General features: G+C 39.0%; 1 long non-coding RNA gene across 1 annotated transcript; it reads right to left on the bottom strand.

Moving 5' to 3' along the window:
* Positions 1–22,602: 22,602 nt before the first annotated feature.
* Positions 22,603–138,030, bottom strand: LOC309971515. Its single transcript, XR_014326738.1, has 2 exons — positions 137,862–138,030; positions 22,603–22,690 (listed from the first exon to the last, which is right to left on the bottom strand). It is a non-coding gene; the product is annotated as an uncharacterized lncRNA (long non-coding RNA).
* Between the last annotated feature and the right edge of the window lie 6,149 nt (positions 138,031–144,179).

Raw genomic sequence — 144,179 nt, 5'->3', positions numbered from 1 at the left:
TGAAACAAACATTACAAAATGCTACCAATGTTCTCTTTTGGCTAGAAGGTATGTACATAATCATATTCTTTTGTACTTTTCTATTTTTTTAAACGTTCTCAAGACAAAAATGATAATTAAAGAATAAAGATCTAGCATCTAGGTTTTTCTCAATGAGAAGTATGAGGCCCTGAAGAGTACCTGAAGTGATAACCATGTCAGGGGCAGGGCCTGGGCCTCTGGACTCCCACCAGAGGGCTCTGCCATTGACCTCTGCTGAGTCACAGGTGGTGGTGCGAGGAAATCCCTTCTCAGCGCGCCATCTCAGCATCCCCTTAACTGCCTCCTCTGACAGACGTTACAGCCTCCCTGACGCAGGGGCGGCTGCAGGCTATTTTCTCCCTCTTGGTGCCTGTCCAGCACAGGGTGTGCGGCAGCGGTGGTACGCTCGGAGCCCCAGCCCGGTGCATCCTTCTGGGCAGCTCGGCTCCCGGACACCGTGGCCAGGCTGCAGCAGTTGCCTCGCAGAGCCGGCGCTCAGGTGGTCGTTCGCAGGCGGGAACGCCGCAAGGAAGGCAATCAGGAGGCTTGTATCTACGCTGAAAAGCCCCCTCTTGAAGGCAGCGATTCAGATACAAAGCTGGATGAACGTGCTTCGTGGCAGAGCGTGCAGCTGCATTATTGACTGGGGCTGAGAAAGGCGTTGAAATCGGGAGACTGAAGAGATCTGCTCTTTTGATTCGGGTTTCCAGGATTTTGCAGACTCTTGATGGCTCTGGTGCAAAGCAAAGATCTCCCTATGATCCTAAGCTGAAATTTGGGAGAGTGAGCTGCATAAATAATTTTCTCTTAATTAAAAGCAAGCACACGGTAGCACGTGGTTTTACTCCCCTCCCACGTCTGATGTGGCTGGCTCACCTGTCACTGAGCTGTTTGAATGGTTTTTCCCACTGCTAGGAAAAGGTTTTTCCTCTTTCCTAGCCAGTTCTGGTGTAAAAGGAAGCCTGTGCCCGAGAACAGTTGACGGACCATGTTCACGGAGCTGGAGGACAGTTGCAATTATGTCAGGCAATCAGAGGCTTTAATGGATGAATAGCTGTCAAAGCACAGTGGGGTGTCTGATAACCTCTAAGGCTGCTTATTGTGAGTGAAAACCACAGGTGAAAAAGGTGACAGGGATGGATGAGCTTGTGCTTCTCTCCCCTCCTTGCATTTGAAGAGTTTGACAATACTGCTCAGTACTCCTTGGGGTGGGTACTCTTGGGGACGGTTTGAGGAAAGAGGAGAAGAGCCACATAATTAAGGAAGAAAAAGCAGAAATTGGGCGCAGGGCTGCACATTTAATGCAGGAATTCAAAGCACAGAAGTTCCATGGAGGGGACAGTGACCAAAGCTCCATTACCCAGTATCTCCGGAGGAGGAGCTGGAGACATTGAGATAGGATCCCCACCTAAGGTCTCCAAACAGAAAACAGGGAGCCGGGAAGGGGAAGCATCTGCTTCACTTTGAAATCAGTCTCTCTCAGGATTTGGCCAGCTCCAGAAATTGAGTTCAAGTGGTGCTCTAGGCACCAGAGTGTTTTATTGCTAGATTGCTGTAGAAGGAATTTTCCTGAATGTCTGGAAACAAGAGGGCATTGGCTCTCTAACGTAGGGACGTCAGATAGAGCTCCATTTACTTGCTAATGCCAATTGAATGGCAGTGGCTGGCTGGAATATTCAGTCAGGAATGGTTTTAAAGGCAGATCCAGGCTCTGTGGAGGAATAGTGCTTGACTGATTACTGATGTCTGTCTTTGGTGTTGGATGATAAAGGCAGTGCATGGGCTTCCTATTTGTCACCTCTGCTTTGGGATGCTTTTCCTTCTGTAGGGGCACCACCACCACGGACATTAATGTAATAATCTCGATGTAATGATCTTTGCTTTAGACGCTTCTGCTAAGGAGCTTTCAATCTAAAAGGGAAGTCAGTAGTGGTATTTTTTCTAGGTCCTTTAAGGAACTGGCCAGTGTATGATTCATGTGGCATTGAAATGCTCTTCCACTGGCTTGCCTCAGTTACCAAAATGTCTGCAGACCTTTTGCCAGAGATAACACACCTTTGTTGGTAGGTTCGTCCTCTGAAAATTAAACGGAGCTCCATACTTAGGCTCATCTTCCCAAAATTAAGCAACCAGAAATTTGCAATTATATGGCTAAAATAAATGTTCAGTGACTAAGTCTCCTTTCAAGAGTCTTATGTAGGTAGTTTTGAGCACAAATCCAATTACTCAATGTGTCCTTGGGCTTCTCAAGCAATAATAATGGTCACGGTGAAATAAATAAGGAAGAGTAGCTGGAACAGAACTCTGTTACCAATGTCTTGCTGCAGGCGGGAGGAAGGAGAAAACCAGAAAGGATGACTCAGTATTTGAATCCAGACAGAGCTGAGTAGAAGGACAGGAGAGGGACTGTGGAGAGAAGAGAGAGAAAAGTATGTGGGAGGGACTCAAATCCTTATTGCAGACAGCCCCACCTCGACAAAAATGTGAGATACTCAAGCTTGTCATTATAGCCTGTGGTAGGCCAAATAATGACCCCCCCAAAGACATCCAGTGCCTAATCCCTGGCCCCTGTACATGGTAAAAGGGACTCTGCAGGTATGATTAAGTTTCTTGAGATGGTAAAATTATCCTGGATTATCTGAATGGACCCACTGTAATCACAAGGTCCCTAATAAGAGGGAGACATGAAGACCGCTGTCAGTGAAGGAGATGTGATAATGGAAGCAGAGGTCAGAGTGACCTGGGCTGTGAGCCAAAGAATGTGGGGAGCCTCTAGAAGCTGGAAAAGGTAAAAACAGGTTCTTTCCTAGCCCCTCCAGAAGGAACACAGTCCTGCAGACCCAGTTTAGACTTCTGACCTCCAGAACTGTAAGAGAATAAATGTGTAAGGAGAATAAATTATGAGGACATAATTAACCTCTCTGACTCTCAGCACTCTTTTCTGTAAGAGAAGGGGATGGAATCTGGAAAACATTTAAGATTCCTCCCTGCTCTAAGATGTTATGTGTTTTTTCATTGGAAACCTTCTTTTGAAATATACTTCTGTCAAATTCACTTTTTAAAAAAATAAACTACAATCTATTTCCTACTCCAATCAATTGTTCTAGATGAATCTGAGAACATAATAAGAAAGATGCTGGTATATGGTCAATTGTCTTTGGATCTCATGTACAAGGCTAGAGGTGGAATGTAATTTTTGTTGTTGTTGTTGTTGCTTGAGAAAATTAAATTGTATTTGTCTTGGAAATGGACTAAAGAGTGAGGAGGGCTAAGAATTTTAAAAACCCATGTATTGTTCAAGAGAGTGAGCGGGGGCTTCCCTGGTGGCGCAGTGGTTGAGAGTCTGCCTGCCGATGCAGGGGACGCGGGTTCGTGCCCCGGTCCGGGAAGATCCCACATGCCACGGAGCGGCTGGGCCCGTGAGCCATGGCCTCTGAGACTGCGCGTCCAGAGCCTGTCCTCCACAACGGGAGAAGCCACAACAGTGAGAGGCCCGCGTACCGCAAAAAAAAAAAAAAAAAAAAAAACAGAGTGAGCGGTAACCATTTCAAGGTGAACCATAGCTAACTTCCTGATGGAGAACTTTAAGACTGTACCTGACTAAAATGAGTAGTAACTTTTTGTTTTACAGATGAGTGTTGCATAGCTGCCCAGGGCTACCAATTACAGTGCCACCTCATCTAACCTCTCATTCTGTCCCTTTTCCTCCTCATTAAAACTTACCAGCCCAGGGTAAGTTTCATCCCCCTCCCCCCAGGGCCATGCTTCTAGTTGCTAAGGTAACAGCTAGCTAATCTGAGCTTAATGTGCCCTTCCTGCCTTCTCAGGCAAGGGAGACTTCTGGAGACATCTCTTCCTGGAAGTGAAATGACACTAATGGGGGAATCTCAAACTAAAAGTTAAGACTGATATTTTGAAACAGGTAGCCTGTGGTACCTCTCAAATTACCACATGGAAACAGTCTTCCTTCCTACCTACATGTATAGCCAACCTGGTACCTGTTATTCTGGTTCTTTCCTTTTGCTAAACAACTATGTCCTATGTGCTGTGATAACAGTGACATGCTGGCTGTGGTCTATCCCATGGAGAGGTACTGAGTGCTGTGACTGTACAGGTGATATTCAAATCCAATTACCTAGTACCTTTTCCTGGACTCTCACTAATGCAGAAAGAATTGACACTGGAGTTAAAACAAAATAAAACAACCTCTGGCAATTTCTCATCTTGTGTCTGATTGGCTTCTTTTACACCCAAGGGAGGTACTGTCAAACTAGCAATCCCCCAGAGCCGTGCTGTCTTGGAGATGCTAAATTGAAAAGGGAAAACAGCTTAGTGTTAAGGAAGAAGAGCACTCTGGATGTGGAATGATTATAAGGTGCAGTAACCTTTGGAAAAATGCTGCAAGATCTCAATATTCTTATATGCTAGTATTCTAAGATTTCCCATCTCAGGTGCTCAGATTTCCAACCTCTGTCTCCTTCTCCCTAACTGTATTTCCTAGCATGTCAATGCACCAAAGAGCGTAAATGACTAACAACAGTTTAATGTTACCTATCCCCACAGGTATTTGCATTTTGACATGCAATAGAAAGGCAGTTAAAAATACAGTAGAATTTAAGTGTAGAAGCAGTAAGGGATGGGAGGAATTGAAAATACAGATGATTCTATAGTCCAATAACCTAGAATGAATACCATCTGCACTCTTGCTTTTGGGTAAGATACTTAACCTTAAACTTTAATTTTCTTACCCATATTAGGGGAACATAATTATTCCTATCTCATACAGGATGTTCAAAAGATTAAATTATATTATCCATATAAAGTGTCAAGGGATCAAGTGAATGCCTAATAAATGATGGTTCTTGCTATAAATAAAGCTTTAAGGGAAAGAAATTAAGACTAACTGTGGAATTTAAAACATCATTATTTATTTATTCAACAAGTTCTTATTGAGCACCCGTCAAATACTTCCACACCCTGTTCTAAGGGCTAGGCTGGGAGAACAGCTATGAACAAGATGGACAAACTCTGCTATTACTGAGCCTACATATTAGTGGGGGAAGGCAGGAAGTAAACAAATTCATGTATAATATAATTTCAGGTACTACTAAGTGCTATGAGGAAAAATAAGCAAGGTAAAGAGATAATGAGTGATACAGAGGAGGACTATTTTAGATAAGATGGTCAGGGAAGGTATCTCTAAGGAGTGGACACATGCACAGAGCTTTGCGTGAAATAAGGGAGTGAGTCAAGTAAGACTCTGTTGGAAAGGATCAGCAAATCAGTCATGTTTTGTTAGAATATTTATTTTTCTGGGAATTTCCTGTTACCTCTAAAATTATATCAATAGATGCAAATTTACTTGGCTAAGGGTAAGACTGATCTTGAATCTGAGATTAGAGCTAGATGAAAGAAGGAAACCAGAGTTTGCCGAGTTCTTATTATGTGCCAGGGGCTATACTCACTTTGACCCTGGTCATTTTGTCCTCTAACTACCTAATCACTCTGTCATTTTTCATAACAGCCTATGTTGTGATTATTACTCTCCCAATGTGGACAATGAGCCTTTAGAATTTTCAACAACTTGCCCCCAAATAGTAAGGGGCTGAAATGGAATTTAAACAGATTCCACTGATCCCTGGTAGGCTCTCCTCCTGATGGTACCACGACACAGCAGGACTGTGCCCTGGAATGCCTTGGAAAGCAGCAGCAACCTTCCATCCCACATAAAGCCTTGAAAAGCTGTTAGCCCTCATATGGTCATTGAGAATATATCCAAAAGCCCCAGACTGAAAATCTTCACTCAGCACAAGCATAGATTACAGTAGGCGTTGAGCCATCTTTAAAAAGAGTATGGATCCTACTTGAAAGCACAGAACTGCCAATTTCTAGATTCACCCAGGGGAGAGCTAGAATGTAGGCATTCTATTGCTACAAGATGACATTCTGTCGCTACCCTCCAGTGCCAATATTTGTGGGCTCAAAGAATTTCACAAGAAGACCAGCTGTTCTGCTCTGTGGGGAGTTTTCGGAAGAGTTAATGATTTTTTGAATGTGCAGTTAAGTAGCAGATTGCCAACATATGGGTCTTTGGTCACTTGTAGTAGGCATAACTATAAAGAATATCAACTTTTTTGTTGTATAAATGAACATACAAGAAAGTAATTGTAAAAAAGAAGGTTGACCCTTGGGAAACTTTTCACATATTTAAGATGCTGCCTTTGCTTAAAATATTCTACCTACCATTTAATTTTTGTCTATTTAATCTATGAGGTAGGAAATTTTATCCTCTTTATGCAGATGGGGAATCTGAGCCTTGGAAATATTTGCTGAGTTACCTAAACTTAGCCATTTAGCAAGCTTAAATTTAAGCTGATATCTGTCCAGATATGCCAAAGTCTGTGCTCTTTCAACTAAAGAAGCTATCCCTTTTGAAATTTAACTTCAGAATTGGTGGCATATTCCTTTAAATAACTCCACTGGTAGCAGACCATTGTTCTTTCTAAGTAGATTTAATTTGGGAGAGTCAAGTTCATTTGAAGTCAAGACTGAGTGGATGATATTACATGATGTCATTTTTGTTATTTGTACTAAAAAAAATAAGAGAGATGAAGGACAAGATGACTTCTTACTTATCTTTGCTTTTCTCCGTCACATGTAGTGTGTTTTACATAGTCAATCAGTGTATGTGTTTTTTTATTTAAGATTATTTGTTAGAGCTAATCAATGAATTTGGTAAAGTAGCAGGATACAAAATTAATGCACAGAAATCTCTTGCATTCACCGATACACTAATGATGAAAATCTGAAAGAGAAATTAAGGAAACACTCCCATTCATCACTGCAACAAAAAGAATAAAATACCGAGGAATAAACCTACCTAAGTAGAAAAAAGACCTGTATGCAGAAAACTGTAAGACACCAATGAAAGAAATTAAAGATGATACAAAGATATGGAGGGATATACCATGTTCTTGGATTGCAAGAATCAACATTGTGAAAATGACTGTACTACCCAAAGCAATCTACAGATTCAATGCAATCCCTATCAAACTACCAATGGCATTTTTCACAGAACTACAAAAAAATTTTCACAATTTGTATGGAAACACAAAAGACCCCAAATAGCCAAAGCAATCTTGAGAAAGAAAAACGGAGCTGGAGGAATCAGGCTCTCTGACTTCAGACTATACTACAAAGCTACAGTCATCAAGACAATATGGTACTGGCACAAAAACAGAAATATAGATCAATGGAACAGGATAGAAAGCCCAGAGATAAAACAATGCACATATGATCACCTTATCTTTGATAAAGGAGGCGAGAATATACAATGGAGAAAAGACAGCCTCTTCCATAAGTGGTGCTGGGAAGACTGGAGAGCTACATGTTAAAGAATGAAATTAGAATACTTCCTAACACCATACACAAAAATAAACTCAAAATGGATTAAAGACCTAAATGTAAGACCAGACACTATCAAACTCTTAGAGGAAAACATAAGCAGAACACTCTATACTCTAGGACATAAATCACAGCAAGATCCTTTTTGACCCACCTCCTAGAGCAATGGAAATAAAAACAAAAATAAACAAATGGTACCTAATGAAACTTAAAAGCTTTTGCACAGCAAAGGAAACCATAAACAAGACCAAAACACAACCCTCCGAATGGGAGAAAATATTTGCAAACGAAGCAACTAACAAAGGATTAATCTCCAAAATTTACAAGCAGCTCATGCAGCTCAATATCAAAAAATCAAACAGTCCAATGCAAAAATGGGCAGAAGACCTAAATAGACATTTCTCCAAAGAAGATATACAGATTGCCAACAAACACATGAAAAGATGCTCAACATCACTAATCATTAGAGAAATACAAATGAAAACTACAATGAGGTATCACCTCACACTGGTCAGAATGGCCATCATCAAAAAATCTACAAACAATAAATGCTGGAGAGGGTGTGGAGAAAAGGGAGCCCTCCTACGCTGTTGGTGGGAATGTAAATTGATACAGCCACTATGGAGAACAGTATGGAGGTTCCTTAAAAAACTAAAAATAGAACTACCATACGACCCAGCAATCCCACTACTGGGCATATACCCTGAGTAAACCATAATTCAAGAACACACATGCACCACAATGTTCATTGCAGCTCTATTTACAATAGCCAGGACATGGAAGCAAACTAAGTGTCCTTCAACAGATGAATGGATAAAGATGTGGCACATATATACAATGGAATATTACTCAGCCATAAAAAGAAATGAAATTGAGTTATTTGTAGTGAGGTGGGTGGACTTAGAGTCTGTCATACAGAGTGAAGTAAGTCAGAAAGAGAAAGACAAATAGTGCATGCTAACACATATATATGGAACCTAAAAAAAAAAAAAAAGGTTCTGAAGAACCTAGGGGCAGGACAGGAATAAAGATGCAGACGTAGAGAGTGGACTTGAGGACACAGGGAGGGGAAAGGGTAAGCTGGGACGAAGTGAGAGAGTGGCATGGACATATATACACTACCAAATGTAAAATAGATAGCTAGGGGGAAGCAGCCAATAGCACAGGGAGATCAGCTCTGTGCTTTGTGTCCATCTAGAGGCGTGGGATAGGGAGGGTGGGAGGGAGATGCAAGAGGGAGGGGATATGGGGATATATGTATATGTATAGCTGATTCACTTTGTTATAAAGCAGAAACTAGCACACCATTGTAAAGCAATTATACTGCAATAGCTATGTTAAAAAAATAAAATCACTTGTTGAAATATAAACATTGATCTATCATCAGTTATCTGTACCTAGCATTAACTTGTTGATCACATTTTCTGCTAGAGAGGAGAACCCTGAAAGAATAAGATACAGGACGGGTGATGTTTTTAAAAATAAATTTATTTATTTATTATTTTTGGCTGCGTTGGGTCTTCATTGCTGTGCACAGGCTTTCTCTAGTTGCCGTGAGCAGGGGCTACTCTGCTTTGCGGTATGCGGGCTTCTCATTGCAGTGGCCTCTCTTGTTGTGGAGCACGGGCTCTAGGCGCATGGGCTTCAGTAGCTGTGGCTCATGGGCTCAGTAGTTGTGGCTTGTGGGCTCTAGAGCGCAGGCTCAGTAGTTGTGGCGCACGGGCTTAGTTGCTCCACGGCATGTGGGATCTTCCCGGACCAGGGCTTGAACCCATGTCCCCTGCCCTGGCAGGCAGATTGTTAACCACTGTGCCACCAGGGAAGTCTCCCTCTGTGTTTTTGAGAGCCTTAATAACCTTCCTGCCTCAAATGTTGTTATGGCCACTGTGGAATGATGCCACATTCCACATCACCTCATCCATCATCAATAACCAGCAAAAGGATAAGGACAGTAATTAATAAATGTCTGAATATGCTTTAATTTATTCAGCCTGGTCAGGTTTCTCTTTCTAGTTAAGTATTTACTGAGAGTAAACAGCTATGTGTTAAATCATGAAATTCTAAAAACATACATATAGAGGCATGTACATTTTACCTTAAGCAGGGGATAATTCTCAGAAATGGAACTTCAGTAACATAGCCACTCTCATTTGTACATCTATAAAAAAACAGGTCCAATTTTAGCGATTTTATTATATGGTGTAAACTTACAACTATATAGTGATTTAATTTTCTGTTAATGTTTTTAAAATTTTCAATAAATCCTTTCATTATCAATAAAATTTAAAAAAGAAAGTATATATTTAAAAATAGAAAAATTAAGTACTGAGTTTCTGACTCTATTTGAAAATACTTTTAAAGATTGTCTTGAGATGTTTGCTAGATGATGATGATTGGCTGTGGACAGTGGCAGAAGGTGTGGTTAAATGTCATTTGGAAGTATCTAGATTTGCAGTGACTTTCCTTCGAAGAGCTGATCCCTTTGTTAATTGGATAATTTTATATTCTGTACCATACTAGAATGAAATTGAGAAGGTGTACAATTTTGCAGCATCTAAGTTTAGTATCATATTTGATGAGTTTTGTCTTGTAAGAATATTTGTTGAAAAAGCCATTTGGCTAAATTGAGGGGAATGTTATAGAATATGTTATAAAATGTCTGCATATAATTAATTCAAAATTCTCTGTCATTAAACCAGGTAATGATGCTTTGTGAGCACACATAAGCTTAATTGGGAGTAATGAAACTAAGGAGATTGCAATCCAGAGTGATGTAAATAAAATAACCATTAGCAGTTCCTGCAATATAAATTTAGATCATCAGGTAATCTTGCAAATGTCCCAAGGTTTGTTCTGGTTTGACCTTCTCTCTCTCTGTGTGAAGACAACAGAAAAATTACTGTCTCATAATTGGAAGATCTGAAGAGTTTCAGCCCTATTATTAGCAGGTAGAAGAATTATATGTCAGCTGACCCAACAGTCAATAAATTTCTTTCAGTTTGCAGTGGATGAATGGATATAGCACACTCAGAGGCCCCTTGAGGGTGGGACATTATACTGTAGTGAAAAGAGTTCTGCAGGTTCAAGGACATTATGTTTGACCTCAATTATTTCAGTTTCCTCATCTGTAAAATGGACAGAGTCTATTGAGGATGAAAAGAAAAAGGTCAGAGAGTACCTTGATACAGGGCTTGGCACATAGGAAGTATTCAATAAATGCTATTGATTTTCCCATGCCCCCAGCACAGAGTGTCCTACATAGTGTAAGAACAACAGATAATTGTTGATGTGACTGAAGTGTGTCCTTGAGATGAGTTCCCTAAGGGGGTTGCCTAAATTTTCTAGTTAGACACTGAAGAAACAAGTGGAACTCAAATCAGATTTAAGACACAATCAGGCTAATGGCAATAGAGATGCTGGAGAAACATCACAGGGTCAATAGTGGTAGGAGTCAGCTCCTTGCTTTCCCATGATGGGATTCCAAAGCTAAGCAAAGAAAAGCGGACGTCTGCCATTTCTCTTCCTGCGCATATAGTCATTACTAAGTAACAACAGCTATCTCCTCTCTTTACCCAGATGGGTCCTCAGATTCCTGAATGCAGCATTTGGGCAGCCATTCATAGCCTGTTAGTGGTGGCACGTGTGATATCTGCTATTCCAGCAGAATAGTGCAGCCCACTGCCTGACTGACCTGATCAGTTGAATCTCAAAAGGAGAAGAGCTGCTATTCTTCTGTACCCTTCCTGAATCCCTCTTAAAGCAAGAGGAAAGGACTCTGTTTCTTTCTCTTTGTAGAGTGACTTTCTAGTCTGTAGATGATTCCTTATATCTGATACTTGGATACCACTTCACAGTTTATATAATATTTTAAAGTGCACTTAACCCTAATAATGACCATGGGTGAGAAGTGGGTTAACACAGTATTACCCTCATTGTATACAGGAGAAAACCAAGGCTCTTGGTTAATGAATGAGAGGTTAATGAAGTTATCTACGATGGCAGAATCAGTAAGTGGTATAGCTGGAACTTGAAGACTGAGATATCCAACTCCAAAATCTGGTGATTATTTAGAAACAAATGCTACCATTAAGAAGTAATATCAGGGAGAAGACTATAGACGATGTTGGCACATGAATTCTTCATAGAGGAGAAGCCAGTCTTCAAAGAGAGGATAAGATTTGGAATTGACAAGACCCAGCAGGATGGCATTCTAGGCAAGGTAACGTGGGCAATGGTATGGAAGTTCAACTTTGTGGGCATGGCAAGTGGTGGTGGTGGGTATCAGCCACAGCATGGAGCCTGCCATGACTGTATGGGAGATCACATAGGGATGCTGAGGAGTATCAAGAGATGAGTGGACAAGGAAGCTATCCTGCAGGGAAAGTTCTGAATGCAAGGCCAAGCATGAGGCATTACTTGTTTTGATTATTTGAGCTATAATCTATGATTTTATCTAAACCCTTTTGAAATCGATTTATATTTTCAGTTTGTCAGATATGGTCACTGTCTAAATTGCCTTGCCTTACCAAGTAGTATTCCATTGTAGATACATACAATGGAATACTACTCAGCCATAAAAAGAATGAAATGATGCCATTTGCAGCAAATAATAATACCTTTTAAGAAAGGTAGAAAGGAGAAATCTGATGTTCTTTAGTTGGCAAACGTGTCTATCTTTTCCTCTTACTCCCCTAGTGACTTTTTATGTTGCTATATCTTGGGGCTATTGTCTTTTCTGGAAAATAAGAATACTGAGTAAAATTTAATATATGAAAATCAATAAGGTTCGTATATACAAATTCCAGCAAGTTAAATTTTATAAGGGAAGAAATTATCTCTTTCAAAATATCAAAGAAGGTAAAGAACCCAAATCCATGAAATAACTAAAAACTAGGCTTAAACAAGATATGTGTAAGATTTATGTGAAGAACGTTTTTAAATGTTAAAGAGGGATACAAAATATGACTTGAACAAATGAAAATACATATATACCTTGCTTTTGGAAAGACTCATCATAAATATATCAATTTCTTTTAACTTAATGTATACATTTAATGTAATTCATGATCAAAATATTCTCAGGACTTTTTTAAAGAACTAGATAAGCTGACTCTAAATTCATATGGAAAAACTAGAAAGCAATAATGGCCAGGATAAATTATGAAACAGAATAGTAATGAGTTAGGCCTAGTCCTATCAGATGTAAATTATAAAAAGACAATAATTAAAATAGAACAATTAATGGACTAAACTATAGTCCAGAAATAGACCCCAATACATATGTAGTATATGATAAAAGTGGCACTGCTTATCAGTAAGAAAAAGGGATTTTTCAGTAAACACTGAAGAGTAGAAAAAGAAATCAGAAGTACTAGAAGAAAGTTCAACATTACTAATTATTAGAGAAATGCAAATCAAAACTACAATGAGGTACCACTTCACACTGGTCAGAATGGCCACAATTAAAAACTCTACAAATAACAAATGCTGGAGAGGATGTAGAGAAAAGGGAACCTTCTTACACTGTTGGTGGGAATGTAAGTTCATACCGCCACTATGGAAAACAGTATGGAGGTTCCTCAGAAAACTAAAAATAGAATTACCATATGATCCAGAAATCCCACTCCTGGGCATATATCCAGGCAAAACTCTCATCCAAAAAGATACAAGCACCCCTATGTTCATAGCAGAAGTATTCACAGTAGCCAAGATATTGAAACAACGTAAATGTCCATCGACAGGTGAATGGATAAAGATGTGGTACATATATACAATGGAATACTACTCAGCCATAAAAAAGAATGAAATAATGCCATTTGCAGCAACATGTATGCAACTAGAGATTATCATACTAAGGGAAGTAAGTCACAAAGAGAAAGACAAATACCAGATGATATCACTTATATGTGGAATCTAAAATATGACACAAATGAACCTATCTATGAAACAGAAACAGACTCACCGACACAGAAAACAGACCTGTGGTTGCCAAGGGGTGCGGGGAGAGGGATGGGTTGGAAGTTTGGGACTGGCAGATGCAAACTATCAATATTATTTATAGAATGGATAAACAACAAGGTCTTAATGTATAGCCCAGTATCAACATCCTGTGATAAACCATAATGGAAAAGAATATGAAAAATGGGAGGGGATTGGGGAAGGATGGGATGGGAGGTTGGGGTCGGCAGATGTAAGCTATTATATATGGAACAGATAAGCAACAAGGTCCTACTGTATAGCACAGATAACTATATTTAGTATCCTATTATAAACCATAATGGAAAAGAATATAAAAAAAAGAATGTATATATATGTGTAACTGAATCACTTTGTTGTACAGCAGAAATTAACACATTGTAAATCAACTACACTTCAATTAAAAAAAGAAGTACTAGAAGATAACAGTATATATATAGAAACATATATAAAATGTGTAAAATATAGTCTCTATGTAAGTTATTATATATAATATATATTACTATATATTTGCAGAGAGGGGTAGGCTTTGTTAGGTATGAAACAAAAAACCAGAAATCATAAAAACTACCAATATATTTATTGAAATAAATCTTTGATCTGCAAGAAAAAAAACAGCACGATAATGTTAAATGGCCATCCAAGAAAAAGTATTTGTATCATATCATAGACTCATTTTCCTAATTTATTAAGTATAAGTCAATGTGAGAAAAAACTAAAAAATTCAATAGAAAAATTGGAAAAGATGAAAAAAATAGCTCATAGGAAAATTGTTCTTAAACATTTAGAAAGATGTCCAGTCTCACTGATCACAACAGAAATGCAAATCAAAACTACAGTGATATTTCTTCTTCCCCCATCAGAATGGCAATGATATAGCCTGCTATTGCATTGCATTAGTGAAGATATGAGGAGTAGTCCACATCAGACATCAGTGGTGGGACAGATACTGGTACAATTCTGTGGAAAAGTAATCTGCAATATCTTTCAAAATGATAAATGCACATTCCCTTTGCCTCAGAATTCCACTTCTAAGAATTTGTCCTACAGATATACCAGCACATACATATGTAGAATACGTAGAAACATATTCATTCCATGATGGTTTATAATAGAGATTGAAACAACCTACATGTCTGGCAGTATGGTGCTGGTTAATTAAACTTGGTGGATGCATATAATGTGCAGCTATTAAAATTTATTAAAATTAATGAATTTTAAATATTAGCTCTGTTTTGACCACTGCACAGCTCCAAGGTCTCTTTTCTTTTTGTCAAAATCTCAAAAAGTTATCAGGAAGATGGGAGGGACTATGAGTGGTAACTTCTCTCTCCAGTTGAATTTGTTATAATAAAGAATAATTCATTAGAAGGATAATTCATTAAATTTTAGACAGGCAGAATGCATAGATTGTGCCTGCCCTTTAATGTACATCCCTGTGAGTGACAAGGAGAGGATGAAAAAGATGTATGTCATAGTCAGGAATGTTCCTGGAAAATCCCTAAGGAGACATAAATGGAAAATCCCTAGGTCCAATTGTGTAAGAGGTTGTATAACCTGCAACACAAAAAGAAGAGAGGTGGCCTCAATATGGCATAGCAAACTGTCAGGGCCAGGACTCCAGAAGTTAGGCCTAGGGTCTATGGCTTGCTGGAAGCACGGTGCTTGCCTTCTGGTAGCCTAAGATATTTGGTATCTTGCCTATCTGGTAGCCTAAGATATTTCCAGGTGCTGATGTGGATGGGAGGAGGGGCAAGGGGTAAAAGTCTGAGATTCCTTTGCAGAGAGCTTCTCAGCCTTGGTTGACTCCTTACCCCTCAGCAGCTGTCCAATGTCACTATGCTGGGGGCATCACTGTGGGGAACAGGAGGACACTGTGGACCCACATTTATGCAGACATAGCCTTTGATTACTGCAAGGGTTCTCAGTCTCAACCCTGCCTCCTCCTTACCTGGGGAATCACTTGGGTTGCTAATAAAAATTTACCACTGACTAGGCTCCCCCACCAGTGGTTCTGATTTAAGTGGTCGGGGGTGAGGCCAGGTGTTGGTATTTGTTAATGTTCCCCAGATGATTCTATTGTGAACTGGGTGTTCCTCAGGTGACTCTACAAGGTCTGAGAATCTTGGGACTGTACTCTTATATCTTTTTCTTCTATGCTCAATAATGTTTGTGTATAAAAATGTTTAATGTTTGTGAGTTTCATTTCTATTATTCCCCAAACTCATTTGGGTCTCTCATCAGGCTTAAGAGAAAGAGGCAAACAGAAAAAGGGAAAGAATAATTGAAAAGAACAATTGGACAGAGAAATTTAAAAGAAAAAGGGAGTGAAGGGGAAATGTTGAGTTCTTCACTCCAAACTCACTCCAGAATCTTTGAGCACAGAACCTAAAAATCTTCAGAAGATTATAAACTTCTGAGTTGATTTTTATGCACACTTTAAGTTTGAAAGCTCAGATCCATTAGGATATCCATTTAAAGTAAAATCAATGAGAGAGCAGATAGGGATCATGTGCTAACTGGTGAAGGGTGATGGAACAGAGGATTCCATCATCAAGGAAACTTGGACTAAGCAGAGGAACTTGTGTAGGCTTCTTGTATTTTGCCTAAACGACCCCATGAAATTGCGGGGCTTCATGTGAAAATCGAAGCCTAACGACATCTGTTTTTCAGTGGTAAACCTAGCTGAGTCAGGCACACAAGTCATTGGATTTAGGGCCCATTCTAATCCACTATGATTTCATCTTAATTTTTTTTTTTTTTTTGGTACGTGGGCCTCTCACCGCTGCGGCCTCCTCCGCGGCAGAGCACAGGCTCCGGACACGCAGGCCCAGGGGCCACGGCTCACGGGCCCAGCCGCCCCACGGCACGCGGGATCAGCCCGGACCGGGGCACGAGCCCATGTCCCCTGCATCAGCAGGCAGACTCCCAACCACTGCACCACCAGGGAAGCCCTTCATCTTAATTTTATTGCATCAGCAAGGACCCTCTTTCCAGATAAGGTCACATTCACAGGTACCAGGGTTAAGACTTCAACATATCTTTTTCGGGGAATACAATTCAACGCTCTACAGATATCTTGTGCAAAGCTGTCTTCCATTTTGCTTAAAGCTATTTTACCCATGAGAGCAGCAGTGGCCACACTTTTGAGATCCATTTTTCCTACCTCTTCATTTACAGACCTATAAATTATTCTTTCTAGAGTTGTACTTCTACTTGGTAAAAGAATAGCTGAGTAACAAGGGATGGTGACACCTCATCACTTTCTCCATCACCAGACTGACAGGCATTAAATTACACTGACAAGACAGATGCCCTGGGAGCATATGGCCAGTTTGTAGGGAAAAAAGAGTAGCAATCAAAGTACATGTAAAGACAGCTCATTTTAGAGCTCTTTTTCCTGCCCACACATTGGAATACTTATTTGACCACAAGACGTTATTTGGCTTCACAGAGCCACACAGTCATCAGTTTTGTTCTGTCCTCAATACCTGAATGTCAATGTGAGAAGGCACAGAATTCCAGAGAAGCCGGTTAAGTGGCCCCTTGGGATTCCTTGGAACATTTTGATCTGGTTATTATTATTATTTTTTCTGTTAAAAGAATTGTTAGAACATTTCCTAAATCTAGTTCTAACCCAACTGCTTTTAAGTCCATGTAAATACTCGAAACAAAGAAACATCTTTGCTATTTGGTCATTGACTAGGAATAGACTGAGTTCTTACTCAAAGAGCTTTTATTTCCACTGGGATTTGTAGGCATGATACATTTTAAGCTGACAACTCTAATTCCAAGCTCTCAATGAAGAGAGGTTGCCAGGATCTAGGGCCAGGATCAAAGAGATAAAGATGTATAGAGCAGAGGAGAAGTAGAGATAATAAAGAGAAATGGAGGTCAGGAGCAACACATATGAAAATCAGAAGAAAGGTTATTGAGCTGTATGGGAAAAGGAAAAAATACACAACTATACCCTCATGCCCATATGACTATATGACTCATATGGGATGAATATACTCAAAAGTTTTAGGTTGCAACTATGTTGGCATTACTTACTAAGAATTGGGAGTTTCCTACATACTGAAATTTAAGATGTCCTAAGAAAAGGTCCCTGCAAAACTTTTTCCACTAGGGCTCCACAAAATTCTCACAGCCTGCATTTCCTTGCAGAAAGTCAGGGCTCCCCAATTAAGAGATGTAAAGCTACCGATAAACTTTGCAGCCTAAATGGTAGCTCTCCAAGCCAGTTGCCATCACCATCTTCAATGGTGTTCTGTCTTCCCTGGTGTTCTGTCTTCCCTGGTTGGAAATCTCAGGGAGTGCCGTGCAGGACAGCACTGCCCTCTCACTTGTTCTATCGCCCAGCTCCTGTGAGCACCATCCCTCCAGGTTTTAAGGAAATGAATAGAAACTTCTACACAAGAAAGGGCTCCTTGAGTTAATGCATTTAAATCACCAGATAACTTCATATAAAACATTTAAAGCTTAGCAATCTTTAATATATTAGTGTAAATTTAGAAGCGACTTGACATAGAAGCAAGTGGGTATAGACTTGGACTGAAAAGGCCCGATTTTAAACCTCAGCTTTTCATGTCGTGGCTGTAATGATCTGGGGCAAGTTACGTAACTTTTTTGATGCTCATTTTCTTCATCTGTAAAATATGTATCTCACAGCATTGTTCTAAGGATGAGATGACACACGTATAGCTATGCCTGGAACATAGTAGGGAGCTGACAAATATTTATCTAATAAATAATCATTACTTTACATTTTTCAAAAGGCTTTTATATATATTATCCACTATTCTTCTAAGTCTCCAATGAGATAGGCAGGGTAATGAGGGCAGGACCAAGATTAGAAACCAGGACTTCTGACTTCCCAGGAGTACATCTGGTGTTTCCCAATAGTGTAAATGTAATGGGAATAATGGGATAGCACATCCATCTACTTAATTACTTAGAAAATTTAAAAGTTAGATTGAGACAGAGGATAAATGGACTGGCCAGTTGAATAAAATATTCAGCTGTCTCTCCATATTTAGTAAATAAATTCATTCGCTCCCAGGTATCGGGCTATGTCTTACCACTGTCCAATTTGGGAAGCTCATTTCAGGAGCTTAGCGCAGCAAGTTTCCCCTGTATAAGTCCCAAGAGGCCATATGAAAAATCAAGCAGTATAGCTTGAAGTCAGTGCTGTCAGGCTCCTCTGGGGCAGTTGACACAGTGACTGACTTACTCATTGCCAGCCCATCTGTATCAAGTCTCTGGTTTTCTCAATTCCCAATAGGGACTCATTTTTTTGTGCAGTTATTGTGCATTTGGAACAGTTCTTTTGAAGGGAAGCTAGTCCTCTTCCTCAATCCAGGAGATCCAGGGAGGCACACTCACTTGGCTCTAACCTGAATTGCTGTCTTTGCTAGAAATGGTTATTCTCTTCCAATGCCAGGGTAAGCAGCCAGGAATAATACTGCTCTATTGGGGTATCTGGTAAGTGAGAAGTGTGCCTGTCCTAGGGGAAGTTCTCATCTATCTTAAAATTACAAGAATTTACATGAGTTCATGTGATCATATGTGCATTAATTAATGTGCCTATGAGTCCAGATTTTGGAATATTTAGTTAATTGGAAGTGAGGATTTATCAGGTAATTTCATAGTAGCATCTTAAAAAAAGGGTAATTTAGGTTTCTGAAGATATTTTTATTTTAAAGGCCATCTAGCAAAAAATTTCAACATAAACTTTTGTTCTCTTTGAAATGGCTCTAAATAGTGCTAGAAGTGTATAACTTGTTTCAGATATGCTAATTTGAGCCTCAGACAGCTGCAGTGGTTATTAATATGAGCATAATGGCTGACAATTTGACAACAGCCTCTACTTTTCATTTACTGCTTTCATACTAAATATCCCTTTTGTGCAGAGGGTGTAAAAACCATGGTCAGATGACTGAATTGGGAGACACGCCTGTAGACTGACCAGCATTTGAGAGCCTTCTTTTTTCTTTTGAAGAAAGTGATACCCTTTACATAGGGAAATTGGTAGATCTTATACTAGACTATAAATCTTCAACATTAGTCTTTCCACATTGCAGTGAAAACTCAACGAGAAGAAACTTTTTAATAAAATTAGTGAGAAGTGATGTGTTCTTAATGCATATTTACTCTAGATAAATTGACCTATAAAAGCATCAGAGGGGCTTCCCTGGTGGCACAGTGGTTAAGAATCTGCCTGCCAATGCAAGGGACACGGATTCGAGCACTGGTCTGGGAAGATCCCACATGCCGCAGAGCAACTAAGCCCTTGCGCCACAACTACTGAGCCTGTGCTCTAGAGCCCCCAAGTCACAACTGCTGAGCCCACGTGCCACAACTACTGAGCCCACATGCCACAACTACTGAAGCCCACACGCCTAGAGCCCGTGACCTGCAACAGAAGCCACCACAATGAGAAGACTTCGCACCGCAACGAAGAGTAGCCCCCGCTCGCCGCAACTAGAGAAAGCTCGAGCGCAGCAGTGAAGACCCAATACCCCCCCCCAAAAAAAAGAAGCATCATAGGACATTGGCCTAGCGTTAGAACAAATAAGCAGTTCTTTATCATTCATCTGAAACGTTGATTTAGAGGTGAACATTTAAAATCAGTTACATTTTGCCTGCTTATTCTTTGTAATTTTCAAAAAAGTAACGCTATCTAAATGAAAAAACTAAAAACATCCACAGAAAAACATCTGATGACATCTATTTTCTTTTCATAGTCGAGTTCTATGAGTCTGAGCCAGATGGATGTGTATTTGTATGTGGTCTGTGGGTTTCTGCTACAGAGCACCATTTTGCTTGGTTGAACTTTGTTCTGTAAATGCACAAAGGCTTAAATCATCCTGTGGGCATCTCTGCATGTGTCACATTCACCAGACAACTTGTCTAACTCTGTGAATGTGTTTCTTCTGAGGGATTCAGCTGAGCCATTCTGTGAATAAAAGCAAAGAATCATCTTTATACTGAAAGATGTACAACTTAATATTTCTGACCTACGCTGTGTCAAAGGCAGAATTATAAAATATAAGCATTTTTCTGTAGTGTATGACTTCACAATTTAAACTGGATATCTTTAAAAGTTACTACAAAAAGATTGCTTACCTAGGAAATACACCTTACATCAAGCACCCTGTCTTCCCAGTCAGAAAATAAGTACTATAAGGTCAGAGAAAGTGTTTTTTTACTGTCTTAGGTTTGGTGTCTGTCACATGAATGAATGGATGAATGAATGAATGAATTCTCACAGGACTTGAATATTTATACAGGACTTGAATGTAAATTGTTTAATTTAATTCTCACTATCAATATGCAATGTATATGTTATTATCTCACTTTACAGAGAAAGAACTTTAAGTGCAGATTGCAATGATTTGTCCAATGTTATCCAGCTAAGGAGAGAAAAGGTGGAACTTGAATCCTATCTTTTCATTCCTAAGTCTAGGCAATTTCTAAGTCCTCATAATATCAAATCCCTGTCCTTAGAATTTACTTCTGCTCCTATGTTGATCTTATTCTAGAAAATCCTTTATCCTTTACATGTCAGCAATCTTTCTGTGAAGGACCAGAGAGTAAATATTTAGGGTTTTGCAGGCCATATGATCTCCATCATACAGCTCCTCAATTCTGCCATTGTCCAGGCTATATTATGAGAAATGGAAATAGTAAGTCAATAAAAACAACAACAGCACATTTATTATGCAATTCAGGAAACATATGTGCTTCATCTAATTTATCTCATTTAATAAACCTATACACAGAAAAGTTACCCCATTCATTCAAGGTCATTGAGCTATTAGTAGCAGAGCTGGGTTTAAACCAAGTCTGCCTACTTCAGCAAGCCCTCAACGCTTTGGAACTATGGTAGGAAGCTCCTTCTCTCACCAAGCTCAAAAAACTGTGCTGTAGAATCTGAAAGAAGAGAGTCCATCATCTTCGGTGACATGAAACTCAGGGAGAAATGATGCCTTGTGTTCCCATAGGCTGGAGCATGTGGATGCTGGCTGCCTAGCATGAGCCCACGGCTGCATAATGTGTCCAAGGGTGACACAGGACTCTGGAGAGAGCAGGCTTTGGTGGATGCCTGCTGCTCCTCCTGGGATTTATTAACTATTCTCTCTGGGCTCTAACTGCTTTCTCTCTTTTTTATTTTATTTATTTATTTTTTAACATCTTTATTGGAGTATAATTGCTTTACAATGGTGTGTTAGTTTCTGCTTTATAACAAAGTGAATCAGCTACACATATACATATATCCCCATTTCTCTTCCCTCTTGCGTCTCCCTCCCTCCCACCCTCCCTATCCCACCCCTCTAGGTGGTCACAAAGCACCGAGCTGATCTCCCTGTGCTATGCGGCTGCTTCCCACTAGCTATCTCTTTTACATTTGGTAGTGTATATATGTCCATGCCACTCTCTCACTTTCTCCCAGCTTACCCTCCCCCCTCCCTGTGTCCTCAAGTCCATTCTCTAGTAGGTCTGTGTCTTTATTCCCGTCTTGCCCCTAGGTTCTTCACGACCTTTTTTTTTTTTTTCCATACATATGTGTTAGCATACAGTATTTGTTTTTCTCTTTCTGACTTACTTAACTCTGTATGACAGACTCTGGGTGCATCCACCTCACTACAAATAACTCAATTTCGTTTCTGTTTATGGCTGAGTAGTATTCCATTGTATATATGTGCCACATCTTCTTTATCCATTCATCCGATGATGGACACTTAGGTTGCTTCCATGTCCTGGCTATTGTAAATAGAGCTGCAATGAACATTGTGGTGCATGTGTCTTTTTGAATTATGGTTTTCTCAGGGTATATGCCCAGTAGTGGGATTGCTGGGTCATATGGTAGTTCTATTTTTAGTTTTTTAAGGAACCTCCATACTGTTCTCCATAGTGGCTGTATCCATTTACATTCCCACCAACAGTGCAAGAGGGTTCCCTTTTCTCCAGACCCTCTCCAGCATTTATTGTTTGTAGATTTTTTGATAATGGCCATTCTGACTGGTGTGAGATGATATCTCATTGTAGTTTTGATTTGCATTTCTCTAACGATTAACGATGTTGAGCATTCTTTCATGTGTTTGTTGGCAATCTGTATAACTTCTTTGGAGAAATGTCTATTTAGGTCTTCTGCCCATTTTTGGATTGGGTTGTTTGTTTTTTTGATATTGAGCTGCATGAGCTGCTTGTAAATTATGGAGATTAATCCTTTGTCAGTTGCTTCACTGGCAAATATTTTCTCCCATTCTGAGGGTTGTCTTTTTGTCTTGTTTATGGTTTCCTTTGCTGTGAAAAAGCTTTGAAGTTTCATTAGGTACCATTTCTCTATTTTTGTTTTTATTTCCATTTCTCTAGGTGGTGGGTCAAAAAGGATCTTGCTGTGATGTATATCATAGAGTGTTCTGCTTATGTTTTCCTCTAAGAGTTTTATAGTGTCTGGCCTTACATTTAGGTCTTTAATCCATTTTGAGTTTATTTGTGTATGGTGTTAGGGAGTGTTCTAATTTCATTCTTTTCATGTAGCTGTCCAGTTTTCCCAGCACCAATTATTGAAGAGGCTGTCCTTTCTCCACTGTACATTCCTGCCTCCTTTATCAAAGATAAGGTGACCATATGTGCGTGGGTTTATCTCTGGGCTTTCTACCCTGTTCCATTGGTCTATATTTCTTTTTGTGCCAGTACCATACTGTCTTGATTACTGTAGCTTTGTACTATAGTCTGAAGTCTGGGAGCCTGATTCCTCCAGCTCCATTTTTCTTTCTCAAGATTGCTTTGGCTATTCGGGGTCTTATGTGTTTCCATACAAATTGTGAAATTTTTTGCTCTAGTTCTGTGAAAAATGACAGTGGTAGTTTGATAGGGATTGCATTGAATCTGTAGATTGCTTTGGGTAGTAGAGTCATTTTCACAATGTTGATTCTTGCAATCCAAGAACATGGTATATCTCTCCATCTATTTGTATCATCCTTCATTTCTTTCATCAGTGTCTTATAGTTTTCTGCATACAGGTCTTCTGTCTCCTTAGGTAGGTTTATTTCTAGGTATTTTATTCTTTTTGTTGCAATGGTAAATGGGAGTGTTTTCTTAATTTCACTTTCAGGTTTTTCATCATTAGTGTACAGGAATGCAAGAGATGTCTGTGCATTAATTTTGTATCCTGCTACTTTATCAAATTCGTTGATTAGCGCTAGTAGTTTTCTGGTAGCAGCTTTAGGATTCTCTATGTATAGTATGTCAACTGCAAGCAGTGACAGTTTTACTTCTTCTTTTCTGACTTGGACTCCTTTTATTTATTTTTCTTCTCTTATTGCTGTGGCTAACACTTCCAAAACAATGTTGAATAACTGTGGTGAGAGTGGGCAACCTTGTCTTGTTCCTGATCTTAGTGGAAATGCTTTCAGTTTTTCACCATTGATGACAATGCTGGCTGTGGGTTTGTCATATATGGCCTTTATTATGTTGAAGTAAGTTCCCTCTATGCCTACATTCTGGAGGGTTTTTATCATAAGTGGGTGTTGAATTTTGTGGAAAGCTTTCTTTGCATCTATTGAGATGATTATATGGTTTTTATTGTACAGTTTGTTAATATGGTGTATCACATTGATTGATTTGCGTATATTGAAGAATCCTTGCATTCCTGGGATAAACCCCACTTGATCATGGTGTATGATCCTTTTAATGTGCTGTTGGATTCTGTTTGCTAGTATTTTGTTGAGGATTTTTGCATCTATGTTCATCAGTGATATTGGCTTGTAGTTTTCTTTCTTTGTGACACCTTTGTCTGGTTTTGGTATCAGGGTGATGGTGGCCTCATAGAATGAGTTTGGGAGTTTCCTCCCTCTGCTCTATTTTGGAAGAGTTTAAGGAAGATAGGTGTTAGCTCTTCTCTAAATGTTTGCTAGAATTCGCCTGTGAAGCCATCTGGTCCTGGGGTTTTGTTTGTTGCAAGATTTTTAATCACAGTTTCAATTTCAGTGCTTGTGACTGGTCTGTGCTTGTGACTGTTGATTTCCCCTTTTATGGCTTTTGTCATTTGCCTTATGTATTGAGGTGCTCCTATGTTGGGTGCATAAGTATTTACCACTGTTATTTCTTCCTGGTCCAGTCTCAGAAGGTTGTGCTTTTCTGAGAATTTGTCCATTTCTTCCAGGTTTTCCATTTTATTGGCATATAGTTGCTTGTAGTAATCTCTCATGATCCTTTGTATTTCTGCCATATCAGTTGTTACTTCTCCTTTTTCATTTCTAATTCTATTGATTTGAGTCTTCTCCCTTTTTTTCTTGATGAGTCTGGCTAATGGTTTATCAATTTTGTTTATCTTCTCAAAGAACCAGCTTTTAGTTTTACTGATCTTTGCTATCGTTTCCTTCATTTCTTTTTCAATTATTTCTGATCTGATCATTATGATTTCTTTCCTTCTGCTGACTTTGGAGTTTTTTTGTTGTTCTTTCTCTAATTGCTTTAGGTATAAGGTTAGGTTGTTTATTTGAGATGTTTCTTAAGGCAGGATTGTATTGCTATAAACTTCCCCCTTAGTACTGCTTTTGCTGCACCCCATAGGTTTTGGGTCATCGTGTTTTCATTGTCATTTGTTTCTAGGTTTTTTTTTTTTTTTTTTTGCAGTACGCAGGACTCTCACTGTTGTGGCCTCTCCCGTTGCGGAGCACAGGCTCCGGATGCGCAGGCTCAGTGGCCATGGCTTACAGGCCCAGCTGGTCTGCAGCATGTGGGATCTTCTTGGACCGGGGCATGAACCCGCATCCCTGCATTGGCAGGCAGACTCTCAAGCACTGCGCCACCAGGGAAGCCCTCTAGGTATTTTTTTTTATTTCCTCTTTGATTTCTTCAGTGATCTCTTGGTTATTTAGTAGCATATTGTTTAGCCTCCATGTGTTTGTATTTTTTAGTTTTTTTCCTGCAATTGATATCTATTCTCACAGCGCTGTGGTAGGAAAAGATACTTGATACGATTTCAATTTTCTTAAATTTACCAAGGCTTGATTTGTGACCCAAGATATGATCTGTCCTGGAGAATGTTCCATGAGCAATTGAGAAGGAAGTGTATTCTGTTGTTTTTGGATGGAATGTCCTATGAATATCAATTAACTCCATCTTGTTTAATGTGTCATTTAACGTTTGTGTTTCCTTATTTATTTTCATTTTGGATGATCTGTCCATTGGTGAAAATGGGGTGTTAAAGTCCCCTACTATTGTTGGTTACTGTTGATTTCCCCTTTTATGGCTTTTGTCATTTGCCTTATGTATTGAGGTGCTCCTATGTTGGGTGCATAAGTATTTACAACTGTTATATCTTCTTCTTGGATTGATCCCTTGATCATTATGTAGTGTCCTTCCTTGTCTCTTGTAATAGTCTTTGTTTTAAAGTCTATTTTGTGTGATATAAGACTTGCTATTCCAGCTCTCTTTTGATTTCCATTTGCATGGAATATCTTTTTCCATCCCCTCACTTTCAGTCTGTATGCGTCCCTAGATCTGAAATGGGTATCTTGTAGACAGCATATATATGGGTTTTGTTTTTGTATCCATTCAGCCAGTCTATGTCTTTTGGGTGGAGCATTTAATCCATTTACATTTAAGGTAATTATCGATATGTATGTTCCTATTACCATTTTCTTAATTGTTTTGGGTTTGTTTTTGTAGCTCTTTTCATGCTCTTGTGTTTCCTGCCTAGAGAAGTTCCTTTAGCATTTGTTGTAAAGCTGGTTTGTTGGTGATTGCTTTCTAATACATCAATGTATATGTTTCCCTTTCTTTGAATATTTAATAAACTCATTTAAACAGAACTATGCAAAGATTGTATAAGACAAAGTTACAAATTTCCCATATTCAAAGTTGTGTCAACCTGCACTTCAGGCCAAAATGCTTTCTCACTGTCTCATCTTCATGGAATGCATGTCTGATGCCAGGGACAGTCAGCATCACTCCAGGGCCATGGCCACAAGGCAGAGCATGTGTATGTTAGTCTCATGGAGATTTGGAATGGTGCTGTTGCTGAGGCTGCAGTGCTGAAATCCTGGCTGCAGGTGTGTGGAGTGGCAAATTGAGACTTTTGGACAGGAAAAACTGATTTCTCAATGCAACAATGGTCAATGGAGAGAGCGTCCCTTAACACAGGCAGAATGTGCAGGTAGATTTCCAGAATTACAAGATCCAAATAGTCTTCTCTTGATTTTCTTCCACTGGCAATCTATTCTTTGTTGCTTGCTTCACAGACGCCATAGGGAATGTAACACCCTGCGACTTTAGAATCTTTAGGCCACTTTCCTCATTGTTGAGATATACCAGAGCTGCAAAAGTATATGGTACCATGAGAAGGTGGAGAAAGTGGAAGAAATGTAAGGAAAAAGAAAAAGATGAGCAAAAATACTGCCTTTGATTAGTTGACAAAGTAATTGGGGTTAAGGATGGGTAGTAGGTGGTGTTCAATGGGTATAGGGTTTCAGTTTTCCAAGATAAAAAAGTTTTAGAGAGCTTTTGCAGTGAATATACTTAACACTACCGAGCTAGATACTTAAAAATAGTTAAAATGGTAAATTTGATGTTATGTGGGTTTTTTTTTTTACCATAATTAAAAAATTTAAAAAAGAAGAAAAAGTCATTCAAAACCTAGCTCCATGACTAACTGTGTGAATCTGAGAATGCCTAGAAGCCTTGTTTCCTTCATTGTTAACATCAGGGTTAGGATTCTAACCTCATTAGATTGATTAGGTAAAATGAAATAATGTACATAAAGTGCCAAGAACAGTACTTCCCACCAGAAGAATCTCAGTAAAAGCTAGTGTTCTTTTCCCACTTCTATCACTTTCCTCCAGCAATTCCTTTCCCCACTGCTTTGGTATCAGATTTTATCTTCCTATGGAAAAATTTTCCACGAGGTAATAAAGTATTGCCCACTTAATTGAGCTTGCTTCTCTTGCCCCTCATTAGTTAGCCGGTGTGCATATGTGTTGTGGTCTACCTAGTGCAATGAGTAATAAACTAACAGTTACCTTTATTCAGCATTAACTCTTGAGGCCATTAGATTGCGAAGTATGGACTCAAGGAATGTGGGATGAAATGAAGTAGACAAGCATTTCCTGAGGGTCCCAAGGAAAAATATGGGTTGTTGAACTGCACTAAATCTTTAGTCATGACAGGATTAAGGAAAGTTAAATATAGAATGTGAAACAGGAAATGCGATGCTAATGGATTGCCATATGTCCCTTCAAGGACAGCAGTGGAAGCTGGGGACCAAGTTGGTGAGAGCCACCAGTAGTGTCTACTAAGAATTTATATTTTACTTGATGCTTTCTACAGGCAAGGTAATTTACCTCAGTCTCCTTCCCAACAGCATCAGATTTAATTTGACATTGTCTGTTCTGTGGTAGAGACATGAATGATACAGTTTTATAAAACCTATTTTTTTCAGTGGCCCTTGGCTTTTTGCATAAATTTGTACCTAGCACTTACTCTGGGCATAGCCTAGTGCTGGGTGCCATAAAGAATAGTGAGAGAATGCCAAGAGTCCCCTTATGGTCTCCTGGGAGAGGAGGCAAGAATGGAAATGTGTGAGTATACACAAACACACAGGCACATGTATCAGCACGGTGCAGGGCAGGTACATTCATGGTTACCAAACCCAGAGCCTTGGACAGTCAATGCTTCAGATGTTTACGCAAGTGAGAAATCAGGGTAAGGTGGATTAGTGTTACTCAAACTTTAATGTGCAATCAAATCTCCCTAGCATTTGTTAGAATGCAGATTCTGATTTGGTAGGTCTGGGGTGGAACCCAAGATTCTGCATTTCTAACAAGCTTCTGGTCCAGTTCGTTTATTCATGCATTTGTTCATTATTGAATCTGCCACACACCACGCATTGTGCTATACACTGGGGATAAAATAATGACTAAAATACAGCCTATCCTTCAAGAAGAGGACAGGTAAAACAAAGATTTATAACTTCATGACTGATAGAACTATTCTCAAGCTTCTTTCTGAGCCTAGAGGTACAGAATGCACGCTGATTTATGAGGGATGGATAAGAGTTTCCTTGCTGTGGAGAGTGAAGGGATGGGGCAATTCAGGCAGGAGAAACAGTATGTGTGAAGGTCTGGAAGTGTTCAACAGCATCCTAAAGGTTGTTTTAAGTCTTGGATTTGGTCAAAGCACAGGCTCTGGGTAGAAGCGTGGAGGGAAAAAGAGCTGCACAGTGGTCAGGGGCCAGGTCCAGAGGGCCTTGTGTGCTAAGCATAACATCCTGAAAGCTAAGGTGAGGTGGGGAGGGGAATCCAGAAACAGCTCAGAGGTCCCCTAACTAAGTGGTGTGTCCTCCACCTTGTGCTCTCACTTGCAGATGACCATGACGACTCCTCTCTAGGACTTCAGCCCTTGTTTATTCTATCTGAGTTGGTGCCCACTCCCCAGCCCCACCCAAACATGGAAAGCTCTGATGCTCCAATGATTTTCTTTAAAAGAGGATGTAATGCCCAGAGTAGGGCCTCTCAGAGGTTAAGAGAAGCTCCAGCAACTTCCAGTATTTGAGTTTTCTGATTTATTAAAAAAAAAAAAAAACATGAGTCAAAATAAGGTGACAAGTTTATAGTATATTTTAAATATTCCCTTGAATAATTAAAACATTTACCATAACAAGTAGACTACAAGTGTATGCTATTTTAGAGATAATTATAGTTTTATAAACATTAAAGTACATTAGAAGCAGAATGGGGCATAAGATTAATGCCTGCTCTCAATTCTGTATCTCCGTGGCTGTATATATAACCCAATTTATAGACAACAAGTGAAAATATGAGGACTCTTGTAAATGTAAGGCTAGGGCAAACTGCCACCCCATCCCCTGCCCTTCCTACCCATCCATCCTAATAGGCCCTGATCCAGGAGCTTTGGAAATCCTATTTTCTTGTTTAATTATTGGAGAAACAAAGCATTAGACCGCACAGGAAAAAGAAGCAACACTGACTGAAGGGTATGCAAGGTCAATGACCAAACATCAGTGACCTTCAAAAGACAACTTGAGGGCCAACCAAAGAACCCACTGTGTTGCTCCAACCTAACGCCAACATGGACATTTTCAGCAAAATGACAAAAGCCACTGAAGAGAAAACAGGCATGCCATCGTGTGAAAGACAGACTAGCTGGCCTTCTATCATCATCCCTCATTTTTTTTTTTTTTTGGCTTAGTGGAAGATTTCCTGATTTGAAGAGACAGGTTTATTTTGGAGACAGTGAAACACAAATGAATGCACAAACAAGAGGCATATCTGGCAGCATAAGAAGCAGTCTGCAGTTTAAAACACAATGACACAAACCAAATTTAGCTCCCATTCCCTGAACCAGCTGAAAAAGCAGCCACTGCACGTGCCCAGCAAGCCACATCCAGCATGCCGATCCACCTCTGGGGTGCATTTGCTGGCCCTGTACATTTGGACTGCAGATATTGGTAGGAACTGTTCCTGTGCTATAGTGATGTTTTACAGAAAAATAAAACATGATCTTGATCCCTACAGAGTCCTATCAGAGAGTTTACTGAGAGTAAGAGCTGTATTGTGAGTTATGAAGAGCAAAGGGGATCCCAACAAAATTAAACTATTCGTTAGTCACTTTGATAAATGAACATTGTCCAGCCTGGGCAAAGATCTGGCTGTCCAGAGTTAATTCTGGAGTGACGTTTCATGGTTTTTTGTCTTTTAAAAGGCATGTGTACTGGCCAGCAGAAAGCTGACAGGACCTGCAGGCTTCACAGAGAACACGCTGTCCCTCTCATTTATGTAAGAGAACGCTGCCCCTGCTCAAAGGCCTCCAGTGAGCCGTGCCAGAGCGTTCTGCTTGGGCCACGAGTGCTTGATGCAGTCTGGTGGGAGGGTGGAGTGGGACAGAGAGCATTCAAATGAGAAAGGATTCTGCTCTGTAGAGACAAAGGAGCCACAGAGCCATAGACATTGGACCTGGAGGATTCACAGTTTGCTGCCCTTCCTGACGTAGCAAGAAGATTTCTGGCATGGCTGAGAACTTACACTTTTCCCTTGAGAATTCTGAACTCTTGTTTTTGGAATTATGTTTTCAGGGCCTGACAAAACTATAATGATCAAAATAGGTTAAAAATTGATCAATTTGATCCATCTGTGATTCAATGCCCTGTAGGATATAGAGATGAGTGCCTGGTCCAGAGGAGGAAGAGGAGGTTGGAAACTCTGGCTGAAATGGGGTGACTATGAGGATGTGAGAGCAGAAGGGGCTTCCGAGGTAATAGGGCTGGACGCCCTCATTCATACAGCTGAGGCGGTGGAGGGAGACCCCAAGTGATTTGCTTAGGGTCACACAATGATATGTTGTTAGGGTAGAGTTTTTAGAGCAAGTAGAACTCCTGGTTCAAGTGAGTGTGGCAGATTTATTGCAAAAGTGGCTCCAATTCTTCCCCTCTCTGTATCCCTCTCTGTAACCAGACAAATGCCCAGCCAGGCCTGACCAAGATCAGCAGAAGCAGCCAGCCAACTGTGGATTGTGAGCAATAATAATGGATATTGTTCTAAGCCCCTCGGCTTTGGGGTAGTTTGTTTGTGGCAATACGTAACTAGTCAGTGGCGCTGTAATGAGAGGTCGCTCACTGAGGAGAGAAGGAAGGAGCAGGATAATCCCCCGTGTTTAATCCTGCAGTTTCCAGCATTTGGGAATAGTGGCCAATTTAGAGGATGAGAATGGAAATGCTGGAAATGGAATTCCAGAAAAATCTGCTCAGAGCCATTGTGGTCTTGTGCTCCCTCAATGCCAGATGATCCTGAGGCATTTGTGTCATCACACGGTGAAGTTGAAATGATGCTGGAAATCTTCCAATCCTGAACTTACAAGATATGCAAACAGAGGCTAGGCAGTGTTAAGGAAGAATCGACCTCAAAATTTGAGGGACCCAGTGCAAGATGAAAATGTAACGTCCCTTGTTAAAAATTAAGAATTTTAAGACTGTGACAGCAGAGCTCTGAACCAAGTGCTTGTCCCTTCTAGGTGTGGGACACTTCTGCAACTCGTGGGTTGTACTTCAGCTCTGAAACCAGCCTGGAGTTAAGCAATTGGTTTAATAATGCCCCTTCAAAAGTCCATCTGTTTAACTTTTGCCAAAACGTAAAACTTATTTGTTAATAGCTAGTTCAAGATGTAAGGCAAGAATCTAAGGCCTCTAGTTCCTACTCCAGTGATTTATTTTCTTCATTTTTTGACAGACTGATAGAAAGAAAATCTGAACCAGAAACAGTATGGCTGGCTTGGGGTCTGACTCAGAGGGAAGAATTTATAATTCTTCATAGGATGTGCTGAAGCATGGGAATTTGGATTCAAGCAAGGAAAGTCTGAAATTAGAATTCTTACATTGAATATTTTCTGTGTCCAATTATATCTTTATGATATTTTCTTTGTGGAAGTTGACTGCTGTTCATTAAAATAAATTACTTGAATTGTCTATTTAGCTATTTCTTTTCCTGTCTTTGCTTTCTTTCTTTTTTCTTTTTTTTTTGTAAGTAAAAAATTCTCAGGTGTTAAATAATGATTTAATTTTTTTAATTTCTCCTAAGTTTTGCTTTACTTATGACATTAATAATTTTCCAACAGCTCTGAACTCCTCTCTTTCCTTTAGAGCTCTGGGAAAATGGTAGCTTAGTATGTGCGTTACCCTATCCTTAACCAACTTTGTCACTACTTTGAACACTCTTCTCTTTGACTTATGCAAGACCCTGCAGTTAAGTGTTATTCGAATCTTTGTTTCTGTAGGAAACCCATCTCCATTATTTTATTTTATAATTAATTAAAAAGAAAATAGAACTGGGCTTTCTTTAAGGCTTTCTAAGTTTTTTCTCATTCTCTCATCAAGGGGAATTCAAAAGGGCCTCAGGTTACAGAGATGAGTCTGTGAATTTAAAAAAATTTCTTTGAGAAAAGACAAGGTTTTCGTGACCTCCTTTGTTTTTAAAGACAATGAAAGTGACAAGGCAAGGTCTTAAATGATAAAGGCAAAAGTCACTTTTGCCTTTAGTCACATCACTAAAGGCAAAAGTCAGAGATGAGAAACAACTGTGAGAACACACATGAAAGCCAGTGGCGATGTCATGAGGAATAGAGCTCAGCTTTGCATCAAAGGTTATGCTAACTGAACACTAATGCTTGAATCCAGGCAGAGTTCTTGCTGTGTAGAGGCTGGTTGCTTTCTGCATTGACACAAGTTCTTCTTGCTTTAAGGATTGATTACTTGCTAACTCACCAAAGACACGTCCGTGTTATCTGCATCCCTTTGCCAAGGCTCCTATCCACCTGGCTTTGCCTATGCAGCTACAAAGGAAGGCTAGATTCTCAGGGCATTTGTCCCTGTTCCCACCTCTTTTCCTTCAAAAATCACCATAATGGGTTTATATTTAGCCAATGACATCTAACTGGACTAATGAAATGTCTAATTTAATTTGGAACAGTGAACCTCAATTCTATTTTGGTTTGTTCTTTTACTGAATCAGAATACATTTTCATAGTCCTTAATGGAAATGCGAACTTTCTCCATCAAGGTGGCAAAAGGGCTTCCATTACCAAAGAGGTTTTCAAACCAGTTTCCAGAGGAGGTCCCACAGTGGTTAGAATTGGTCAAAGAACTATGAGTTGTAATAATTCTGACCTGGTTCTGGTTATTATCTTTTTAGGCACGGTTTCTCTTCCGCCATTTGCTCTTTCTCCTCAATCTATTTCTTATCTCTCTCCCTCTTTTTTCCCCTATATTTCACCCCAAATGTCAAAGCTGTGAGCCTTCTTTATGTTTGCCAAGGTCACACTGGCACAGAAATCTTTCTGCAGGTTTCTCTAGAGGACTAAATCAAACTGAAACTTTCTGCCCTGAAGCTAAAAGCTGTATAAACTTCTAGGTACTTGGCTTCTGTTTGGCTTTATTTTCTTTTCCTATTTTACTCACTCTTTCCCCTCTTCTCCCAAATACCAGGTACTCTAGATTCCTTTCTCTGTCTCTCTCCTGCTCTCTTTCCTTTGACCCTGAAAGACAAAGTGCTAATAAGCTCCCTTCCTTTGCCTCATTAAAAAATTACCATAAAATTTATAGCTGGCTTAGGCCAGCCATCACTGATCTCCTTGATTTAGTTACTGCCAAGAGGTGTTTTATGATTATCCACTGACTTATTTACAACGCACACCACAAAGTCCTTTGTGTTAGGAACCTGTATAGACCTTCTGATTTGTTTGGAAAGTAGAGTGGGTACTTGAAGTTCCCTGTGTAGAATGGGGTAGGTTGGGTTGTTTGACTTGCACATTTTTATATGAGAAGATAAAATCCCCAAGTCTTGAAATGTAATAGTATCAAATCATTTTGCTGCTGTGTAGAAAATGTATACAGCCCTCAGACAACACAGGAAACTTTCCAATACTTCCCTAAGCATTAATTTCAGAAGGCCATTAGTGAAGCTGGTAACTGAAAACAAATTGTATTGGTGATGATAAAATTGTACATTGGTGGAAGCTGTTTGAATATATGAATGTGATGAGGTTAATTGATTACACAAGAGTGATTTAGAGGCTGATGTAATAACCACCAGTCTTGAGTCTGCTATTTGAAGGATGAATCAGGGTGGCAACGATTTAAATGTTTGAAACATTTGAATTGTGTTGACTATTCAGTTGTGTATTTGAAATATAAGTGATCTCTTCCTCCTGTAACTCCTGGTATCATATTGGTCACTATGTGAATTTAAAGTGTTCAGTAGTACCCAAAGCTCTCTAACAGGTGATATTTTGTTCTGAGCAAAATAGTAATTACCTGGAACAGATTCATAAAAAAGAGTTCTGATGTGTGTTTCTGAAGAGAAACATCAACTGTATCTTTCGGAAGTTAACTCAAAACTATGATGCCAGTGATTATTTGAGCACTTCACTGTCGTAGAAGGAATCGGAGAGGAACAGCTGTATTATTCTGCCTTCTCTAGTCACTTTCTCCAACCTGGTTAAAGCTAGGTTTGGGATCTGGGGTAGTGGCAATAAAGATTGGGTGTCTAGAACTGGACCACTGACTATTGCTTGTTCCTTTGATGCGCCAGTGCTATTCTATGGGGAGTTGCTGGTGGAAAAGATCTTGTTGGTGAAGGTGGGAGACTAAAGGCTCACTTCTTTAAGTTTAAGGTGTAGTTCACCTAACACATTAGAAGCTGTGAGGAGGAGAAATCATGTCAGGGTAAACCTGTCACAGCACTGTTAGAGAAGTACCACTTGATAATTCAGAAAATGTGATGGCATGAAGTACAAACTGGAGCCCCTCATGGCCTAATGTCCACATGATGCTTCATTAAAAAGCATGGTTCAGGGACTTCCCTGGTGGTCCAGTGGGTAAGACTTTGCCTTCCAATGCAGGGGGTGCGGGTTCAATCCCTAGTCAGGGAGCTAGGATCCCACATGCCTCGTGCCCAAAAAAACCAAAACATAAAACGGAAGCAATATTGTAACAAATTCAATAAAGACTTTAAAAATGGTCCACATGAAAAAAAATCTTTAAAAAAATTCATGGACCCAAAACCAAATTACAACAGAAAGCTAATTGTTACTTTCATCCCTTAAAAATCATGAAAGTAGATTCAATTTATAATCCACAGTAAAATATCTTTCAAAACTCCCTTTGCTTCCTTCTCAGTGTCTCAGACTCCAAATATATTGCTGAGACCCCCCAAATGCTTTTCTCATGTAACACATGGACTTTCAGCTCTTCATTCTGCAGGTTTACTCAGCCTGTTTTTTTGTTTTTTTTTTCCGGTACGCGGGCCTCTCACTGTTGTGGCCTCTCCCGTTGCGGAGCACAGGCTCCGGACGCGCAGGCTCAGCGCCCATGGCTCACGGGTCTAGCTGCTCTGCGGCATGTGGGATCTTCCCGGACCCGTGTCCCCTGCATCGGCAGGCGGACTCCCAACCACTGCGCCACCAGGGAAGCTCTGTTTTTTTTTTTTTTTTTTTTTTTAATTCTATCTTTTGTTTAATGTGGTTCTGCTTATACTTACAAAAAGGTTAGGAACTACTCTGGCAAAATTCTCTTAGAGCTTAAGGCAAGGGCAAGGGAAGAATCTGAGCAGATAAAGACAAAGTTCTCTTATTAGCTGGGGTGGGACCGGGAATATGAAATTACTTCTAAGATATCTTGTCCCTAACACAATCTGTAATAAGAGACAACATTTATTAGTAGTTAACATGTTCCACTTATTTTGCTAATGTTTTTACATTAATTATGTCATAATAAGTCTAATATTTTACGGATTTGTAGTAGCACTGTAAATACAAGGAAACTGTAGTTTAAGGGGCAAGAGAGTGACTTGCCCAAGGTTACATAGCTGGTTAAGGGCAGAACTAGGATTTCTTGGCCTTAGTCTCCTTCCAAAGTCCCTATTCTTAACCAGCACAAGTTCAGGGATCAGCATCCCCAATGGCTGAAGTTATACTGAGAATAAAGCAATCATTTAAACACAATGACACTGGTTTTTACATAAGAAATATAATTTAATGCCATCCTTTAAATTTTTTTTCCTTTTTACACGATTTTTTAGCTGAATGTAACATGGACCCAGATCTGCATTAGCGTACTAGTTACCAAATGTTGGCCAGTTGTCTACAAATTAGCACTAGAACTTCCCAAATACAAATGCTTGCGATTTGGGGAGGCAATTCAAAATTTTAATTAATTCATTAATTAATTCTATTTACTGTTTTCCTCCTGAAAGATCAGAGGAAATTCTGTGGCCCGGAGTTACAATCTTGAGCGTGTTCCCTCTGAGTAGCTCACTCCTCTCCTCTGGGTCTCCTCTGTGAGGCTGGAGGAAGGCTTTAGGAGGCAGATTTGGAGCTCCTCAGAGCGTGACAGTGATAAATGGTACACAGAGCGCGTGTAAGGAACTCCAAATGCAGTTGGTGGCTCCTCTGTCGAGTATACAACCTCCAAAATGATCTTTATATTAAATTTCTACCTTTTGAACAAATTTACCTTTTGGTATAAATGTTTCTGTACTAGCTTTGAATCCTGATTGAAAGTAAAATGCTATGCCTCTGATGAGATTCATCATTATTCTTTGAAAGACAGGTCTTAAATCAACGTGTCCTAGTTTTCTTTTTGGCAGATGCCTTCAACATGGAGTACATGTTGAGTCGGTCACTTTCATTTCCATCGTCTAGAATTGGTTGTAACTCATCATCTTGGCAGTGATGGTCAGTGTAAATTCCCTTGGCAGCTAGTCAGTTCTCTCCCAATTGAAATTAGAGTTTGAGCTAGTTGTTTCAAGGAAATGTAAACAGAGGGTTAGAGGATGCTGAATGTGGGACTCTGATCTTACATTTGGAGGCCTGGGCCTTTACAGTTAAGACAAACAGCAGAGCTATAGAAAGAATCATTCTAAGCCATCTGTCCCCAATTTCTTGACCCTATTAAAGAAAGGGTTTATGGAATTATTATAAGAAATCTATATATCCCTATGTAGATTGAATAAATATTATAACTTGCACATGCATATACTATTCATTTTCACATGTGTTGTAATCAATGTGATACAAATTGTTTTAAAAATATTAATTTTACTAAATTTACTTGATATTATGTATTTTTAGTCAATATATCAATATAGGCAAGACATTCAACTGCTATCATGAGACATTTATAAACTCTTATGTTCGAAAGGAGTTCTCATTTTTAAAACAATTGGAAATCACTAATCTAAATAATGATGTATGATCAGCAAAATGGGAAGAAACGTGAAAGAGTTCAGAAATATGAAGGCATTTCCACAGTAAAAAAGAGCAGGAGGTCCCTACCCAAAGCTATCAATTCCTGTCAGGAAATTGGCTGACACATCCTTGCTTTACCTTGGAGCTATGGAAGCCTGCTGCTTGATTTACCAAGGGTGTTAAAGTACCCTGTGTCAGCAAACTCACAGGAAGAACTTGTCAATTCTACTGGTATTCTGTCTAAGCTTCAAAATGGCATGGCACTCAGGTACCCTAGTATATCACAGTGCCTTTGACGTTTTCCTGAGGAAACATCATAGATTACGAGTCAATTTACAAAAGGGAGAATAAAGGCTATCTCTGATTGTGAAATTTCTGCTTTTAGTTGATGATCAAAACGATCATCCGAGGGGCACAGCAGATAAGTGGTTTTGTTGGTTTTTACGGCCCCAATTTAATCTCTCCTGCTTCTGGTAACAGAATCTGTTTTCCTTTAGAGAAATTTCCATACCCACTGCTGGCGCGTGGCTCAGATTTAGTCTCAAAACTACTGCTAGAATTACTAAGAAAGAGGTGAATTCCTCTGGATGAAGTTTTGAAGTCAGTTTAGTGCTGCTTATAGTCATTTTCACACCGTCACTGGGAAGAGCCTGCTCGAGAATAAAGCAACGTAGGGGACAACTGACCCGAAGGTGGAGAGAGTCCAAAAAAATAGCATTTGAACGTCTGATCCAGGTATTCTGATTTTGACTTTTGGGCAATGTGAGACAATCAAGGCTACTTTGTTTCTTACATGTTTGAGTTAGGGTATTGTCACTGGCACCATAAAGAAACCTGATTGAGGCAGGGTTGTCCTTCAGCCTCCAATGGAATTGACCATTCTCTTTGCACTGTTGTTTTCCACATTCAAAGTCCAAGAAAACTACACTCTGCCATGTCAGGACTGCTCTAGCCTTACTCCATTATGGACCCTCTCAGTGTGGAGCAGAAAGACTTTTCCTCTAGCTCACCAGCTGACTCGTAGGGACAAGGCATTCACAGCCCTGATAGGGTCCAAAAAAACTGGTGAGAAGCAGAGACCCTGTAGTTCTCCTGAAAAACTCAGCTCTCAGATGTCACGGAAAAGTCACCTCAAACTAGAACATTTTAAATGTAACTGAAGATTTCTTTCCAATTGGCAATAAACAGTGAATGATGCACTGCAGTATACAAAGGTTGCCAATTTTTGATAGAGCAGCCCAGTAGCTCAGCTGGAGATTCTACTAAGAGGGAAGACTATAATAAGCATTGTTTTATGGAGATGGGGTATCTTGATGCTGACTCTTCAGTTTTGCTTTTATTCTTTTTTTCTGTTCCTTTTTTCATTCTTGTTTACTCCGTGTTCTTTTCCATTATAACTCTTTTCTTTGTCTGAAATTGGACCCACAGAAATAAGCCTGTAATAAGGGGACATGAGAATCCCTAAATTTCCCTTATTTTGATTTTCCACTTTATTAATATTTCAGTTTATGAAGCATACAGGAGGTATTTTAGCTCACTGGCTCTTCAACTTAGTCATGCTACTTTCTAATCCATTGCATGGAAAATTTGAATATGCATCATAGCATCTAAAACCGACATTTCTAAATCTGTTTGTGGTACATTATGTAGGAAAATACTTCAATCTCACTAGTACTTGAAAACCCTCATCATACACCATTCCATCCTAGGGAAAAAAAAAGCAAGTGGGGATATTTGTATATAAGGGAAAAAGAGGGACAGTAATATTGCAACCCACTGATAAAGATTAAACTGTCTTCCTTAGCTTAATTGGACATGGCTTAGTTTTGATTTCGGGGTCTCCTTGCGCTGCTTAATATACAACCAAGTAAGATAATTTTTCTTCAGTGATCTTTGCCTTGGGTTAAACAAAGTTTGAGTTTAAAGTTGTTATAAACTTTATAAAGTTTAAATGTTTTTTTTTTCTCTGTGAAGCTTTCTGTGTTACTCCTGAACTAATTCAACTGTTTTTTGTTTGTTTGTTTTTGATACAAAAAACAACTGTAGTGTCTTTTTCCTTTTACCCTAAAAACTAGGTTATAATATATTGGGTTGGCCAAAAAGTTCATTTGGCTAGTAAATACGTTGTTCAATAAAATTCTTCATGAAAATGACAAATGTCTTTCATTTTTACCTAAAACCAAATGAATTTGGCCAACCCAATACTACAGGACCCCTCACATATGCTGATGGAGAACTTACTGCTTTAGGTGTTATTGTGTGTTTGATGTCTGGTCTCCCGATGGGGTTGTAAACTCTTTAAGGGCAGGAACTATGTCTTTTTTTCACCATTGAACCCCCTGTCCCTAGTATAATACCTGGAACATAGTAAGCACTTAATAAATAGTTGTTGAATAAGTGAACAAATAATGAAACAGCTCAAGTTAAGTCACTGTCATTGAATATTAGCATGGATCAATAAGTAGTTATCAAACTATACGTGACCAGGTGAAACTAAAAACAACAGCGACAGCAACAGTAACATTATCCTTGCCCTTAAGGATAAAACAATGTGACATATTACTTGGAAAGGAAGAGAATGATCATTTACTGAGTACCTGTTATTTAGAAAGAGTATAATGCAGTGTATGTAAAATTTTTCGTAACCTATAGTAAAAAAATATACTCCACAGCAATACCAAGTACACATGCACACACAGCTTAAACAAAATTTTCACAGAATGTTTACCTCTACCGTGTGGGATATACTGATATTTCTATTCTAATCTATTTTACGCTTTCTCTTATATTTCATTAAAAAATGCTGGTCATGACCACCTAAATTGATCTCATATCTCTCTCATAGTTCTGAAGAACTCCCTAATAGCAGTGAGGAGTGTGGGTTTTAGAGTCAGACTGCCCACTCGCTCTGCCACTTACTGGTGGTGTGACATTGGCCCAACATCCAATGTTGTGAAGCCTCACTGCCTCATCTACAAAATGGGGATGGTGTTAGTAACTACATCATAGGGTGGCTGTGAGAACTAAGTGAAATAATGAGTGGAAATCTCTTACCCCAGTGTCTGGCACAGAGAAAATCCTCAAAAAACATTAGCCGCTAGCATGTACCAGACACTACATGCATGCTTCTCAGGCATCTCCTTTTACCCTCTGGAAAGTCTCATGATGTAGTATTATTACCCCCATTTTACAGTAAGGAAAGTAATGTTTAAAGAGGTTAAATGAATCATCCAGGGCCAAATGGTCAACAAATGGCAGAGCTGGGGTACTCAAACCAGGTCTGTTTGACTCTGACTGAGGCCTGTGTGTTTTGTTTTGTTTTTTAAGGAAATACTCAAAGAAGCCTCCATAGAAATGGTGGGACTTGAGATGGGCTTTGAAAGATGAGTGAATTGTATAACACCTATGCCCAAATGCTATTGCCCATGGTTGAAAGAAGGTGGAGTTTGGGATCAGCCACATCTGGGTTCTATCCTTGGTCTACCATCTGCCACCTTAGTAACTGGGTGCAACTTTACATAGCCTCCCTGAGCCTCAGTTTCCTCAGGTTTATGCTACTGATAAGACCAACTGTGCAGAGTTCTCATGAATAACGAGCTACACAGGATACATTTTTTTACTGCCTGGCATATAGGTGCTCAACAAATGTAAGCTACTTTTATTAGGTACAATTTGCTTAGAGGGTATGTGAGTTGGAATTTAATCTCTTACCTAGGGCTTAATTACATTTGTAATTTGTAGGTTTCAATAGATATAATTTGTAGCCATATAGAGAGCACAGGTGAAAATATACTGTATGAATGGGTCTGATAAGTTTTATCATTAATCATCTTAAGCAGTTCCAAATAGAATGACTGTGAGTGACACTGAGACTGCAGCTACTGATTATACTTCTGGTAGTAGAGTTTGTCCAACATAATCTCTTCCGAGTTACTAGCAATACTGTTTAGCTTTCCAGGGTTAATGTAAAGTACATTTGCCTCACCAGGAGACACCAGGACTTTACAAGTTATTACACAGCACCAAATGACAATGGGGCCAACTTGGCAGCACTATTCATTTCCATTGTAGTTTAATTACCAACTCTGCTGCCTGCTCTTCAAGCCTTGGGACCAAAGTTGAATCAAATACTAGAAAATATAAAGTTGGCTTCTGTTTATGTCCCCTCTCATTTCTACCTTTGTGGATCTGAAGACTGAGAAAGCCAAATTTCTTGCTCCCTAGGGTACCAATGAAGGTATAGTTTATGACTTCAGTAGGCATGTTGCTTCCACTGCAATCAGCTCTGATTACTATGAAATCATTCCGTTTAATATTTCCCCTGTGGACTCCATGGTGTGTTAGGTGGTTACTAAACCTCTGGACATCAGAAGTGGAGCACAGCTGTGACTCTAAAGGTTCATACATAGGTAGAGAATGGTGATGGCAAAGCTTATGATGTTGGGATACACTGTTAATGTTCTTAGGTGCCCAATCAACCCTGGAGAAACTCCATCCTCCAAGTGAATGATAGAGATGCAGGGAGAACGCATGTTTTAGCCTCTTGGGCACTAAATTACTCCTGAGACAAAACAACCAGGAGAGTGGAAACTGTCAGAAAGGCAATTTTACACACATATATTTTCTTAAGTAGGAATATGATTCCATATATCAAAGAGGATCCTGGGAACTTTTAGTGTGTTTGGTGATACAGTGATAAATGCTTTAGTAAAACACATGCCCTTAAATAGTTTATTAACAAGTAGCAGTAAAAAGCACTGAAGTTGGGAGAATGGAATTTGAGCCCTGATCCTACTACAATGCTTTGTGTTGACCTGAGTAAATCACTTAGGTTTTAGTCTTTTTTTCCCCTTATCTGTAAATTTCAGATTCATATCTATGGAATAGAGTCCAGTTCTAAGATTACTTGTCTGAGATTCTGAAAGTCTCATGTGATCAAGCTGAGATTTTTTGATTGAGATTAAACTCCATTAACCTTTCTCTAAGGGACTCTACTCATATAAATCAGCATGAGATTTGCCAGGTAAAAGAATCATGTATGGAATACTTCAATAAAATATATCCTTTCAAATACTATATTTATTAATGAGTAGCAATAAAAGAATAAAAGCTAGAGTTTTCAAGATTCTCACACATTATCTGATCCTCATAAAAACTCTGTAAGTTAAGTCATCATTCCAGTTTAACAGAAGAAAGTGAGATTGTAAAAGGATTAATTTCTTGCCAATATTTACATAATTAATAAGTAGCAGAGATGGATCTTAGCATTCATACTCTTGATTTTTACCCCACTGTGAACTGCCAGTGGTCATGATGATACTAGGAATCTTTTTGTATTTTGCCATGCGCCTTTCAACCAAATGCTCCTGATCATACCCGTTTTGGAAGAGCTAAGGCAGAAGCTGTTAATCCGTAAGATGCAGACCCCTGGGGAGGTTGTTGGAAGGTTATTTCTGAAGGCATTTGAATCCTAATGGACACTAAGAAATATCTGTTCATTAAATGTCTTAGTCAGTTCAAGTTGCTCTAACGAAGTACCATAGACTGGGTGTCTTATGAACGACAGAAACTCATTTCTTACTGATCTGCAGGCAGGAGATGAGGGTACCGTACCAGTATAATCGCATACTGGTGAGAGCCCTCTTCGAGGCTGCAGTCTGCTGGAGAGCAGAGAAAGCTCTCTAGGGTCTCTTTTTATAAGGACATTAATCCCGTTAATTAACTAATTATACCTCCCAAAGGCCCCACCTCCTAATACCATAACATTGGGGGTTAGGAATTTCAACATATGAATTTGAGGGGACACAAACATTCAGTCCATAACACGAAAAAAGTAAGATCTCAAATACATGTGAACAGTTCTTTGATTACTCAAATATTTCTAAATGATTATGATTACTAAAACAAATAATTATGTAAAAACATGACTGAATTACTAACAATTTTCTGTCAATATGTATTTTCTCAATCAATGAATACTGAGAATACAACTAATACTGTTTGGACTCTGTGAAACTTTGGATATTAAAGTGAACCTCTGTGAACTTCCTGGAGTTATGAAAATGTTCTATTTCATGATTTGGGTGTTGGCCGTATGGGTATACACATTTGTCAAAATGCACTAAATTATATGCTCAGGATCTATACATTTTACTATTATGAACCTTACCTCAATTTTTAGTTTTCAAGTGACAGAAACACAACTCAAACTTGCTTAAGCAAAAGCAGGAATTTACTGGCTCATTTCACTTAGAAGTTCAAGGTGACACATCCTTCAGACAAGCTGGATCCAGAGGCTTGAATAATTTGGTTAGGAATATTGCAATCTTCATTGCTAGGCTCTGCTTTACCCTCCATTAGCTCCATTTTTATTCAGGCTTTCCTTCTGTCTTGATAAAATGGTTGTCAACAGATCTAAATTAGTTCTAAATTCTAAGACATTCCAGTGAGAAATGAATCCCTGTTTCCAACAGTTACCTCCAAATCCTGGACCCATATCTAATTGGCTTGACTTGGGTCAAGCGACTAAGCTTGAACTAATCACTGGGGCTAGGAAAACAGAATGTTCCAGTTGGCCTGAGATTTGGATCCTAGACCTCCACTGCAGCTGGAGGGTTGGATGGCCTCTTCCAATACATGAGGAAATTAGGGGAAGGGGAGTTCTCAAATAGAAAGTAGAGGTACTAATGCCAGGTGAAGGAAGAATGGAAGCTAGGCAGGTAAAACACAATAAATATCCACTATGCCCCTCAAAGTCACACTGTGATGCTTTGCCTGGCCTTTCAGCTGGTAATCCCTGACTCGTCCTTGTTCCCTCTTTCCTTTATCCCCTCCCTTTCTACAACCAATATAGGAGACCAAGGAAGTATGAGTGGGTCACAGTTTGTAAATGTCTTTTTAAAACCAATCTATTCTAAATTTAATTTAGGAAGTAAATCAGATATAATGTGGGGCTTATATCTTAAGGTTATGACCCCAGTAGTTATTCTTCTATAAATGAGGATCTGCTGAAAGCAAAAAGATATTCTGAAACTAAAATAATATTTTTTGAGATATGATCATCTGCTTTTGATTTTCTATTCTCCTCCTTTAGTTTACTGAGACTAACTGTGGTTGGGATTTGTTTTTTCTTTGATCACAATAAATAAACAAGCAAACAAATAAAGTCTGCTTTGCAACAATGGATTATATATTCATTCTGCAACTATTTATTAAGCACCTACTGTGTGCCCAGAACTGGTTCTAAAAGAATATAGTATTAAAATTTATGTGATTGTAACTATGTGAGATAGTAATGATTTTGAGGATAATAATAATGCCCTCCCCCCCTTAGGTTTATAGATAAGGAAATTAAGGCACTGAAGTATTAAGTGTCTTGCTCTCATATAGCTAATCACTCATGGAGCTACAATTTGAACCTCCCCTGCAGAGTCAGTGTTCTTAATCACATGACTGTATACTACCTATAGTGAGGTAATCACCAGTTTTGGTGTCTGATACATAATTGATGCTCAAGAAATTGCAGGGCAGAATTATCAGCACTAAGTCCAGGAGCAGGTGATTTGCAGTGATCCAGGCAACCGGCTAGTCACTGATATTAGGGAGGACTGAAGCAAAATCCCAGATGCATGGTGAAAATCTAGTTCTTAGGAGATTTTGACAGGAATAAAAGTGAATTTCCATCCTGGAAAGCTGTGATATCTTACAGGTTATAGACATAATGACTGTAGCACAGGAGAAAAAAATAAGGGCCTGGGTCCTGGAAAAGTGTCACAAAGTGGAAATGAACTCAGAAACAAGGCAGAATCCAAGCAACTAAATTGTAGCTCAAATTTAGAAATGGGCTAGCAAGGAAGCATGGCATGGTTCCCTGTCACCCAGAGAGCTCTGACCAGCCTGGGGGATACCGAGCTGCAGCTGGGTATCAGGTGCTGCACTAAGAGGAAGGAGAGAAGGGCAGTGGGAGAAGGCACCAGGCAAATTATACCAGTCACGTTTACTGATGATAGTAAACTGCTGGCTTAGCAATCCCGAGAGAGAGAGACAGAGAGACAGAGAGAGACAGAGAGAGAGAGAGGGAGACGGGGGGGGGGGGGGGGGGGGGATGTGTGTATGTGTACACGTTTGTGGTGTTAATCAATCTTCTAGTGTGTATGAAGCTATTTTTAGAAAGCATCCTTCCTAAGCTTCCTTTGGATTCCTAAAACGTGTCGACAGCTACCTTATCAAGATGATTCTTTAGAAAAATAAGCTCATTACTTGCAAGCAAACAACCAACAACAACAATAAGAATAAATTTTAAAACCCTCACCCAAATCAATCATTACAATAAAAATAAAAAGCCCTTTTTAAAAAAGGGAGACTAGATTTTCAATGGAGTGGTTATTTAGACATCATCTTTATAATATGTAGGATCTTCCTAACCTTTCATCATATGAGAAAATAAATGCAACACCATGAAGAGTGACTAACCAAGGAATATTCTTAGGAAAAGACTGTGAGGAAATCAGCCAGATAACAATAAAGGGCTTTCCCCCACCCCATTTTCCTTTTTCTTTCTTTCTTTTTTTTTTAAAATCCAGATTTTGAAAAGAAAAACCTGGCCTGGACTTAAGAAAGGAGCACTGGATCCTAGTTCTTGAGGCTACTTCTTCTGGTAACCCTTGAGGGAAAATGTGGGACTGAGCTGATACCATCTGGGTGAAGGACAGATTCATTTCCATTTAAATTTACATCTGTTTCAAACTCGCATCACAATTAAATGTGTTTCTTAGGTATCTTACTATAGTTGAGGCTCTTTGAGTCTTATGTAAGTTTTCCATAAACTAGTTGTTAAGGAATGAGAAAATCCAAATTCTAGTCTGCAATCTATTTTGGCAAGTATCTTAAATTTTCTGGGCCTGCTGATTCCTCTGCAAACCAAACACTTTTGACTAGATTCAAATTTTTTAAAATCCTGGCACTTTGGCAACATGGTAAAATTTTTATATTCATAGGCTAAATATAGCCAACGTGCTCACATATGGCAAATTATAATGAAGAAAGAATTATACCAATTTGAATCCTATGATCCATGAGTTAAAAAAAAATTCTGCAGAAATGGTTGGGAGACTCCAAAAATAATAATAACAATGTTAATGAAGTACTAAGTATAAGGTTAGGGGTGGATGTTGTAATATTTTTCTCCTTCCTTTTCATGTCATTCCTTTTCTGAGGTGTGTCAAATTAGGCATTGATTTTCCACTTCCAGGTGGCAATGTAGAGTGATCTGACTCAGACACTTGGGCCAACAGTAATAATAATAGCAGACATTTCTTACCATAGAGCAGGCACTCTCCTAAACAATGATCTCACTTAATCCTTCACATACCCTCCCCCAACACACACACCATTTTACAGACAGGGAAACTGAGGTGCAGAATTAACAGTACCAGGCTAATGAATGGCAGCCTGGAAAATGGAGCCTGGTTTTCTTGCCTTCAAGCCTATGCTCCTTCCACTGCGCCATGCAGCTTCAACACTGGAAATATAGCGAAAGAAAGACAGACAGAGCGTAATTTGGGAATTGAAGAGGAGAATGAGGCTGTGAACAGAACAAGAGCCCTTGCACAAATATGTAAGTTATTAAAGGTTTGTAATTTCACAAAAATGCCAAAAGCTTCAACACTGGAAATATAGCGAAAGAAAGACAGACAGAGCGTAATTTGGGAATTGAAGAGGAGAATGAGGCTGTGAACAGAACAAGAGCCCTTGCACAAATATGTAAGTTATTAAAGGTTTGTAATTTCACAAAAATGCCAAAAGCCTAAGTCTTTTTGCAGAACAACTCACAGATCCTTAGCAAGCATCCAAGGAGGCCTTGAGCACCACAAAACAGTTTTGAAAGTTCCTATCTAGATGATCTCTAATTAAGGACTTTTCAGCATTAAACCTGCATCTATCCGTTGCTGATCTTTAATTATTAATATAGGATAGTCCCTATTTTTAGAAGGGCAGATAGGTTACCCTTTTTTTTTTTTTTTTTTTGCGGTACGCGGGCCTCTCACCATTGCGGCCTCTCCCGTTGCGGAGCACAGGCTCCGGACACACAGGCCCAGCGGCCATGGCTCACGGGCCCAGCCGCTCCGCAGCATGTGGGATCTTCTCGGACCGGGGCACAAACCCGTGTCCCCTGCATCGGCAGGCGGACTCCCAACCACTGCGCCACCTGGGAAGCGTGGTTACCCTTCTTAGTTTTCCTTCTAGGGCCCTAACTTTCTCTTAGAGGTTTGTCTTGTAACATAATCATAATATAAACCCAGGTGAAGTTTGGAGCGGGTGAAGCAAAAAGAGGAGAGATTACCACTGGATTTAGCTATTGGTCCAGGAGTGAAAGAGGGCTGGACTAAGCAACTGAGCCTCTCCAACCCAGTCAGTCTCCCTTTGGACAGGGGAATTCTCGTGTAAGGGACTGGCTGGGCCTACCCACGGAAGGGGGCTGGATCCATGGCTGAAAATGAGACTGAATGTCTGCTTGAGACTCCAGTAGAGCCCGTGCCTGATGGAATAACCAAACCAAGCAGAGACTGATTGCTGGCAATCCCGGAAGAGGAAATCGGCTCTTTCCGAGACTGGGCCCTGAAGAGTTTACAGGATGTCTGAGGCCTTTATTTGAAAGATTAAGTCCTAAGAATTGCTTCTTGATCCCATCTTCCTGATTGGCTTCCTAAGAGCCAGCTCCATCATGGGGTAAACCTGATAGAGGTTTAGATGTTTTGATACATTTCTGGCACATGGAAGTACAGACTGTAGCATCCTTAAGGAAAAAAAATATATATATACTCATGTATGTATGTATTGATAAATATATACGTAATTTCTCTCACTTTATTTTCTCTCTTTCTATACACATGCACACACACATGCACATGTTCACACACACATTGTTTTTTCTAAGGCTCGTGCATACCAATACCAAAAGCAACAAGGGAAGAAGGAGAAGCCCAGAGGTAACATGGAGTCAAGGCTTCCAGGTTCATTCTGCCACTAATTATGTGTGGCCTTGGGCGAGTCTCTCTGAAAAGTGACCTCCTGTTCAAGTAGTATGTTGCTGTGTGTTCAGAAAGACTGAGTGTTGAAAAACTGTAAATTCAAAAGTAGACAACACAATTCTACTGAGAAGCCATCAAGAGCACAAAGTACCTGTGAAGCGAAGGGATGGGAACGCTGACCTCTGACAGCTTTGGTTTTTCCTGGGTCTCATGGTAGATCCATTATTTCTGCTTGTGAAATAATCTAAGTCCAAGAGGCATTCTTAAACTTGGAAAGTACAATTCAATAGGAGGTATCACTATGCAGAAACGATCACTGTTAACATTTTTGTTTTATTCCTAATCTTTTTTCAATGCATGTGTGTGTGTGTGGTGTGTGTGCATGTGTGTGTGACTATTCTCTCTCATAGTTGGAGCCCATCAGCAGCCTGTGGCTTTCCCCACACTCATCTTGTATGTAGCATTCCACACATGATGAGCAATTTCTATTTTACTGATAATTTCAAGCAGATGAGATAAAAGGGTAGAAACTGCCTCAGAGAGCATGTAGCATTTTGCTTTAAAAATTCCTTTCCTCTATTTAGCTCCTAGCTAAATCCTCTCTCCCACTGTATTTTCCCCCATGTAGGAAGTTCTGCTTCTCTTCTTAGCTTACAAATACCACAATCAGAAAATAAAAGGCTGGTATCTTGCTGAACAGCTACCATGTAATATCCAGGTGAAGGCAAATATGACGCCAACAAGTATCACATACATAAATGTATAGACATATATTATTTTCTGAGAACTATACTTATATTGTATACTTTATCTCCTCTTTCACTAATATATTCTGTTCATTTCCTCATATCATTAAATATGCTTCAAGAAAACATGATTTTCAAAGGCCTCCCAACAAGAGTATGAACTTTTTTTTTTTTTTTGCGGTACGCGGGCCTCTCACTGTTGTGGCCTCTCCTGTTGCGGAGCACAGGCTCCGGACGCGCAGGCTCAGCGGCCATGGCTCACGGGCCCAGCCGCTCCGCGGCATGCGGGATCTTCCCGGATCTGGGCACGAACCCGTGTCCCCTGCATCGGCAGGCGGACTCTCAACCACTGTGCCACCAAGGCCCCAAGAGGGATCTTTTAATGTATGTTGGCCAAATGTCTTTGGCAATATTTAATAATCTTGGCAATAAAGTCCTATACTCTATAAAATCCATGATCTCTTAGACATTTAAAAAAATTTTATATGCTCAGTTTGTATTTTTCCCCTTTGTCTCTGTTGACCTACCCTTTCTAGCTGGGCCTGGCTCTCTGATACAAGCAAGGAACAAGACAAGCATTCAAGTAAGTGAGCTACCAAGAAGGCCTGCAACCCAAGCCATCTACCAAGAGCCACTAGGAGGATCAGTTTCCTATTTTCACTCCAAGGTTTCTGCCATGCAATGATGGTGGCAGGTAGGACAGGAAATTACAGATACCACTGTACTTATGCTGTTCCTTAAGCTGATGGGCAAATAATAGGCAGGCATGATGCCCAGAAGGTCTCAAGTGTGTCACTCCGGGCACCCTTTTATTCACAGCCCCAAATGTTCTCTATCAACTCTCGGTAATGGAGCCCAAACTCCCCCCAAACCTACCACAGCTCTTCAAGTCCTCTATATAATCCTTCTTCTTTAATAAGCCTGTGTACCCGTATAGGTAGGAGAGATATGTTCTTATTACTGATGAACTAATTTTTTTGCTTAATTCTACCTCCTTAATATATTTTATTCTACCAAAAAATATAACATAAATTATTTCCAATCACGAACAACCACATGAATCATGCCTTTTATGTAGAGAATATACATTTCTCTTCGTATTGCTTAGAGTAACAATCTCTCTATCTCAGGATACAATAAATAGCACCACTGCCATCTGCATTCATCTTTACCAAGCTGAGGGGAAAGGTTGCTACGAGCCAGGAAAGTGACAGCAGCACCAGAAGGTGCAGTGCCAGGTGTGGGAAAGGGATAAAACCAGTGGCACTGGGACAGTTCCCGAGGTGGGCCTTCAGTGCTGAGATGGGTGGGAGGGACATCTGTATCAGGAACTTCCTCCCTCCTTGGGAGTGTCCTTAGCAAGCCATAGCTGCCTTGCCCTACCAGCCTCAACCCAATGTCCTTTATTTTTCCCTCAGTGGCTCCCATTGCTGGAATGATAGCCTTGGCAGCTGGCAGGGTCAAGAGATGTGCACAGTTATACAGTCTCTCTTCACTCCGTTCTGAGTCCTTACATAACCTCATAGTCTCTTGGGCTGAACAGAAATCCTGTCAAAAGCAAAAGGGATCAGAGAAAAGGAGGCAAAGAAGAGTTACAGGGCAGACTCCCTCATTCCCTCAAGTCTTGTCACTGATGTCTGTCACCTGGCAATAGTCTGAAATCCCCCTTTCCCAGCCTGTCCTCCTCCAGAGGCACTCACAGCTCTATGGCCCAGACAGCAACTACAATGAGCTGCCGACATGCGGGTCAAGGGAGGACTGACAAGATTAGTCTCATGTCCTAAGGACAGGGTGTGTGAGAGACAGAGTGCCAAAGGCTTTCTCTACTCCAAAGCAGAATTTTATTTCTATTAAAAGATCAGTTACTCAAATTCTACACTTAGATATATACCTGAAAGAACTGAAAACAGGGACTAAAACAGATACATGTATGTTAGTGTTCACTGCAGCGTTATTCATAATAGCTAAAATGCAGAAACAACACAAAAGTCCATCAACAGATGAATGGATAAATAAAATGCAGTATGTATATACAATGGAATATTTTTTAGCCATAAAAAGGAATGAAGTTCTAATATACGTTACAATATGGATAAACATCAAAAACTTTGTTTTAAGTGAAATAAGCCAGCCACAAAAGAACACACATTTCATGGTTCCACTTATGTGAAATATCTAGAATAGTCAAAATCATAGACAAAAGTAGACTAAAGGTTACTAGAGGCTGAGGGCAGAGAGGAATGGGGAGTTAACTGTTTAATTATTACAGAGTTTCTATTTGGGGCACTGAGAAAGTTTTGGAAATAGAGGTGATGGTCGCACAACATTGTGAATGTAATTCATGCCACTGAATTGTACCCTTAAAAATGGTTAATACAACAACTTTTAGGCCATATATATTTTACCACACGCAAAAAAAGATCAGTTAATCAAAATCAGTGAGCATTCATTTTCCTTGCTATTCACAAGCAGCCTTTTTAGATTCTGCCAAGTCACTGGAAATTTTTTTGATGTCATCAGATAGGCACACATTTTCTTTTCTCTTTCTGCATTTCCCCATTGTCTAATCCTCTGAATGACTTTTAGTAAAAAAAAATAATTACATAACATTTATGGAGTCCCAGGCACTCTTCTAGTCCACATGAATTTAATTCATGTGAAAAGTACTATAATTATCATCCATATTTTACTGAAGGAGAAGCATATGTCCTTCCCCAGTGTCACCCAGCAAGTACGAGCAGAACCAGAATTCAGTCATTCTTAACCATTACTCTATGGAATCCTTGGAACTCTGCAACAGACACTTTTAGGGAACTTGTGAAAAATCAAACTCATATTCTACCTCATACTGATTGAATCAGAATCTCTGAAGGTGGGGTCCAGGAATCTACATTTTAAAAAATATTCTCATATGTTCCAATTTCAAAACTTACTAGAAAGCTACAGGAGTCAGTGCCAGTATGGTACAGGCATAAGGAGAGACATACAGATTAATGGAACAGAAATGAAAGTTCTCTACACTCTGGCAGAGTATAGAGGAGAGGATGGACTGTCAATGGTTAGAGATGATTATATGAGACTGTAGAAGGAAAAATTCTTAGGAAACTATACTAAATTATCCCATTGAGAGATGAAGAAGACTGAACTGTGACAAGGGGTAAGAGAGAGGAACCATTGAAAATAACTCCGTGGCTTCTAGCTTGGGTGACTGCTAATAGAATAATGACATTTTCTAACAGAAAATATGGGAGAAAGAGCAGATTTTTTGAGATGAGTAACAGGACAATGAATGATTTCAGATTTTCTGAATTTAAGCAGCCTGTGAAGTTTTCCAGAGTGGCTTGGCAATACTAGTCAAGAGGTATGGGCTAGAGATATAAATTTGGGATTCAGGCACTTGCAGGTATTAACTGAAACTGGAGGAGGTGAGATTCTCTGTAAAGGTCAGAGAGACAAAGAGATGCGTTGAGCACAAAGCATTAGGGAATTCCTACATTTAAGGGGTGGGCAGAAAAAGAGGCACGATTAATGGGGGTTGAGAAATAGATGGAGAGGTAGGAGAAGAACTAAAAGAGATTGAAAGGCAGACATTTCTAGGAGAATGTGCACCCGACACACCCATCAATAAAGTACTTATTATGATACTTTCAGCTGCAAGTAGCAGAAATCCACTTGAGCTAACTTAAGTGGAAGAGGAGAGTTTAATAAATAGATTCAGGAGTGTTTCACTCAATCTAAAGGCAGACCATGTGGCTGGGCCTCACAGGGGGCTAAAATCAGGAACTGGACAGCTGTCAGGCACCAAGGGGGATATCTGCTCAGTTTTCTAAGCAAGTGCTTCATTTATCTCCCTGCAGACTCTTTGCTTTTGCCCACCTCACAGTGTCTGATTTACCTATTGAGTAGTTCTCTGAATCCCAGTTCCAAGTCATTAGAAAAAGAATCTGATTGGCCCCAGTTGAGTCAGGTGACCACCCATAATCCTATCAACCATGACCATGGTGGGGGATAAAGGAAGATACACAGAACAAACGTGGCAGCCATGATTCACTTCTGTGACTAAAGGTAGTAGTTCTCAGAGAAGAACTGCTCTGAATTTGGCAGAAGTCCCCAAAGATATCTACTTCAACCTTAATCAAAGTGACTAAACAAAGATTTAGTTGCCCATTCATGGAGGCATTAATTAAAGGGAAAGTTGTGAGAACCCTGACTCGTTTTCTCTCGTCTCTGTTCCTATTTCCTTTCTTAGCTCAGAGGGAAAGTTTCATTAATGTCCTTGTGGGTTTCTCCATTACAGAGACAAGAATAAAAGAAATTGCTTGTGAAATGCCTTGACATTCTTAGGACAAAGGATCTAAACAAATACCAAGGAGTTTTTATTTTTTTCTAGGGAGAGCTAGAGCTTTCCTGTTGTTTTTGCCTTTGGCTGGGTCTCATTGATTTCCCAAATTGTACTTGCTGCTTTCTGGCTTTCATTAATCAAACTGCCACCTGTGATAGACTGCTGGTCCCTCCTCTTATTCTGATTAATTCCATTCTCACATTCATCTCTCTGGCACAGTTTGCAGTGGATGATTTGCTAGGGGCAGAGCGCGATGGGAGATGACTAGAGATTTGGAGTAGTGGAGTCTTCTCCTGAATCTGATTGAGTCTATCTGTTAACAGAAATACTCCGCCCCCCCCACCCCATTCCTTCCAGTTCTAAGAATAGCAGTACCAGCTGTACTTGCCTGAGCCATATCTAAATTAATAAAATAAAGTGGGATTATTGACATTTTCTTGCTTCAACTAGCAAATGTGCATCTTTGAATTTTTATCAACTAAAATGCTCTTATAATGGAACATTCACAGAAATGGGCTTGACATAAAAATGATAATGCACACTTTACTCATGCTAATTATGCATTTGTAGTCCTCTTATTTATGTTGTTCTTTTATCTATTTTGCATTTTAGAAATTAGTATTAAACTAAGGCAGTTATAGGAAAGCAATGTAACTTAGTAGTCAGGAAAGGGGTTTTGTGGTCATACTTGTGTCTTATTGCCAGTTCTACTACCTAGAACCTAGGTGACCTGGGGGAAATTATTTAACCTTTCTGAGCCCTCCTTTATATACCTGCTATTATGTTCTTTCGAGGTTTAAATGATACATGCAAAGAATGCACCATTAGTATCTGACACATAGCAAAGGCTAATTAATGTTAGTTCAAAAAAGGTGTTTTGGTGAGGAGAGAGTGACTTCTCAGCCACACCACTCTTCAGCATCTTTGTTTCAGATGTCGAGATAGAAGAAGAGTTTAATATGCAGATAAACCCAAGAGAGATCTGGGAGCCTGGTTTAGCAGGGGAAAATAGTGGACTATTTGCTGGTGGAAATGGGGTCAAGCTCTCTTTTGCATCACATAGGAGAGTGTGAAAGAATTAACAGTTTGAGAGCCGGCACATTCTTTACACTTGGGATTGGGCACATCTGAAGGTCTCAGGGGCTGGTCCACCACTGTCTATTTGCGTGAAGGCCTGAGGAGGCTCCTGGGCAAGAACTCATCCAGGTTTGAGGGACTGGAAGCTGCAGGCCAGGCTCAGTAAGGAAGGAGACATTGAATGCATCTGGTACTCAAACGTCCTGTGGTCCAGACTGTGGGTCTCATGCTTAGACTAAGATTAAAAGATAAATGACCTTCATTTACACCTTTGTTGGATATTCAGAGCACAAGGCCACATGGCTTTGTAACCAGCTTAACATTACAAATCAGGGTGAACTAAACTTTTCCCCTTGAGAAAACTCCTAGAACCTAAACAAGTCAAAAACACGGTAGCCTGAGCAATGCACTTGATCACTAAGAAAATGAAACAGCAGAAGGAGAAACAGGTGAGAAATTGGTGGCTGGGAGGACCAGTTCACAAACACAGGCAAGACCCAGGGGTGGGAGCTGCCGTGCTGGGGGTATGGATGGAGTGAAGGAAACGCCATTTGTGGCTGTTGCTGTGATGCTAATTTTACCCTCTTAAGATGTAGCCTTGGAAATAATCTGCACCTAACAAATGTTTGTGGAATAAATTTCTACTAATTAAGCAATTTATATGTATTATACTTGTGTATTGTCCTTTTTTATTTATTCTGCTTCTAGGGATTAATATTGAAGTTAAAAAGTTCAAAGGAATCTGCATGGTGTAAACATGGGCTTTGGCATCTGAGAGGGACCTGGGCAAGTTACTTCATGTCTCCATGCCTTTTTAATTTTATCTATAAAATAGGATTATTGGGAGATCTAATTGGATGATGTGTGAACGTGGGCCTGACCCTAATAATGGAGTTTTCTGCATAGCAATAATCAGCCATAAATCGCTTAGCAAGGATTCATGTATACAATTGCTTTTCCCTCTTCTCATTGTTGAAGATAGAAACATAAAAAGTAGAATTCAAAATTCATGTAAAATTAATGAGGAAAGACATCTGCAATGAGAGGAGCAATTTGATTCATTTGTGTAATAAATTATAATAATTTAATTGTGAAGAATGTGCCTCATACTTATTTAATACTTTACAAAGTTTTTAGCAGTTCTAGGTTCATTTAGGTAGGTGCTCAGTAAATACATACTAATGTATTGATTTGGGGTGCCCCTCACAATTTCAGATAATAATAATAATGCAGTAAAGCCACTGACTAGGAGTCAGGAGAATTGGGTCAAGACCTAGTTTTGCCACTAATTAGCCATGTGACCTTGGATAAGCCTTCAGGCCTTAGCATATTCTTCCTTAAAATAAAGAGTTTCCTCCAAATTCTTTCCAGGTTGAATATTCTATATTTTTACATAGCCTCTGAAGACCTAGAAGAGTGTTTTTCATGAGGGACAAAAGGAGCATAGAAAGCGCATAGGAGGGCCCCAATATGAAAATTCACAGTATCACGGGCACTAACACTACGTGAGAATCAGAGAAATAATAACAGCATGAACAACCATTTGAGTGCCTATCAAGTTTCAAGCACTGTGCTTAGTGCTTTACAAACATTATTTCATTTCATCCTTATAATAACCCTGTGAAATAAGTATTAATAGTCCAAATTATAGCTAAGGAAACTGAGTTTTAGACACTCAAAAATTTCAGTGACCACTTGCCTCATATATTAACCTGAGAATATGGTTTGCCCTTCTTATTAACAAAGAGAACTGAATTCGGTATTGGAATTATGTCCATAGCCTTGGTTTGTTTATCATGGTTCTTAACCTTTATTGAGCTACAGATTCCTCAGGGAATGTGATGAATGTTGTATGGATGGCAACAGAAGTCACAGACCCTTTGAAGCACTTTTATTGTTTAGAACATCTCTCAGATAAAGAGACAAATTCTGCCCGTGATCTTTAATGGCAGCCTAAGAGGATCCAAGAACATCTCAAGTAACAGTTCAGACGGTGCTTCAAAGATTAGCAAGGTGATAAAAATCCTTGCCACTATTATCCTTTCAGGATATCACGTTTTCTCATTTCTTAAGTCTCCTTCCACCCATGAATCTATTTCACTGAGGCTAGAGTGCTTACCTTGGAGCAATAAAAGTTAAATCATTTGTGCTAGATGATTGCATTGCTTTTGATCTACTTCTCCATGGGCTTCAATTCTAGATCTTTATCACATCCCCCCTGGATTCGGTGGGTAGGGATGATTACTTTATACTTACGGGTATTTATGATAAGCTTGGTGATAGCACTTCAGCCTTATTCCAACAACTGCAATCTGTCCAGGCTGAATTAGATTATAAGGGGCTACCACCCTGCCATTTAAAGGCCCTGCAACTGAAAATGGCCAAGAGCCAGATGATGCAGAACCTTATCTGCATTAGTTTGAACTACATACTGAGGGAAACCATTACAGTTTGAAGCAGGGGAAATATGACCTGATCAGATTTGATTTTCCAAAATGGCACTATGACTACAGGAGGAAAAGGCTTGGAGAAGATTCAGAACTGGCAGAGCAAAACTAAACAGGAGCCTTAGGTCATCCCATTTGCCTTTGAGCTCCCTGAAGGAGAGACCTTGTAAATCTTGCTCTTGATGGTGTCCACAGCACCTAGCACAGAGCCTAGTACAGGGTAGACTGTTGAATTAATCAGTGATCAAATAAAGAACTAAAAGCTCCTTGAAGGCAAGAAGAGTTCTTTGTCACTGATCAATTTATGAAAGGCTACCGTTTACAAAGAATGGTCTTGGTGCAAAAAGTGCAAAGTAGCACAGCATCATTTTCAGTAAATTATAAGCTCCTGAAAGGCAGCAGCTGTAACTAGTTTTCTTTGCATCTCTGCTTGCTCTTCCTCCTAGCACCTAGCACAGTTATTTGTACACAATAGGCTAGTAACAAATGTGTACTGAATGAAAATTCTATTTGTAGGCTAGTAGAGTTTTTTTTTAAGCCAACTGCTGAAACATCATTTTCCACATTCTTAGATCTTTCTACAATTACCAGTCCCTCTTAGTGGGGCTGATTCTAGAGTTACAACAGTGAAAACCTGAAAGAAGTAGAAACAAAGAATACCCAAGTTGGAGAAGGCTTTAGAGGTCATCTGATCCAACTCCCTGTACTGTGAACAACAGTACAACTACTGTGAGTACTGCTTTCTATTTTGGTCTCATGCTTGACCCCCGTGCTTGACTTCACTGAGCTCTGTCCTCATTTCTTTCCAGCTCTGAGTGGTGCACATCTGTATGACTCTACTACATTCATTTGAAAATATAAAAATAGGATGAATTCCTGGTGTGATGCAGTGACTGTCATTCATCTTGGCTCAGATCAACTTCTTTAGCATTACTTAAAGGAGGGCCTTCTGGGTCAGGAAGTGCTGAGAGTTCTACAAGTAAGAATGTACAATCAGTATGTTTGGGGCTTCTTTGTGGGATTTTGCAGAATGTGCCACTTGCCCCTCCCAAGTACTTTAATAAGCAAAGCAAAGGCAGCTAGGGTGGATGTTGGGACTATGTAAATTCACTAGTTAATAATTTGATCATTAATATAGCATTCCTGAGCTCTCCAGTGGAATTTTTATACCTCTTATCTATTTATGAAATACTTCCATAGATCCTTTTTATTTTGGTCAGTGCTTGTTTTTCCATTTAAGTTCTTTAGAATGTCACTAATGAACACTTACCCTGTGACAAGCACTGTGATTTGTGTGATGGGCCATGCAAACAAGTATAGGGTTTGCCCCTGTAACAGAATGTTTGGGTTGCCAGCAACAGAAAAATTGACTAACTTGTTGCAAGGCTATCAGGTTGTTCAAAGAAAATCTAGAGTAGCAGGCTTGACTAGAACAGGATCTGGTAGATCTAGGGGGCCAGGTTAGCAGAAGATAGAAAACTTCCCCGGGACACTGCCACTAGAACAAATCAACTGTTTTTCCCTATGTTTGTGACACTTTGTTCAAGTTTCAAAGCCCTGGGAAAGAATTCCAACTAGCCTTTGAGTCACTTACTTACCCTTAGGGAGAGGAAGTGCAGAAAGCTCTGATAGACTGTCCTATCAAGACCACACACAATGGAAGAAAGATAACTTCCCAAAAGAGAAACAAGCTTCTGTTTCTAAAGTAGGAAAATGGATACGGTAGCCAAAAACCAACATATGACTACTACAGCTGGTTTCCCTGAAGATTTTACAATTGGGCTTGGAAGATGTCACATATGCTCATGAAGAGTTAAAGGGGTAAGGGTTGAATAGCCAAACAAATTAACAGCACAAATACCTCAAAGTAATGGTCTGATTAAATCTCATATATTGCATAAATAGTCATACTGAGGATAAAAGCTGTGAGTTTAGAGAAAAATAAGTAACTAGGGAAACTCAGGCAGTTCTCACAGAGAAAGAGCAATTTAAGCTGGGCATGGTAAGATGAGTACAATTTGACTAGGTGGGGTGTTGTTCATCAGGTATTCACTCCTGGATAGATTTAAAATAGAAGGTCCACTTGAGGACACGGGGAGGGGGAAGGGTAAGCTGGGACGAAGTAAGAGAGAGGCATGGAAATATATACACTACCAAATGTAAAACAGATAGCTAGTGGGAAGCAGCCACATAGCACAGGGAGATCAGCTCTGTGCTTTGTGACCACCTAGAGGGGTGGGATAGGGAGGGTGGGAGGGAGATGCAAGAGGGAGGAGATATGGGGATATATGTATTCGTATAGCTGATTCACTTTGTTATAAAGCAGAAACTAACACACCATTGTAAAGCAATTATACTCCAATAAAGGTGTTAAAAAAAAATAGAAGTTCCAAGGTTAGAATAGTTCCTGGAATTAAGTGCAAATACTAATTATTGAACAGCAAAAGATAAGACATACAGCATACTTAGAATACAATCTTTCCCACAGTAAGTACTTAAAAAATGTTAACTATTGTTATTAACATTGTTATCATCATTATAAAACTATTCTTCCAATTATACATCACATGGATTTTTATATGTCTCCAAGAGTATATATCTCTGCCTTATATGTTATAGAGTCTGATATAAACATCTGCCAAAGACTGTGTCCCTGAACTGATTGAAAACTGATCTCTGGGACTCAGATTTAAAAGAACAGCCAGGGCAGCTATAACTAGATTTTCACCTAAATTAGCCAGGATATTTTTAGATGCACCAGGTTGATACAACCATACCCTCTCTAGCTCGCTGTTCTAGTGTTGTCACTCTCCCTAACAACACATCCTTATTTGTGTCAAATCAAGTTATTCTGCTGTAGTATTTACATTGCTAACCCCTGTAGAAATGGAAAACAACCTGTCAGCCTCCTCCTCATAATAATTCTTACACTTGAATGCTATTGTCACTTTTTGGCTTCTTCCTCTCCAAGCTAAAAACACCCTGGCTCCTTTCATCTTTCTTTACAGCGTCCCAGCTTTTAAAAACGTCGTTGTTGTTGTTGTTGTTGCTTTATTTCGGGATCAGTTTCTCCACATTCCCTTTTATACTTACTAGAACAAAATTATACAGAGTAGGTGATCATAGGGAGTTCCCATGAATAGGCCAAGAGGCCTCTCAAGAAATAATAATAATGAACAATTGTGGAGTGCTTATTATGTCCCAGGTATTGTGCTGAACAATTTACATACATCCTTTAGTAGTCAAAATACTTCTATGAATTAACTATTATTATCCCTATTTCAAACGTATGCAAAGTTTCAGAGCTAGTAAATGGATACACAGGACAGTTATTAGATCTGTTCAATACCAAAACCTGTGCTTTTAACCCCCATGTTATATTCCAGTCTGTTGAGTTTGGGACCATGGTAACAAACAGATGATTGGATGATCAAGGCCCCAAAATGCTCTACCTTAGAGCAGTGCTTCTCCCATTTTTCCCACCCTAGTATTCAGAAGACCTGGGGAGAATCACTATGTAGTCTATCAGAAATGGGAGAAATGCTTGGAGAATTCATCTTTTCTTTTAAAAGTTCATGTATATCTTGTATTCCATTTAATAATATATTCATGTTTATTCGAATATAAAAAAGTTAAAATTACAAACACCAAAGTAAAATTGAATCTCTAAAAAGGTACATCATATTTATGACACTTTGAGTTCTCTAGGACTACGGGAAGCCCAAATGGAGAATTAGAGCCATAGCACTGGCTACAATAACTTTAGCATGGGAAATATTTCAAAGAAGTTGTAATGCTTTTCCTTAGAACCCCCTCCCCAATCATCTTAGCAAAGCACCATAAGAGATCAAGCATCACTCAGAATTACATCCTTATGTGCCCTCTAATATACACTGTTTGCAAAATACCTGCTAATATAACTCAGTGCCTATGGTATGGGGTTGTTTAGAATAATCTAGGCAAAATTTTAGGGACATCTACCTAAAATGATGATTGTCATTTTAAAATGATTGATCTGTTGTTGCCTTTCATTGTGGTAATAATTAAATATTATGGAAGAAGTGGCTGTTAAGCTCATTCTGAGTTTGCAACAATAGTGTGAAGTTAAAAGAAAAGGAAAATGTTTTCTGCTTCATCACCCTACTTTCATGGTTGTATTAGTGGTATCAGTAGCTCTCCGTGAGTATTGGTTGTTGGAGCAGGGAGGAAAGCCTGCACTGAGCTCCTAAAGTTTGGCCCCAAGCAAGGGTGATCTTATAATCTATCATTCAAACTGGGGCATTCTGGAGAAAGAAAGGGGGCACTATTAATAATTCGGCCTAGACAACAGTCATAAACTGGGACTGTTCCGGGCAAGCTGGGACACACGGTCACACTACCCATAACCAATTATTCACATGGAGTTAAAGGCCAAGGATGGTTGCTTATACTAAAAACCTAATGTTATCCTATCTAATTTCAGGTTGCTTTTTGGTGACACTTATGACTAATTTTTAGATTTGGGTAAGAGCTGTGGGCTCTCAAATTTAAAAAAGCCCTCTGCCCCACCCCTGCCAATTCCTGTACCAATGTGACTTTCTCCTTCCTATACCTTAAGTGTTTGTGTGTATGTCTACTTACCAAAAATTACATCTAAATTAGCAACATCATTGTTTATTCATATCCAATTTATGTTCTATTTTGACCGTGGGATTTTTTTTTCAGCAAAAAAGTGGTTAGTCACTTTCTCATCTTAAATCTCAGTATGTGTGTGTTTGCTCCTAATTGTACTCTATATAACTATTGAATTTCCATTTTATTTTTGAAGGATTTTTTTCAAAAACAATTTACAGTAAATTTGATTCCTGTCTTTTAAAGTGTTGGTAATCCTTGTCAAGTTAATCCAGATGGCATCTTAATTAACAGTTGTCAATATCAATCACAGGACTGCTTAATGTGACACCAATGAAAAAGCCTTCCAAGGTCACTCTAATTGCCATAACAGATAAACTCTCAAATCTCAGTGACTTAACAAAATAGAAGGTTTTTGTTGTTGTTGTTATTGTTTTTTTACTTCGGTCAAAACTAAAATAGTTATTCCTAACCAGCAGGCTGACTCTCCTCTGAGGAGTGATCAAGAGATCTAATTTTATTTCACCTTATTGTTATTAGGCTAGGCATGGAGATGGTACACATCACGTCCAGCCATCGTCTATTGGCCAGAATTTAGTTGTATGACCACACCTCCTGAAAGAAGTTTTGGAAATGTAGTCCAGCTGTAGTTCCAGAAAGAAGAGAAAATAGGCTTGGTGAACACCTAGGCATTCTATGCCACGGAAGTGATTTTTCTATACTATTTGCTTGGCACATTGAGCAAGAATTGTACTTAGTAAGATAAGTTCAGAATCTAGTCTGTACCATATCTCCTTAGTGTGCAAATAGCATAGATCCTTAAGCTTTATTAAAGTCACTGCAGAAGCAACAGATCAAACAGAGTCGGGTACAACCTTGAATAATTCACTTAATCTTTATGAGCCTCAATTTGCTCAACTGTAAAATTTAGGCAAAAGTACCTAACGCCATTCCTGGCACATAGAAAGCTCTGGTAGTTGACTATTACTTATGGTTTCACAAGGGAATATGCTACACACCAGTATTCGATTCATTGTAGTCTTTGTTTTGTTTTTGTAGTATCTTTCCTATCAAGGAAGCTAAATGAACTGCTATCTAATGGACATACCCACCCTAAGGCATAAAATTACCTTTCCCAGTGCCCAGGGCTTCTTTCAGTCCTCCAAGAGTTATCAAGCAATAACTGATGGCCCTAATGCCACCTTATGCCTGCAAGGTCCTACTGATAATCTATCTATTTATCAATTCATGGTTCAATTATTTCTTTATTCTAGTCAGAAAATTTCCATTTTCTCTTATTAAAAGCACTTTATTCTGGGTTATCTCAGAGTTCCTTCATCAGATACTTTTATAAGATACAGTAAATACTAGTTCAAGAATTACTGCCAATAACAATTATAAATTGTTCAAAATCAAGAACTGTCTCCAGGCCAGGTTCCCATTAGACATTGTTTTCTGGCAGTGTATACACTGTCATTTTTATTTTTACATTTCCCTTCAGGAAAGAGAATGTCATGGGCTTACGGAGGGAGGGAAAAACACACAATAATAGGCACTTACCTACATTAACTCATTTTTTTTCCAGTTCTATTGAGATATAATTGACATATAACATTATATTAGTTTAAGGTATACAACATGATGATTTGATATATTTATATATTATGAAATGTTCATTATGAAATGAACATTAAGTTATTTTATTCTCACACATATAATCCTATTAGGTATTGGCACCCTCATTTTAATAAAATGAGTAAGCCAAAATTCAGAGAGATTGGTTGACTTGTCCAGCTTTGAGGGAAGCTTTAGGTTTTATAGGAAGACACATGCCCCCTTCTAATCCAGAGTTTCTCAAGGTGTGTTCCAGGTGCTATAGACTTTCAGAATCATCAGAGCCTCAAGCAAGATCTTTGGGACGAAAATCTTGGAGGGGGGATCTCAGAAACCTGCATTTTAAACAATCATCGCAGGTAACGTTGGAGCCATAGTACCAACCAGCTGGTCTCTACCACTGTTAACCCTACTAAACCTACTGCTCCACAGAAATCAGTCTAGCTGAGGTATGCTATGACCTGCTGCAACTTAACTCCAATGGACATTCTCACTCCTGATTTTAAAGTCTCTCACCTTCATTTGATGATACTGATCACTCCCTTCTTGAGAATTTTGCTACCTTGGCTACCAGGAGTAGCAATTCCTGCTCATGATTCTACATGCTATTTCTTTTCTATCCTCTACACAAGTCCTTCTTCTGCCTACACTTTAAATGCTGATATTCTCCAGAGTTATGTCCAAGGCCTACTGCTCCCCTCATTCATACTCTCTTCCCACAGGGTTGCTACGACCTCTTACCTGCTGTTTGCTTTTCCTGCCCAGAGATTCACACACACCTACCCACTGATCCATTACTTCAATATGCAACATACCCCAAACAGAACTAATCATTCACACACATGTACTGAACTACTTTACTTTTGAAAGGAATCTATTAAACTTTTTATTGAAATATACATCCTGAAAAGAGCACAAGTCATAAGCTTGGATCACATATCAATGAACTTCCAGAAAGTAAACACACCCATGTAAGCAGCACCCACGTCAAAAAAAAATAGGCCAATAAATACCAGCAGCCAGTAGCCCTCCTCATGACCACTTCTAATCACTACCCTCTGCATTTTAAACGTATTGCTATCCTGACCCCTAAAGCCATAGATTAATTTTGTTTTTTTTGAGTATCACATAAATGGAATCATAGAGTACATGTTCCATTTGTACCTGGCTTCTGTAACTCAAGAGTATGTTTATGAGATTCATCCATGTTGTTGTATGTAGCTGTAGCATGTTTATTTTCATAATTATGTGATATTCTATTATATTAGTAAACCACAATTTTTTTTCTATTCTGCTACTGATGGACTTTTTTGTTATTTCAACTTTGGGGCTATTATGACTAGTGAAGCTGTAAAATTGTCATACATGATTTTTGGCAAACCTATTACATATATATATATTTTTTTGTGGTACGTGGGCCTCTCACTGTTGCGGCCTCTCCTGTTGCGGAGCACAGGCTCCGGACGCGCAGGCCCAGCGGCCATGGCCCACGGGCCCAGCCACCCCGCGGCACGTGGGATCCCCCCGGACCGGGGCACGAACCCGCGGCCCCTGCATCGGCAGGCGGACTCTCAACCACTGCAACACCAGGGAAGGCCTATTACATATTCTTGTTCGGCATAGATCTAGAAGTGGGATTTCTGGCTCAAGGTTATGTGTAAGTCTGACCTGAATGGATATTTCCAAACACTTTTCCAAAGGATTGTGCCGATTTATACTACTACCAGCAGCATACGAAAGTTTCAATTTTCCCATCCTCATCAACACTTGATATTGCTTGTCTTTTTTTTCATTTCAGCCATTCTGGTGGGTGTGCATTTAATTTGCATTTTCCTGAAGACTAATCACTAATCATTTTTGCAAGTTCTATTTCATTATATTGGTGCTAGAACTAGAAATCGGGGCCTCACCTATGACTCTCTCCTTCCTTTACCTCATATGCTAATTTTACCACATAAATACTTCTCAAATCCTTCAGCTCACTGCTATCAATTAATTCCAAAACCTTCATTCAGAGCTTCATTACTTCTCAATTTGTTTACCTCCACGGCCTCCTAAGTAGTTTCCCTTCTCTTAGTCCCCAAATAAATCATCCATAAAGCTATCAGAATGATCTACTCTAAACCAGAATCTGCCATGTTTCTGCCATGTTTAACCATTTCCATTTCCATTTCCCCACCTCCTCTAAAAGAAAGTCTAAGCCTCTGAAAACAGTATATAAAACCCACCAGTGTCTGGCTTTTTTGTCCTCCCATTTGGCCTCATTGCTCATTATTTTCACTACTATCTCCACACTCCAATGCCAAATTTTCTTCCTAGTGTCTCTTTTCCTCAAAAAGTGCTGTATCTTGCACTTTCTCACTTCAAAATCCATCTCATACGTCCTGCTCTGCTCCTAGAAAAGTTTCAGTTTACACTAAGTCAAAGAAATGGTTGCTAAAACCTTGAGGTATTTCCTCTTCATAGGATGTTTATATTTTAATGGAGACTGAAACACTAGTCTCTAATTGTGGAATTTCTAGCATTAGTGTGCATGTGAAATAAAAACAAAACTACACCATGAAGCTTGCACTCTATACATTAAAAAAGCCCTGTGAAATAACAATTCTTAAGTATATTTAGGAAAGAATAAATCTGTAGCCTTAAGTAAATCATTACACTAAATTCCAGATGGATCAAAGGTTTAAATATAAAAAAAGAAACCAGAAGAATATTAAAATACCTTCTAAGATAAGGTGATCGTATGGAAAGCCTCTCTAAACATCACAAAAAAGAAACTATGAAAGAAAAGATGGATAAATTTGATTCCATGGGGGTGAAAAAAACATGAATGTAAAAAGAAAAAACATTATAAATACGACTGAAAGACAATGGTAAACTGAGTGTGGGGCACTAAGTTCTCTAACCATAGTTGTTGACTGCTATAACTGGTACAGCCTTTGTGGAGAATAGTGTAGCACTTTGTGCCAAAATATAAAACGTTCATTTACTGAGCAATTTCATTTTGGCGTCATTAAGATGGTGATATATATTGATGGAATGATTATGGCTTATTACTGAATGGAGGACATAAGTAGATTATAGGCTGATTTTAAAGCAATTTCATTTGTGTATAATTATTAAAATGATATATATAACATGTTATACATATAACTTTTTTATATATATATATATATAACATGATATATACATATATACATAAAACTCTATGTGTGTGCTTATGCACAGAGAGGTGGAGATCTTCGAGGACCGTTAGATTCTTTTTTCTTTTTTTTTTTTTGCGGTACGCGGGCCTCTCACTGTTGTGGCCTCTCCCGCTGCGGAGCACAGGCTCTGGACGCAGCGGCCATGGCTCATGGGCCCAGCCGCTCCACGGCATTTGGGACCTTCCCAGACCGGGGCACGAACCCGCGTCCCCTGCATTGGCAGGCGGACTCTCAACCACTGAGCCACCAGGGAAGCTCGAGGACCGTTAGATTCTAAGGCACGAGGACAGAGACACTATTCTCTCTTGCCGTGCCTGTCACACAGTAGGTATTCAATAAGTATGTGAGGGAGGAAAAGGGAGTGTAGGAGGAAGGAACGGAAAAATTATTTGTCAAAATGTTTATATTGGTTTATAGGCTTTGGGTTGTTTTTACTTTTAACATTGTACTTTTCTATAGGTCCTTGATTTTTTCCCTCCATGGAGCATGTATAATTAGAAAAACAATAACAAAGCTATTTTTAATAAATAAAAGCTTTGTAGCTGGATAATTATTGGTCAGATGTGGGGGATGTGTGAGAGATACCAGAGTAGTCCAAGCCCGAGGAGGAAGGGCTTTCACACAGCCAACCAGCGAGAATGGGTTTTCATTTCAATGGTAGATCAATGCTCTCTTGCCACCAAAAAGGTAACCACTTCATCCTCAGGAAAAACAGGAGACCTTCACCCTAAACATGGCACGTGGTGCCAACAGTTCCCAAAGCCTGCTTTCCTGTGCCAGTGGAAATCCCTTGAGCAAGCTAGATCCACCTCGTCCTCTTTGCAGAGGTCCTTTGTCAGTATTAGCTTGTCTCATGGGATATGCTTTGCTGATCTAAAGTCATCTTCACCCTCCTTCCTCTCTCCCTGCCTCCCAATAACCTCCTGTGCAGTTTTTCCATCAGTCACCGATTTCCATCTTTTAGGTAACCTAGGCACATAATCCAGTTCTTGTTTCTACAACAGACAAAAAGAAAAATGTCCGCCTGCCAGGAGAGGAAACAGGATGCTAAAGTAGTGCCTCGTTGCCCCACATAAAGTGCTTCTGTCTGGATCTTCTCCCAGAATTCTTAGGAGAAGAGGCTGCTGCCAGTGGGGTATGCCTTTTCAGATGGATTTGGCAAGTCAGAGATAGTCTCACTTCCCTCTGTGCTGTGGGAACACTCAGGCCAAGTTACAAGAATGTGGTCTCTTTGGGGTTTGCCCTTGAGAATCTGAGGCCAGTGCTTTGGTGTGTTATCTGCCCAAGGCTCGAGACAGCCAGGCTCCAGTCAGCTCAGTTGGGTAATTCAGCACTTTGCTTGCAAAGGCCTTTCCAACCTGACCCCTAATGTTGACAGAGATCACCTATTTCTTTCTAAATGAACAAGAAGCCAAGTTTAGTTCCAGGGCACTTTTTCAAGCAATTGGTCTTGAGCATAGAAAACGAATGCACTTTGATTTGGCATCTTAATATATGTTCTCAATACTTATTTCTGTATTGGTCAGTGTTTCTTTGGAAATAAGAATGGGTGTTTTTTTCCCCTATCAGACTTCATTTTTAAGTTTAATTTTAATTTTTTAACCCTGTGTCCCTGTCTGCTTGGTGTTTTAGAGTTACAACTGTACTCTTGCTTCTTGTGCAACTGAGTTAGTAGCTTAAGGAAACGATCAGGACTATCCTTACGATGGCTGTTGCTTTTTGTTTTTAGGGTTCTTTCCAAGAACGGCATTTTCCCCCTAAGTATTCTTTTGACATGGAACTTTTGGACATGGATTTATTAAGACATATAGGGGCTTTAGGTAAAACCCCTCTTTCCTTGCAGGGTGGGGAGCTGTGGGCATTTCTAGTAGAGGAGGCTGAATGAGGACCTCACCACTGGTCAGTGAGCCTGGGTGCCCCTGCCAAAAATGGACTCGAAGTAGCTCAAGCAATTAGAAGACTTGGGGAAGGGGTTTGGGGGAGGAGGTGACACAGAGTAGAAAAAATCCCTGAAGAACTAGGTTTTAGGAAGGGGGAAACAAGGCAGCTTTGGAGACCACCCAGTCTAGAAGGAGGGCATTAAAAGCTGTCACAATTCTCTTTCTCTCAGTGGCTCATGTTTCTGCTTCTCTGTGTGTGCTCCGAACTGTATATTCTCTTCTAGACAGAAATGACTTTCCCTACCAGGTAGGGGAATGTCCTCTGGCAGCACAACCCTGTGTTCCAAGCTTTCTCAGGATCAAGTAAAGAATGCCTCCTCTGAGCCTGCCTGTGTAACTACACACAAGCCCCTGGTCAATCACTGAGGCAGGGGAGCTGAGGTCCTGTGAATGGTGCATTGCTGGTCAGTCCTCCACCTGCAGACCAATCACGGGGGCCAAGAAGGCAGGGTCATGAGGTCTTGTGAGAAGATTTCATTTCTTCTGCTCTCATTTCAAGGACTTGTTAAAGGGGTTCCCCAGGAGCAGGGTAGTGCTGGATGGACTCCAAAAGTCCTCTGCAACTCTCCTACAGAAGACCCTTCAGTGGCTCCCCACTCTACAGAACGTTCCTCACAAGCATGCTTGTCTTCCTCTGGGTCTGCCTTTGTATTTTCATGCCTTCCTCTGTGGTTCTGAAAGAATTTCACTTCCTCAGTCAAGCCATTCTGTTCCCCTCTGGACTCCTCTGTCTCACCCGTTAAGCACACTCCTGTGTAACTTTGAAGATTCCATTCCAGTGTCACTTCCTTGGAGAGACATTCCTGCAATTCTTCATCCTCTGGGTCACCATGACTTACTGTTCACATTACTGTAGTTCTTAGGACTCATAATCATTTGTTTATGTGTTTTACTCTCTCTTCCTCCAGACAAAGGGATACACTGAGCTCTATTCATCTTTGTATTCAGGGCCTAACACAGTCATTGGCACTTCCTAGATGTCTGTAAAATGTGCAGGTGAATAAATTAATGGAAGGTGAGGGAGGGAAAAAGGAAAACCCTTGAAATCTGACCAGGTTTGTAAGTGCTTCAGAAAAGAATTTATAGAAAGTTCTATAATTCCAAAGCTTACATCATCAAAGCAGTTTGTACTGGACCCATGTTTGTAAACTGCAGGGCAGTAGTTGCAGAGCAATCCCCAACATTGTGTTTAAATAATTAAGCTACACCTAGCAGCTGGTGTGCTGGGGGTAGGGCAGCAGGGGAGGCAGCTTGGAGCAACTGAGAGATGTAATTGAGGATAAGAAAATCACAGGAGTTCAGACAGAGGAAAGCATATGTTTTGCATTTTCCAGGGCAGTTCTGATTTTAAACATTCTGTCCCATTGTCTCCATAAACATACTAGTTTCTGTTAGATTGTTGTTCTGATATCTGGGCAGGGAAATATGGTAACAATACGTAAAATTAATCTCTCTGTCTAGTTTCTAAAAAAGAAAGAAAAGAGAGGCATGAAAGTGAAGGCACAAAGGGACTGAAGGGAATGATACGAATTTCTCCTAATTTGAACCTTTCAGCAAGTAGAATAGTCTGTTGATACAAGGCAGAGAGAAGCAAATTATGGAAATTATTAAACATCCAATGTTATCATTTAATGATAAAGCATCAGGGTATCACATTTTACTGGGGTACTTGATATCTTAAATAAGCACTCATTTTCACTAAGAAAAGCCTATTATTTCCTTCTGTTTTTTGCCAGACTTATTGGCAGCCTGGACCCCAAATCAAAGAATTTCCACATGTTGATAATGATTTTTAATTTTGGGGAAAAATGAAACTAAAAATGGTGGTTCCTAATCCTAGAAGATCTTTTAAGTCTACTGAAGAGATACTCTACCAGTATCCTACCTCCTGTTCTCACTAGATTCTGGCTCTAGATAGCTCTGGAGTGGGACCTATGTGAAGGCATTTAAGAAAAGCTTCCTAGGTAGTTCCAATCCAGAGGACTGTGCTCATAAACCAGAGTTTCTCAGGATATGGTTCTGATCTAACCCAATCAGAGTCATCTGAATGCTTAAAAGAAAGCTGATTCTCAGGTCCCGCCTGGGGCCTATTGAATCAGAGCTTCTGGATGGAAAGGTTAAGAATCTGCATTTTAAATATATTCCCCAGGTAAATCTCATGCACTCCATGCGAATGCATGGGTTTTGGACTCACAACTAATACATTTCTGATTTAGAATCAGTAAGTATTGATGACTAGTAATATATATATATAGAATCTTGATTAACCAGAATGCTCAGAGAATTGGGAACTCTAGTAAATTTAATTTTGCGGCAAATTCATCCTTAACTGAACAAAGAGGGCTCCCATCTTCTGTGGCTAATCATAAATTCTGAAATTTCCAGAACAGGCCTACCATGCTTTTATTTACAAGCAGAACCCATGAGCTTCCTGGGAAAGACCATCTTTAAGGGAGAGAAGTTGAAGAACCCAAACTTGGTCCAAAGGCAATAGGCTGATGCCAGAAGGGAGGGCAAGCAGGGAGAGGGAGGAGGTAAAAGTACGAGCTTTATTCACCAACAAATGAAAAACAGTAAATATGGTTGATTTTCAACGTTGAGGGAGCTGGTTAAATGCACACTATAGCACAAAGAGAACAGTGGCTTCCGCTTGTCCAGTCTTCACCAAGATGGAGAAGTGGGAGGGGATTCACACATACGAACACTGAGAAAGTCAGAAGAAAGTCCACTGTGGCTAGAATTTGAAGGGAAGAGCATAGTGAGCCCTGTGAGATGCTGAAAGGATAACATTCTTCCTAGCACATGAGATGTAAGTGCTAGGGACTTTCTGAAATCCTTGGGGAAGATTTTTGGAGTGGGTGGTTTTCTTGTGGATAGCAGATGCATCAAACCGGGGAAGTACTCCTTTGTCACTGTCTTCATGAGATTCATAATGCCTAAGGAAACAGGGATTGTCCATGGTTTCTTTGTTGGAAATCATTCTAAAATGCTGTGTTCCTACCATAGTAATTGGGAGTAAAGAAGGTCAACTTGCAGTGATAAGAAAGAACATCAGACTGGACATCAGAACCTAGTATTCTAATTTTGGGCTCTAATCCTGGGACTCATTTTCTGCTGTGCAACTTTGAGCAAGCCTTAGTTTCCTTTGTGTTCTACCACCTAGGGTTCTGCTACGATTAAATTAAGTAATAAATGGGAAAGTGCTATAAAAATGTAAGGTGGACTGATTGTAATTGAATTTGCTCTTGACTGAGGAGCTTTGGTGATTAGTGAACAGTTCTCTTTAGAGCAGTTGTTTTAGGGGTTGTACCTAAATGCTCGTAGACTTTGAAAAATATAAAGTATTCCTTGGTCCTGACCCTGGATATTATGATGTGGGAAGGGGAGGTATCTACATATGTACTTAAAATTCTTCAGGTGACTCTTAGGGACATCAGAGGCTGAGAGCCACTGCTTTAGCGTGGAGGTCAGTGGTGACTGGACAGGGCCCCTGAGTCCTTGCTCTGCTTCAACAAATATTTCTGTGCTGCAGGAGGAAACTCGGCAGGATCTTGAAAAGGTCACTAAACTCTTCACACTTCATTTTTCCCATTTGTAAAATGCTGAGCCGGACCAATCACAGACTCCTTTATTCAATGAGAATTTTACTTGGAAGCTTCAACATGTAAAACAAAAAAACCAGCTCTGCTTTGATTTCTGCTCAGCAGCCCCTACAGGATTTCAGAAACCACTGGCCCGGATGGTTGATAATGTCCCTTCTAGCACTAGAATTCTGTTCAAGGCACAGAAAATTTTAATAAATTTGTACTGGCTCTATTCAGGAGGCTGGAAGTTTCACGGTATATATATTCTGAGGACTGTGAATTCAGGCAAGTAGGCAGACAGAGCTGGACTTTTACCTGCTTTCTATCTTATCTTTTCCCTGCCCTGCTCTGTTTTTCAGATGCACTTGCCAACTTGCTGCCAGCTAGGTTCGGCCAAAATGATGCACTGGCAGGAGACTGGAAGACAGGAAAAAATGTAAACCAGAACATTTCAATCCTCTTTCTCTGTGTTGGGTGATGTCTCAGGAAGACAGAGGCTGTCTCTTCCCTCATTCCAGAGCCAGCCAGCTGGGGACAAAAGTGCACAGTTACCTCTTGACTCTAACACCACTGTTCTTCCCACTGTCCCACCAGCACTAGGGATGGTGGCAGCTTCTCTCTGTGTCTGTGTGCTAACATCTATGTTGCCTAGCCACCACCTCTTTTGGTCTTTCAGTTCTTTCAACACCTGTGTAAAAAGTTTCCTGTATTAAGTCTCCCTCGTTTGAACTACCTCGCAAGGACTCTCTTTTTCTGACTAGATCCTGACTGAGTTGGGTGTTGAAATTACATCATAGGACCTTGAAAAACATGCTAAGGAGTTTGCATTTTATGCTTTAATGTTGGGAACACTGTGTTTAAGGAAAATGAGTGGTCCCAGTGTGGACACTGGACAAGAGAAACAAATGAGAGGGCATGAGGAACAGCAAATGTTACCATAATACAATGGAACTGTTTCAGTATTCAACTTTATGATAAAATGTTTTACCCATTTCTGGCTTTTTTTTTTTCCTCAGGGAAAATTTATTTCTAGCACCTTGGGGGAATTCCGCCCCCAAATATCTTTTGGCTACCTGATCCACCCCCCTTTTTCACTTTGACTTTCAAAAGGAGGAGTCAGATGGCACATAGAGTGATTCACCATGTTAAAGGAATTCCATGGTAAAGGAGGTGAGGATAACTCAAGAAAACAATTTCACTCCTAGGCATATACCCGAGAGAAACGAAAACATACATCCACACAAAGACTTGCATGGTAGTTTCTTAACAACATTATTCATAATAGGTCCAAATTGGAAACAACCTGCAGACCCATCAACTGGTGAGTAGATGAACAAAATGTATATATCCTCACAGTGGAATACTATTGAGCAGTAATAAGGAACGGACTGACGATATATCCCATAATGTTGATGAACTTCAAAAACATTATGGTAGGTGAAAGATACCAGACACAAGAGACCACGTATTGTATGATCCCATTTATAGGAAATGTCCAAAAAAGGCAAATCTATGGAGACAGGAAGTAGGTTAGTGATTGTCTGGGTAGGATGGGGATGGTGAATGGTGGAGGGGAATTAACCCATAAAATTGCATAAGCAATCTTACTGGGGTGATAGAAATGTTCTAAAATAGATTTATGCTGATGGTTGCCCAATGGGAAATGTACTAAGAAATCATTGAATTGTACACTTGATGTGAGTGAATTATATGATATGTAAAATATGCCTAATAAAGTCATTTTTTTAAAAGGAGAAAGGTAATAGGCAGCAGCACTGTTGTTAATCTAGGCCTTTTTAGAAACCAATTCGTTAGTTACTATGTCACTTTCAGCTATATTACCCATGTAACTATGTCGTTTTCACAGACTTTCATCCCAAAACAGTGTCAAGAGCTTCACTAAAGTCTAAATAGATTATCATTAGTCTGGTACTCCTATGAACCCATTCAGTTCCACCAAAAGAAACAATACAATGTATGGTTCAGGCTCTGATAAATGTGTGCTGATTTTTAAAAGGGATCATTTTCTTGAGGTTCAGCACTTTAAACTCCTACCACTATCTAACCCCCAAAAGGCTCAGAGGTGGGTAGTCTAATACCAATTCCTACCAGAGGTTTGGGGAAATACTAACTGGTGCCTGAGAGTCTGCACTTAGAGGTGTGTAAGAGAATGCTTGCTTTTGTTCTCTGTACCCAATAGCTGGGAGATAGGTGATAAACAAATCCTTTTAAAAATAATTTCTGCCTAACATGGCAATAGCTTTAATTCCTATGATCTGGAGAATAAGAAGCCCTGTTTATCTTGCTGTGTGGTGGCAAGAGGGTGCTTGCTGTGAAAGTCTGCTGTTCATGACAAAGCTCAATGACTCACATAATAATCTATTGATTCTTCCCACACTGGGTTTGTCATTACCCTCAGATTAAAGCCCCCTTTCCTGACTTCAGTGTTCACAGATCTGAAATGACTGAGCTGGACATTTAGTTTCTTACTTTTATTATTCTTTCATGCTTTCTCTCTGGGAGGGAAAATAATAGGCCTCCACCTCTGCACATTCCAAGCCTGCATCTTCTAAGCACGGCTAGAGGAGGGGAGATTTCACTCAGCCATAGTTCTGCCATCATTAAGAGACCTCAGGAAAATTACTGAACCTTGGATTCTTCGTTTGCAAAACTTCTTACTGTGCCTGTCTCCTTTAAGCATGGTTGTGAAGAGGGATGTAGTAGATGTAAATATCTTCTAAAAATACTTACTGGAGGAGAGATTCAGACATATTTTGATTCTGGGCTGAAATCAAGCTGAGTTTCAGACCTTTAGAGGGATATAGGAGGGAAGCAGACTATAGAATTAACCTGAAGTTTTTCAAGTGCTGTGTCACTTTCAGATTTTGAAACCTCTCTGCTTGGTGCTCCTCACACTGGGATCTTTGCAGCTGACTGGAGTAAAGGAGGGACAGCTTCGGGTCCTTTGATAATTGAATCTTAAGAGAACTAATAATAGATGCCACTGTGTCCCCCTCCAGCCACACACACATTGCTCCCACTAGCGAGAGGTCTATCCCAAATCAAAATCCTGTCCTCTGCACTTTTCTCCGTTGCCTCTACTCTGCCTGCCACATCTAATATCCTTTTCATCTCCCTTTAATAGATGCCTAAATGCCTGACATGTGACTGCAATGCCTGTTCCCACAGGGCCGCTGCTTCCAAGGAAGCTCACAACAGACAAAGACAAGGCAGAAAATGGCCTCCTGGCTGGAGAGAAGCTGTCCTGATGAGGAAGTCAGTTCTCAAGTCTTGTCACTAAAATCTCCCTCTTCTGCCTCTGATCTTTACTGTGCACACCCAGAAGCACCCGCTCCCTCAGAAGGCAACACACACAATAGAGAAAATATTGATTCTATAACCCAATTTTGATCAACACAACCAAAGTGGAAATCGTGATCTACACAAAGATAGGGCCTCCTGATTACTTTAAGATTTCATCATCTCCTGTTGTGACTCTATATTGCTAAGAGAACTCTAAAGGTCTAACTTATACTTTATAATACTTGGAAGAAAAAAAAACTTTACTTTTGTATCTGTTTGTGCAGGTGTATCATATACCTGTAGCTGTATGAGTTTATTAGAATTAATGCATTTTAAAGTACCTAACATAACTGATACGATGCTGGGCACTGAGGAAACAAAGATGACTGGGCCCCTGCCTTCCAGAAGTTCACACGCTAGAAAGGTAGGTATATGAAACACTATCTGTAGAACACTGTGCTTAGTTATTTAGAAACTGCAATAGGATTACAGATGAGGTAGCAGAGAACTGTGGTGGAGAAGAGGAGAAAGTTTGACAGAAACCTATAGGAGAAATGACACTTTTGCAGGCCTTCAAAAGGTGAACTGAAATTTTCCTGGTTGGACCAGGATGGAAAGGGCATTTCAGCAGAGGAAAACTGAATAAAGACCTCGAGACATGGAAGTGCGTGGTATGTCCAAAGAACTTGTAAACCTGAAGGGTTAGATCCCTGGGTTAGATCCCCAAACCCAGTGAATCCGAATATCTGAAAGTGGGAATCAGGAATCTGAATTTTAGAAGTTCACCCCCGCCCCCCGAGAGTGTGATGAGTAAAGGTTAAGGATCATCTGATTTAGGCTGTTCTAGATAGGGTAGGGAATACAGGGAAGGACACTGATTTATGACTCCAATTTGTACTGTGGTTATGTGCCTATATACTGTCAAACAGATTGGTCAATTCAGTTCCAAATGTGTTCAATCAAACAAACAGAATTCACTGTTTGTAAATTTATTATTGTAAATTGTAAAACTTCTGTAAACAGAAGCGCACTTACTGTAAATTGAAAGAGTCAAAAGGCAAATATCCAGCTCAGCCTGTTTGAAAATGGGAAAATCTTTTCCAGACTGTTCTCTGCTCCAAAGAGAATCTTCTTCTCATATAATAGCGGGAATCGTGAGTAAAATCTCTCCCTGCTCAGCAGCACTAAACTCTCTCAAGGGGTCTCAAAAGAGATTCACCGCAGAGTTGCTCAACCAAGTCCTTCCATCCTTGAGCTCAGCTGTATCACTGCACAGGCCTGCGTGACAGCGGAGTTGCTGTGAGGAAGGCAGAGAGCAAGCTGGGAAGTTGATGCACTTCCTTGTCTGAGGCACAGAGCCTGGACTAGGAGGACTGGATGCTTCAGAGAGAGACGGGCCTTTTCTCTGTGGGCGCCTCAGCATCAGGGCAAACTGAGGATCCCAGATGAGAAGCGGACAACGTGAATCAGGCAGAGCAGCGCAGTAAAGCCAGAATGAGGCAAATGTTGGTAGCTACTCAGAGCTTTGTGCTTCCCCAAGCTGTTCTCAGAGAGATTTGCTGATTTCAGAGCCATACTGTAGTCCTAGCTACCAATAACCCCAATAATTGCACACACAAATACCTGCAGTTAAGCTATACTGGCTTAAAATTGATACACAATTCAGCCGGTGTTGACAGTGTTTCTTGACAAAACCTTTCCCCCGAACAAAGGTAATATTTCTCATATAATCACCAAAGAACTCCTCCATCAGACTCTTACCTGAGCTTGTTAAAATGCAGAGACTTGGGTGCCATCTCCAGCCTTCAGAATCAGACTGTCTCAGGTTAGGGCCCAGGAATCTGCATTTTCATAAGCTCACACAGGTTGATTCTTACGCACATGGAAGCTGAAGAACGCCTATTCTCAAGTTTCTGGTTAAACAGCCCTCTTCAGGTACTGTTGAAGTAAGATACTTGAACTAGGAACTCACTCTGGGACCAATCTGATAGGACAGAACTGGTATGAAAGTTGAACAGAATTGGCCCCTAACCAGGTGCAGTTTCATTAAGGAAATGAATAGAACAGGCCAGCTGTAAAAATACCTGAATATTTGGTTAAGTGAATAAAAAGAATCAAGTTATTTTGATATTCTGAAAACACAGTCAACATTCAGCTCTTTATAATGCCTTGCATCATTGGAGCTGTTTTGGGGTGACTAATAAATCAAACATGGCTCATAAAGACTAAGAAGGAATTATAAAACAACAGAGCTGGAAGAGGCCTTAGAAATGGCCTTGTCTGGTGTTTTATTTTACAAATGAAGAAACCAGAGCCTGGAGAGGATTAGTGACCAAGGTCGTACTGCTCATTAGTGGCTGAGAACCAAAGTGTCCAGGCTTCCAGCCTAGGGTCCTTTCTATGGTGCCTCCTCTGAGACTAGAATAAATTCCCACTACTAAAAAGGTAAAATAATCTTTTCCCCCTTAACAAGTAGCCTCACCCTCTCACTGAAATAGTCATTAAAATAAAAAATATAAACAAATATGCTGACTCAAGGACCAAAAGGAAACTTAAATGATTTGATGATCTCAGGCTGAAATAGTCATTGAATCATTTACTCATTCATTCAATAAGTATTGTGGAATGATAGTTCTCCTCATACCTAGAGAGAGCAGGAAATGCTCTCAAGAGAGAGGCAGTGACATTTAGGGAAGACGACACTGCAGAGAGCTTGCTATTTGGCTGCCAAGGCCTCCCTCACCTGTCTTCACCTACCTGTCTTCTCTTACTTTTTCTCAAATTGAACTGTCCGCCCCAGGAGGCCAGGCCCGTTCTCCCTCTTCACCTTTCTTCCTGCTTTGCTCCACCTGGTATGCCTTCCCAACCTCTCTTTGGTTCTCTAAATTCTGTCACTCGAAGACCAAGCTTGAGAGTGTGCCTCCTTCTTTAAGACTGTTGTCTCTTCTCGGATCTCAGGACTTTCTCTTCAGTGAACTCCTGTTATACTTGGTACTAAATAACATACTGGTATTTTTGTTGTCCATTAGTTAGAATTTTGCTAGCGTGGCTTTGGTAGGTAAAAGGATGTGGTTGCAAGAGCACAGGGATTGAAGCCGACGTCACTAAGTGCCTGGGTCCCCTGTGATACGTCTAACGGGCGTCCCCAGCTCTGCAAGTCTCCCACCCTCCATACACCCCGACAAAGCTGCTCGTCATCCTCTTTTCCCTGTTGCACTAAATTATGTGTCACGTCTAGCCAAAACTAGGGGTCATCTTTTACCATCATCTCTCCCTCACATAATGACAATTATAAAGAATAATTTTCCCTCCTAAACATCGCCAGAACCCACCCACTTCTCTCACCACCACTCCTGCTACTATTCTTAGGGCTGCCACCCCTTCTTACCTAGATTATTTTAAGAACTTCCTAACAATTTTGCTCCATTCTGCAACCAGCATGATCATTCTTAAAATCTCATACTGTCACTGTCCTTCATACTATTAATTCCCTGCTTAAACCTTTTGGCTCTCAGGATAAAAGTCCAACCTGTTCAAAGCCCTTTCATGATCAAGTCCCTTTCCAGCCTTCCAGCCCCATCTCTTCCTTCTCTCCCATTTTGAATTTCATCTCCAGCCAGACTGAACTGCTTGTACAGTACATAAGATTCTCCACTGCTGCTGGACCTTTGCACATGCTGGTTCCTCTGCCTAAAATACCTCTTTCATGTTTTCCCTTGACTGTCCACTGTTGGTTTTAGAGGATTTAGCTTAGCCGTTATCTCTTCTACGAAATTTCTCTGAGCCAAGTGTCACTCCTTTGTATTTTTCTAACATTCTGGGCTTACTCCTGTTACAGATTGAATTGTATCCCCCCGAAAGATATGTTGAAGTGTTAACCTTTGGTGCCTGTAACATGACCTTATTTGGAAATAGGGTCATTGCAGATATAATCAAGTTAATACAAGATCATTAGGGTGGGCCCTGTTCCAACACAACCCATGATCAGTGTCTTTATAAGAAGAGAAATATTCCATGTGAAGACATAGACACACAGGGTGAATGTTATGTGATGACAGAAGCAGAGACTGGAGTGATTCACCTGCAAGTTAAGGAATGCCAAGGATTGATGGCCACCATTAGAAGCTAGGAAGAAGCAAGGAAGGATTCTACCCAGAGCCTCAGAGGAAACATAGCTCTGCTGACACCTTGATTTCAGACTTCTGGCCTCTAGAACTGTGAGAAAATATATTTGTTTTTTAAGCCATCCAGCACTTTGATATAACAGCCCTAGGAAACTAATATACTCCCATTGTGGTACTTACTGCATTATATTATATTGACTGGGCATTTTTGCTTATCTCTTTCTTTCCTTATTGAAAGGTGGTATTGAGTCTGAGACATCTTTGAAATCCCATGCACATCTCAGTCCTTAGTAGGTGCCCAATAATTAGCTGGTAAATGATAAGTCCATTAATATAAAAATGAACTAAAATATTTTAAAACCTCTAGCAAACTATCTGACATGAAGAAATACTTGGTGAATGTCAATAGCTTTCCCTTTCACCACCCTAACAGTTAAAATCTGCTCAGGGGCAAGGACTTGGCCTTTGTCTTCCTTGTACTCCTTCTCAGCACATGAACAATTCAACAAAGACCACTGGGGCTCCCCAACCATCCATGTGCTCCCCCATGCTCTCCAGCTTCCCTGGCATTTAGGGTTAGGGTCTTGTACTAGATTCTGGTCAGTTTGCTATAGATAGAAGTGATATTAGCCCAATCCGTCCTCTTAACCCTCCAGGGGCTCCTTCCCATGCCATGGCAACCTTGTGAACCCCATGCCAAACTTGGGGGCCCACGACTAAATTAGATACAAGATGAAGGAGCTTGACTCAATCTATGTAGGACTCTATATGAGTGAGAAATAAACTTTTACTATATTAACCACTGAGATTTGGGTGGGTGGGAGGGCAGTATTTATGACCACGGCAGAACCTAGCCTATCTTGACTAATGTACAAAGCAACATGGACAAAGGGGAGGTACCAAGAAGTCCCTGTTGGTTGGCTAATTAAATCATCATAACAAATAAAAATATCAGAGAGTCCTCACTGAATAAAGACTGTTTGAGAAAAACAGGCATCTTTATGTTTCCTCTTGGCATGCTTAGCTAGTTTTAAAAAGTGTCTGGAGCTTGAATGTTTTGATTGAGAAGAAGCTGCCCAGCCAAGACAGCTGCTGTGGTGAGGCTGTCTCGTCATGACACTGAACTGGTTCATGTTGCTTGGGCTTTAAAAGAAATTAGTTCAGTGGGACCAAACTCAATTGAATGCTGCCTGCTTCGCTGTCTTCCTCTCCCTGCAGGTGAAAGGGGTATAATATTTTTTTATCATCAAGCATGTCTTTGTAAGAAATTATTGTTATGCTGCAGCTCTTGCCATAAAGTTAATAAGGATAGTTAATTAAGACATTAAAATCTAAGCCACAGTAATTATCTGGAAGTAAAGTAAATGTCTAGTAAGCTAGAAAACAGAACATCGCCAATAAAAGACACAAATTGAGCAGGCATTTTCTAGTAACACAATTAAAATTTCACAATGTAAACAGGAGAGCCACTTGTTACTAAGATATGAATCTAAAGCTTTATTTGCACAGAGACATAAACCTCAGAACATTTGGGCAAAAGTTCCAGGGCCTAAATGGTGAACTGGATTCACTTTACTTGACTGTGCATTGGATGTTCCTGGGATGAGAAAGGGGACTTATTGACCACAGTGGGTCACTGATGCCCAGAGGGCAACATTTATCAGCATTCATTTATTATGATTGACTCATGAAGGGCAAGTAGGAGTGTATCCTGCTAAGACTTCTCACTCTTAGAACTAGGACTATAGTGAAGCTCATCAATCCAACTATTTTTCTCTTGTCCCTTCTCTCTCCACACACGTAGATGACTATTCTGTAAACATTTTCTCTCTTTAGCCTCGAATACCTCCTCTCCAACTTCATTCTCAGCTAATGATGATGCTTCTGATTTCACTGAAGAAACAAGAGCAATGACGAGAGAATGTCCACACACTCCCATAACCACACTAATTCACCTGCCTGCATCAGTTCCCATTTATTCTGCCTTCTCTTCTATTACTATGAATGAAATGTCTGAGACTCTGCTTGTGCACTAGATTCTAGGCCCTTTTACCTACACAAGGTATTACTTAAAAAATTCTCCCTTCTTGCTCCTCCATCAGTGGCTTTTTCTTCTCTACTTATTTGTTCTTATCAATACACAAATATCAAGAACTATGAAAGTTCTGTGATTTTACCCTACTTGCAAATCACAGATTAGCTTGCCACAGTTTCATGGCTGCTGGCAGGAGCCACAAGACTCCTGGGTCAGAAACAAGGGACTTTATTACTGACAGCAACAGCAGTAGCCAGAGGATCAGCATTTTATTGTGCTGGTTCCCTGAGCCCCAATCCCCACAGGGTGATGCAAAAAGAGCCAGGTAACCCCTGCACACACAGTGAACTGCATTACAGGAGAGGAACCCTGAGCTTAGGGAACTTGAATTACTTATTATACTAGACAGTAAACATGCCTGCTCTTTGTTTTAGAGGGAAACACCCTCTTTGTCTTCAAAAGTTGTTCATTATGCAAGTATCCTTGAAAAGAAAGTCCAGAAGAGAAGCAACAGTATTTCTGCTCACAATACATACAGAAATGCAAGAGACACGTGGAAATTTGCCTTCCAACAACAGCGTGCTTTAATTTCTCCCATCATTAATAAAAACATCTTTCTTGACCCTCATGTTCTGTCTACCTACCACCCCATTTCTCTGCTCCTCTTTATAGGGACAATCCTCAAACGACTCGATGATTGCTGACTCAGACTTATCTCCTCCTGTTCTCTCTTGAACACACTACCATCAGGCTTTCATCCCTACACTGCTTTGTCAAGGCCACTGATGATATCTGTGTACTAAATCCAAAGCTCAATTCTCTTTTCATATTTCTTGACCCATCTGCAGAATTTGACACTGTTGATCACTCCCTCCTCACTGAAACATCTTCCCTGAAATTCTAGGACAACATTACTTTCCTATTTTTGCCTTCTACTTCACCTATTGTACCTTCTCAGTTTTCTTGGCTTTTTTTTTTTTTTCATCTTCCATAATGCTGGAGCTTCCAGGGTCGGAACTAGAGCCCCTTCTCTTTTTTATTTACCAGGATATAGAAGGATATCTATGTCCAGCATATATAACCAGGATTGAATATATATCACCCTTGAGTATCCAGAATTATAACTTTAAAACCATCAATGAGATGATGACTCTCCAGTCTGGGTCTGTCCTCTGAAATCCAGACTAATAATCTAATGGCCTATTCCACATTTCCTCTTGAGTGTCTCCTAGACATCTCAAACCTAATGGGTACAATACAGAACTCCTGACTATCCTACCCCTAAACCTGCGCCTCCCATAAGCTTGCCCATCTCATCAAATGGCAACTCTATTATTCCAGTTTCTTAGGCCAAAATCCTTGGCACTATTCTTGCTTCTTCTTTATCTCTTATATTTCACATTTTATCAGCACCAAATCCTGTTGGCTCTGCCTTCAAAATATAGCCCCAATCCAATCATTCTTTAGCACCTCCACTGTTACCACCCTGGACGAAACCACCATTACTTCTTCCCTGGATTATTATATGAGCCTCCAAAATGGGCACCTGCTTCCACTCTTGTTTTCTTTACTCTAGGCTCAACACAGAGGATGCTGTTAAAAATATAAGTCAGACCATATCACTCACCTCATTCAAAACTCTCCACTGGCTTCCCATTGAGAGAAGATGCCAGCCTTTACAGGCTCTTCTGCTCCCCATCAAGTCTTCGACTCCAGCTTCTACCACCTGCCCCTTTACTCCGCTGGCCTCTCTCCATGCCCCATCCTCAGCCATGCTCCTGCTTTATGGCCTTTGTGCTTACTCTTCTCTCTGCCTATTGTGCTCTTTATCCCAGATATTCTGATAGTTCCTTTCCTCACCTCTTTTACATCTTTGCTCAAATGTCACCTGAACATATAACTGTAAATGAAAAGCACACCCCCGCTCTGAACACTTCCTATACAACATGTAACCTTATTTTTTTATCTGTAACATTAACTAAAACCTGATCTAATATATACAGTTGATTCTTGTTATTCATGTAGTAACATCACTGTGGACGCTAAATTAGCAAACACTGAACCCTTGTTCTTACTGTGAGCCTCAGTTATAATACTTTCTTCAACCACTAATGCATAACTTTGTTTTATGTGTGCTTCTGTTTATGGTCACTTTACTTAATATATATTGTAGATTCATTAACATTGAACTTACAACTTATGCCTGAACAAAGTTTATCTAACACATGTATTTTCTCTGAAAGGGATATCACAACCTCCTTGCACTAGGAAACAATAGACGGCACCTTGGCACGATGTTTGTGGGGCTATTTTAAACAGTGAAACTACTAAGAACACAAAAATGAGAAAAATGTGGTGCTAAATAGACCAATAAAAGTACACTTGTTAGTATTAGATAGTATGAAAGTGGAAACAAGAAGGCAGAGTATTGTCTTGTTTGACCTCACCTAGGAACATGCCTGTCAGGTGACTCAAGTTTTTCACTCCTCTGGCATGTTTACAGATGACCATGAAATGCTCTAAGTACTGATATGGGAATTACAAATAAATTTTTAGCAAGTAGGCGGATTTGCAAATATGGAATCCTCGAAAAATGGGAATGGACTGTGTTTACCACATATATTAGTTACATGTTTGTGTATATAACTATTATGCATTTATTGTGTTTCCTCCTACTAAAATGTAAACTCTATGAGCCTGAGGATTTTTGTCTGTTTATCTCACTGATGTATTCCCAGTGTCTAGAATAGTACCTGTCACACTCAATACTGCTGACTGAAGGTGCTTTTCTCTCCAGGTTGGGAAATGCAGTCCTATTGCAGGTTCTGAAGGCCAGGACCGTTGATGTTGAAGGCCAGAGCCCCAGGGGCACCAAAGCCATGGAAGCATTTAGAGCCAAATGTCCAGGGGAAATATGAGGTTGGTATGCCAGAGAAAGAAATCCAAATGAGTCATCAGACTCAAATGGGGAGATATAGGTATGGAGAACTAGGGATGGAGCTGGGGAGCTGAGGACCAATAGAAGAATGTACTGAGCATTGGGCTGAAAGACAAAATAGGATAGCAGTCAGGAAATTCTCTGAAACTGCAGTTAATATCTTTGGCTGGATATCTCACGACCATGATAGTGATATTTATGAGGCGGCCAGCTGGGTATAAAACCCCAGCAATATGGAATATGTCACTAGCTGTGAGCTGCTTGAAATCAGAACATGTGTCTAATCTATCTTTATACTTCCAGCTCTTGGCAGGACCTAGCATACCATAGGGGCTAAAAAAATGTGTACTGCATTGAAGTAACCTCTATTACCTATTACAATCCTTTTGGGCCAGAGAGAAGAAGAGTTTCTGCACACTCTTGGGTCTAGGGGTCTTAAAAACTAGCTTCCATTCAGACTATACTCCTCGTTAACCAGGGCCCTAACTCAGGGATGAGCTTCCTCCCCACAGTTCTCAGCCCACTCTAGCTCTCTAAGCCAGACTTCTCCAGATTTCCTTAACCCTACTGTGTCCTGTGACCCATCAAGACAAAATGTTTACTGAAGTTGGTTGACTCAGTTATCTTTCCCAGGGCACCAGCTCTTAATCTGGCATAAACGAATTGGCCTTAAGTCTGTGAACCTCATGAAATGTAAAATGTAAATGTGCATATGTGCCTGTGTGAAATTTCTTAGGGAGAGAATTCATAGATTTCACTAAAGGGGACTCATTATTCAGAAAAATTTGAGAACAATTCCTTAGAATGATTCTGATGGTTCCTGCAGATCAGGGATAGAATTAAATATGATCGGAGAACTCTGAGTAGAGTATCCATCCAAGCAATTGATTGTTCATCCATTCATATATAGAGAGGTTCTAAAACCTTGGCATGCATGGAAATCTCTTGGAGAACCTCATAGAGAAGAGACTTCTGAGACACTGAAATTCAGATTCAGTAAGCCCAGGTTAGAGTCCTAGAATTGGCCTTTTAAATTAGCTTAACAGGAGAGTCTTACGTTCCCCAGAGCATACTTCTGACTTTCTAAAGTGTTTGGCTAAGTAAAGGCATGGCTCTCCTCACTTTGGGATCAGCTGGGACCATTTCTTTGCTCCAGGCAGTGGTTCCCAAACCTGGCTGGGTACAAGAATTACTCAGTAAGCTGGTGGTTAGTGATGCTGGTGGTTTTAAAATACAGATGCTTAGGTCTCACCTCAGGGACTCATATTCAGTACCGCTGTGGTGGGAACTGAATATCTATACTTTCAAAAATCTCCCAAGGTTGTTCTACACACAGCCATGACTAGAACCTCTGCAGCAGAGGCCAGGACCAAGAGCAGCCATATTTAAATAATGCCACACAGTGGGGAAAGCTTTCCTTGTGGATGTGATCCCACAAACAAACTGGAAGTTAAATATTACAACCCAGCTTTGTTGAGAAAGCAGTTCCATTTTTTTAAACCTCTGGATTCCTCTGAAAATGGCAAGTAAGCAAGTAACAATTTGGTACTTGTTAATGTTTCTTTTTCATGGAAGTCAGTGAAGGGAAACATAACCCATGGATTGAATCTCAACATGGAGTATCAGCTATGTAAAGGCCAAAGTGAGATCCATGCTAGGACTTCCTATGGTATTATCATAGCTCCAAGCAAGAGTATGATTAAAATGAAAAGGACTCAATTAAGGAGCTAAGTGAAATCCCAAAAGGAACAATGGTGCCAGGGACTCAAACATTTTAGAGCAGTATGTTCTCCTAGCACCAAACAAGAATAATTCAAATGCATCACTAATGCTCAAAACCACCTCCAGTTATAGACAAAGACTCTTCAGTAATTACTTCTGTAATTATTACTCTCAAAGTTATGAAGAGAAGCTAAACATCAATATCCAATAACAAAGAAAAACCACAACTAGGTACCATTTATGAGAAGGACAGGCTAAAACTATAACCCTGAAGAAAGTTTTAGTATTATCTTATTAAACATTCAATTTAATTGAACAGATAACTCATCTGGTGCTTATTTACTATAATTCATATGAGATAATTTCTACCTTATCATGGTATCCCTTGTATATTAAGTGTTTAATAAATTAGCCTAGATTGGCCTACAGATAGGCATCAACAGAGGGGCCTCCCAGGATGGCATGACAGGCTGCAGATGACCTCAGCGCAGCATCAGTTAGGGGGGGAGGGTCAGCCCCCAAACCTGCCCTTGTCCAGCTCGCTGGCTGCAGCCATCCCACCTAGTCCACCTCACTCACACCTGTGCACTTCTTTCAGCTGCGGCCAAGCTTTGAGGCTCCGTCACTGAGCAAAGATGAGTGGACTTGGGCAGCTCTCCCCCACCCCTCAGCCTCAGCCTAACTTCTTACCCCAAAGCACTGCTCCCCTGGCCCACCTCCCAGCTCCCCCACTAGCTGTACTGTCTCCCTTCCCAACCCAGGCAGGGGGGACATGGGCTGGGGGTGGCCTTGCTGTGGGCAAGTCCACCATCCTCAGCAGTGGATGCCCATTGAAGGAGACCCAGCCCAACTTCTCCCCCATTTTTTGTTGGAATATTTTGGGGGTTGAAATTCAAAAAGGAAAAGAAAATAAATGTCAACCTTTTCTCGGGGAAAAAAAAAACAACTTAGGATTCTGGAATCTTATAACAAGTCTGATGTGCATGAAAGCTCCCAGATGAACTTGCACTAGACTTTGTGACTGATGGCCAGGCTCCTAAATAACGCAATTAAAATTCTCAAACCAAAGAAAGATGACTGCCCTAACCTCCACCTCAGGAAGCAGCAGGTCTTTTCTAAAATATAAGAGAGTCAAGGCATATACTCCCTATCTTAGAATACTGCTTTAAGTTTCATGAAAAAGCCTCAAGTGGTCTCAGGCTATTAGTTCCAAACTTGGTATGAAGTACCCCAACACAGAGAAATGTGAACCATAAATAGCAAGTCAAATACTGAGCCCCACTGGTTGTGTCTGAAAGAAGGTCACATTTAGAGGGAAAATCTCTTGGGAATCTCTCTGGACTTGCTCATCTCTTACTCCTAGTTTCCACTGGAGCCGTTCACTGGCTTTTTTTTTTTTATTTATTTTTTTCCTACCCGCACCTACCCCACCCCCAGGGATTTAATGCTTAAGGCTCTTCTTTGCTTCCTTAATTCTCATCACCTAAGATCTTGCCATGGCCCTGCTCTGAACAATACCACCCCAGGCCTACTGAATCAGAACAACATTTTATCAAGATCCCCAGATATACATATATGCATTAAAGTCTGAGAAGCCCTGGCTGAAGACACATAATTTAGTTTCCCTTTGCTTCATGGTGTCTACAGAGAGCTTTAAATTGCACATTAATAAGTTTGTGGTTATTCAGTAAACAGGGAGTCGTGGAAAATTTCTGAGCAGCAGAGTAAAAGAGCACATAGCTGAAATTTGTTCATTTTGATGACCAATAGTAATCTTGTTGCACTAAGTTTTCTAAATTGCTTTGGCTTGAGAGAGAATCTGAGTAGAAGCTGATAATTTTCTATTAGAGCAAATATCATGCACCATTTAAAAAAATTAACTGGTTTAAAATCTTATCATCGAGAATAGAATACAGCTACAACTAATTATGTGTTCCAGTTAAACCAGCATCTAACCTAACCCTAACCTTCCTGCCAGAGGAAGTATCCTCACAATAGCGTGTTAATCATTTTCAACCACAACCTGAAGAGGTCATAAAAGTTAGTTTTTCTGACATGCTTACGATTTAGTCTTATGAGTCATCCTTCTTAGCAAAACAGAAACTGGATCCAGAGCCATGGAAATGTACAGAAATAGCTCACAGTTCACCTTCCCAGATCTCTCACTCTGCTTTGACTTATTTTTGAAAAGCAAACTCTCCTAACTATGATTTGACCCTAAAAGAACCAAGTCTAGATCTGCACCATTTGAGCCATATCATGTTTTCAATGAACTGGCCACCTGAGTCAGCAAACAAAAGCCAAATCAACCAACAGCAGACACCAATAGGTGGTAGGCAGAAATAATACTTATGAACAATGTGAAGAATCAGAAACAAAAGATGAAGCATCAGAAGATGAAGGGGAATAAGGACATTCTTAACCCACTCAAAGGTTAAAACAGGAGCAGTGGCAATATTATAAGTTAAAATTCTGAGCCTCCCTAATGCAAAATTAGCAGCTATAATTTGTTGCTTAAGTACTAGACACTTTATATATATTTCCCCAAACTCCCTTATAAGTTAAAATTCTGAACCTCCCTAATGCAAAATTAGCAGCTATAATTTGTTGCTTAAGTAATAGACACTTTATATATATTTCCCCAAACTCCCTAACCACCCTGCAAGGTGGGCATCATTATTTGTTTTTCACAGATGAGCACACTGAGACCCAGAGTTTACCTAACTTGCCCCAATTTGTAGACATACCAACGGCAGAATCAGAATACTGTCCCAGATTTGACTGTCTCTGAAGCCCATGACCTGTCCACTCTACCATAATGGTCTTTTGAGGAAGGGGGTCTCCTTCCATTTTTCTGTCTGCCAAGAGTTACCTCACTGTGAAGAGGAAGAGTTCCTGGACCTCTTAAACCAGGATTTCCCAGACTGTGCTTAATGGAACACTGGTCTTGAGACATCCTCTTTGAAAAAGGATCCTAGGGCTGGGTAACTCAGAAACCAGTGTCCCAAAACACATTTAAGAAGACCTCGAGAACTTGTTTGACCTCGAAACATTTTTCTACCTATATTTAGTATTTTAAAGAACGCTATAGGGAGTCTTGTCTTAACTTCCTTGAGTTACTTATGTCTAGATGCTTCATAACAAAACACCTTAAGCATATGGGAAAACCACAGAGCATTACCCTGACAGCCAGATAAAAGACACACATTTGTGAAGGATCTTCAGGCTAATAACTAACTCCTGAACTCCCACTTCCCTCTCTCCCACTTCCTAAATCCATTTGGACTCTAGCTTCTGATCTTTCTATGCCCTCAGATCTGACCTGTTCAGTAAGAATAGAGTATCCCTGTTGCCAATGCTTTGTTTCAGAATCTTCATTTCATCTTCCATGCTTCACTTTTCCAATCAACTTCATTTTCTACACTTCATCTCAACATCTTTCTAGAAAATTAAATCTTAAAAAAATACATCTGCTTGTGCCACATTTCATTTTAACACCTCTACTCTCTCTTTGCCGCTGACTAGATGAAGTTCAACTTTTTAGTTGGCACATAAAAACCTCACACTCTGGTTCCAACATATATCATGATACTCTCCAATGAAGCTGAGCTCAACATGGTTCCCAGCACATTCCAGGTCCTTCATGATTCCTTAGTGCATGGTGTTCCTCTGCCTAGAATATTCTGTCCTCCCTTCTTTGTATGTCAAACCCCATTCCTCCTTCATATCCAGTTTAATTACTACATCCTTATGAACACCTTTTTAGCTCTCTGAGGCAAAGTTTGCTACTTTCTTTTTTATGCTCTTATAGATTTTTGTTCCTCTCTCTATATGTTTACCAGGTAGTTTTTTTAATTAATTGCTGTCTTGTTTCTCATCCTCACTAGACTATAAACTCCTTGAAAATAAGAACGCTTACTTACTTTTTCATTTATTTACACTCTCGTTTTTGATAGGTGTTCATTAAATGTAGCAAAAACTGAGAGATTGCTACGAAGCACCTCAGATATAAAGATTTAGCTATAGCAGCTTCTCTATTTTCTCTCTCATGTGCTCTCATTTTGAAGTGAAGCTTCGTCATACTTAAATCTCTTAGATTTTCGTGACTTTCCAAGTTTCGCAATTATTTCTTTAGGACTCCTGCCTGAAATGTGACAGTCCATCATACCACTTCTTTGATCATCTAGAGCCTCTTGAACCAGGCTTATCACTTCTCATACAAGTGCTTATGATCTAAACCTTGTTTTCATGCAGAAGAGAAGTTTTTCCTTTTGAGAGGCATCCAAGCTGTTTCTCAAGAACTTGAAAGTCAGTGAATTGGACACAGCTTCCCCCATAGTAAGGCGTTTCTCCTTTGCTTATCTCAGAGACTCTTGGCAAGATAGCACAGTGTACGTGTAAGACAGCAATTCTCAAAGTGTGGTCCCTGGAGAAGCACTGACAGCATCACTTGGGAACTGAGAAAACTGCAAATTCTCTGGTCCCACCTCTGACCTACAGAATAGAAAACTCTAGAAGTGGAACTCTGTAGACTGTGTTTCAACAAGCCCTCCAGGTGAGTCTGATACTTGTTGACATTTGAGAATTACTTCTGTAAGAGTTTGGAGTCAGACTACCAAGATCCAAATCCTCATTCTGCCTCTGTACCTCGTGCGTTTTCTGACACCTCTGTGCCCCACCTCATATCCTGCTGGCTTGCATGGTAACTCCTGCATTTCTGTGATAACTATCTTGACCACACTTTGCCTCAGCTGCGCTCTTACCTCTTGCTTTCTGCTCTGTCATTACCCTCACGGGACACCTGTTAGAAGCTGTTCAACTTTCTAATGCATGTGCAAACCTGAAAGTGCAGGGGAGTGAAACACTTATGAAGAGAACTTCGACCAGTGGGAAGATGGGAGCCAATTATTGAATAGTCCCTTCTTCTGTCCTTTGAGGACAATTTTGTGCCTTCTTCTCCTCAGCTCCTCCTCTCAGGTTAATTGAGGCTCTGTTGCCCACTCGGTTACCATGTCAGTTATACAGATTGGACAGGCTTTCTCTGCTTCCCTCTCTAATTTTTCTCAGTCTTCCATTCCTGTTCCTTGGGTCACTTTCCAAAGTAAACTACTTGACAGGCAAGCACTTGTTTCAGATTCTGCTCTTGAGGGATCCCAGCCTAAGGCATTAGGCAAGTTTCTTCACTTCTTCAAACAAGCCTCAGCTTCTTAACATGAATGAGCATAATACTTACATTTACCTTATAAGCTTTTTCTGAGTATTAAGTGTGATAATGAAGGTGAAGTGCCTAGAACAGCACCAAGAACAAAGTGAGGATCAACTAAAGTTAGGGTTACTATTATTCCCTTCTTCAATTTATTTTAAAAAATTTTTATAGAAGTATAATTAACATATAACATTATATTGGTTTCAGGTGTACAACTGTCACTGTTTGAAGATGACATGATATTATACATAGAAAGTACTAAAGATGCTACCAGAAAATTACTAGAGCTCATCAATGAATTCAGTAAAGTTGCAGGATACCAAATTAATACACAGAAATCTGTTGCATTTCTAGACACTAACAACAAAATATCAGAAAGAGAAATTAAAGAAATAATCCCCTTTATCATTGCATCAAAAAGAATAAAATACCTAGGAATAAACCTACCTAAGGAGGCAAAAGACCTGTACTCCAAAAACTATAAGATGATGATGAAAGAAATCGAAGATGACACAGATGGAAAGATAAACCATATCCTTGGATTGAAAGAACTGACGCTGTCAAAATGAATATACTACCCAAGGCAATCTACAGATTCAATGCAATCCCTATCAAATTATGAATGGCATTTTTCACAGAACTAGAACAAAAAAATTTTTAATTTCTATGGAGACACAAAAGACCCCCAATAGCCACAGCAATCCTGAGAAAGAAAAGCAGAGCTGGAGGAATCAGGCTCCTGACTCCAGGCTACACTAAAAAGCTACAGTCAACCAAACAGTCTGGTACTGGCACAAAAACAGAAATACAGAACAATGGAACAGGATAGAAAGTCCAGAAATAAATCCACACACCTCTGGCCAATTAATCTAGGACAAATGAGGCAAGAATATACAATGGAGAAAAAGACAGTCTCTTCAATAAGTGGTGCTGGAAACTGATTTTTTTAAATTGAAATATAGTTGGTTTACAATGTTGTGTAGATTCTGGTGTATGGCAAAGTGATTCAGTTTTTTTTTCATTAAAAACCATTCAGTTTTATTAATCAACATATAATAAGTTCACATGTAGTCTAAATAAACCCTTTCAAAATTCACTGTAGGATCCAAAATCAAAATATATATATTCTTTTTCAGAGTCTTTTCCATTATAGTTTATTACAAGATATTGAATATAGTTCCCTGTACTATACAGCAGGTCTTTTTTGTTTACCTATTTTATATACAGTAGTGTGTATCTGCTAATCCCAAACTCCTAATTTATCCCCCCTTTTTCCATTTGGTAACCATAGTTTGTTTTCTATGTCTATGACTCTGTTTCTGTTTTAGAAGTAAGTTCATTTGTATCATTTTTCAGATTCCACATATAAGTTATATCATATTATATTTGTCTTTCTCTGTCTTACTTCACTTAGTGTGATAATCTCTAGGTCCATCCATGTTGCTGCAAATGATATTATTTCATTCTTTTTTTATGGCTGAGTAGTATTACATTGTGTGTGTGTGTGCGCGCGTGTATGTGTGTACATATATATATAACCATGTATAAATGCAGGGGGAGTTATAGGAGTATATATACACATATACATATATTCATACACCATATCTTCTTTAACCATCTGTCAATGGACACACTTAGGTTGCTTCCATGTCCTGGCTATTGTAAATAGTGCTGCTATGAACATTGGGGTGCATGTATCTTTTCAAATTAGAATTTTCTCAAAATATTTGCCCATGAGTGGGATTGCTGGATCATATGGAGTTCAGTTTTTAGTTTTTTAAGGAACCTCCATACTGTGCTCCATAGTGGTTGTATCAGTTTACTCCCACCACCAATGTAGGAAGGTTTCCTTTTCTCCACACCCTCTTCAGCATTAATAATTTGATGTTTTTATATATTGTGAAATGATTACCACAATATATCTCATTAGCATCCGTCACCATACATAGTTAGAGAAAAGGATTTTTTTGTGATAACTTTTAAAATCTACTCTCAGCAACTTTCATATATTCAATACAGTATTATTAACTATAGTCACCACACCATACATAGCATCCCCATGACCTATTTTATAACTAGAATCTGTTCTCTGTATTTATGAACTTATAAGTTTTATTGTTTGTTTTTAGATTCCACATGAGTGAGATCACATGGTATCTGTCTTTCTCTGTCCGACATTTTGCTTACTGTAATGTCCTCAAGATCCATCCATGTCTTCACAAATGGCAAGATTTCATTCTTTTTTATGGCTCAGTTTTACACACACACACACACACACACACACACACACACACACACATTTTCTTTATCCATTCATCCATTGATAGACACAGGTTGTTTTTATATCTTTCTTTAATTTTTCAGAACTATTTTGTCTCCATCTATGACACCATTTTTATTTCTTATATTATAGGTAGTCTCTAGAAATCATCTTTTTTTAAAAAAGGAGAAAAGAACTATTTAATTCGTACACTCAGAGGTCTCACAGAAATGGGATTCCTGAAGTGGCCAAAGCAGGCTGTTTATATATCATTTTTAGAAAAAGAAACAATTATTTGTAAAGATTTAACAAAACAAAGGAGTTTGTGCTTGGGATAGCAGGCTAATGGAGAAGTAATAAAGTCTGTCTATACAGCTAGGAATCATCTTTTTATTTTGAGGAAGACAACAGCTTTGAGAGCAAATTTCATCTTTTCTTTTTTTTTTATCTCTCAGGAGAGCAAAAGTTGAAATGGGAAGATCATAGTTTTTGGAGTTAGAAAGCAGTGAATTTAAATCTTGGCTGTTCATAGTAGCTGAATGAATTTCTAAAAGTGTTTCCTATTCTACTTTATCTGTAGACTTGGGATAATCTTACCTACCTTTCAAGGTTGTCATGATCAGTACATAAGATAATGCATGTAAAGGGTGAGGCACATGATAGATGCTCAATAAATGCTGGCTCTTTCCTTCACTGAAAAATATGCCCTTTCTCTCCATTTTTATTGTCATCACCACCCTGGTCCAAGACCTCCTCGCCTCCTCACCTCATCTCTTGCTGTACTTTCACAACAGCTTTTCGTTTCTTTCCTTGCTGTTATCTTTATGGCCTTTAATCCATACCGTATACTCCACAGACCCTTCTGGAAACAATACTGCATTTTTATGGCCTTTGATAATCTAGTGCCAACCTACATATGCGATTTCATTTTTCACTACTTCAAATTCTATTTTTCACACATTCTCCATTTCCGATCACACTAGATACCCAAATTTTGTATGCTCACTCCTCCCCGCCCATCCTCACGCTCCTCCCAGACACTTTCTTTACTGACTATTCTTTCCTCAAGTTCCCTCATCTGGAATGTTCTTCTCTTTCCTTATCAAACTATAGTGTTCTCATTTCCCAACTGCCACCAACTTCAACTACTCCTCTGGTCTCTCCCTCCTATAACTCCCTCTGCATTTGTACATGGTTAGATGCCTAAGTGTCCACAGTTAAGGCCCATTCTCCCAGGGCTCAGTGTTAGGGCACTGGGATAGCACCAAGGAACAGTGACAAGAGGTCACCTAAGTGTGAGGGAAGTTAGAATAACTTATCTTCATTTTCATTTCAATTTCACATAGACATTCAGTCTAACAGCAGGAGTTGAAATAAGAAGTAATTGCTCACCAAACAAAAACATCTTAAAGAAAGCTGCCCAGGCTGAAGAACATGCCAGCTATTGTTCTCATTTCACTCCTGTTCATCTTAGAAGCAGTTCTAAAAACTGTGAAACTGTATTCATTTAATTTGAGGAGAAGATAAAGCCACAGTTTTCTGCTTCCCTTTGCAGGGGGAAAAAGGTTAAGATGTACAATTTCATGGCTCTGTCTCCATGCTCACATTGGGTTACTGGGTCTGAGTGCCACCCAAGGTACAAAAATAATTTGTTCACTAGGTAAGAGCTGTAGCAACTCAGTGCTTTTTGGTGCTCCTTCATGGCCACTTTGTTTTGGTGGTGGGTTGAATGCATGTCTCAGGGAGATAGCTTATGATTGCTGAAATAGATTTATAATTCATGACCATTTATTTATAATTTATAATCTTTCTTCTTCCAAAAGTAATTTTAAGCATCTTGCAATAAAAATGAATATATGCTCTTACATGGATTTTAAAATAAATGAGAAAAGGACAGCAAATGTCACACAGAGGAAGGTCCTAAGTCTCCAAGGGCTTCACTGAGAGAATAAAAGCTGCCTTCATGTGGCAGTCCAGATGATCGTCCAAAAAACAAGTGCCACTCTCGGGGCCTTGGCTGACTCCCAGCCTCAACTAGATGATCACTCCATAGATGACCCCTTCTTCACCCAGGTCATCTGGGAAGTTAGTGGGAACAAGATAAAGAAGTAGAGAATTAAACTGAGGATGAGCTATTAACAGGTATTGACTCTAAACAGGTACTGAGTTAACTCCAAGCTCTTGAGAGCCAAACCAAGAAAGAAAAAAAAAGGGGAGCGGAGATAAACAAAGTTAGATATAACTCTCGTTCTAATAAAAGGAAAAAATACCTGATTTCAGAAGAAATGAACTTTCTTTCTGACACTGAGTTTTGTAGAAATTAATCATAAGAGTGTCACAAGCCAAATCATGTGAAATATCTTCAATAGCAGTTACCCAGAGGATGATTTTTGGGGGCCATTTCTCACATGAATCCACAATTCTTAAAAATACAATATTAAATTGTGGTTCAATAAAGGCATTTCTATAGGGAGATGTCTAGTACAGACACATTTTGGTGGTACATTCAAAGTTTTTCTTAATATATGGAAAATCACGACAGTAACCCTTGAACTGTTTGTGAGGGAAGGGCAAATTTGTGGGAGCAAGACGGATCAAATTCACAATCTGATGGTCAGTGATTGAGGAAGGCACCTAAGAGTAGCAAGGACTTTGTCGCCATGGGCTAGCAAAGAACAGTTATACACAACGAAGCCCTAAAACTGCCCAGGATCAATACTAAGGCAAATTCATTCCCCAGCAAGATTTTTTTCCTCCTGAAATCTGCAGGGTACTCCTTTGGGACAATTTCCCCTCTGGTCTTTATGTTCACTTTGTACTTAATTTTATCTACGTGGGAATGGAGGTGGGGTTTGGAAAATGGTCATGCAGTGAAATTTTGCCCCAGATCCACACCCTTGTGGAGCTGATTCTGAGTCCTTAAAAATTTAAAACATTGGATTCCCAAGGACCCATTGTGGTATGCTTTGTGAAATTTGAGCCTGGATTTTAGAGGCAATTCATCAGTGCCAGAATTTTCTACAGGTACCTACAGACTTTTTGAGGAAAAAGCTTAGTTGGAATTACTCTCAACCTGAAAGTTTTCCAGCTTGGCCAACAGCAGAGTAATAACAATGGAAAAAATGTTAAAGAAAGTGGTGTTGTATGATGAAAAAAAAAACAAAGTATTTGGAGTCAAAAGACATGCAGTAACTACTTGTATTATCCTGGTTAAATCACGTTACCCCTTTGGACTCAATTTCCTCAACGTTAAAATAAAAGGCTTGAATTATACTGTCTGTAAGCCCTAGCTGTATTATGCCATGATTATTTGTAAATTATGGATATGAGTGTGTGTGTGTGGGGGGGGTGGCGTGGATGGGGGGTTGTTTGTGTGTGATCGTATTACTCCACTATATAACATCCTTCAGCAGCTCTTGGGGTAAAATCCAAGCTCTTCAGATTTGGCTTATAAAACTGTTCATGATCAGATGTGGTTTATGTCTCCATCTCATCTCTTGTCACTTACCTTATATATATATATATGTATACATGTATGTGTATGTATATGTGTATATTATGAACATACTATACATGTATACTATATACGTTTTCTATAAATATTAAATGTTCAGTTATCCCAAGCTCTGATGACTCTTGACTGTATCTCTTACACATTCTGTTTCTCTGTCTGATATGATCTCCACCCTTCCCCTGGTTCTCACCTACTCATCCTTCAAGTCCCAAATAATTAAGAGCAATAAAACAATAGTAATAGTATATTAGTAACAATAGTTTAAGAAATAATAGTTTAACAAAAATAATGGTATTAACTATGTCTTGGCAGAACTTACTATATCCAGCAACTATGCCAAGAGCTTTACATATGTAATCTCATTTAATCTTCACCTCAATTTTATAAGGCAGTATTATTATTCCTGTTTTAAAGATAAAGAAACAGAGACCCCAAAAAGTGACTCATCCAAAGTTATTTCCTCCTGGAAGGCCTTCTTGATCTGATCTCTCAAATCTCCATTAGCTGCCCATCCTATGGATCCCCATAGCACCATAATAGCAATTAACACACTAGATTATGACACACCACAAATGAGGCTTGTTTACGACTATATTCTCAATGCCTGGTATAGTACTCGGTTCATAATACACACTTAATAAATACCTATTAAATGGATGAATGAATAAACTCAAAGCTCTCCGTACACAAAATTTTAACTTAGGCCAAATTAGGCATCACTGTATCTCATTCTCCATTCATTTGCTCATCCTCCCTTTGTTCTTCTGTTCCTAGTCACTTAGTGGATACTCATCAGTTTTTGCTGCTCAGCATCTGAACCCTCTTCCAAGACTCAGTGGAAGGTATGGTCCTATCTCTCATTACAGAAGCTAACGGCTTGTAAAAATGTTACTCTGACCATGGCTAGACACTGGTTGCCATTGCAGATACAGGATGGGGAGGTGCTCCCGGGTCTGTTGCTTTCTGAATCATAATAATCTATGTAATATTACTTCCTGAGCTGTGGATGACAGTCAAAGATTCAAATGTAGGGGTTTCCCACATGTTCCATATTGTTCCCTTGTCTGCCTGCCCCCTTATGAATAGGACAATATGAGAACTTGAAGATTCTGCTCGTCTTGTCTCTGGAGTGGTCCTGGGTGCTGGCCACCCATTCCACTTGGCATAAATGCCACATAGATCAATGTGAATTGTGAGAAGGATACAATCAATTTCTCAGTAAAGAAAAAAATAACATGTCAAGATTTGTCCTCATTTGAGGTATTCTTTCTGGATAATTTCCTTTTACTTGCATTTGGATTACAGCCAGATCCTTATGTTTTCAAAACCCAGAGATCCCACAACTTGATGGGATGATCCTCCCCAATAGTCATCGGTGGCCCCAATTAACTGTGGAGTCTGCAACAGTCAAAAGGAAAGTTGGCAATCTCTGATAAAAGCTAAAACTTCACTTAAATATTTTCTCTTTCACAGATACAGGTGTAACACAAAAGCGTATTTCAGTTATATTTTCAGAATCCACAGTTTACAAGGCATCATTTCCCTGTGTATGAGGACTCGTTCACTTAGGGTTCTACTATAGCAGCCGGTTCATATTATGAAATTGAAGCCAAAAAGGAATTTTACCAAGAAGACGGTGTACTGTAATTGGAACTGCTGGGTGGGATCTGAGGTTCTAGATGTTTTTCTTGACTATGCTGTGGATCTGATGGTTCTAGAAATGTCCTGGCCCCCACCGTTAGCATCTGTTTCCAGGTGAAGCTGAGCTACAATAAGGGTTTAGGGCAATCCCTGAAAGGAAAATAAAATTTTTTTTTCAAACATAGTCTGATAAATTTGGGAGGAGGAGGAAGGTCAGCTGCATACCATGTGGTCACGTGCAGGACCTTCTTTGCAGCATCTGCAGCTCTAGGTGGCCTAAGTCTGTGGTATGTGGGAATGGACCTAATTTTCCATCCCCCAGGGCAGCTCTGAGTACAAGTCAACCTTACTAGGAGAGTACTTTTGCAAACTGTTTAAAGTAAGAAAAACACCGCCTCTGTGATACTAAATTTTCCATTCAAATGGGAATAAAGAGCCCTGAATCCAGGTGTGTTGCCCACAGGGAGATGTTGGGAAACAGCTGTCTCTTAGATTGATTTGTCTCTTTTAATTTTTATCCAGATGTGTGCCAACACAAAGATCCAGCTGGAAAGTATGTCTGCAATCTTCCCTTTTCTCATAACTACTCTGCAAATGCTGGCAAGCCATAGCACTAATATGCTTCAAATTAAAAACTTGATCAGGTCACTGATCACCACTGGTCTGCCACAGGACACCTTACAGGACAGAAAAGGCCTGGGATGCCTGACTCCTCTGAACTTCCTCACTGTAGTCAGTAGCTGTTTGGGACATGTAATCTCAACTTCAAGGTTTCTGAGACACAATCACCCAGAAGTTCTTGTTAAAAATGCACATTCCTAGTTCCTGCCCTTAATATATGGTATCAGAAATTCTGCACAGGGAATCTGCATTTTAAACAAGTTCCTGGTAAGATTCTTATGTACTCCAAAGTTTAAGGACTTCTACATATTTTAGAGTCCAGGCACAGTGTTCCAAGTGCTGTGAAGATCCACTCAACTACTTAACCACCATAAGCCAGTATTTATTTAATAGCTCCCAAGTCACCGTCCTGATATAGGCTCTCCATTCTGCTAGCTCTTACTCCTAAATTCCAACCTGCTGTGGCTAACTCTCATTCACATGTTATTCCTGGTTCCTGTCCAGCCTTCTTACCTGGTTTCCTGGCTCTGCTTAGTTCTGGGAACATAAAATCTTAGGATGTCAGAGCTAGAAGGGACTTTAAAGATCACCTCTTCTCACACCATGTTCCATGAAGGTTTGGCCTTGGTGGGGGACCCTCTGAATCTTCTGTTGAGAGATTCTATTTTGGGAAAAATCACTACCTACACAACCAAACCCACATTTTTCTAATTTGACAGTTAGGCACTGAAAGTCCAGCACTGTGTTAAAAGGCTCAGCTCTGAGAAGCCAGAGCCATTTCACTTCAGAGGCGACATCATCTAAAGCAAGCCATACATGTATTACTCTCTTTATACTGTTTTTGTTTTGTTTTGTGATTAGTTATCCCTGAGTGCAGGTTTTATGTATCATCAGCATTATACTCTTGTGTACTTAGCACAGGCCTGCATATTAAGGCTCCTGGAAAATATGTGTTTAATTGTGGAAAGAAGGTAGAGAGGAAGGAAAGGAGGAACCAGGGCAAAGATTCAAATCCAATTCTGTCAGGGTCTCAAGGCTGAGCTCTTCCTACTTTCGCATACTACCATTATTGCATTATTGTGTCTCAGCCACTAGATTGTGGTCTACTTGACTACAAGGTTAACGTTTCATTTATATCACCAGTGCTTTGTGAAGTGGCTTCCCCATAGCAGATATAGTAGATAACAGATATTTGTGGAATTAACAAAATTAACAGAATAATTTAATAGTTTAATTCATGTGAGTGGAGACTGAGTAATGAGAACATGCCAGGGGATGTTAGTGAATTTTATCTGGCACGAAGCCTCCTCTGTGTAATTGTCCTTTATAAATAATTGCCCTTCTCTTAGCATCATAGAGGGGAAAAAAAGCTTATCTGGTCTCTTAACCATAATGGAGTGTAACAAAAACTGACAATAAGTGGGTTCTCTGTATGCTGATCATCTTCTATCTCCCCCCTGATTGGCTGAGTCTTGGGGGTAACACACAATGGAGCTTACTGTCCCTAGTCCTTCCTCTATGACTTTCCTTCTGAGCTGCCATGCCCCTTTCTAATGGTTCATTTCTCTTTCCCTTTCACTTAACTCAGCTTTTATACATCTGTCCATCACTGACTAACTACCAGCTAGGATGGCCTGGCTCTTTTTTAACTTTCAAAGGAAGCTGCCTGCTCTGAATGTGTGATGCTAGAGAATGGGTTTGGTAAGTCCTTAAGAACAGTTGTTTATATTCTTTCAAAGGTTGCCAAGTAATAAATAGTTGTCTGAAAGTGAAGGGTAAAGTGGTATTTCATCACCCTGTTCTCTGGTGTTCTAGTGATGGCTCAAATCATAAAACATTGAGTTTCAACCTTTGTAGGGAGATCTCATCAGTCCAGGGTTACTGAGTGGGCACAGACACTTGCTTCCCTACTCAGTACCCAGGGCACTACTCAATTCCAGCCTAGCTGGAACGCCGCTGGTTGAACCTTTGAAACTCTGAGGCTGATTGAAGCTTCTAAGCCAACAAAAAGAGGCAAAGGGCCTTTGTACTTCAGCAAGGAAATGTTCCAGTTCTTTTGCACTTTCCTAATGAAAGCAGCCCAGCAGCCCTAGTGTCCCTGGCACACAGAGGGGGGTTGTAGGGAATAAAGGGAATTTGACTCTTTGGGGTCACTCCTCTCTTCCCAGGGACTTTTATAGATGGCTTTCCAGCCATTGAGAGGTTTGCTACTCATTCAGAATTCATAGCTTTGAATCTTGGGGAAAAAAAAAGAAGTGCTATTTTGTGTACTGCTGAACTGTATCAAATGTTCCAATGCATCTCACACATGCCATGTCTCATTTACATTAGTCCCCACCTAGCTTCATTCATTTAGGTCAACTGACCAGGCTTGTAGGGATTGCGGTTTGCCATCTCAAACTGAATTTGTAAATTACAGGGCTAGGAAGATGTAAATTGTTCACCATTGCTGTTACTGCTGGATGAAGTTGAAGTGCTTTACAGTATGAATTCAGGTATTAATTCCAGTACCATGTAATGCCTCCAGTAAGCTGAGTGAAGGGAGTTTTCCATTCCTTCCTGACACAGTATTAGAAAATGTGAGATTTTAAAAAGTGCAGGACCCAAATTCCAAATTCCACTGTGACTAGTTATGTTAGATATCTGGATATGGAAATTGAGGTAAGCAGAATTGCAAACAGCAGGACTGAAAAGAGCTTTGCAATCTGATCCCAATCCTTGACTTTATAAATAAGCTATCTTATTTATAACCCAGAGTAATTACTGGATATGAGTTAGTGCATGAGATGACAATAGTGTCCTCCTGGTCATCAATTTCAAATCTCCAAATTGCTGAACCCATTAGAATAATTACGGTATAGCATCTGAGCTTGCAATGAAAGAAGGTAATGTAAAAGATGGTTCAGATACCGCTTAGAAGTATCTGGCCCTAAACAGACTCCAATTTTATACATAGTCCTACCTAAAGTTTCCTATAATTTATTACATCAGAAGATTGAAAGAGTTATTTTTATGCAGAGAAAATTGGACTCAAGTAAAAGTTATTTTCATCACTTCATCTAATTACAAAGCTGAGCATAGAACCATGACTATTGAAACATATTACAGATATAACAAAGAGAGTGAATAGCAATGAAAGATGGTCTTGACTAGCTGCCAAGGCAAGTAAAGATGGGGGGAGTGATTCTCATGATTAGAGGGGAAAGTAAGGAAGCAGTAATTTCTTTTCAGAATGTTTACACACTCTGTTCAGTTAGATATTTTAAGGGTTCATGTTAACTATGATACTGATTATTCCTTAGTAGCATGTAGCTCATCTGAGCAATGAAGTGTGTTTTTATTGCAAGTGACTTCAAGGGATATGGTCTCCCACTGAGAAAATAAAGAGAAAGACATAGTTGGGCCAGGGAATATGAATTTGAGCAAACATACATAGAGTCTAGATTTAGGCTACAGGTCCATATCCTTCTGGGTGATTCTTTCCTTCCTTGGGATAACACAAAACTACATTAGCATTGAGGAGGGAAACATTAGCACTGAGGAGAGAAAATTTAGGCAAAAACAATACCTTGTGTTTAAAAGTGAAGCAAAAGAAAATTTAGCACGATGAAGGAGAGCTCATAAATCAGTCAACGATTCTGAGTTTTTTAAAAAAGCAAAGAACTCTATTTGGTTCAGAGAAAAACTTCAGCTTCCTCTCAGTTACCTGTGGCAGGTTAAATAGATTTAGCTTATCTAGTTTCTTTCTAATACTTTGCTGCTGAGAAGCAGTTTGCGTACAAGTCCAAGAAACCAAACCGTGTAGTTTAGAGCCATGCGACTTTAAGCAAATCACAATCTCTCTAAACCTCAATTTCCTCATCTGTTAAATAGTATAAATCAAGGCTATTTTTAGGGTTGGCATGAGAGGTAAGTGCAAAAAGATAAACCTCAATAAACAGTAGTTTTAAATTTCTGATGAACACATTGTTTTCTAAGACTCAGCACTGTCAGTATATTTCCATTGTCTCTGGAAGTGACTAGAAGAAGAGTTATTTTCTTATTCATTTAGTTACCCTTGCTGCCCAGGGAACAAACAGCTTGGAAAAAAGATATCTCTACTCCAGATGAGGGTTTTCACTAGCCCAAGATATATTACTTCCTAGAAAATGGAAGAGGCAGAAAGAGGTTGGAGCGAGTAATTTTCATGCTCCTGTGAGCTAAAAGCTTATTGTACTTGCAGTTTGGCAAATCCCTAGAATTTCAGACACAGTCATATATAAATATGTTAGTATATAAACATAAATACCAGTGGCCAGTTGAGGAGGTGGTGAAAGGCATCACTCCATAAGCATGGACATTTTTATTTTGTTTTAAATTCTTATTACTGAGCATCCACTATGTGTTCAACACACACACAGTGTTTAGGTGCTTTATATATGCCATTTCGTTTAATTCTCCCATTATCCTGTGGAAAAGATGCTGTCCTTATCTTGCATTTGAGGGAATTAACAGAGAGGTTAACCTGGATTCATGCGCAATGTTTACAATATAAAGCAGAGGTAGGGAGGCCAGTTAGGACTCCTCTGCAGTAATCTAGCTGAGAGGAATTATTTTTCTGTAAGAATGGAGAGAAGTAAATCTTTTGGAAAGAGTCTATGATGTTGTTTTTGCACCAAATGGCATATTACAGAAATCAATTAATCCAGTTAAATTGCAACAAAATGTGCAAACATGTTCTTATGACTCATCTGGATCATATCTTGTACTTTCCCTTTAATAAATGTCATTTATAAGTAAATTAAAAGCACTTGAATTCAGGGATAATGTCCAAACACCCATCTAGTCTCTATTTTAAAGACTTTTAGATAGCGAAATTGAGAAATGTGCTTGCAAAGTGTTCCACAACCCTGACTGCCAGGACTGGCTTTTGGAAATCTGAATAAAACTGAGCCTTTGGTTGGTGTGCATTATGTTGGCTCTGAAGGAACCACTATCATAACAATAATTTAGCCTTATCATGAACCTACTAAATGAAAATAGCCAATATAATCTTGTATTATTTAGCTCTTTCTTTTATACTGCCACTCCCTTCTCTATAGTGAACCATGTGTACAAAACAGCTGTAAAATAAAGGAATATATTTAAAATATATATGTCTATGAACTCCATTTTGAATGACTTCTCTATAACTAATAAGTTACATTGTTGGCCACTAAAAACATTTCCTCCACTAATCTGACACTGAAGTCTTACATTTTGCCATCAGAGAGGCTTCCAGTATCAAAATGCTAATTACTCTAGAGTGGGGTTTCTCAAACTTGACACTCCAATTGTCATTTCGGACCAGACAATTCTTTGTTGTAGGGAGTTAGTTGTCCTGTGCATTGTAGGATGTTTGGCAGCATTTCTGGCCTCTCCCCACTAAATGCCAGTGGCAACTGATCCCTACTTTTCCAAAATTATGATAATAAAAATGTCTCTAGACATTGTCAGATGACCCCCAAGGAGGCAAAACTGCCTCCAATTGAGCACCACAGCCCCAGAGACAAGACTATATTATTCTGCTTTCAGTTACAGACAAAATATTATTTGTTTTTCCATGTGACAAATGTAAGAATAAGACTCAATGGACAAGTCTGTCACCATCATTATTAAAAAAAAATTTATCTTTGTTAAAAGAAAAAGCAATATATGTCCATTGCAGATAAAAGCAGAAATACAGGTAAAACTATCAGAAATTATTTACTCACTCTTTTTCCATGTTTCAGAAACAACCAGCATTATTATTTATGTATTAATATTTTTGATCAAACTTCAAAATGAGATTATATTGTACATATTGCTTAGAAACTTGATTACTTTTAAAGTAATAATATATAAAATTTAGTTATCCATCTACAGCATAATTTTAAATAGAACAGCATTCTACTGTATGGCTTTACAATTAGTGAGTCATTAATTCATTTAATAAATATAGTAAACCTCTATGTGTCAGGCACTGTGCTAGGTGCTAGGGATAAAATATGAAGAAGATAAGTAGGCAAGAAACTGCCTAATGAAGTCTGAGAGACCAACAAAGAAAATAAATAAAGTAGGAGAGACTAGGCAATAGCCTAACACCCTCTAGGAAAACAGGCCTTGGCAGCCAGGTTAGACAAGACAAATGAGAATAGAAAAGTGAAGAGTAGCTAGTGCTGAAGACCAGCTGTTGTCCTATTGATCTGTGTTTCTCTCCATTCAGTTATCATTATACTGCTTAATAAATGATGGAAGAATTTAAATTTTTATACAAACTTGAACATCTCCAATCATTCCTACCCCTGGTTTGGTAACCTTTCTGCTACTCTTCCTCCCTCTCTACTTCCCTAGATGTGCAGGCAAATGTTTGGTGTCTTGCATCTGTGTTCTTAACAGGTCTAGATATGCAGAGTGACCCTCAGACCCTAATGGAAGCACTCAATAGGTAAAAACTATGATTAAAAAGGTGTTTGAACTCAAACTGATACAGTGTTTTAGACTAAAGATCTTCTTGTTTGTTTTATGTGTTTCTTCTAAGTGTAATAACAGCCCTAATCTCTTCCTGATTATTGTCGATATTCCTGCCAGAATGATAATTCCTCTTTTTGCCAGCTGATCCCTTGACAGAAGTAGCCTTGGAAGAAGGAGTTCAATGGGACTCTTGCTATTCCTTCTATAAACTTACAGAATCCAGAGCTGTAGGAATGGTAAGCAAAAGTTCTCTGACTGGGTCACTAGGAGTGATGAGAAACAGGTAATCAGGACCATTTCTGTGTCTATTTATTGGTTCCTGGACCCAAGTATTTTGCTAATTGAAGAAACAGAGCTATGTAATAGTCATTGATTTAGGATATATACTGTTCTTGGAAATGGCATCCCATCCTCACTGGGTATCATTTCTAAGCTGGCACTGTAACTGGCAGTTCTGTCACTCCTTCAGGCCAGCAGGTCCAAGGTGGTACACTGTGATGGGACTAGTAGATCCCATTGTAATATGCCCATTGCTGTACTTTCTTTGCTTTAAAATAGGTCCCTTGATCTGTGTAATGTCTAGTGGTCAATGGATCAGGCTGTAAGCCTGCAGATAGTTGTGCTGACTGAGGATCTATAGGCAAAAAAAGACAAAACTCATACCAAGAATAGAAGTCAGTTTCCATCAAAATGGAAACTTCTATTCAACACTGTACTGTAGTTCCTAGCCAATGCAATATGAGAAAAAAAATTAATAAAGGTATTCAAATTAGGATGGAAGAAATAAAACTATTTGCAGAAGACATGCTTATCTATGTAGAAAGTCCTAATGAATCCACAAAAAACTCTATGAGAACCAAGAAGTGAATTTAGAAAGGCCATAGAATATATATATATATATATACACACACACACACATATATATAAACTTTCAGCTTATGACACTTACATAACAATGGGATCAAAATACATTTACAAATGAAATAAAAACAAAATATAATAAAATTAACAGCATCATTTTTATGTGATGGGTTCTCTTTTTCTTTGCTTTATCATGAATATCAGACCACTATATCATCCTACATTGTTTTGAGATGAGCATGTCTACTACCCTGTTCCAAGTGATAACTCCAATTCTTCTTCCGCTCTTTCTATTTCAGCTACTTATACAGCTTTCTGCAATTTATTTGCATTTTAATTGACTTGAATACTTCATTTGTGTGTTGACTCCTGACTAGTAAGCACAAAAAAGTGATACAACTTGGACTCCATGCTATTATAATCACAACTACAAATATAAACTTCAGCACTGAAATGTTGTGGCAGTACCCAATTATATGTTATCCCCCAAATGATCCAGAATATATTAATTAATTTTAAAAGATTTTCATAAAAGTATTACAAAATCACACAGGGACCTTCCATAATAATGTAACCATGGATTATACAGAGGTTCATGGATCCCGCTTTTGAGAAACACTGTTAAATACCACTCATTTGGCAATAAACTCTTATAAAGTCTGGTAGTACCTCTTATATTGTGTGCTATACATTAGAGCTAGGAACTTTTCAAGCTTTTATAGTACACTGAGAGTGTGCTCAGTGAGGGTTTATTTCTTATTTCCTAACACATAGAGGATATTCTTCTGATATTTATGGGTTAAAATATACCCAAATTCCTCTTCAGTGGACAGAATGCCTGTGACCTATATAAAATTCTAAGCTTCAAATTTCGTTGCCTCTGATTGTAAAAATGAGGACATTTCATATGTGTCATCTAGTTTAAGGAGATGCTCAAATTAATATTCCCTGAATACTAAGCATTAATGCTTTTATGCAATGCATGGGAATATGAGCTGTATCTCATTTGAACCTACCATAGCTCTCTGAAGAAGGTTATGCTGTTATCCCCACTTACAGTAATACTTAGGAAAAATAAAGCCCTGAGGCTTAGAGAGACAACAATTTGTCTAACATCACGTGACTATTAAGCAGCAGAGGGGGAGTTTGAACTCAGGCAGATTGGTTTTGAACCACAGTACCAGACCCCCATGTTCCAATGCTCAGTGAATCCTGGAAGCTTCCTGGGTATCCTTGCTTCCTGAGTTCTGCAATTTGCCCACCAGTTGATTAAGTTGCTTGGAATGCCTGTTACATAAACATTAGTAAGGAAACCTCATCTTCGGTTCATGAAGATCCATAAGGAAATGATCTTAATTCTCAATGGGAGTTTAGTAAGTGTATTTGTACTCTGGAGTTTTATGCATCTATTTTTTTAAATATTTTGACTTGTGCAGCTGTGGCTTGCTAGGAGCATTAATGTACTTATGTAAGGATACTGACTTTTTACAGTAAAGAAAGAGATGATTCTAAATTTCTTTGATAATCAAAACTTAGCACTCCCCCTTAAAATACCCAAGAAAAGGAACTGCTTCTCCTCCATTTTCTGCATTAACTCAGATGGAACTGAAGGAAGTTCACAAGCCATCTGGACTTAATTAGTGCACTGTGTAGATATGCTGGTACCAGCATTGCTGAGGGGAATTAGCTTTAATGGAAAGAACCTCAAATTTGGAGTCAGGAATTCTGGTTTCTCTCTGGCCTCTGTCACTAACTTCTCACTCTATGTTTTTCTTTTTTTTAAAAAAATATTTATTTATTTATTTTTCCTGCATTGGGTCTTCGTTGCGGTGCGCAGGCTTCTCATTGCGGTGGCTTGTCTTGTTGCGGAGCACGGGCTCTAGGCGCGTGGGCTCCAGTAGTTGTGGCACGCGGGCTCAGCAGTTGTGACTTGGGGGCTCTAGAGCGCAGGCTCAGTAGTTGTGGCGCACGGGTTTAGTTGCTCCATGGCATGTGGGGTCTTCCCAGACTAAGGATTGAATCCGTGTCCCGTGCATTGGCAGGCGGATTCTTAACCACTGCGCCACCAGGGAAGTCCCTATGTTTTTCTTTTATCAAAAGAAAAGAATATCTCCTCTGGTATCTCACTGAGTTTTACTTTTACTTTGGAGATCAGATAATATTTGAAAAACCCAAATCACCTCCGAACGCAAAAGATTCTTTTATTATTATTATTATAGTACTGCGGAATTTAAGCCATGTTTGTGGTTATTGTTGTTCTTAACAACTTTTATCAATATATGATAATTAAACCTTTTTGTCATTTGTTACTACTTGGTTGGACCAAAAATGGTGACCAGGACATTTTGAGGCTCTAATTTTGGAGTCTAGTATCTCTGTATAACCTCCCTGAGCCATAGCAGCACTCAATCATGCAAGAAGAGTTTACCTTTATTTGCAGACTTCCTCTCCCCTTCCTATTTCCCTCAGGTTTCAGAAGTTGAAATATTCAGGCATGCACACAGGAAGTCAAAGAGTTATTACTGATTCCATATTGGGATGAGGATTCCAAAACAGTTCAAATGAGAGAAAAATAATCTGCAGATAGCATGTAATTAGTCAGCTGTGGCTGAGGGGAACCAGCTTCAATTAGGGGAATCTTGGATTAAATAATAGCAGTGTGCATTTAGCTGATTCTGGCCTTAGTTAGGAAACGTAGTGACTCTGCACAGAGTTTGCTCTTATAAAGATATTTGTAGCCATCCTCATTTGATGACCAAATACTTGGAAATTTGGGACATGCAGTGTGTTTCTGAAAAACGGTCAACTGTTCGTTAGGCAGTTTGCAGTAGGAGGGGTGAAAAGATTCCGTATCTCCATTTATATTACACTCTCAGCACCAGTCTTGCTCCTTTGGGAAGTCAGAGGAAGATAAATAGACAAAAAACAAACAAACAAACAAAAAAGCAAACAAAAAACTAGCACATGAGCACTGAAAATCTAAAAGCATCAAGAATATTTTGTTTTTGCCAAAACCACTCTTCTAGGAGGCTTAGTCTGATTTAGTAGCTGAAAAACAGATTTTCATTAGTTTTCTTCCCCATCATCAAACTTTAATTTTTCTAATTTCTTTAAAAATATTTTAAAGTATTATTACAAAGATGGTATGTGGTTTTAGTAGAAACATTTTATGTTTCTTGCTAAACAGAAATGAAATAAGATGAAAAAAGCAATCAACTTGGACTAACCATGGGGTTTATCATCATTCTTGCTGACCTTACCTTACTGACCAGTGAAGATTAAATCAGGTAAGTGGGGACTTCCCTGGTGGGGCAGTGGATAAGATTCCACGCTCCCAATGCAGGGGGCCTGGGTTCGATCCCTCATCAGGGAACTAGATCCCACATGCATGCCGCAACTAAGGAGCCCATGTGCCACAACTAAGGAGCCCAGGAGCTGCAACTAAGAAGCCAGCAAGCCGCGACTAAGGAGCCTACCTGCCACAACTAAGACTTGGTACAACCGAGAAAATAAATATTAAAAAAATAATAAATCAGATAAGTAATGTTAGTCCTTTAAAAGGGTCCAGTTGAATATAGAATAATAAGAGCTAACCCTCACTGAGAGCTTACCATGTGCCAGACATTGTTCTGACCACTGTGCAAGTATCCTTCTGACAACCCCAGATAGGTACTGTTATCCCTATCATAGAAATAACAAATGTCAAAGATGTTTAGTAATTCACCCAGGGTCACAAAACTAGTAAGGGACAGGACCTGAATTCAAACCCAGCAGTCTGAATCCAGAGCCCATACCCTAAACTAAGAGTCATCAAATTACATCCCAAAAGCCAAATCCGGCCCTGCCACTTGTTTTTGTCAATAAAGTTTTAGTGGAACACACAGACATCAATCATAATCTTAAAACTCAGAGATAAACCTTGCTGATTATCAGTAGGTATGTCCATGGTTTTCCAATTCTTTCCTTTTTTTTTAATGAGAAAGGGAAGAGATGATAGTGGCTAAGAGTAGGGCATTTGTTAAACTTATTTATTGCCAATTCCAGACAACTACCACTCAAAGAATTTATAAGAAAGACGTGTTCTACATTATCTCAAAGAGAACAGAATATAAATTCATTAAACCTTTTGCATCTATCTATTAGATAGGGCTAAACCCTCAGACAGACCTTGATAATGTTGTTTTTGATAAGCACAGCTAGCTATATTATTGTATAGCTCACGACTCAATTTAAATACTGATTTATGCCTTAACACTAAGTAGGACTCTGAAAATGCTACTAAGTTTTAGACCCTGGTTTGGAAGTCAACAACTGTGTGATGTAAACATATCTTTTAAAATATATACTGAAGCCTGCGTGCCTAGAACCCCTGCTCTGCAACAAGAGAAGCCACCACAATGAGAAGCCCGCGCACCGCAACGTAGAGTAGCCCCTTCTCGCCGCAACTAGAGAAAGCCTGCGTGCAGCAATGAAGACCCAACACAGCCAAAAATAAATAAATAAATTTAAAAAATAAATAAATGAAATAAAATATATACACCAGTCATTCCTGAAAACAAAAGCAAAACCCTAAAGGCCAGCAATAAGTGAACATCAACATGTGTTTACTCTCTTCACGAACAGGGCTCCTTGCCAGTATATATGCATTGTTTAAAGCACATATCCCAGCTTATCCTATTTTATGGGGACTGTGACTCTTTTATTGCCTTTGAACTATAACACCGTTATAAAATAACAGTTAATCTACAATAAGTTGATACAATTGTAGATACAATAAGCTGTAGATAACTGAAAGCAGTACAAAAGAATTTTTCTCTATAGATACGTAAATAAATTCTGTCCAGTGTAAGTTCAAAGACTTCCCTCCTCCACTATGGAGGCCAGTTGTGGCTGTTTCCATAGTGGAAATTTGCAAATTCATTTCAACATTCCTGATCTATAATAATGTCTATTCTTCAGACACTTTTTTGAACTGGTTAAAACATGTTACCAGTTCTCTTATTTATTTAATGAGTTAGATAAAAATCTTTGACATGTGTTCATTGTATACTTGTTAAAAAAATTATCCCTTAACATGAGTTTAGGCTCTAGAGTCAGTCAGTCATAGATCCTAATCAGTCAGTCATAGATCCTAATCCTAGTTTAGCTATTACTAGCTGTGTAACATTAGGCAAAAAATTGCCCGCCCTATTAATAATACCTGCCTCATTAAACTGTTGTGGGATTATGTGACATGTTACTGCTATTCTGAAACTTAAGATATATGTGGTGAATAAAATTTGTATTTTAAGGCAAAAGAATTTTTTAAAAAAAAAATATAGTTGATTTACAATGTTAATTTCTGCTGTACAGCAAAGTGATTCAGTTATATATATATATACACATACACACACACACACACACACACACACACACACACACACACACACAATTCTTTTTCATATTCTTTTCCATTATGGTTTATCACAGAATATTGAATACTGTGCTATAAATTAAGACTTTGTTGTTTATCCATTCTATATATAATATTGATAGTTTGCATCTGCTAATCCCAAACTTCCAACCCATCCCTCCCTCACACCCCTTGGCAACTACAAGTCTGTTCTCTATGTCTGTGAGTCTGTTTCTGTTTCACAGATAAGTTGATTTGTATAATATTTTAGTTTCCATGTATAAGTGATGTATGGTATTTATCTTTGACTTACTTCACTTAGTATGATAATCTCTAGGTCCATCCGTGTTCCTGCAAATGTCATTGTTTCATTCTTTTTTACAGCTGAGTGTATTCCATTGCGCGTGTGTGTGTGTGTGTGTGTGTATATATATATATATATATATATATATATATATATATATATACCGCATCTTCTTTATCCATTCATCTGCTGATGGACATTTAGTTTGTTTCTATGTCTTAGCTATTGTGAATAGTGCTGCTATGAACACAGGGGTGCATGTATCTTTTTAAATTATAGTTTTGTCTGTATATATGTCCAGGAGTAGGATTTCTGGATCATATGGCAACTCTATTCTTAGTTTTTTGAGGAACCTCCATACTGTTTTCCATAGTGGCTGCACCAACATTCTAACCAATAGAGTAGGAGGGCTCCTTTTTCTCCACACCCTCTGCAGCATTTGTTATTTGCAGACTTTTTAATGATGGCCATTCCGACCAGTGTGAGGTAGTACTCCATTGTAGTTTTTCTCTGCATTTCTCTGATAATTAACGATGTTAAGCACCTTGTCATGTAAGGCAAGATAAATTTAAACACAGATTTTTTTTCTCTGCCTGTTTGGGCCTCCTCCCTCCCCTGTAGTGTGCATTGTGCATCTGCATTATGCATTAACCAGACCTCCCCAATGGCAGAAATACTTGCTCAACCCAAAAGATCCATTTTTCTTCTTTGGATGCCAATGATGTAACTCCCGAGAAGACAACACTCCTTTATCAATCCTGTAAGGGGTCCCGATGGCCCACCACTTGCCTTGTACGTGCAGATATCTTTGGTGAAATTTACATACAGGTAGAAAGACGCAGACATAGAGAATGGACTTGAGGACATGGGGAGGGTTCCCAGGGTAAGCTGGGACGAAGTGAGAAAGTGGCATGGACATATACACACTACCAAATGTATAACAGATAGCTAGTGGGAAGCAGCCGCACAGCACAGGGAGATCAGCTCGGTGCTTTGTGACCACCTAGAGGGGTGGGATAGGGAGGATGGGAGGGAGATGCAAGAGGGAGGAGATATGGGGATATATGTATATGTATAGCTGATTCACTTTGTTATAAATCAGAAACTAACATACCATTATAAAGCAATTATACCCAATAAAGATGTTAAAAAAAAAAAACTTATGTACTATGCCAACATATCATTTCCCTTAAAGATAGTGACTGGTATGGAACAGACGGGGTCAGACAACCTGGGAAATTCTGGACCCCACCTAATGGAAGTTCTTAGCTTAAATACTTACTTATGACCTGATTAATGTCACTAGCTATGTTACTTGTATTCTGCCTATTTTATAAGATTATTGTTCCTTGCGTTACCAAATGTGAGACTGAGTCTCTCATAAAAATAATGATGACCAGGTGACTTGAAATGATTGAGTAAATATATAATTTTATAAGATCAATAACTGTAATAGTGTAACTCTAGATATGGGAAGAAGCAACAAGAGGGAACCATATCCTGGAACATAATAGACTAGTAAAACAGGGGGTCCAGAGGCTTTGGGCTACTGTTAACAGGGCCTAGTCCAGTAGTAGGACACTAAGTGGACTACCGATGAAACACTTGCTTGACCTGGGAACAAGCATTCCTAGCACCATGGAACACATCGGTCACAAAATGTCTCCCAAACCTTGGACAAAATGAAGGCAAAAAGGGAGGGGATTGTAAAATAAAGAATACTGCCCACCATTCAGTTCATAAGAATCAAGTCATTAGCCACTGCAGTTGCTGACCTACAATACACCCTGATGGGAATTCAGGGTAAAGATCAGGATGAGTTACTTTGTGCTCTAGGAAAACTGGCACAACTAGCCCTCAAACAGTTAAATATTTTCAGGAGAAAATTTTACGAACCCAGTTTCTTGCATCTTCCCATACTTAGGAAAGTACTAAAACCATTAACTAAGATATCTGTTCCTCACGAACAGTAGTAACCTTCTATTAAGACGTGTGTTTGACCACGTGTACCTTTTTACCAAAATTACATATATGCCTCCCTCTCCCCTTACCTCTTCAGAACAGTCTTCAGAGCTTTCTGAAGGACTGTCTCCCAGGTTATAATCCTCCGGTTGACTAGAATAGACTGATCTATTTCTTTCTTAGATTGACCATTAATTACTTTTACCTCGACACACTCAACAACAGTTTAAAAAATGTTTTTTAAGGAATTAGCAGAGCCAGGGTATGAACTGCTTACTGTGTAACAGTAATAAAGTAGAAGACCCATTCTATCAATATCCAGGAAGTACACTGAATGTGACTTCTCTTTTTTTAAACCTCTGAAGTTCCTACTTTAAGGCTTATGACTCAACTACATAAATAGGTCAAAATGTTTTCCAAAACCATATAAATGAAACAGACTAATGACTTTCAAATTCCAGTTAGGGCATAGTTAATATGCAAAGGTTAATTAGTGAGTAATCTTTGCAGTCGCGTTTGTACAGGAAGACATCCATAAAAGTCAATTTCATGCATTTCCTCTCTCTAAGTTTTCCTGAAGTTCTTCCTCTAAATTTTCATTTAGTGCACATTAACTATGAGTTATTTTTCAGTGGACTAAGAACACAGGCTGTTCTCAAAAGATTAGTAATACTTATCCTTAATTCTAGCTCCAATCATGAATATAATTAATTCCCCCTACAATTATATTTTGCCTTTTATGTTTAGAAATATTGAAAAAAGCCTCTTTTTTTTGGAAACTGGAATAAATAATTAAATAATTCTTTAAGTGGTGACGAGCCAGTTGACAAAACAGAACATGTTACTGTGTGGTATTACGTGTCATTTATGTAAACAGCCATTAATTCCAATTTGAGGTCCCTTTCAAAATCCTGCAGAGATTAAAATGATCTCTGGATTTTAGAAGATTTATTATCAATCTTCGTAACTTCTAGAACAAAATTATTCAACTCACCCCCCACTTCAACATTCCCCACCCATCTAGTCCCTGCTACACTTACCTACATACAAGCAGTATTTCCTAAATGAGAAACATAAGAGTCTCTATAAGCTCTGTGCAGAAGTAACTTCAGATTACTGTACACAACGTACCTGTTGGAGACTCACTAAACATTGGATTAGTGGAGATTCTGAGAAGGCCTACAACAAAGAAACCTATTTAACTTTGTCAAACTTACTACCTGGGACCTCTGAGGCAGGCTGAGATATCTGAGTGTCTTGAGAGGTCAATGAGGTGTCAGAGAACTTTTAACATTGCCAAATAATCAGCAAATAAATAAGAGAAGCCTTTTCTTCCAGGTCAATATGAAAAAACTCAGACTGCTTTCCTCTCACCATTCACCATGTTTCTTTCTCTACCCAATTTTACAGAACTTGTTCTTTTGAAAAAGGGCATGCAGCAGTGGCAGACTAGAATCACCTGAGGAACATTTAGAAAACACAAATGCTCAGATTTTATCTAAGACCAATTAAATTAGAATCTTTAGGGACTTCCCTGGTGGCGCAGTGGTCAAGAATCCACCTACCGATGCAGGGTCCCTGGGTTCGAGCCCTGATCCGGGAAGATCCCACATACCACAGAGCAACAAAGCCCGTGCGCCACAGCTACTGAGCCTGCGCTCTAGAGCCCATGAGCCACAACTACTGAGCCTGTGTGCCACAACTACTGAAGCCCGCATGCCTAGAACCTGTGCCCTGCAACAAGAGAAGTTACCGCAATGAAGCCCACGCACCAAAATGAAGAGTAGCCCATGCACATCACAACTAGAGAAAGCCTGTGTGCAATAAGACCCAAAACAGCCAAAAATAAAATAAATAATTAAAAAAATAGAACTTCATTAAAAAAAAAATTAGAGACCAGAGGGCAGACAACAGAAGCAAGAACTACAATCCTTCAGCCTGTGGAACAAAAACCACATTCACAGAAAGACAGACAAGATGAAAAGGCAGAGGGCTATGTACCAAATGAAGGAACAAGATAAAACCCCAGAAAAACAACTAAATGAAGTGGAGATAGGCAACCTTCCAGAAAAAGAATTCAGAATAATGATAGTAAAGATGATCCAGGACCACAGAAAAAGAATGGAAGCAAAGATCCAGAAGATGCAAGAAATGTTTAACAAAGACCTAGAAGAATTAAAGAATAAACAAACAGAGATGAACAATACACAACTGAAATGAAAAATACACTAGAAGGAATCAACAGCAGAATAACTGAGACAGAAGAACGGATAAGTGACCTGCAAGACAGAATGGTGGAATTCACTGCTGCAGAACAGAATAAAGAAAAAAGAATGAAAAGAAATGAAGACAGCCTAAGAGACCTCTGGAACAACATTAAATGCAACAACATTCTCATTACAGGGGTCCCAGAAGGAGAAGAGAGAGAAAGGACCAGAGAAAATATTGGAAGAAATTATAGTCGAAAACTTCCCTAACATGGGAAAGGAAATAGCCACGCAAGTCCAGGAAGCGCAGTGAGTCCCATACAGGATAAATCCAAGGAGAAACATGCCAAGACACACAGTAATCAAATTGGCAAAAATTAAAGACAAAGAAAAATTACTGAAAGCAGCAAGGGAAAAACGACAAATAACATACAAGGGAACTCCTATAAGGTTAACAGCTGATTTCTCAGCAGAAACTCTACAAGCCAGAAGGCAGTGGCATGATATACTTAAAGTGATGAAAGGGAAGAACCTACAACCAAGATTACTCCACCCGGCAAGGATCCCATTCAGATTCGATGGAGAAATCAAAAGCTTTGCAGACAATCAAATGCTAAGAGAATTCAGCACCACCAAACCAGCTCTACAACAAATGCTAAAGGAACTTCTCTAAGTGGCAAACACAAGAGAAGAAAAGGACGCACAAAAACAAACCCCAAACAATTAAGAAAATGGTCATAGGAACATACATATCGATAATTACCTTAAACATAAATAGATTAAATGCTCCAACCAAAAAACACAGGCTCCCTGAATGGATACAAAAACAAGACCCATAAATATTCTGTTTACAAGAGACCCACTTCAGACCTAGGGACACATACAGACTGAAAGTGAGGGGCTGGAAAAAGATATTCCATGCAAATAGAAATCAAAAGAAAGCTGGAGTAGCAATACTCATATCAGATAAAACAGACTTTAAAATAAAGAATGTTACAGAAGACAAGGAAGGACACTACATAATAATCAAGGAATCAATCCAAGAAGAAGATATAACAATTATAAATATATATGCACCCAATATAGGAGCACCTCAATACATAAGGCAACTGCTAACAGCTATAAAAGAGGAAATCGACAGCAACACAATAATAGTGGGGGACTTTAACACCTCACTTACACCAATGGCCAGATCATCCAAAATGAAAATAAATCAGGAAACAGAAGCTTTAAATGACACAATAAACCAGATAGATTTAACTGATATTTATAGGACATTCCAACCAAAACCAGCAGATTACACTTTCTTATCAAGTGCTCACAGAACATTCTCCAGGATAGATCACATCTTGGGTCACAAATCAAGCCTCAGTAAATTTAAGAAAATTGAAATCATATCAAGCATCTTTTCTGACCACAACACTATGAGATTAGAAATGAATTACAGGGAAAAAAACATAAAAAACACAAACACATGGAGGTTAAACAATATGTTACTAAATAACCAAGAGATCACTGAAGAAATCAAAGAGGAAATTAAAAAATACCTAGAGACAAATGACAATGAAAACACAATGATCCAAAACCTATGGGATGCAGCAAAAGCAGTTCTAAGAGGGAACTTTATAGCTATACAAGCCTACCTCAAGAAACAAGAAAAATCTCAAATAAACAATCTACCCTTACACCTAAAGGAACTAGAAAAAGAAGAACAAACAAAACCAAAAGTTAGCAGAAGGAAATAAATCATAAAGATCAGAGTAGAAATAAATGAAATAGAAACAAAGAAAACAATAGCAAAGATCAATAAAACTAAAAGATCAAAGATCAATAAAATTAAAAGCTGTTTCTTTGAGAAGATAAACAATTTAATAAACCATTAGCCACACTTATCAAGAAAAAGAGGGAGAGGACTCAAATCAATAAAACTAGAAATGAAAAAGGAGAAGTTACAACAGACACTGCAGAAATACAAAGCATCCTAAGAGACTACTACAAGCAACTCTATGCCAATAAAATGGACAACCTGGAAGAAATGGACAAACTCTTAGAAAGGTATAATCTTCCCAGACTGAACAAGGAAGAAACAGAAAATATGAACAGAGCAATCACAAGTAATGAAATTCAAACAGTGATTAAAAATCTTCCAACAAACAAAAGTCCAGGACCAGATGGCTTCACAGGTGAATTCTATCAAACATTTAGAGAAGAGCTAACACCCACCCTTCTCAACCTCTTCCAAAAAATTGCAGAGGAAGGAACACTCCCAACACTCATTCTATGAGGCCACCATCACCATGATACCAAAACCAAACAAAGACACTACAAAAAAGAAAATTACAGACCAATATCACTAATGAATATAGATGCAAAAATCCTCAACAAAATACTAGCAAACAGAATCCAACAACACATTAAAAGGATCATACACCATGATCAAGTGGGATTTATCCCAGGGATGCAAGGATTCTTCAATATACGCAAATCAATCAATGTGATACACCATATTAACAAACTGAAGAGCAAAAACCATATGATAATCTCAGTAGATGCAGAAAAAGCTTTTGACAAAATTCCACACCCATTTATGATAAAAACTCTCCAGAAAGGGGGCATAGAGGGAACACCTCAACATAATAAAGGCCATATACAACAAACCCACAGCCAACATCATTCTCCATGGTGAAAAACTGAAAGCATTTCCTCTAAGATCAGGAACAAGACAAGGATGTCCACTCTCACCACTATTATTCAACATACTTTTGGAAGTCCTAGCCATGGCAATCAGAGAAGAAAAAGAAATAAAGGGAATATAAATTGGAAAAGAAGAAGTAAAACTGTCACTGTTTGCAGAAGAAATGATACTATGCATAGAGAATTCTAAAAATGCCACCAGAAAACTACTAGAGCTAATCAATGAATTTGGTAAAGTTGCAGGGTACAAAATTAATGCACAGAACTCTCTTGCATTCCTATACACTACTGATTAAAAATTTGAAAGAGAAATTAAGGAATCACTCCCATTTACCATTGCAACAAAAAGAATAAAATACCTAGGAATAAACCTACCTACAGAGACAAAAGACCTGTATGCAGAAAACTATAACACACTGATGAAAGAAATTAAAGATGATACCAACAGATGGAGAGATATACCATGTTCTTGGATTGGAAGAATCAACATTGTGAAAATGACTATACTATCCAAAACAAGCTACAGAGTTAATGCAATCCCTATCAAATTACCAATGGCATTTTTTACAGAACTAGAACAAAAAATCTTAAAATTTTTATGGAGACAGAAAAGACCCCGAATAGCCAAAGCAGTACTGAGGGAAAAAAACGGAGCGGGAGGAATCAGACTCCCTGACTTCAGACTATACTGCAAAGCTACAGTAATCAAGACAATATGGTACTGGCACAAAAACAGAAACATAGATCAATGGAACAAGATAGAATACCCAGAGATAAACCCATGCACCTATGGTCAACTAATCTATGACAAAGGAGGCAAGGATATAAAATGGAGAAAAGACAGTCCCTTCCAGAAGTGGTGCTGGGAAAACTGGACAGGTACATGTAAAAGAATGAAATTAGAACACTCCCTAACACCATACACAAAAATAAACTCAAAATGGATTCGAGACCTAAATGTAAGACCAGACACTATAAAACTCTTAGAGGAAAACATAGGAAGAACACTCTTTGACATAAATCACATCAAGATTTTTTTTGATCCACCTCCTAGAGTAACAGAAATAAAAGCAAAAATAAGCAAATGGGACCTAATGAAACTTCAAAGCTGTTGCACAGCAGAGGAAACCATAAACAAGACGAAAAGACAACCCTCAGAATGAGCGAATATTTCCAAACGAATCAACGGACAAAGGATTAATCTCCAAAATATATAAGCAGCTCATGCAGCTCAATATTAAAGAAACAAACAACCTAGTCCAAAAATGGGCAGAAGACCCAAATAGACATTTCTCCAAAGAAGACATACAGATGGCCAAGAAGCACATGAAAAGCTGCTCAACATCACTAATTATTAGAGAAATGCAAATCAAAACTACAATGAGGTATCACCTCACACCAGTTAGAATGGGCATCATCAGATAATCTACAAACAACAAATGCTGGAGAGGGTGTGGAGAAAAGGGAACCCTCTTGCACTACTGGTGGGAATGTAAATTGGTACAGCCACTATGGAGAACAGTATGGAGGTTCCTTAAAAAACTAAAAATAGAACTACCATATGATCCATCAATCCCACTACTGGGCATACACCCAGACAACACCATAATTCAAAAAGACGCATGCACCCGAATGTTCACTGCAGCACTATTTACAATAGCCAGGTCATGGAAGCAACCTAAATTCCCATCCACAGATGAATGGACAAAGAAGGTGTGGTATATATATATAATAGAATATTACTCAGCCATAAAAATGAAAATTGGGTCATTTGTTGAGATGTGGATGGATGTAGAGACTGTCATACAGAGTGAAGTAAGTCAGAAAAAGAAAAAAAATCGTATATTAACGCATATATGTGGAACCTAGAAAAGTGGTACAGATGAACTGGTTTGCAGGGTAGAAGTTGAGACACATATGTACAGAAGAAACGTATGGACACCAAGGGGGGAAAGGCACGCGGGGGTGGAGATGGTGGTGTGATGAATTGGGTGATTGGGACTGACATGTATACACTGATGTGTATAAAATTGATGACTAATAAGAACCCGCTGTATAAAAAATAAAATAAAATTCAAAAATTAAAAAGAAACCAATAAAGAAAAGAAAAAACAAACAAAAAATATTAGAATCTTTAGACATGGGGTTGGACATTGGTATTTTACGTAATGTCCTCAGGTGAAAGTAATGTGTGGGTAGATTTTTGGCAATCACTAACTACAAGGAGATGCTCCTTTGACTAAGAATAAACAGGCAGTGAATAAACCTTCATTGCAGGGCATTGTTCTAGGTACCACAGAGGATACAAAAAACAACCAAAACTTGTCTCTGTACTCAAGGAGCTTTCAGCTACTTGTAGGAGAAAACTTCCACTGGGGAAAAAAAAAAAAATAGCCGAAGGGTACAAGTGGTGGTTGTATGTGTGGGTAGAAACTAAATGCTGCAGAAATTTAGAGGTGAGAAATCAATGGAAGTTGGAATAGCCAAAGGTCTCATGGCAGAGGAGGGAGGTCACTGAAGATTTAGAGGGATATGAAGTCAAGAAATGCCATCCTTGACTTTTTCACATCAACTTTGGGACATATTTTCAGGAGTATGGGGGGCTTCTTGAAACTCTCATATGTTTGTGGCCTAAATTTTTAAGACACCACAAAACCTTTGTAAATATAATTTATTTCTGTAAAATTTCAATTCTCAGAACAGCTCTTGAATGCAATGCTACTGTTATTCTCTGTTTAAGAAACTGACACTTAGAAGTAAGTGATAGCTTTAAGGAAGTGTGGTATATAGGCAGGTGCATATTAGACTTGAGGGAACAAGCATGTAACCTCTGAGGATCTTATTTTCAGGCAACTTGCCAATGTTTCTCAGAAAAGTCAGTGTTCCTTTTGCCTTTTTGGTCTCTTTCTAGGTCACATAGGAAGGACAAACTTTCCCATAAGCAGCTGGGCAAACCTCTAATGGCCTGATCCTCTTTCTAGCAGGTTACAGCCTCCTTCTCTGTATGTGGAATTGAAATTAGTCCTTAACTGTTCTCTCAGTAAGAACAAGTAATTTCATTTCTACTCATTTCGACACAGTTTCTTTGCTATTGGACCTAAGGGTTTTATACAGAAAAGAAAAAGCCAATATTAATGTACATTTTGTCTCCTTTCAAGAGTATCCTTTTTTACACATGGAGTTTAAGATACCTAGACTTTCATTTCTGAGAATCACACCTTTGTAACACTTTTGTCAAAAGAAACTCATTAACTTTTCCTAATGGAAATGTTAGAGGCATCACATGCTTATTTGAAGTTTTATTCTAACAGGGTTGGCTTAAGATCCTTTTTTTGGGGGGTCTGACTGAACACTGACCCCAATTACTGGCATTTTTTGTGCCTCAGTGCTGCTGTTTCAGAATAAAAACCAATAACTCAACCCTACAGAGAAGCTTTATAAACTTCCCTAGTGAGTCTATAGCTCATTTCTCTTTTTTTCATGGTCACTGAATTAATGTTTCCTTGTTGCTTGGCATTCAATTATAGTGCATTGCCAGAATCAGATGACAACCTGCTATCAGAGAAACTGTAGAACTTGAAGGGAAAATACAGATTTTTAAGCCTTCTCCATGGATAACATCCCAGCCCTTGGCTTTCTATTCTGGAAAGCTTGTCACAATTTTAGGTTGCTCTATCAGGTAGTTTTGATCTTGCCTTTTTTGAGAACATATCAGTTGCCACTATTAAGAGTAATGTGTATATTGGTTTAATTTTCTATTTGGGGGTATCTCTAAATTATAAATGGAGTAATTGTTTTTTCAGGGGTCCTTTGGAGTTGATCTTTAAATCAGGCTATTAAAAATGAGTTAGACTCCACCAAAAGAAAAAAGTAAAACAACAACAACAAAAATTGGGTAGCCACTATGGAAAACAGTATGGAGGTTTCTCAAAAAGCTAAAAATAGAACTACCATATGACCCAGCAATCTTTCTCCTGAGTATATATCCAAAAAAAAACCCAAAACACTAACTTGAAAAGATACATGAGCCCCCAATGTTCATAGTAGCATTATTTACAATTGTCAAGATATGGAAACAACCTAAGTATCCATCAACAGATAAGTGGATAAAGAAGATGTGGTGTGTGTGTGTGTATATATGTGTGTGTGTGTGTGTGTGTATACACACACATACACAATGGAATACTTCTCAGCCATTAAAAAGAACGAAATTCTGCCATTTGCAGCAACAATGGATGAACTTGGAGGGCATTATGCTAAGTGAAATAAGAGAAAGAAAAATACTGTATGATATCACTTATATGTGGAATCTAAAAAATACAACAAGCTAGTGAATATAACAAAAAAGCAGCAGACTCACAGATATAGAGAACAAACTAGTGGTTACCAGTGGGGAAGGTGAGGTAGGGCAATACAGGGGTGGGAGAGTGGGAGGAATAAACTATTGGGGGAATAAACTATTGGAGGAATAAACTATAAGATAGACTCAAGGATGTATTGTATAAAACGGGAAACATGTCAATATTTTGAAATAACTGTAAATGCAAAGTAAATCTCAAAATTGTATAAAAAATAAAAAATTTTTAATTAAAAAAATGAGTTAGTCTCCTCCACCAAAAGAAAAAGGTAAAACAAAAATGGAGACATGTACCCTGGTTACAGGATTCAATCCAGCGGAATGACAAAGGATAAGAGCTGTGAAGCTTCCCTTTCAGGAAACCAGTTCAAATTGAAACAGGAGGCCCAAACTGACTCTAGAAGGAAAGTCTAGAAAAAAATGGAAATAAAGTAGGTTTATTTGTGACAGCTTGCATTTGTGAGCAATTCTATTGAAATGCTGGCTGCTAGAGGATGTAAAAAGACTTTAAGTATAAACACAAAGAAAACCAAGTGAATTCTTTTAAAAGAGGCAATAAATAACTCTAGGAAAAGCAAAAATTATGTTCAGAGAAAGAAAATAATATCATGACTTGGCACAGCAGTGAATTATATTTATATAATTACATTAACATAAAGTTAATTCTTAAAAACATGGACATAAATACCATAAGAAACAGATAAGATACTTGAAAGCAGTTGCCTTTGGAAAATGGGGTTCATGTTGCTAGGGCTGGAGGAGCAGCTGTTTGTTTGTTTTGTTTTAGTGTAAGCTGCTAACACTATTTGACTTTTAAAACTCTGTACCTCTATGATTTTGATTTAAAAATTAAACATTTAAAATACAAGTTTGTATTTCTAGCCCTTTTAGCATAAGTACAAGCTTGGCATGTTTTCCTCAATGTTTGTGGAGCAGTGCTGAAGGAGGGGATTGCCTTTTTAAGCATATGGCCTAGCAAGACTTTGGTGGGATTGGTAGGATGGAGGAAGAGCCTTAGGACTGGGGTTCTGTCTGGAAGAGCCCTGGTCAAATTTTGTTAATAACCTCTGTTGGCATTGATCCAGCCCTGATGTATAAGGAGAGAGAATTTCATCAACCTCAGAGGGCTGAGTTCTGTGTGTTCCTCTGGGCTGCTGAGCTTTTCCTTGCCATTATTAGCTATTGGCCCAAACATAATTCTCATTATGAAAAATGTTCTTCCAGGCCACCTGAGTGTGCAATGGGCTTGTGTTTAACTCTTGGATGTGTCAAAGCACCTTGCTGGATCTAAGGTCTTTGGATGAATATGGATACAAGAGGTTGAGGAACTAGAACGCATTTTGAAAAAAAATGGACAAGGATTTATCTTGAACACCTGTCTGTGAGCAGACATGCTCTATACCTTCTTATTCATCCTTAAAGCAATTTTTCTCAGTTTGCAAAATGGGACCCAAGGCATGGTGATAAGTTTGGGTTAGTAATGACATTTTTTTCACTTGAATAAGTTTCAAAATCTTATATCAGCTGGCTTTTGTAGCATGGCTAATTATATGCATGCATTACTGTTCTGTCATGCCTAGTCACTCAAACACAGCAAAAATGCTTCTGGGACTAGAAACTGGTCATTTGAGTTGAGGTATGTGATTTTTTAACGATCTGAAACAGTGGAGTTGTTTACACTCAGGTTAAGAATTAAAGGAGAAACACATTCTAGTTTAGGCTCAGATTAAGAAGGAACATAATATGTGTTTGGGGAAAGAGATGAACATTAGTTAAATGTCTACAATGTACCAGGCACTTTACATATATTATTTCATTAATCCCCGCAAAACCCCTGAATTATTCTTAAAGTCAAGATCCAGAAAGGTCATGTGACTTTTCTAAGGACTTCTAGCTAGTAAGCTGTGGAGCTTGAATTTTAAACAAAGTTTGGCTAGAAACCAAAAAAGAAAGAGGTTGAACAATTTTTACCAACATAAGTCCACTTGCAACAAAATCACTTGTAAAACCTGTTAAAAAGTGGAAATTGTAGGGCTCCATTCCCAACCTACTAAATCAGAATTTCTGGGAGAAAGGCCAGGGAATACCCGGTGACTTTTATGTACCCCAGAGTTTGAGAACCATTATATGGTAATTGTAAACTGTGCTGCAATTATTTTGCAGAATACACGGTATTACCCTTCAATTAAACTTCCTTCAAGATTAACCTTGTTTTATCACTTCTATTTCTCATTCTCCATGTATGCAGTCACAATTTTGGGGAACTACATACAGAAAATATCAGAAGATCACACTTTAGACTCAAATGGGGTCACAAAGAATTAGCATTTTCTCCTTAGACTAAGTTTATGGGGTAGTCATACAAAACAACAATGGAGTGGGAAGAATAAGAGTTGAGGAATTTTCTGTGTGTGCATTCAGGATAAGAACCATGACTGTGCTGCATCTGTTTACTGTGGCCTCTTAACTACTGATACTTGTTTTAACATACAAGCATAGATTTTCTCCATCCATTCTGATGGATCAGTGGCTGTGTGCTAGTCCTATTTTATTCTTTCTTTCTCTTTCTTCTGTGCTATGCATAGGTTATTCCTTGAATAGCTTAGAATTTGAGAAGACTGAATGAATGTTTCCAGAATACCTGGAAAGGTTATTACCAGAAATTTAATAAAAACCTAAATACAGACAGAAATCAAGTGCAAGGCAAAATTAAGAAAACATAAGAAAGGGGGTGAAAACAATGAGAGAGTTTGTACTGGGCCATTTTTTCCATAAACCCAAATAAAAGGGCCATGCCCTAAATATAACAGAGCAGAAACGACAGGATGAAAAGAGATAAGGGCAGTGTATTCTTTTTCCTACTGTGTCCCTTTCCAAAAAGGGAAACTTGTTAATGTAGAAAGACTGGAGGTTTAGATTTTGGTACCAGTTTGGGTTTCCTTTTCTAATAATTCAGTGTATTTTAAAATAGGAGAGTGTAAGGTTACCAGTTCAATCTGGGATATTCATTCTGAATGTAACAAATATTTATTGCATGGCTTCTATATTAAAGTCCTCTGAGTTTTGAAATACTGAACTCCTACTCAGGGAATCAGGGCACACCAGTTCTAATCTCAATTAGTTGTATGACTTCAAAATGGTCACTCATTTCCTCTGACCCTCAATCGCTTTCTCTGTGAAAGTAAAGCAGATAGTACTGAGGCTCTTTCAAGCTCTGTGAGTCTGTGTCTGCATTTACAATTGTGCCACAAGGAGAGTCTGAATATTTTCTTTGGTGGATTAGGAGATTCTGAGTGAGGTTATCAGAAGTTTGTTTACACTGATGAAAAATTATGATTGTACCAGAAGATACTTAAAGCCAAGTTGATAGTGATTATTTTAGATAATATGTTCAGTTAATAGGAGTCTAATCAAGGCTCCTAGTCAGCATCTGTCTGTTTCTGAGACAGTTATCAAGTTAGTTGTTCTGCTGATAAAATAAAATGCTAATGTTTAATGTGTAAAGTGGATAGGAGAAAGTGGTAAAATATTTGCATCCTGATCACCCTGAGGTGAAACCTTCTGTGCATACTATTATATTCCAGTTGTTTCTGAACAGCTTTTTTGAGGTATTTATTGATGTACAGAGTTTTATTGATGTACCATAACCTGCACATATTTAAAGTATACAATCTTATAAGTTTTGACATATGACATATGTCCACATGTTAAATATGACCTATGGATCCATCACTACACTAAAGATACTGAACATGTAAGCACTCTCAAAAGACCCCTTTTGCCCCTTTGTCATCTCTCCCACCCTTCCCCACAACACCCCGTCCTGCTCACCCATCTGGCAGCCAGTGATCTGCTTTCTGTCACTATACATTAGTTTGCATTTACTAGAAATTTATGTAAATAGAATTACATAGTAGTTTGTATTCTTTTTTTGTCTGGTGTCTTAAGCTGAGCACTTATTTTGAGATTCATCCATACTGTTATATGCATCAAGAATTCATTCCTTTTACTGGTAAATAGTATTTCATTGTATGGATATAATATATTTTGTTTTTCTATTGACCTATTGATGGACATTTGGGTTGATGAGAGTTTGGGGCTGTTACAAGTACAGCTGTTATAGACATCTGTATACAAGTCTTTATATGGACATATACTTTCATTTGTCTTGGATAAATAAACACCAAGGAGTGAAATGGCTGGGTCATATGGCAGGTATATGTTTAACTTTATAAGGAACTTCCAAGCTGTTTTCCAAAGGGACTGTTGCATTTAACATTTCCACCAGCAATGTGTGATCCATTTATCATTAAGAAATGATAGTGTGAGTATGGCATATCTTTTTCCATACTTTTTTTTACTTTTAACTTATTTGTGTCTTTATATTTCACGTAGGCGTTTGGTATGCATCATATACTTGGGTCTCAAATTTTTATTCAATATGATAATCTCTGCCTTTTGAGGTATTTAGATTATTTATACATCAGGTACATCATTAATATGGCAAGATTTAAATCAACCTCCTATTTAATTTCTCTTTGTCCTTTATGCTTTTTGTTCCCCTTTTCCTCTTTTTCTGCCTTCTTTTGGATAAGCTGGGTATTTTCTATGATTCCATTTTATCTCCTTTGTTAGCTTTTTTGCTAACAATTCTTACTATTTGTTCTGTTATTTTAAGGGATTCTTTAGGATTTATAGTATACATGTTTAACTTACCACATTTATCTTCAAGTGATAATATATCATTTCAAATGATTTTATAAGGACCTCATAACAGTTTACTTCCATTTCCTCCCTATTAGTCTGTGTGCTATTACAGTCATACGTTTTACTTCTACGTATCTTATAAATCCCACATCCCACTGTTATTATTTTTACTTATGCAATTATCTTGTAAAGATATTTAAATAATAAAATACAAACCTTTATTGCCTTTGTGTAGATCCAAATTTCCAGTTGGCATCATTTTTCTTTGACCTGAAGGGCTTCTTAAAACATTTCTTGTAGTACAAGATTACTGCTTATATTCAATTATTTCAGTTTTTGGATATTGGAAAAAGCCTTTGTGTAACATTTATTTTTGGAAAGATATTTTCACTGGGTATGGAATTCAAGATGGACAGAGTTCTTTTGCTCTTTCAGAAATTTAAAAATCGTGCTTTGCTGTGTTTCCACTGGCACTGTTTTTGACAAGAAAGCTTCTATCATCCTTATCTGCATTCCTCTGTATATAATGTAACACTTTTCTCTGGCTGCTTATAAAATTTTCTCATTATCATCAGTTCTTGGGCAATTTGGTTATGATGAACCTTGGGGTAGTATTCTATTTCTTATTCTTGGGGTTTTTGAACTTTGTGAAGGTCTATAGTTTTCATAAATTTGAAAATTTTTTGTTCACCATTCCTTTATCTTTTTCTGGTTCCTACCTTCCGGTGAACTCCAATTATGCATATATTAAGTCACTTGAAGTTGTACCACAGTTTACTGATTTTTACTGTCTTTGTAATTTTTTAGTCTTTTTTTCCTCTCTGTTTCATTTTGGATATCTATTGCTATGTCTTCAAGTTCATTAAACTTCCACACTATTTAATCTGTAATGACCCCATTAATGTTTTTTTCATCTAGGTTTTACTTCTAGGATTTTTCTGTTTTTTTGTCTTTAGAAGTTTGATATGAGTCTTTTTTTATATCTTCATCTCTCTATTTAGAATGTTTAATTTTTCCTCTGGCTTTTTGAACATATGAAATATAGTATAATGATTTTCCAATGTCCTTGTCAGTTAATTTTAACATCTCTGTCAGTTCTGGATCAGTTTTGGCTGATTAGTTTTTCTCCTTATTATAGGTTTTCCTGTTTCTTTTCATGCCTGGCAATATTTGATTGGATGCAAGATACTGTGTTTCACCTTGTTGGATGCTGGATATTTCTGTATTCCTATAACTATTTTGGGTTTTTTTTCTGGGACACAGTTAAGTAATATGGAAATCGTTTGATCCTTTCTGCCACTGCTTACAAGATTTCTCAGGCAAGATCTGAGCAGTGTTTTGCCTAGGTCTAATTATTTTCCACTACTGAAGCAAGACTATTCTCAGTATTCTATCCAACGGTTCATGAATTATGAGTTGTTCCTCTCCGGTAGGGGATGGATCTAGTCCTATTCCCTAGTTTATCCTGCTGGTCCTGGCCCCATTTTGGGATCTGGGTGCTGTTGTCTCTAATCTTTTTGAGTATTTCTTTTCTTAGACTCAAAACAGTTTCTGCACATGTATGCCCTGGTAATTATTTGGCTGAATAACTGAGGAAGACCCTCTGCCAATCTAGAGAGAACTCTCTCTTTGCAGACCTCTCCTCTCCAGTATTCTGCCTTCCAAATGTAAGTGCCTTGGTTTCTCTAGATTCTCAGTTCCATCTCAACTCCAGAGTTTTGCAGCCTCTGCCTGTGTTTCTCCTCAGTGTGCAATGGTCCAGAAACTCTCTCAAAGCAACAACTGTTGGCAATCCTAGGGTTCCCTCATTTGTTTTCCATCTCTCTGAGATCACTATCTTTCATTGCCTGATATCCAATAACTTGAAAATCATTTCTTAACTTACTCTGATTTTTTTTTGTTATTTCAGGCAAGGGCATAAATTCAATTCTTATTACTACTTCTTAGCCAGAACCAGAAGTCTTCTCTGCTTTCTTTCTTTTAAAAAAGAGCAACCTGACTATACTAAATAGAAGAGAGGGTAGGAGCACAGAAATCACTTAGGAAAAAAATTCTACAGCATTTTGGAGAAAGAAATAACCCTAATTAATGTAAATGAGCAAATGTTTGTTTAAATATATAAGTTAAATAGCAAAGACTTTGAAAATCCACCTTGCAGAAAAGTTCAAGAGTAGCTTCTAGAAATATATCATTTACAAGCATGCCAATATCATTATTTTTATATATTCTCAATGCAAAATAGAAGAGGGAAAATATCATCCCAGTCATAAAGCTCTATGTAGTTTTAAAACGTGTGACTATTTCCCCTGCCCCAACGTGGCTGTGCGGATCCATTTACTATGCACTGGGTAACTGCATCTAAGGGCACTGTAGATGGCAATGAGGTTTTTGTTTTCTTTTGTTTTTTTTAACATCTTTATTGGAGTATAATTGCTTTACAATGTTGTGTTACTCTCTGCCGTATAACAAAGTGAATCAGCTATACGTGCTTCCCACTAGCTATCTATTTTACATTTGGTAGGGTATATATGTCCATGCCATTCTCTCACTTCGTCCCACCTTACTCTTTCCCCTCCCGGCGTCCTCAAGTCCATTCTCTATGTCTGCATCTTTATTCCTGTCCTGCCCCTAGGTTCTTCAGAACCAATTTTTTTTAGATTCTGTATATATGTGTTAGCACACAGTATTCGTTTTTCTCTTTCTGACTTAATTCACTCTGTATGACAGACTCTAGGTCTATCCACCTCACTAAAAATAACTCAAATTTCGTTTTGTTTCTTTTTATGGCTGAGTAACATTCCATTGTATTTATGTGCCACATCTTCTGTATCCACTCATCTGTCGATGGATACTTGGGTTGCTTCCATGTCCTGGTTATTGTAAATAGTGCTGCAATGAATATTGTGGTACATGACTCTTTTTGAATTACTTACTGTTTTCTCAGGGTATATACCCAGTAGTGGTAATGCTGGGTCGTATGTTAGCTCTACTTTTAGTTTTTTAAGGAACCTCCATACTGTTCTCCATATTGGCTATACCAATTTACATTCCCATCAATAGTGCAAGAGGGTTCCCTTTTCTCCACACCCTCTCCTCCATTTATTGTTTGTAGATTTTTTTTTTTTTTGGTGGTACGCAGGCCTCTCACTGTTGTGGCCTCTTCTGTTGTGGAGCACAGGCTCCAGACGCGCAGGCTCAGCGGCCATGGCTCACGGGCCTAGCCGCTCCACGGCATGTGGGATCTTCCTGGACCGGGGCACGAACCCGTGTCCCATGCATCGGCAGGTGGACTCTCAACCACTGCGCCACCAGGGAAGCCCTGTAGATTTTTTGATGATGGCCATTCTGACCGGTGTGAGGTGATACCTCATTGTAGTTCTGATTTGCATTTCTCTAATGATTTGTGATGTTGAGCATCCCTTCATGTGTTTGTTGGCAATCTGTATATCTTCTCTGGAGAAATGTCTGTTTAGGTCTTCTGCCCATTTTTGGATTGGGTTGTTTGGTTTTTTTTGATATTGAGCTGCACGAGCTGCTTGTATATTTTGGAGATTAATCCTCTGGCAGTTGCAAATTTTTTCTCTCATTATGAAGGGTTGTCTTTTGGTCTTGTTTATGGTCTCTTTTGCTGTGCAAAAGCTTTTAAGTTTCATTAGGTCCCATTTGTTTATTTTTGTTTTTATTTCCATTGCTCTAGGAGGTGGGTCAAAAAGGATCTTGCTGTGACTTATGTCATAGAGTGTTCTGCCTATGTTTTCCTTTAAGAGTTTTATAGTGTCTGGCCTTACATTTAGGTCTTTAATCCATTTTGAGTTTATTTTTGTGTATGGTGTTAGGGAGTGTTCTAATTTCATTCTTTTCCATGTAGCTGTCCAGTTTTCCCACCACTTATTGAAGAGGCTGTCTTTTCTCCATTGTATATTCTTGCCTCCTTTATCAAAGATAAGGTGACCATATGTGTGTGGGTTTATCTCCAGGCTTTCTATCCTGTTCCAGTGATCTATATTTCTGTTTTTGTGCCAGTACTATACTGTCTTTTTTTTTTTGAATTTTATTTTATTTACTTTTTTATACAGCAGGTTCTTACTAGTCATCCATTTTATACACATCAGTGTATACATGTCAATCCCAATCTCCCAATTCATCACACCCCCACCCCCTACTGCTTTCCCCCCTTGGTGTCCATATGTTTGTCCTCTACATCTGTGTCTCTATTTCTGCCCTGCAAACCGATTCATCTGTACCATTTTTCTAGGTTCCACATATATGCATTAATATACGATATTTGTTTTTCTCTTTCTAACTTCCTTCATTCTGTATGACAGTCTCTAGATCCATCCACGTCTCTACAAATGACCCAGTTTTGTTCCTTTTTATGGCTGAGTAATATTCCATTGTATATATTTACATCTTCTTTATCCATTCGTCTGTGGATGGGCATTTTGGCTGCTTCCATGACCTGGCTGTTGTAAATAGTGCTGCAATGAACATTGGGGTGCATGTGTCTTTTTGAATTATGAGTACCATACAGGCTTGATGACTACAGCTTTGTAGTATAGTCTGAAGTCAGGGAGCCAGATTCCTCCAGTTCTGTTTCTTTTTCTCAAGACTGCTTTGGCTATTCAGGGTCTTTTGTGTTTCCATACAAATTGTGAATTGTTTTGTTCTAGTTCTGTGAAAAATGCCATTGGTATTTGATAGGGATTGCATTGAATCTGTAGATTGCTTTGGGTAGTATAGTCATTTTCACAATGTTGATTCTTCCAATCCAAGAACATGGTATATCTCTCCATCTGTATGTATCATTTTTAATTTTTCATCAATGTCTTATAGTTTTTTGCATACAGGTCTTTTGTCTCCTAGGTAGGTTTATTCCTAGGTATTTTATTCTTTTTGTTGCAATGTTAAATGGGAGTGTTTCCTTAATTTCTCTTTCAGTTTTGGCAATGAGGTTTTGAAAGCCTTCACGAGACCCAAGTCTCATCTTTGCAGAATGACGCAAGAGCTCATTACTGTTGATGAATTTTAAATAGAACAATCATTTTGATTGCTTAAGTCTGACTCAGTAAGCCTGCAAAAGCATTTCTCCCATCATGCTGAATCCTCAACAAATCTCAGGATTTCTACCAGACATTTTCATGAGAAAATATGAAAAATATCCAGAGTTTCACATATTACCATCAGGCCAAAATGACTCCTTTTTATATGCCATGATCTATGGGCATTGAATAGAAAGAAAGAGTACTAGAGAATAAAGTTAGGGATATTAAAATTAAACCTCAAATTTCATAGTTGGTTCTTACACTTCCTTTCTGCTTTTCATATATTTACTCTCATTTCCCATTACCTTTTCTGAATTCTTTTTTTTTAGCTTTTAAAAAGTACTTATGGTATCTCAAATTCTTTAGGAAAGAAATGGACAATAATACATGCTGTGCATGTAAACAGCATTCTAGTCTATTATAGCAGGTGGTAAGATTCTGGCATAAGGGCCCTCGTTCCTCTGTCCCATGTTTATGGCTAATTTATCACAAAACATTCTCCCACTGTATCAGGTTTCATCTTCACTGTCTCAACTCAGTACCCCAGTTAGCTACTACCAACCACTCAAAGTAGGACTGTAAAATAAATCCTACTTGCAATTCAGCACCTAGTCCATTCTCTTACTGTTACAGATATGGGAACAGAGGCTTCCAAGCAGCTACAGGGCTTAGACTGATCCCTAACTCTGAGTACAGTCATTCCAGAATGTCTCCGTAGTCCTAGAGGGCCAAATATTTTCATGTGAATACACAATGACAAAGAAGATATGTAGAAACAAGATGACAGAGCTGGCCTGGAAAGAAAGACTAAGAGACTTTCATCCTGTTCTGCTTGTTGCCAGACTGAAAATTTACCAAAAGAACAAAAAGATTTTCAACTGATTTAGAAACTAATCTTGTTTGTCAAGCAACCCAGAAAGAAAGGGTAGCATGAAATGTTTGTTTGCTTGTTTTTCTTTTTGTTTTTTTCTTATCCAGCTTTATATAGAGGCAGAAAAGAAGAATATACATATAAAAGTATTCCAGAGTCATTGGAAGTCTCCACCCACTTAAAAACCCTTCTCTCATCATCAGGTCTTGATACGTGACATTCCTTTAATACGTCTATAGCTTATCATTACTCACTGAATGACTATATCAAAAAACAAATTCCTGTGCAGAGAAGGAATTCTTGGTTAAGGTGTCAACAAACATAACAGATTATTTTCTCAGGAAGTTTGTATAAAGAGGGGAAAAAAGAAAGAAAATACATAGTGAGAGACGTGAAAAAGGAGGCCAAGTAAGTGAGTTGCCAAAGGTCTTTCAGGTGAAATTGAATTTTGAATCCTGAATTCCTTGACGTGATTCACATTACACTCTCCTGCATTGCACACACCCTGGTGGTTCTTCAGAGACCCTTTCCATGACCAAAAATTATCACTCCAAGTTCCAGATAAAAATCACTAATATTAAGGGAACACTTACTACGCGCTAGGCTATATGCTTAGTTTCTTATGTGTATTACCTCACTTAGTACTCAAAGAAAACTTACGAAGTTCATTCTTTTATTATCCCTACTTTGCAGATAAGAAAATTGAGTCTTAGAGAAGTTAAGTAATTTGCCTAGGGACTTCTGGCTAGAAAGTGACAGAGCAGAGATTTGAAGCACAATCCATCTGATTGCAAGCCAAACTTCTAATCACTACAGTAATCTGCTTTCAGTTGTTCCAGGGCCGAACAGAAGAATCTTCGCCTGGATTTGTATGTTCCTCCGTATTAAGAACGCAATTATGGGACAATACATAAAAATTCTAAAGAATTCTTATTCTTTCTTCAGTTTTGCTAAAAATCAACAAAACATGTGAAAGGACATCTGACGTAAGATTGTGAGAGACATCTTATTGCAGAAATCAACCACTAATCCAAGGCCCTTGATCAAGCTGACCCTTGCAGGGAGGGAAGGATTTTAACATTTATTTGTTCTCTTGGGCTTGTTTACTGGAGGTATGCTAAATCTTAGGCCAACTGTCCCATATTCAACAGTTGATAAAAAATGAGAAGTCTGACCAACTTCTGTTGTTGGACTTGCAAAGACCTGAACTGAGTCACAGACACTTCATCCATTAAAGCCATTCATTCAAATGACATTTACTTGAACATCTACTAAGTTCTAGAAATGATGCTAAGTTTTGAGGATTCAAAGGTAAAACGATATGATCACAGAATTCAAGAGCTTCCTCAAGTGATAGGCTGATTGCGTCATAAGTAATAACAAAACTAAGGGTAATCGTTATCATGGAAATCAATACACAGTGCAGTGCAAGTATCAGAAGACAGGTTCCTGCCCTAGTCCACCAGGGTGATAAAAGGAAACCATAGACTGGGTGGCTTATAAACAATAAAAACTCATTTCTCACATTTCTGGAGCCTGGGAGTTCAAGGTCAAGGTGCCAGGAGATTTGGCATCTGGTGAGGGCCCACTTCCTGTTTTATAGACAGCTGTCTCTGTGTCCTAACATGGTGGAAGGGACACGGGAGCTCTCCAGAGCCTCTTTTATAACGGCATTAATCTCATTCATGAGGGCTCTGTCTTGATGACCTCATCACCTCCTAAAGGCTCCAGCTCCAAATATCATCACATTGGGGATCAGGATTTCAAAACATGAACCTTGAGGGGGAAGACAACATTTAGTCTATAGCAGTTCCTAAGTGTACCAACACAGCATGGGAAGGCAAGAGAGAATATCCATAGAAGGCTTAGGCAGAAGACATGTCTTTATTTCTCTCTTCTGGGCAGTGCTACAAAAAAGATAAAATCACAAAGGGTAGAGGGTGAAGTTACCACCCAGGAAAAGGCATTACTAACTCTCAAAGTTGGTAAGGGCTATTCTTGTCTATGAGGGAAGTATTAAGACCTTAAATCTCTAATTACACAGCAATTTAAACATGTAAGTTCAATGATCCCAGGTGTCTCTTGGTGAAGTCATATAAAATCACTTAATATTAATATTTTCATCATTTGTCCCAAGCTGCAACTGCTAATGGAGACTTCTGGTTCCTTGCAAGATTCCTCAAAAAGGTGATGGAAAGTGTGGAATTAGATAGTGGTGAAGGTTTCACAACATTAAGAATATACTAAAAGTCACAACTGTACACTTTAAAATTATTAAAATGGTGAATTTTACATTATGTAAATTTTATCTCAAAAAAAAAAATTCCCTAAAAACATTTTCAAAACTCAAAGGATGTTTTTAAAATGCTTACAAAAAGAGTCCAACACTCTTGCTCACTTCTGGCTTCTACTACATGTCACTGCTTTTCAACTTTTAAAAAATCCAAATAATAAAATAATTCAGACATGCAGAAAACTGCACAAAATATCCACCATCCAGAATCATATCACCACCAAAAATCAAGAATTATTAACATTTTGCCATTTTCAGATTATTTTCACTTAAGTTTTTTTCCATTAAAAATCAAATGTAACTTACAGTTGAAGACTTTTCCCATCTCATTCTCTGCTCTCTCCAAAGACAGCGATTTTTCTGAAACTGTTATGCTTCCCTTCTGTAACACATTTAAAAATATTAACCACCTGTAAGTTTTTTCACAGATTGTATACAATACCATTTCACAAGTTTAATTTTTTTTTCTAAACATCTTTATTGGAGTATAATTGCTTTACAGTGTTGTGATAGTTTCTGCTGCATAACAAACTGAACCAGCTATATGCATACGTATGTCCCCATATATCCTCCTTCTTGCGTCTCCCTCCCACCCTCCTTATCCCAACCCTCTAGGTGGTCGCAAAGCACCGAGCTGATCACCCTGTGCTACGCGGCTGCTTCCCACTAGCCATCTATTTTACATTTGGTAGTGTATATATGTCAATGCTACTCTCTTACTTTGCATCAGCTTACCCTTCCCCCACCCCGTGTCCTCAAGTCCATTCTCTATGTCTGCGTCTTTATTCCTGTCCTGCCCCTAGGTTCATCAGAACCATTCTTCTTTTAGATTTGCTACATATGTGTTAGCTTACGGTATTTGTTTTTCTCTTTCTGACTTACTTCACTCTGTATGACAGACTCTAGGTCCATCCACCTCACTAACAACAACTCAATATTGTTTCTTTTTATGGCTGAGTAATATTCCATTGTATGTATGTGCCACATCTTCTTTATCCATTCATCCGATGATGGACACTTAGGTTGTTTCCATCTCCTGGCTATTATAAATAGAGCTGCAATGAACATTTTGGTACATGACTCTTTTTGAATTATGGTTTTCTCAGGGTGTATGCCCAGTAGTGGGATTGCTGGGTCATATGGTAGTTCTAGTTGTAGTGTTTTAAGGAGCCTCCATACTGTTCTCCATAGTGGCTGTACCAATTCACATTCCCACCAGCAGTGCAAGAGGGTTCCCTTTTCTCCACACCCTCTCCAGCATTTATCGTTTCTAGATTTTTTGATGATGGCCATTCTGACCGGTGTGAGATGATATCTCATTGTAGTTTTGATTTGCATTTCTCTAATGATTAATGATGTTGAGCATTCTTTCATGTGTTTGTTGGCAATCTGTATATCTTCTTTGGAGAAATGTCTATTTAGTTCTTCTGCCCATTTTTGGATCGGGTTGTTTGTTTTTTTGTTATTGAGCTGCATGAGCTGCTTGTAAATTTTGGAGATTAATCCTTTGTCAGTTGCTTCATTTGCAAATATTTTCTCCCATTCTGAGGGTTGCCTTTTGGTCTTGTTTACGGTTTTCTTTGCTGTGCAAAAGCTTTGAAGTTTCATTAGGTCCCATTTGTTTATTTTTGTTTTTATTTCCATTTCTCTAGGAGGTGGGTCAAAAAGGATCTTGCTGTGATTTATGTGTTCTGCCTATGTTTTCCTCTAAGAGTTTGATAGTGTCTGACCTTACATTTAGGTCTTTAATCCATATTGAGCTTATTTTTGTGTATGGTGTTAGGGAGTGTTCTAATCTCATACTTTTACATGTACCTGTCTGGTTTTCCCAGCACCACTTATTGAAGAGGCTGTCCTTTCTCCACTGTACATTCCTGCCACCTTTATCAAAGATAAGATGGCCATATGTGTGTGGGTTTATCTCTGGGCTTTCTATATTGTTCCATTGATCTATCTTTCTGTTTTTGTGCCAGTACCATACTGTCTTGATTACTGTAGCTCTGTAGTATAGTCTGAAGTCAGGGAGCCTGATTCCTCCAGCTCTGTTTTAAGTTCTCAAGATTGCTTTGGCTATTCGGGGTCTTTCGTATTTCCATACAAATTGTGAAATTATTTGTTCTAGTTCTGTGAAAAATGCCAGTGGTAGTTTGATAGGGATTGCATTGAAACTGTAGATTGCTTTGGGTAGTAGAGTCATTTTCACAATGTTGATTCTTCCAATCCAAGAACATGGTATATCTCTCCATCTATTTGTATCATCTTTCATTTCTTTCATCAGTGTCTTATAATTTTCTGCATACAGGTCTTTTGTCTCCTTAGGTAGGTTTATTCTTAGATATTTTATTCTTTTTGTTGCAATGGTAAATGGGAGTGTTTTCTTGATTTCACTTTCAGATTTTTCATCATTAGTGTATAGGAATGCCAGAGATTTCTGTGCATTAATTTTGTATCCTGCTACTTTACCAAATTCATTGATTAGCTCTAGTAGTTTTCTGGTAGCATCTTTAGGATTCTCTATGTATAGTATCATGTCATCTACAAACAGTGACAGCTTTACTTCTTCTTTTCCGATTTGGATTCCTTTTATTTCCTTTTCTTCTCTGATTGCTGTGGCTAAAACTTCCAAAACTATGTTGAATAAGAGTGGTGAGAGTGGGCAACCTTGTCTTGTTCCTGATCTTAGTGGAAATGCTTTCAGTTTTTCACCATTGAGGACAATGTTGGCTGTGGGTTTGTCATATATGGCCTTTATTATGTTGAGCAAAGTTCCTTCTATGCCTAGTTTCTGCAGGGTTTTTATCATAAATGGGTGTTGAATTTTGTGGAAAGCTTTCTCTGCATCTATGGAGATTATCATATGGTTCTTCTCCAATTTGTTAATATGGTGTATCACTTTGATTGATTTGCGTATATTGAAGAATCCTTGCATTCCTGGGATAAACCCCACTTGATCATGGTGTATGATCCTTTTAATGTGCTGTTGGATTCTGTTTGTTAGTATTTTGTTGAGGATTTTTGCATCTATGTTCATCAGTGATATTGGCCTGTAGTTTTCTTTCTTTGTGACATCCTTGTCTGGTTTTGGTATCAGGGTGATGGTGGCCTCGTAGAATAAGTTTGAGAGTGTTCCTCCCTCTGCTATATTTTGGAAGAGTTTCAGAAGGATAGGTGTTATCTCTTCTCTAAATGTTTGACAGAATTCGCCTGTGAAACCATCTGGTCCTGGGTTTTTGTTAGAAGATTTTTAATCACAGTTTCAATTTCAGTGCTTGTGATTGGTCTGTTCATATTTTCTATTTCTTCCTCATTCAGTCTTAATGATGCACAGCTTTGCAGTCCTTGTGATGCCAGAAGGAGAGGATTCTTTCCTCTGTGTAACACTCAGGTGCTGGTAGAGGGACAAAGCAGTTCCCTGGGCCTAAAGATGATTCTTTCAGTGTTCTCCACATTGGAGTAGGTATCAGCCACTGGTCTGTACTCCGACCAACTGCTCCTCTCCTACCCTCAGGTCCTGTTGCTGACTCTCACTGGACCAGATTTTTCTTATCTAAAGATAAATTCGATTTCAGACTCCCTGTCATTCCTTCCAACCAAGCTACAGCTAGCGCCCATTCTTCCCTCCAGTCAGCATCCCCACCCACCTCCAGAAGACTCAGCAGATGCAAAGAGATACCTGAGCAGGGGCAAGGGTTAGGTGGAGAGGGGTGTCACTTCACTATGATTGTGGACTTGCCCACTCTCTGCTCTAGCCCACCAAGACCCACTGGTCTGTACCAAAAACAGAGCAAATCAAACATGTGATGTAAATTTTGTTTCAAAAGAATATATTAAAATTTTTGTTTCAAATGGAGCTGTTGTCTATGTAGTAATGAAATCACCCATTAGTTCTCTGTTCATGAAAGATATAAATATAATGACAACAGAAGACCTGACTCTGGGTTCCACCTTTATGAGGCCTTAAATCAGCATTCCAAGTTAGAATGTTAAGTCTAAATAATGTGTGAATATCCACAATTAAGGAACTAATCTGTGTGGGGACCACTTCTACTTACTTGGTAAAGACAAACTTCCTCAACATTATTTATTTATAACGTATGTACATTAAAACTCACCCATTCTTGAGGCGTATACAGTTCTATGAGTTTTAACACGTCTGGATCACACAAGCATGATGATCAGAACAGACAGTGCCATCATTCCCCAAGTTCCCTCGTGCTACCTCTTATAATCATACCTTTCCCCAACCTCGTAAGCCCAGCAGCCACTGATCTGTTTCCATCACTATAGCTTTGCCTTTTCTAGAATATCATATAAAGCAATTGTACAGTGTGTACTTGTTTCACTTAGCAGAATACATGTGAAGTTCATCCATGGTGTCACAGGTATCAGTAGTTTGCTTCTGCTTAATGCTGAGTAATATTCCATTGCATGAATTTATTATAGTTTCTTTAGTCTTTTACCTGTTGAAGAAAGTTTGGGTTGTTTCTAGTTTGGGGTGATCATAAGTAATGCTGCCTAAATATTTTTGTAAAAGTTTTTTTGTGAATGTAAGTGTTCATTTCTCTCTGGTAAATACCCAGGAGTGAGACTACTGATGATAATGGTGAGCGTACATTCAACCTCACAAGAAACCACTAAACCATTTTCTAGAGTGGCTGTGCCCCAAGCAATGTAGGAAAGTCCCCAGAGCTCCTCACCCCTGCCAGACCTTGAGAGTGCCAATTTTGGAGTATTTTGTTACTATATGTTTTAAAATTAGACATTCTATAATAGGTGTGTATAGTATGGATAGTAATTAAGCACACAAAAAGATGCTGAACATCATTAATCATTACGAAAATGCAAATCAAGCTCTTCTAACACTCTCATGAAAAGGGTATTAGGTTTCACACTAAAGAGACAAAAAATATTTCTTTCCAGGAGGTAAATAGTATAGCAATGTTGGCAGTATGACTCTCAACTTGATGGTCTGTGGATGCGAGAGGAAAACAAGGAGATTCAACAAAGATTCTGGAAGAATGCCTGGTCCAAAAATAAGAAAATACACTCCACGGTGTGCTGAAAGTCACTTGCTGGGTATCTCTAATCTGTTGTTGGAAATGGGGTGGAGAATTGATTTCCCAATAATGGATTTTTTTTTTTTTTTTTTTTGCAGCGGGCCTCTCACTGTTGTGGCCTCTCCCGTTGCGGAGCACAGGCTGTGGGCGTGCAGGCTCAGCGGCCATGGCTCACGAGCTCAGCCGCTCCGCGGCATGTGGGATCCTCCTGGACCGGGGCACGAACCCGTGTCCCCTGCATCGGCAGGCGGACCCTCAACCACTGCGCCACCAGGGAAGCCCCCCAATAATAGATTTTTGACAGTTGTTAACAACAAAAAAAAAGGTATTACATTTGCAGTTGAAAAGTGTAACTTTTCTGTGCTGTCTGAAAATTCAGTGGTCCCTTCACTACAGGAAACAACGTGTTACATACAGATAAATAGAGGGAAACTGAATTATTGGGCATCAGTCCCACCAAAGGGTTCCATAAAATTGAGAGAGATCCTTCATGGTTTGTACTGATATAAGTGCCAGAAACTTGAGGTGGATTTATAGCCACAGACTTAAAATCCTGCGAGGAGACCTTGCCTCCTATCAGTTACCCTCCCCCAACAAGTTCCTCTGTTCCCCTGGCCTTCTCTAGTTTCCCCTCGGCACTTTGGAATTATGAACATTATTCTCTCCCTACTTGCTTCCTCCTGAGACTTGAAGGACTCTCAATTCCAGGCCTCCTGATCTCTCGTCTTCTTTTGTATCTCATCCCGCCTCCAACTCTCCCCAAACCTTAGCCTCAGGCTTCGAGTCAAGGACACTTCCCACTGTCAGCCAGGCAAGCCTTGCCAACGCTGAAGGGGCTATTTTTCTCTTTGTGGCCTCTGAAGGCCCTCACAGAGCTCCTCCAATTTTGCCTTCCTCCACTGATGATTTCATCTCAATTTGTTGTCAGCCCTAAAGACACGTTTCTCAACTTTGAGCCTTGGCACCACTGTTAGCTAAACTCCACAAGTCACATTTGAGTCTCGTTTGAGTTACTTTTCTTTTCCTCCAGATTACAGTAAGTTTTCAATTAGTTTCTTCCTAACTTATTTCATACCTTTCTCAGCTATCTTTGATCACTTCTGTGCCAATATACACTATGGATTATTTATTTAAAGTCATTTAATTCTAATCCTCAATTGAGGGCCCTACTGTTCAATAAATGATAAATGCAATAAGAATGCTTCCGTTTTCCATTTGCTTCATTATAGGGTCATTTCTATGGTACACTGCATTAGGAAGGTTCTTTGGAGTCAATTATTTTGATCTATTCTTTCTGGAAATAAGAGCTAACATTCTTTAAGAGGAGGGATGGCCTGAGAGAATTCATGATAAAAGGTTGGCACTCCAAGCACAGACACGTTCTAGTCCTAATTCTGTTGTTGACTCATGACAGGACGTCAAAAAAACCATCTAGAAATACATTGCCTGTTAAGTGAGGATGAACTGCCTCTCAGGTTTCAGTTGAGGAATAAACTGCTAAATCACTTCCCTAACATATTGTGTTTTGTAGCTCATCCATTGTCAGGAACCTGAGCTAAAAAACAGGGAAATGGCTCTCTGGATATGATCACACATCACTCATAGGTTGAGTCAATTGTTCTAGGCAACAGAACTCACGCATGGAACTTAGAAAAGAAATTTTAACTAAATCATAAATGAGTCAATTCTTTCAGGAAACAGAACTTACACATAGAAACTTTAAAAAGTTTTATCTAAAATGTGTTAGGTAAATTTCAGTTTAGCATAACTTATGATGTTACAAAATTGGGTTAATCTAGCCTGGAGCCCATACGGCCAAAAGAATTTAAGGATATTTCTCCTTGTACCACTGAGTGACACTGTAATTAATGAACAGATGATTTAGACTTACAGTAAGTGCCATCAAAGCAGAGTTGGTGTCCTGTTGTGTTCTACATATATCTGTTAAATGAATAAGTGAAAAAATGACTTTTTAATTAAACAACCAAAATATGCTTTAAAAGTAAAACTGATTATCAGGATTTTGCTTTGTCAGGGATTCCAAAATACTCAGGAGTTGAACATTCAATTCTACTTGTCAAGTGTTGTTGGCACAGCTGACAACTACCATTTGGTGTGTGCAGGCAGGCACAGATTTTTTTAGTGGCAGTTGGTCTTATCTTTAGTGAGATGGAAGGTTTCTGGGTTTTTTGTTTTTTAATTTTTTTTTTGGTGTTTAAGTGTTCTAAGTGGAATTTATATAGCCTACAAATGTTGAACCTGAGGTATAAAAATATAAATAAAAGACTCTATTTACATAGGCTAATTAGATCGGAGGTCTGAATTGGGTTATGTTCACAGAATTGAATCATCAATAAAAATATACCCATGCCCCTCAATCTGGCCTCTAATCAGTCTTGTAGGTGGAAGCACCTAATTTTTTCCAATGTGCACTTAAGTATACACAACAGCAAGAGTCTCTGCCTACCTCCAGAGTTTTGTTGTATTGTGCCACTGGAACTACACAGGAATCCAACTGTAGCTGCTGAGTTCCCTCTGGACATAGCTGAGGCTCTGTTGCAAGTGGATCATTACACAAGGATCAGAGCTAGACTTGTTTCAATCTCATTGCTGTAGTAGTTGCTGACTTGGCAGCTCAGGAATAACCTCTTCTGTGGTAATCTGTAATGGCAATCCCATATCAAAACAGAATCTTCACTTTGTTGTATACTAATCTCCAAGACATTCTCTCACCTTCCTCAAATGCCTGTCAGGCAGGTGGCTCAGTTTTTCCCTCTGCCACCATCTTCCCTTTCATCTTCATAATAAGTTTTGATAACTCTTCCAACTCTGG

Source organism: Leucopleurus acutus, assembly GCF_964270905.1.
Source record: "Leucopleurus acutus genome assembly, chromosome: 14".
Taxonomy (NCBI): domain Eukaryota; kingdom Metazoa; phylum Chordata; class Mammalia; order Artiodactyla; family Delphinidae; genus Leucopleurus; species Leucopleurus acutus.
Note: the sequence above shows the minus strand (reverse complement) of the source record. Positions and strands in the feature narration are given on the sequence as shown.